At 39.0% G+C, this 144,179-nt stretch overlaps 12 protein-coding genes and 1 long non-coding RNA gene across 16 annotated transcripts in view; 8 read left to right on the top strand and 5 right to left on the bottom strand.

Annotated features, from left to right (window-relative positions):
- LOC134826017 (serine/threonine-protein kinase fray2-like) overlaps positions 1-6,634 on the top strand; it is a 7,335-nt gene extending 701 nt beyond the window's left edge. The window contains exons 3-9 of the mRNA XM_063838261.1: positions 1,312-1,405; positions 3,119-3,343; positions 3,629-3,968; positions 4,149-4,694; positions 5,610-5,743; positions 5,861-5,964; positions 6,223-6,634. Of these exons, the coding sequence (XP_063694331.1) occupies positions 1,312-1,405; positions 3,119-3,343; positions 3,629-3,968; positions 4,149-4,694; positions 5,610-5,743; positions 5,861-5,964; positions 6,223-6,302 (1,523 nt within the window). The 3' untranslated portion in view covers positions 6,303-6,634. The remainder of the gene's footprint in view (positions 1-1,311; positions 1,406-3,118; positions 3,344-3,628; positions 3,969-4,148; positions 4,695-5,609; positions 5,744-5,860; positions 5,965-6,222) is intronic.
- On the bottom strand, positions 6,599-22,195 carry LOC134826019 (dnaJ homolog subfamily B member 6-like). 2 transcript variants are annotated; one of them, XM_063838265.1, is made up of 8 exons: positions 22,078-22,195; positions 21,798-21,907; positions 21,533-21,592; positions 9,371-9,557; positions 8,240-8,416; positions 8,011-8,107; positions 7,738-7,844; positions 6,599-7,124 (listed from the first exon to the last, which is right to left on the bottom strand). In XM_063838265.1, the coding sequence occupies exons 1-7, from the start codon at positions 22,179-22,181 to the stop codon at positions 7,740-7,742; spliced, it is 840 nt and encodes a 279-aa protein (XP_063694335.1). In that variant the 5' UTR covers positions 22,182-22,195; the 3' UTR covers positions 6,599-7,124; positions 7,738-7,739. The 2 variants fall into 2 exon arrangements, with proteins under 2 accessions (XP_063694335.1, XP_063694333.1); XM_063838263.1 differs by lacking the exons at positions 6,599-7,124; positions 7,738-7,844; positions 8,011-8,107; ... (1 more) ...; positions 9,371-9,557; positions 22,078-22,195 and adding exons at positions 17,603-19,215; positions 19,345-19,448; positions 19,610-19,789 and having other exon boundaries at positions 21,798-21,821.
- A 1,739-nt stretch (positions 22,196-23,934) lies between these two features.
- On the bottom strand, positions 23,935-24,825 carry LOC134813727 (ERI1 exoribonuclease 3-like). Its single transcript, XM_063821598.1, has one exon. The coding sequence runs from the start codon at positions 24,818-24,820 to the stop codon at positions 24,215-24,217; it is 606 nt and encodes a 201-aa protein (XP_063677668.1). The 5' UTR covers positions 24,821-24,825; the 3' UTR covers positions 23,935-24,214.
- Positions 24,826-35,944: 11,119 nt separating this feature from the next.
- LOC134819204 (speract receptor-like) lies at positions 35,945-60,962 on the bottom strand. Of its 3 annotated transcripts, XM_063829030.1 has the most exons (14): positions 60,838-60,962; positions 60,539-60,617; positions 46,047-46,141; positions 44,470-44,618; positions 44,146-44,315; positions 43,751-43,903; positions 43,512-43,610; positions 43,135-43,313; positions 42,720-42,864; positions 42,360-42,486; positions 41,395-41,530; positions 41,155-41,243; positions 38,139-38,274; positions 35,945-36,668 (listed from the first exon to the last, which is right to left on the bottom strand). In XM_063829030.1, the coding sequence occupies exons 3-14, from the start codon at positions 46,081-46,083 to the stop codon at positions 36,571-36,573; spliced, it is 1,518 nt and encodes a 505-aa protein (XP_063685100.1). In that variant the 5' UTR covers positions 46,084-46,141; positions 60,539-60,617; positions 60,838-60,962; the 3' UTR covers positions 35,945-36,570. The 3 variants fall into 3 exon arrangements, with proteins under 3 accessions (XP_063685100.1, XP_063685083.1, XP_063685092.1); XM_063829013.1 differs by lacking the exons at positions 60,539-60,617; positions 60,838-60,962 and adding an exon at positions 45,070-45,102 and having other exon boundaries at positions 35,946-36,668; positions 46,047-46,142; XM_063829022.1 differs by lacking the exons at positions 60,539-60,617; positions 60,838-60,962 and adding an exon at positions 45,070-45,102 and having other exon boundaries at positions 36,160-36,668; positions 42,363-42,486; positions 46,047-46,142.
- Positions 60,963-61,507: 545 nt separating this feature from the next.
- Positions 61,508-90,930, bottom strand: LOC134821969 (urocanate hydratase-like). The gene is made up of 12 exons (XM_063832807.1): positions 90,801-90,930; positions 90,519-90,629; positions 88,023-88,182; positions 83,885-83,981; positions 83,585-83,719; positions 78,985-79,175; positions 78,520-78,644; positions 78,023-78,314; positions 70,491-70,733; positions 69,275-69,409; positions 68,604-68,783; positions 61,508-62,113 (listed from the first exon to the last, which is right to left on the bottom strand). The coding sequence occupies exons 1-12, from the start codon at positions 90,917-90,919 to the stop codon at positions 61,892-61,894; spliced, it is 2,010 nt and encodes a 669-aa protein (XP_063688877.1). The 5' UTR covers positions 90,920-90,930; the 3' UTR covers positions 61,508-61,891.
- Positions 64,345-66,494, top strand: LOC134821993 (solute carrier family 22 member 15-like). The gene is made up of 2 exons (XM_063832827.1): positions 64,345-64,557; positions 64,763-66,494. Exons 1-2 carry the CDS (start codon positions 64,359-64,361, stop codon positions 66,181-66,183), a joined length of 1,620 nt encoding a protein of 539 aa, XP_063688897.1. The 5' UTR covers positions 64,345-64,358; the 3' UTR covers positions 66,184-66,494.
- On the top strand, positions 75,309-77,885 carry LOC134821981 (zonadhesin-like). Its single transcript, XM_063832817.1, has 2 exons — positions 75,309-76,394; positions 76,605-77,885. Exons 1-2 carry the CDS (start codon positions 75,395-75,397, stop codon positions 77,354-77,356), a joined length of 1,752 nt encoding a protein of 583 aa, XP_063688887.1. The 5' UTR covers positions 75,309-75,394; the 3' UTR covers positions 77,357-77,885.
- On the top strand, positions 88,618-90,230 carry LOC134823381 (macrophage metalloelastase-like). The gene is made up of 5 exons (XM_063834840.1): positions 88,618-88,746; positions 88,898-89,043; positions 89,215-89,363; positions 89,544-89,685; positions 89,849-90,230. The coding sequence occupies exons 1-5, from the start codon at positions 88,654-88,656 to the stop codon at positions 89,979-89,981; spliced, it is 663 nt and encodes a 220-aa protein (XP_063690910.1). The 5' UTR covers positions 88,618-88,653; the 3' UTR covers positions 89,982-90,230.
- Positions 90,931-99,231: 8,301 nt separating the features above from the next.
- LOC134826064 (uncharacterized) lies at positions 99,232-100,699 on the top strand. Its single transcript, XM_063838331.1, has 2 exons — positions 99,232-100,471; positions 100,644-100,699. Exons 1-2 carry the CDS (start codon positions 99,232-99,234, stop codon positions 100,697-100,699), a joined length of 1,296 nt encoding a protein of 431 aa, XP_063694401.1.
- Positions 100,700-102,794: 2,095 nt separating this feature from the next.
- Positions 102,795-108,647, top strand: LOC134813139 (ADP-ribosylation factor-like protein 3). Its single transcript, XM_063820827.1, has 6 exons — positions 102,795-102,845; positions 103,000-103,143; positions 103,753-103,869; positions 106,251-106,400; positions 107,553-107,642; positions 108,142-108,647. Exons 1-6 carry the CDS (start codon positions 102,843-102,845, stop codon positions 108,190-108,192), a joined length of 555 nt encoding a protein of 184 aa, XP_063676897.1. The 5' UTR covers positions 102,795-102,842; the 3' UTR covers positions 108,193-108,647.
- Positions 108,408-110,182, top strand: LOC134826056 (WD repeat-containing protein 31-like). The gene is made up of 2 exons (XM_063838321.1): positions 108,408-108,446; positions 108,832-110,182. The coding sequence occupies exons 1-2, from the start codon at positions 108,408-108,410 to the stop codon at positions 109,804-109,806; spliced, it is 1,014 nt and encodes a 337-aa protein (XP_063694391.1). The 3' UTR covers positions 109,807-110,182.
- Positions 110,183-118,373: 8,191 nt separating this feature from the next.
- LOC134823178 (uncharacterized) lies at positions 118,374-120,358 on the top strand. The gene is made up of 3 exons (XR_010161257.1): positions 118,374-119,289; positions 119,468-119,899; positions 120,139-120,358. It is a non-coding gene; the product is annotated as an uncharacterized LOC134823178 (long non-coding RNA).
- A 5,053-nt stretch (positions 120,359-125,411) lies between these two features.
- Positions 125,412-143,404, bottom strand: LOC134816111 (cGMP-dependent protein kinase 1-like). The gene is made up of 18 exons (XM_063824865.1): positions 143,153-143,404; positions 139,429-139,613; positions 139,149-139,266; positions 138,891-138,963; positions 138,645-138,738; positions 138,263-138,376; positions 135,669-135,777; positions 135,491-135,554; positions 135,199-135,371; positions 128,891-129,025; positions 128,562-128,685; positions 128,167-128,285; positions 127,828-127,935; positions 127,417-127,657; positions 127,220-127,284; positions 126,959-127,081; positions 126,280-126,342; positions 125,412-126,157 (listed from the first exon to the last, which is right to left on the bottom strand). Exons 1-18 carry the CDS (start codon positions 143,272-143,274, stop codon positions 125,995-125,997), a joined length of 2,193 nt encoding a protein of 730 aa, XP_063680935.1. The 5' UTR covers positions 143,275-143,404; the 3' UTR covers positions 125,412-125,994.
- Between the last annotated feature and the right edge of the window lie 775 nt (positions 143,405-144,179).

Below are 144,179 nucleotides of genomic sequence, written 5' to 3'. Positions count from 1 at the left end.
CATGAAGATGAACAAACCCCCAAGATTAAAGGATGAGGGGACCTTAGAAAAAGTTTTTTTCTCGTGCAAATCCTTTCATTACATTAATCGTATAAACCACTTTAGTGAAATCCGCAAAGTTGTATTTCATTCGCGCGCCGAGATATCCAGCCAAAACAATTTGAACCTGTGACGTCAATTATGTGAGTTGCTCTGATCCGCGCATATAGAAATACAGGTAAAATGAGCGTGCGGGCCGACTAAATTACTAATTAAGAATGAATTAACAATTTACGATACGAAGGAGCCTATAACCAATGGAGAGGAGACTTTTTATGACCGGTTGAAAAAAGAATTATCACCCTACGATAACCATGAGCCGAGATACACCTGGAATAAGATTAGAGTCACAAAGAAAGGCATGTAAATTATGTATATTTATAGCTCCCAACGTAACACCTAGCAACTCCCTGTTTCGTACCACAGTTGATATATCAACATGTCATATCAACACAACACGGTCCTAATAAAAATGGATCGGGTAGGTATGAAATGCATGTCTTCATTCCAGTTGGACAAGCACCAAGCTTTTAAGTTCTAACTCACTATGTGACACTACTTATAACGTAAGCAAGATTTGCAACTATTACACCAAGCAATATTATACCAAGCATAGCAGACGAACACATCCACATTCGTTACGCTTTACACTCAAGTCACAGCAAACTAAAACGGTAAATTATAAATGAGTGTACAACTAAAGGCCGGTACACGCGCAGTGTCAAACCGCACGTGCGTACTCAGATAGAAATGTCTTCTACTACATCATACATTCTTTTTAATTGTGTCCATATCGGGTTTCAAACAAGTCAAAACAAAATAGCAGTTTGTGGTTTAGTTAGCAGATGCTACTTATCTTAGCTATTTATAAATAGAAATACCTACTATACTATACAACTACAAGAAAGCCTTTTCTGAGTTACATTTAACTATTATTATTAAAGAGAATTATTCGTAACTTAGACTAATTCAGTGCAACCAAAGATACCGCTCTCGCAAACGCCAAAGGTAACACGACGTAATTAAAACAGAACAGAACAAAATGTTGACACGAGCAAAGGGTGCGCGCGCACGTTGGTCTTAACACATAAGTGACGTCACAGCCCAAAATTGCTATCAGCCAATAGGAGCGCGGCGTGATATTGCACGAATTATCGATTTCACAGTCCGGCGTATTTTTTGATTCTACACACTTTCACAGGACTTAAACGCGAATATTTGGAAGTAAATTCTAAGGTCCCCTCATCCTTTAACAAACCCCGCCCTCTTCAGGAGAGAGCGCGCAGATCGTACCCCTCAGATTGTACCCCTCCCCACCCAGCAGTGTTGAGAAGTATTCAGAGTACGATCTCTCTGATGGCTCCAGGTAACTAGGCTCCTTAGGTTTATAGTTGGGTGGTTTGATGGTGTTGTATTATTGTAGGGGTCTTTCTATTGGTTTTTCTATTATTATTGTCTAGGTTTTATTAGTACAGTCTGTTAAACTGTAATATTTAAAGTTTTAATTTTGGTCATTATTATTATCAGATGATTTATAACTCATTGCAAGGTTGCTATAAACTTATTATAGGTTTCTGGCCACATCCTATGAGTTCATTGTAATATTTATCATCTAAAGGCGGGCCACTGCCGCCCACTGGGCCGTGGTATCTACACTAATTGGCGATCATGGGATAAACAAAAGGTTGTTTGTTGACCGTATCAAGTGGTCAGTTATTGAGAACCCATATAGTTATATTAACGCAATGAAACTACCGGACCACGATGTATCATGTATGGAGGCTTGCCACCCCATGGCAACATTAAAATATATCGACTCAGTTACATCGTTTCCTGTTAATATAAAACTCCGTTACAAATTGAACTGGGATCTGGCAATATAAATACTACACCTTAGTTCAATAAAATATGATAAGTAATGTATAACTAGACTTAAGTAAATATGTGTTTGTTGTCTGTTTAATTGTAGAACCCGTCCCCAATCTCGTATCGGAAAATGACTAAACTCAGGTCTGAGTGTGAATACGGGTGGTACCTGCAAGTAAATATGTAGTGGATACCCCTTTTGAGTCTTATCCGTAATTACTGAGTCGATGCAAAGTACCTAATTACGTTAAATGCCTAACCATGCTATTAATGTAATGTTGGTAATGTTTTGCTTGATTAATAACGGTAAGTATCGTATTACGAAGTCAATTTGCTGAGTTACTTTGAATTGGTAACATTCCTTTGGTAACCAGTTCTCATACCTCATTGCCCCTTAAATCTGTGCCAATCAAGCGTTAAAATAAGTGTCCTAACTGTTGTGTTTCTGTTCCTCTAATTCAGTTTTATAGTTTATCTCTCGTTAGTTTCCATGTCTGTCTCATCTGTGTGCCAGTAAGTTATAGATTGTAATGAAAAGAAAAACAATTAACTTTTTTGTTCCTTTCTCCCTTCAGTTAAGGTTAAATTTACTTGCGTTCTTTCTATTATTTATCATTTTATGGCCGTAGGATCTAAAGAAAATTTTGTTTGTTGAGCGTATCATCACTATCATGTGGTAAGTTATTGAGAACCCATATGTAGATTGTAGGGGTACCCAGGTCATGGACACATCAGTCACCTCTGCGGTTCTTACATCTCGAATCAAATGTTTAAATCACTTTTAACCAATATACATTGCTCAACTCTTAGTCAGCAGTAAATGTCCAGGTATTGCAACATGTTCCAACCGTCCCTCCACGTCCAGGACTCAAGTAAAATATAATAGAAGTATAATTCGCATCTTCCTGGCAATTGTAGCCTGGCTCACTGAGTGTAGCTTTGTTTTTACAGTGGCCCCTCTCTTTGTAACACCTGAGTAACAGTTAATATCTGAACAGTGAACACCTGGTAGTTTTAAGTCCAGCGCATCTGATGTAACAGCTCCTTTCACTAGATTCTTAAGGAATATTATAGAGCTTTTCGAAATTGTAGTGGTAAGATTATTACTACGGGGCTCAGCTGCCATTGTCGAGCTTACATTCTGTTTATTGGAGCTTGATATAAAATTCAACAAGCTCGAACATCACCATATCTTTTAACCATTTTATTTCAGGTCCGGACTATCTCCGCCACCAAAGAAGGCTAAGAGACTCACATCAGTTGCTGTTAAACAGGACCGGAGTCGGGAAAGCTCCCGTCACCGAGAAAGATCACCTCATCGCGAGAAATCACATCACCGCAGAAATGCTGGACGGCTAGATGGTTCCAGGACCAGAGTTGTCTCCAGACATCACGATAGTTCTCATAGGAATCGCAGTAGAGACCATAGAGAAGAGAGGTATTTAGAATTACAATATTTGATTAAATGAATCGGTTTGGTAGGTTTTCAATCGAAAAATGTTGTGTTTTAATCTTGACAAAATTCCGTATAGTGGAGAGAGGTAAGGTAAAGCTTACGCTAGTGTAATATGGACAAAAAATCTATGTTTAAGATGGATTACGGAGGGGAATGGGGGTCTGAAATTATCAGAAATGACTAAATAATCAGTCTTACCATACTCTCAAATTCTGACAAATATACAAAAACAGCAAATAAAAATAACAGTTCAACTAATTTCATCAGGATCCACTCGAGAGAAGCTAGTCCGTTCGCCAGCTCTCGTCACACCACATCACAAGACAGACACAGAGAGTCGTCAGGTGCACTGTCACGTGACAGTGCGCGCGACAGTGCACGTGACAGCACGCGTGACAGTGCGCGTGACAGTGCGCACCGCAGACAGGACCTCAATCCTAGGAGCCGTGGAAACAGCAGCTCACGCAGACAGCCATCTTTAACCAGACGCGACGACGCTAGACATTCCTCGCCTAGACATTCCTCGCCTAGACATGGTGGAAGTAGACGGGTCAAGGTACAGCACAGAATAGTGGACGAGAATAACAAAACACCACAGTATAAAGAGGTTTGAACCTGATTTAAACTTTAACGTTATTTAATTCTCCCCACCTGCTATCTTCATTATATAATAGTGTTAAAATATAAAAGTGTTATTGTTCATTTCTTTGTGACGAATTCTAAGGGTTTATATGTTTTATATAATGCATAAAATTATTTCTAATCCAACCCATTTCCCCACTTTTAGGTGCTATCAAGCTCTCATAGCTCTCGTGGACATAGAGCTGAAAAAGTAGCTGCAAAGCTGGGTGGAATCCGTGATGCAAGAGAGCTGATATCAGATCGCAGGACAACTGTTCCTGTCACTGATTACATCAAAACTTTGAAAGATCAAATACGAAACAGTGAGAAGAACGCCCGCCACATGTTCCGGGAGTTGAGAAGTGCCAAAAGAGACCTGTTAGACTGCATACAAATAGCAGAACTGGGGGAACCAGAAAAGGAGCGGGGTCCGAGAAACAGCGTGCGACACGAGGAGAGGAGAGGGGTGTGCAGACGACAGGAAGGAGGGAGACCACGTGATAGGTCACGTGAGGAGACCAGAGACCGGGAGAGATCACGTGATGAAATGAGGAGGAAACCAGTGGAGAAGAAGAGATCACGTGAACACAGGAGACCCTCCCCAGAGCGACAGTCCAAGTCCAGAACATCATCAAGAAAATCCTCTCCCAACCCAATCCAAGAAAGTGAAGATCCGAGTCAATGGAAAATCATTCCTCCATCAGAAGTCGATGTAAGTCCCAAGAGATTCGCTCAAAGATTCTTACAACTATTTGCATTCCTTTTTCAATCAGTGTCTTACTGCTGTTTTTTGAGGTAAAGGACGGAAAATGTCATCTTGGTAGTTTAGTGCTATGAAGAATGAACGTCATGATGTGACTTTCTAGATACCTTGATTACTGCCGAGCAATGATAAATACTTAGAATAATTAAGTACTGGCAACTGAGTAGTCCAACTACTGGCTTTGATATGACGTAACTACTCTAACCCGCCAAGCACAGCCCACACGTGCCGAGCTACTAATGCTTACAACAAGTGCTTTAATTTTGGGCGGAATTTATATTAGAGTTTTCATCCTCATCATTTCTGTAAAACCAAAATGCGGCGCGCGCGGCTGTACACACGTTCTTACCATGTGCTTGGACACCTTCCATTACCCGTACGTGTGTGTGTGTGTGTACATCTGTTGAATGATCGACAGTGCAGCCAGTCTAATCGAGTGTCCCAATTTTGTAGTGCCAAAGTTCATACCGTCTAATGAATTAGAATTTGATTGCTCGTCGAAATCTTTAGATCTTGTTATCCAAGTGTAGCAAATTTCCTTTAAATTAGTAATTTAACTGTAATCCTAATTTCGGTGACGCTCGATTCGATCGTTAGTGAGAATTTTAACGATCATTCAATTAGTGCATTTCGGCCCACGGGTTACACTTAGGACGTAGACAAGTCGTATAAGATTGAGCTCATAGTCTCAAAATTTGAGACTACTCTCAAATGCAGATCTTCGACACCCGTACGAGGTCATAGCTTTCCGGAATCGTATCTTGGATTACACAACGATCTGCGATGCTGAAATATTTTGAGTCGTAGAAGAAAGATTTTCTAACCAAGTTACCCAAATTTTAGGACGATAATGATGTCTTACAGGGTTTCAACTGTGGGGGTCCAGCAATTTTCGTACAGAACTTCAGTCGGAATGTTTCGAGGAAACAACTTTTCAATTATTTTCAATCTTTTGGTGCAATCGTGGACATAACCAAACTCGACATAGGAAAGAAAAGGTAAAGTAGCGAAAATTGTATACATTTTTCATTCGTAGATTCGTCCGAATAAAATAAATTTTTCCGCAGATAATTTGTGACATTTAGTATATTATTTTAACCAGCAATAATATTCAGGACAAGATCGGCGTGTGTCATTTTCAGCAGACAATCGGAAGCAGACAAAGTTTTAAAATCCAATAGAAATGAGCAAGAATCCCCTCTATCTGGTATCGGCTTGGGTAAGAGATATTTTCATTGCTGATTTTAGTTATATATCATTATTTCGATTTGTTGACGGCATATTCTGTTGTAAGTTGTTATTACTTTAAGTTCGGTTCTAACAAACATTTAATGCTCATGATCGAACTGAATTATTGACTACAATTGAGTATGGTTGTTTGATGGCCAGTGCTCAATGAAGATACCCGATTTCGGTAACGATCGCCCTCCTATAAAAGGATTAACAAGATTTAAGTTTAAATTATTACATTTTTCAGATCTCTCGACCCCGCCCAGTACGTTGGATCTGTTGTTAACGGCCCTGCAGCCACGAGATAATATCGCTGCTGTCCGATGACGTTGGTTCGTTATTTGAGATGAACTGGGATAAAAAATATGTTGATAAAGTTCTTTTAATCGGCTGGGGATTATTTATTATGAACTAAAGAAGACAAAAAAAGCTGAAGACAATTTTTAGTTTCTGTGTAGTTTTAACTTCCCATCTGTGGGCTGAGTTTTGCAAATATTTGAAGAATGTGACCGGAGGAATAAAAGCTTTTCTGTTTTTACCAACCTTTTGCAAATTCGTGATTTTAAACTGAGTTTGACATCTTTTAGCTAGAAAGTAGTTTTGTTGCAAAATAATTATTACGGTTTAGAGTCAATAATCGCTATAATTATTATATTCGAGTTTACAGTTTCTTCTGAAATGTCATAATAGCAAAATTGTTCTTGAGGACCACGAAAGATAATTGTAGGACAACTCTGTTGAAATATGATGGTCTACTGAAAACAATGAAATCTTGAATGGTTGAAAGAATCTCGGCTGCGGAAAAGTGGCTGCAAAAGGCTCTAAATAACAAAATCAATATTTTAAAGGCAGCTATTCGCGGCCGAATATAATAGTACTGAGTATACCTCTAAATTAACTAAAATGTAATGACATGTCCCTCTTATAATTGTACATTACTCATGAAATTCATGGGATACTGAAACGAAATTAAGTTGTGAACACACAATCGACAAATACACATTCAAATAATCTACAATCTTAGCAGTCCTTCTTATTCTTGTCACCAACGCAACTGTTTTAACACACAGCTTCGGTATTTAACCTAGCTCGGTTCACCATAAATCTGTGCAAACTCGGTCTCTGGAAGATGCTTCCTACTTCTTTTACCTGAAAAAAGACTTTAGTCATACTAGGTTACATACAAAAAGTAAGCCGCTCGATAGCGAGTGAAAGTAATTATTCCGAATCGGATCAATCGGTGGAGACGCCCCACAGGACTGCTGGCTGTTCCATCATCCATGTAATAATAATACCATGCTCAACAACTATACGGAGATTCTCGCGCGGCAAGGTAGCGTACTTTAATACACCTCAAGAGACGTGCTTTCACAACACAATAAACCGGAACTGACCGATGAATGGTTTCGATAGTTGAGCATAGCATGTAATCCTGATCCATTCAATATTTTAATCATATTATTAATACACATGCGACCTGCCTTGTGCGCGTCAGGTAATTAATCTCATATGAGATACTGGTCTTGCGGGCGCGCGCGCATGATATGCATAATAAGACGCCCAAAAGTGCTGACAGAAATTGTGCATCTTCATGCGTGTTCCATACTATCTCATCAAATTATAAATGTGTGACCGAGTGGTACGAAATGAGCCACACTTAAGAACGAGAAAGTGACTGTCTGAAACGCGTGATCACTCAACTTGCTATTAGCCGAATTTCAGATTTGTTATCACAGTAGAGACTAAAGCGTGAAATACCCACCTCTATCGATATTCCAATCTTTCGACTTGTTCCTGTCCGTTGACAATGTGTGAAATTAACCTGCCATCTTCTTCGACTGTTGTGGTTTCTACACCATTCTGGACGATCTGAAATTTACCATCGTCAATCATTATCCCCCTATTAAAGATGCTGTTCGAAAGCTTAATACCCTAAATATCTAAATATCAAGCAACAAAAACAAATGTCAGCTAATTATGTCGTTGCTGATTATAGCTTTTACCACTAAGTATAATCGTGAGATTAAATGCTCACCTTTTTTGTTGTGACTTTCTTTCCATTTCTTATTGTTGTAGAAGAGGATGACGAGGAAAAGTTGGGCCCACCCATCGACGAGCTTGAGCTCATTGAGCTGAAGTTATGTAATCGATAAAAAGTAATCAAAAGTATCACTTTTGAGTTTGAAGACAGACTGTTAATATAAATAAAATCATAGAATTCCTTTATAATTGAATAATTTTGCTTCTGTGTTAAAGTTACTTACAACCCTGCGCCGCCATTTCCAAACGAAGAGCTGAAAAAGGAGCCGCCAAGTCCGGGGCCGCCGAAACCATTACTCGGAAATCCGCCCCCAAAACCATGACTAGGAAAGCCACCGCCAAATCCACCGCCGAACCCGCCACCGTGACCACCGAAAGAGAAGAAAGGATCGTCCTCAAACCTAAGGGGCAATCAACTGTAAACTGTTGGCCTACAATTCATCACAACCGTGACAACTATATAATGTCATTTTAGGTATAATCGATAGGTGAAATGTCTCATGTCAAAATAAGAATAATATTTAGTACATTTTTGACAACACAGATAACCAAATGTCACCCCACCGATTGATTACATAGAAAGTATCATAACTGTTATCTGTATTCTGCACCTTACACAGTAATACTTACATAGTAATACTTACATACAGTAATACTTACATACAGTAATACTTACATACAGTAATACTTACATACAGTAATACTTACATACAGTAATACTTACATACAGTAATACTTACATACAGTAATACTTACATAGTTACATACAGTAATACTTACATACAGTAATACTTACATACAGTAATACTTACATACAGTAATACTTACATACACTAATACTTACACACAGTAATACTTACATACAGCAATACTTACATACAGTAATACTTACATACAGCAATACTTACATACAGTAATACTTACATACAGTAATACTTACATACAGTAATATTGACATAAAGCAATACTTACATACAGTAATACTTACATACAGTAATACTTACACACAGTAATACTTACATACAGTTATACTTACATACATAATACTTACATACAGTAATACTTACATACAGTAATACTTACATACAGTAATACTTACACACAGTAATACTTACATACAGTAATACTTACATACAGTAATACTTACATACAGTAATACTTACATACAGTAATACTTACACACAGTAATACTTACATACAGCAATACTTACATACAGTAATACTTACATACAGTAATACTTACATACAGTAATACTTACACACAGTAATACTTACATACAGTAATACTTACATACAGTAATACTTACATACAGTAATACTTACATACAGTAATACTTACATACAGTAATACTTACATACTGAAAGCAGATCTGGAAGACCTGGAGCTCCTGGGCCGGCTCCCTGCACTGGAGTGTCGGGTGTGTTGGTGTCCAAACATCATGTCAGCAAACGGGTCACGTCCCCCGAAGAACTCCGCGAATATGTCCTCGGCTGTGCGGAAGTGGAAATCTCCAAAGTCGTGGTAATTTCCGCCCGGACCACCTGGGAAGAGTAAGCGTGTATTATAGTTTATATTTTAGTGTAATATGGTGGTGGAGGCGGTAATAAGAAGTGTTACAAATTATATTCTGAAGTTTTAATTTATACGTAGATATTTGTCATGTAGTTGCTTTGATTTTAACACTCAATTATAAGTACCGAGTTTAAATTTTTACTTAATAAGCACTATACAAAACTATATGGATTTAGAGATAATGGCCAGGTAATATCTCCATACGTAAAATCACTACATAATAATATAGTCAAATTGACCATTCTCTTTCTAAACAGGGTAACGTTATCTCATTGTAATACGAGTATATTATGTCATCATTATATTCGAGATGCTATCATTAAGTTGAAAAGTGGCTTAATTTACTATCTAATCGAATTTAGATAATATTAGTTCCCAAAATTAAGCTTCCTGTACATCTGAAGGTAAATAGATGGTTCTGTTATATAAAGTTCAACAATGTGACTGGTGAATGAAAAAACATGTATGTATGAAATAAAAAAAGGTTATATCACGCCCATATAAAAAACAAAGAAGTATAAAGAACTTAGAAGCTGCCATGTTCGATGCTACAGAATTAATTTGATACAGCAAACAAACTGTTCGTAAAATGACACCTAATTAAATCGCCTATATAGAAATTGAATTTCCTCGGATAAATGTAATAAAAATGTTAAAAATACAATTTCGTTATATGATATATTGATATAATCGTGGTAAATAAGTTATAATAAAATTCTTTAGATAAAAACGCTGCTATTACATTTGGATAAAAACAATTATAACAAAAAATTTCATTCGGATACACAATACAAATTTTAAAAACTCAAATTGGGACATAATTCGGGGGGTTAAAATCTTACAAATCCTCAAAAGACCCATCTGATACTGTTAAGAATGAGTCATTATACCATTGTAAAAGATCTTTGGCGTCCTGTGTGTCTTGGTCAAGGCATAACTTTGATCTGAACCAAACATGCACCGTAATTCCATGTTGTTGGGTATGGCAAACTTTAGCATTTTCTACTGATATAACTGACTGTTTTGTTGTTATCTTGTTAACATTATCACTCCATAACACTATTTGTACTGTCCTTTCTGTACTGTCCATTATTGTAATGGATCGTTTCTTGGTATCTTTTTTAGAATTCTGTGTCAAGTGAGCCTGAATGGAACCGATAGATAAAACTATACCGATCACGTTCACATAATTCACTTTTTTACTATCCATTTTCTTAACCTCGCTTATTTTAATGTACGTGATTTTCGGCCCTCTATTACTTGGCCCAGGAATTTCATCTTCTGAGCTCAGCTCAACACTTGAGAACCCTCCAAAGTGAACTGCCAGGGTATTTTTAATCAAGGAATACTGGAAATACTTTCTTCTCTTCACTTGGAAGGCAGAAAACCAGTAAACTGAATTCTCAGTGAGTTTGTTGTAGACACAGTCCACGCTGTCCGTAAACCCTGAATGTTGAGATGTGTTTGAAATTGTGACAGTTGAAAAATTATCATTCACGCATATCAATAAATCCCTGTCTCCTATGTTTCTCAATTTACTACTCAATTTACTACTCACCCGTATAATTTTATTTCGTAAATAAAATGTGTGCAAAAATAATGAAACAAACCATTTGAACAGTTTTATGATAAAAGTAATGAGTATGAAATATAATATCAAAAACAATGGTTTAATAGTTAAAACTGAAGTACACTTTACAGTGTACAGTAATGCATCATGGTTACGATAACAAACAATTTACATAAAAACCAATGACAATTATATTTTATAACTTAAACAATTTGATACAAATTTAAAAATCAAACAATCCTTAAAAACTTAAAATAAAATCCGCTGTACCTGGTAAAACGTTAATTTTACGGAAATTTCAACAGTCCAATGTTAAAGTATTTGAGATAAATTGTTATCGTCCAGTTGTCCTGGCAGGATAAATAAAATCTGTTCGTATGTGACGAATCTAGAAACAGAGCAATGTATCTGTACAAGTAGCTAATTATGCGGCATATTCAAATGATTTATGGCTTAGTAAATATGTTGGTTTCATCCCATTACAATTATTCAGGGGAAACCATACAAAAACAATTGGCTTCTCTATTTTTTAGTGTTCTTGGAGCGGAGCCAATAAGTATGATCAGTTCTGGGACTAGGAGTATAAGAACTCGTCGGTGTGGAAGTTTCTGGAAATTTGTGACCTGCTTTATCGTTCAAGTTCATTTCAATTGAACCATCTTGACATTGCATATTTTCTTCTTTTTGATCGTGGTCCGAATATTCATCGTTTAAAGGACCAGTTAACTGAAAAATTTGTAGTCTCCAATTTGGCTAAGATTTAAATCAGCTGTGACAAACTGGTAAAGAATCGTATCGCCGAAAGAACCAACTCTCTAGCGTACGTGTAACGCGTGTTATTACAATAATAAGCTGTGGCCTCGTGACGTCACGAAGTCCCTCAATGCGCGCTGGCATAGCTCGTAATACGTTGCAAATGTTTATCGTTGTCAATAAAACACCTGTAACTCACTCAAATTTTAGAATTATGACTATTTCCCTAGTTCTCCAAAATCCTTATAGTCTTGGCTATCACCTTGTTGTTGTTGTTGCTTTGTTACCGCTACTCCTACTCTTTATTAACCTCCAGAACGCACGGCATAGCGTAATACATTACAAATGTTTATCATTGTCAATAAAACACGTGTAACTCACTCAAATTTTAGAATTATGACTATTTCCCTAGTTCTCCAAAATCCTTATAGTCTTGGCTATCACCTTGTTGTTGTTGTTGCTTTGTTACCGCTACTCCTACTCTTTATTAACCTCCAGAACGCACGGCATAGCGTAATACATTACAAATGTTTATCATTGTCAATAAAACACGTGTAACTCACTCAAATTTTAGAATTATGACTATTTCCCTAGTTCTCCAAAATCCTTATAGTTTTGGCTATCACCTTGTTGTTGTTGTTGTTGCTTTCAGCCGAGTATATGATTCAAGTAGACACTTTTATTTGAATAAAAAACAAAACATAATATACGAATATCTAGGTGAATTGAACTATAAATAGACATTGACGATCCCTAAGTAGGGTAAGTACTACAAATGCATAGAAACTAGAATTGTTGAAGTGTATTACAGTTGGATTGAGATGAAAATTCGCTTTCTTTAAAACCCACGTACTCGTTTGAAATGCTCGGATATTTGGTTCTTATTGATTGGATTACACACGCAGGGAGCCTGTACCGATTATTTTTCCCCAGTCCATGAAACTCTAACAAATTTAGAAAGGATCTATAAGCTGTATGGCGTAGAAGTTGGTGGAAACTCTCCTGGTCATCTTTATCCGGATAACTAATAGTTTTGTGACCATATGTGGCCATTTCTAATGCGTCTCTATTTAAAATAAAATTGCAAAATTTGCTGTGTTCAGTTATACATTGATTTTCTGTTTCCATCATGTCTCGAACAACGTTAACGTCAGAGCAACAGTAGGAAACTTCCCCTTCAGGTAGTGTTTCGCATTTCCCACAAATACACCAATCTTTTGAGTGAACACTAACGGGAGCACACAACCGATTTTCTACGTCATCGTCCTCTTCATCTGTGTCACAGTCCTGCTCCTTACAAAGTTCTTGGTCGCTATCATGGTCACTGAGATCTAGCCGATAGGGGTCAAATGCCAAACTGTACATGATGGATGTTGAATTGTTGATCACCCCACAGTCATCCGGAATGTTCTCGTTTTCCTCCTCACTACTTGAATCAGAAGTTACTTCTGCAGAGCTTGAGTCACTTTGCACGTCATGCTCAGTGGAATTGTTGTCCAAGTCATTGGCCATTGGTAAATGTAGTACGTAATCTTCCTTACTACTCAGACTCTTACTCCTAAAACCAAGACATTTTCAAAATATTTTAATTTTATTTGCTTCTTATAATTTCAAAGTCTATATAAAGGCCTAAATCTTGGATCTGTATGTACTATGTAATAATATATGAACGGATAAACGGGTCAGGGTGTATTTCAAACTTCAACTTTTGACTTGATCAACTACACTCGCTCAATAATGTATATTAAATAGTTGAATATAAATGATCAGAGTGTAACTCTGTAATATAATATTACAGCTGTTCGGAAGAATACGAGCAGTCGAATAGTCCGCTCTCCTAAAAGAGTTTGATCCGAGAGCAATTATATTTATTGCATAGCGGAATTTCTTACTGTATAATCCACACGTGCTAGACAGTACAGGAGACAAGAAGTCTGGCTATTTTACGGCTGTTCCCACGGGACCATTCCGATTGGAGCTAGTAGTAGTAGCTCCTATCAGAATGGTGCCGTGGGAACCGAATTACCGCCAAAAATACCCGGGATACCAAATACCTGATTGAAGTGTACGGTATGCGGTGTGTTTTGAATTTGACTTACCTATAGTTGTCGTCCTAATTGTATTACCATAAATAAACTACTGGTAAAATTAAATACCGAGTGCAGACTGCAGTCAATCGACCCACTGAAAAACTATAGAATTTTCGAGACCCTATTATTCTTTGGCCATAATATATTACGGTGCGATTGATTCTGAGATGGCTAGATGACAAATGTTAATCTATAAAATTCTTAAACTATGATCTTTTAACATTTCACGTAAAACATTGTCGCCATAGGTTGATCATGAACACTAACAGCTTAATTTTAGATAAATGACTCATGAGTTTCTGTGCCGCATACAACTGCACTAAGCGTCTTGGACGGGATGAGAGCAGCTACCGAAACTTTATTCGCTTCTATAAGTTTCCGTTGGAGAACAATAAGGCTTATTCACGTACGAGAATGTGGGTTTCTAGAATTGACAGAGAAATGACACACATGAATTTTAAAAGCATGCGAATATGCTCTGATCATTTTTGCGATGATGACTTTGTCCAGACCACCTTCTATCGCACCACAATCCAGGACCCCGAGCATTGGAAGGGGATTCCGATACTGCTAAAACCTGACGCTATACCCAACACGATACGGGAGACAGGAGAGCGGCGAACACCACGGCCAGCATCAGCAGTTAGTAACACCAGCAGTATAAACACACCAGTCCTTAAAGTTAAACGTACGGGAGTTAAACGTCGGCTCACAATGACAAACCCAATCGAGCATATAGATAACTTATTGAACGTTAATAAGTCTTTGATAGATAAAAATGATCAAGCAATAGTGTCTCTAAGAACCCCTAGCAGTAGCACTTCCTCTGCCCCTACGACTCCAGTTAGTCTTGGCTTAGACGTGGTATGTCCAAGTATTTTAGATCAGGTTCAGGAGACTACTTTGACTAAAACCCGTGTGAAATCAGTATATGTTCAGACAGAATGTTTCAGATGCAGTAATTGCTGTAAAAGTAACAATGTTCGGGACATTAGAGAAAACGAGTCCGTAGTGCAGAGTTTAGGTTCAGAGGATGAAATTGTGTTAGATGATCGTGATATAATATACACTGGTAGTGCAGATTATTCGTTTCTTCCGACAAATAGTGCTCAGAATCAAAATGCTTTGTCAATGTCAGTAAATAAAACATTTACAAGCCAAAAACGAAACATAAATAAGATAACACCCGTGAAATCTGTCATAGTTGACGTTGAAATGCTACTGCAACTCTTTAAATACTGTCTGCATTGCAGTTCTCCAGTTGAATCTATTAAAACCAACTATTCGGGGTCTGCTGTAGCAGTGGAGTGTATGTGCTTAATGGGACACAGCTTTGTTTGGCGGTCGGGTGATATGCCACATCGTATCGCACTCCTTAACGTTAGATTAAGCGCTGCTGCAACACTCAGTGGGCTAGGTTATTCGACATTTGAAACATTTTTCAAGCTTCTTGAACTTCCCCCTTTATCTAAACCTGCGTTCTACAAATTAGTCAAGACTTGGCTCTATCCAGTAATTGCGAGGGATTATGCTTTGATGAGAACTAAAACAATCGAAGACTTGAAAAAATGTGACGAAGTGACTATTTGTGGTGACGCACAATACGATAGTCCGGGGTATAGTGCAAAATTTTGCACATACACGCTCATGCAGTGTGGAACTGATAGGATCGTGGACTTTTTACCCATCCAGAAGGGCCAGTATGAGGGGGAACTAGAGCGGAATGCGTGCGAAGAAATTCTCAAGATGTTAACAGAAGAGGACCAGTTGAAAATAACTAGTTTTGTAACGGATGCTCATATTGGGATCGGCAAACTAATGCGTGAAAGTTACCCCTCTGTTCAACATTCGTATGACATTTGGCATTTTGGTAAATCCCTGAGGAAGAAGTTTAAAAAAGCCAGCAAGAAAAACCCAAAAATTGCGTCATGGGAAAATTCCCTCGTAAACCACTTCTGGTGGTCAGCTCAAAACTGTAACGGTAACCCTGAACTTTTAATGGAACTTTTTCACGCTTCACTGTTTCATGTACTCAATATTCACGCGTGGGGGAACAGAAGAAAAATCCACCAACAGTTTAAGACATTAAAGGGTACCAAACCTTACCCTAAGCCTCCAACTTTAGACAAGCTCAACCAAAAGTGCTTGCATCAAACACTGACAAAGGGTGCGAGCAGGAAAGGGATGTGGTTTAAAATAGGCGATTCTGACTTTGAGGCCCTGTTTAAGGTTATTACTAATACTAGAATGTGTAATTCCATGAAAAAGTGCGCAAAATTCCTCAATACCGGAGCACTAGAAGCACTCCACTGTGCCAAATTGAAGTATTTGCCGAAAAGGAAAGCTTTTTCTATGGATTCTACTATCGTCCTGATGATGCTGGTCTGTATTGAACACAACAAAAACCTGAGAATAGGGACGACTTCAAAACCAAGGACTAAAGTTGCCTACTCAAGAGCTCAAAAACAATATGTTTTGAAAAATAACTATTTTAGAGACAATATTTCGTACAAGAAGTCATTTTTAGAACTTGTTCAAAACCATGTTAAAAGCAATACCAAGCTTCCTATTGACCTAGGTAGATATAAGCGTAAGGTTGTGCCGAAAAGGTTTCATACTGCTGAGAAACCTAGCAAAGTGTTGTTAGAGCAGAAAAGATTGAGCAGAATGGGAAAATAGATCATATAGCTAGCTATATAGTGACTTTGATTATATTTTTAAGTATCTCAAGATTCTTATGATCTACTAATTTGAACCATTTGTGTCGGTTAATTAAGCTCTTTTTATTGTCTAACTCTAAAGTTGTGTATTATGTCCAATTTCTACCTGTAAAATACAGTCACGCGAGCTCCTCAGAGCCTCTGCGCGCGCAATGAGGGACTTCGTGACGTCATCACCAAAATAATACAAACGCTATTTACACGCGTTAGAGAGCAGTTAGAGATTTAGGAATTTCGACTCGTTGCTTAGTTTGCTATTTGTCACAATCTGTCAAAATATGAGGATAACTTTTTTTTCAGTTAACTGGTCCTTTAAAGACTCGACTCCATCTGAATCCATTAATTCTTGTGATCCCTCTCCTTCCATTTCAGAGCGACTTTCTCTTTCATCACTATCTGTATCATCTTCAGATATTTCTGCGTATAATTCGAACATATGGTCCCAAGCTTCACGTGAACGCCACCACGTAGACATGTGCGTGCGGAATAAGATATTATTCCGGACACTCCAATGCTTACTACAATAACACTGGTCACTGCTTTCCTGGTCACTGCTTTCCTGGTCACTGCTTTCCTGGTCACTGCTTTCCTGGTCACTGTTTTCCTGGTAACTGTTTCCTCGTTGGTTAGAACTCCTCCCACTGCCTGATAATATAATAAATCACGTTCTGGAACATTTTCACTAAATTATGGAAACTGTTTTATGCTCTGAGACTACAACTGTGTTACGATTTGTATTAAACTTTGTACGGTATATACCTAAGTGGTCTGTACATAAGTGGAACATTATTGGCAGTGTACGATTGTATCAAATATTTTTATCTGAGTTATATATATATTAGCGCATAGATTACACTGGCGAGAAGTAAGACTGTGTTTTTCGGGAATCGGATGAAATGTATAAATTCAGAATGAAATGTTTGTCAACTTGATAAATTACACTTAAATAATTGTCATAAAAAATGTTGTATTCTAAATGACTTCCTTTCTTTCGAAAAGGTCATGACTCGGAAATAAAGATATGGTTAAAATATCCCACTTTATAGAAGAAAAAAACGATAACTGAAAGAATACAATTAAAAACTCAAAAACAAGATGTCACATTTATCAGACAAACATAACTGCATTATATAAATAATATAGTCGTAATTGTTCAATAATTCGCAACAGCAGTGCTAATACAAAAATTGAAAATCTGAACATAAAAATCATTATTTGCATAAAAATCATTTACAGTTTGAAACATCCAGCAATTTGCATCTCCGAGTAATGGGATATCAGGTACTCTCCAAGGTTAATATTTCTTTTATTAACCCATATGAGATGGACCTTGGTTCCGGTTTCGTCAAAGAAATGACGTTGTACTCAATCCTATGATCCTCAAAGAAGTTGCTCACGTACGATTTGAGTCTAAAAACATAACGTTTAAATAGATTTTTATTCATGACATGCTCGAAGTCGAATCCACTGAGATCCTCCCTAAGCTTTATCAATTCGTCAGGAGATTGTCCAAGAAATTCTTCAGCCGCATCATTGAATATTGTTACCCAACGACCTCCACTGTAATCCTTAAGGAAGAGTTTAACGGCGAACCCATATTTAAAATGATTATAAGTCTCATTACAATTCCTACAGAAGTAGCCCAACCTAGGTTGGTTACCAGAACTAGTAGGTTGAGTGATTTCGGTAACTTTCTTGCGACATAATAATACTGGACACCCTGCGTAGATAACGTTTTCTCTTTTAATAATAGTAGCCACAGCTATCAGATTGAAATATTCTTCTCCTTTTGATCCCTTCGCAATACAACTACTAATCCTCTCCTCAACTTGAACAAAAGATTCAGTAACTAAGGTTGCAGGTGTGGAGTTTGTCTGGTGAGTTTCAGGGTCGATGGAATCATGACCTATCATCAATCTCTGCCTCTCGTTGTTCCTTTCTGCTTTCCACCATACACGAAGATCCTCAGCTTTCTTACCAGAAGGTTCGATGAGCATTATAGAAGTTTGGAACCACATGTGCAAATTGAATTTGTTTTCACCGAACCTAACAATTTTAACATCTTTGATCAAAATAACTTGTTCATTAAGAACAGCATCACTGATTTCACTGGCTTGATTACCATACACAGCAAGCCAAACCGGATAGCCTGATCTATCAACCAGTTTTATATTTCGTCTTAAAGTTTGTCTGCCAGATTTTGCGCTGTAAATGAAAGGGTCTTCAGCGTCACTTATTATACCGATCGTATTGATAAATAAAATGTCATTACTCAAATTTGGAATTTCTTTAATAAGTGTAAGCCGAGGTGTAAATTTAGGTTGGAATGCTGCAATGGGGGAAATTTGGGTGAAAAATTCCAGAACCAGTTCGTGTTTGTGGTCTATCGCGGTGTACAAGCCACATCGTTGTATATTTATACGACAGTCTGATATTTTGTAACAAGCATCTTCTAGGAATATGCTGGCAAACTGTTGGGCGACTTCGTCAAATCCTGAAACATTTTGAGGTGATTAAAACTGTGTAAGTTAAATGGCGGGAGATTTAACAAGTCAGAGTAACATTTAAGTTAAATGAAGGATGGCGAGGTTAGATAACACAATCTAGTGAATGAGAAATTTACCCATGAGCACGATTTCTCCACTGTTGTCCATCAAGTTGACCTTAAAGATAAATCCACTACCACGAGCATTGGAATACCGTCTTAATCCATGAACTTTAGTGACCCTAAAATGTTTGAAATTTAAGAAATCATGCTTGTAAAGGGGGAATTTGTTGTACTCTTTATCGTAAAGAATTCTATGTTTGAATCATCTTTTAGAACTTGTTAGAACGTAAAAGAAGATAAAATATCATATATATCATTTTCCCGTTACAAAATAACTTACCTAACATAGATTTGCCAATCCATGACCATATTTCTTGTTAACTCAGCTACAGTAACTCTCGTTTTCTCCTGGAACTGATACTGATAGGAGGACCAATATTCGAAAAATTCATCATCCTCTTCTCAGAGTCGTCAACACCGTAGGAACTGTTCCAGGATTGATACCTTTGCCAAGATCGACCTGTCAAAGCACCTTGTACTCATAACATAGCTGTTGGCATAGTTTAACCGTTATTAAGGTTAAATAATATTATTAAATCAGACTCGCACAGGAATTTCTGTTACATTATAATTAACACTTATGATTTATCGTTATGATTATAATATGTTATTACCTCCGACCATCATGACCATTATTTTTCACAGCAAGTTATAAAAGATCCATTAATAAGGTAACAATAGTACTTCGTGATAAATGTGTAAAATAATAGGGCAAATAATAAATAATATTCTGATTGATAAGTGGTAAGTTTGAAGAATGATGTCTATAAAGTACACGTGGTTGTGGGAGACGGTATGTAAATTGTATATCATAAATAACCACTTGTTAAAGTCACATAATGTGACAGCTTGAGTCTTTACTGACCATAACACAAAGTATGATAAAGCATGTATTCCATGTTGTAAAGGAATTTCTATCGTAATCTTTTTTGGAAACCATGAAATCAACAAAACGTGTCTAAGATACGTAATTTGAAGATAGGGTAATATTCACTAATATACACTGCACTACAACAGTACTAGTTACACTGCACTGAGACGTTATAATATGACAGTATAATGTATATCACTGAAAGTACAGGCCCACATTAGCGTGTGTATTAACGTAAGCAGTTTAGCGTAGTAAAGTAACCATGTTCGCGAATCACAGGAAGTCAGCCTCCACGGAATATGCAGTTAATTAGTTGTATTGGTTAACTGTTGGTAGTCACTAGTTAGTAACTACTAGTTACTAGTTAGTAACTAATAGTTACATATACTTATCCTCTACAGTTACCTTTTAACCCGACTGATTGGATCTATTATTTTGGGGCACCCACTATCTGAGTATCGAGAGCGGGGACCCGGGACATGCCAAGTTATTAATTAATATACAAATAGGTCATATTGAGCTGTAGTTGATAGGTGAAGCGGTACCTGAATAACTACGAGTCATGTGAATGAGCGTTATTACAATTTGCCAGAACTCTAATATGAAGATCAGCATGACGTGATGATTGGATTTGAGGAGCAGATAAACACGTGAAGCATCAGATTCACGTGCTGATGGTTCACGTGCTGATGCAGATGGTTCACGTGCTGATGGTTCACGTGCTGATGGTTCACGTGCTGATGATTCACGTGGTGATGGTTCACGTGCTGATGATTCACGTGGTGATGGTTCACGTGCTGATGGTTCACGTGCTGATGGTTCACGTGCTGATGGTTCACGTGCTGATGGTTCACGTGCTGATGATTCACGAGACTGTCGAAACCTCAATCAGCTGATATTTTGCTGCTTTAAATTTCTGGCAATCTCTGATAAAATCATCTGATCATCAGGTGAAGTGGTAGTTCAGGTACCACTTTACCATGTTTACATGTCTCTTTGACAGCTATGAGCAAATAACCCAATTTAATTGTCAGTTAATTCCCGTGCACTCGAAATAATAGCTGATGTAGCGGGTGCCCCAAAATGTTGGATCCAAATTGCTGGCTTATCAGCGACATTTAGTAACTATAGACTATAGAGGGTTCTTACAAAGTAACCACGTTACTGATATTATAATGTTACTAATTATAATTAGTATTACATGTTATTAATGTTGTTTTCAAAACATTCTGTAAAGTTATTGTATAGTGTTTAGTGCTTTGGATTACCTACATCTCTATAAAAATAAGACCTGAACTTTGTTGAAGCATTTTTCGTAAATAAATTTCTTACCGCTTCCTTCATTATTAAGTCCTGCTTTTCCATATTTGTCGTACACGTCCTTCTTTTTAGCTGAGATAATAATAACGTGATAACTTAAAGCCATAAAATAACTGTATAAATTGATTTCCAAAGAATACGAAAATGAGTATACAGTTTATATGCTACGTTCACGGCTTTCATTGAAATAACATTAAAGTAAAAAGTTCTGATTAATAGTGCCTATCTAATTGTGATAAAATAACCATAAATCTTTGTCTATGACAACTGAACTTACGATCTGATAGAATATCATACGCTTCTGATATTAATTTAAATTTCTCGTTTGCTAGTTCTGGATTGTCAGGGTTTTTGTCAGGATGCCATTTTAACGCCAATTTTCGGTACCTGAATTATAGTCATATGAGAATTCCGAACTAAGCAAACGAATGTATATTATATAGTACGGCGCAAAAGAAATGTACAGTGCAAAAGAAATGTGTACTTGGAATATCAACAGAAAAACAACAGAAAATTGCAATCAATATTATTAGTAGTTTAAGAAAGAGCAGACTAACGCTTTCTTGATCTCATCAGCTGTGGCATTCCTACTGATATCCATAACTTCATAGTAGTCTGTCTCATCCTCGTTCTCCGTCCTTCTGGATTTCTTTCTTGACATTATTTGTTACTACTGTAGTGTTGTTAAATGAGTAAATGTGTTACGAGATATTCACATGGTACCCACGGAACAAGGAACTCAACACGTGAAGAGACGGTACAAGAGATCCCACATTTTTGTGAATTACAGTTATTTGTTTAGCAACTTTAACGAATTACATTGTCACCATGCCCATGCCTGTCATATAATTTGAATTGTTTGGCAGTTTATGATAAAGCTAAAGCGAATCTAAATGTTAGACACAATAAATATGAAACAAAATTATAATTTGATATACGTACGTACGTAAATCTTTAATAATTTCCAAATAGAAAATATTTAAATGACTGAATTTTTATTGAAAGAGAGTAATCAGATAATGAAAAAAATAAATAAATGTGAACATGAATTAAAAAAACAAATAGTAATTTCCTATGAAAATCGAGTCTTATAACCACACATTTATCTAACACAACTTTTGTCCGAATCAGATGACCGAAAAACGACTGTTGTCAGAATTTTAAACCTGATTTGAATTGTTACTTGCTAATTGCTACTTGGCTAACTCAATTTCGGTTCGAGGGACGTTGGTCTTGGTCTCTGGTAACGTTCGTAGGCAGCAGTTCCAGTAATGGCAAAGTTTTCCCCAGACAAATTGACAAAAGTCGAACAATCATTTATATATTGACAGTTCGCAAAAGAAGATATAAATTCAACAACCAAATTAAAAAAATATTGCCCGTAAGTTTATCCACTGTTTCAGTTCACAATTTCACAGGTCTATTTATATTTACTCTGGTAGAGCTTGTATCCCCCATAACCGACAGCTGTAACTCCTGTTGCAGCAACTATGACTGGTGCTGCTGTCCCGAGTAAGGTGGTGGCTCCAACAGTTTGTGCCGCTGCAAAAGCGGAACTACCGACAACATTTCCAATTCCAGATTGTATGCCTGCTGCTATAGATGCCTCTACAACTCCACTTGCTGTAAAACCCATGAACCACGGAACTGAAGCAGTAGCCCCCACAGCCGTGACTATAGCCCCTCCCTTGAAAATATTTCTGTTAAATTCGTCGTCAGACATTTCTTTTATTTTTGCAAGTTCTCCACTTGCAGTAAAACCCAATAACGATGGAACTGAAGCAACAGTGCTCACAGCTCCACTGACATCATAGTCGTTTAATTTGTTAGCAGACATTTGTTTTACCTTTGCAACTCCACTTGCAGTACAGCCTATTAACCATGGAACTGCACTGGCACTAGACGTAGCAGTCCACACAGCTGTGGTTGAAGCCACTTCCTTGACAACATTTTTGTTAAATCTGTCGCCAAACATTGGTTTTACATAGAACTGAGACGAATAATAGTTTTTAAAAAGGAAGGCTATTCAGAAACAATTGGAAACTTTCTTCAGGTCAAAAGTATATTATATATGCATTAAAATGAAAATTGTAAAAAAGAATGTTCAAAAAAACACATGATTCAAAACATTCAACAAGCCAATTAACAAAAGGGTGAAAGTTTATCCACTGTTTCAGTTCACACTTTCACAGGCCTAATGATATTTGCTCACTAGGATAATTTAGTGGTAAACAAATATTAAATAAACACATAATTTCAGACAGTACAATAATTATAGTATACAATTGTAAATTTCCATGTAAAGAAATTACACATGTCAAAATATAATCTGATTATGTATAATAAAATTCTGATTTATGACAAAATATAAAATGAAAATTTCGAAAACCCAACGAACTGAACTTACACATAAATTCTGAAAAATACCTACTGAGTATTATAAATAGGTAGTTCAACACTTAAAAAATACAAGCACAAGTTACATGATAAATCGACTGAAACACAAAAATAATAGTATACAGTATTTCAGATGTTCCACTTTAAAATGACAATCCAATAACTCTACAACTTAATTACTCACAAAATTCACAGCTCAATAACAATTAATACATTATGTCAACATATAACAGGATCAATCTAAACCAAAGATACTAGTTTTGAAATACCAAGTAATCTGTGTTGTTAAATCATGCATTAGACTGTAACAGACAACTGCTCGAACAGCACCTTAGTCAACCCAAGCTGAACTAATTTAACAAATATCTTCGAAATGTTCCTGCAGTCGTCAATACCAGAGTGATGACGTCCTTCAAGCTCTAAATTAAGAGCTGCCAACATTTTGACCATACTCATCTGTTTTTTCGTTTGAGTCACATGGCTAAAGGCTTGTTTGATGTTGACATATTTCCTGTAAGCTGGGTCAGGATAAGACAAATTATTTGCAGTTAAATCATTAGGAAGCATGGTTTTAAGATCCCAATCTCCACAAGTAACAAATACAACAGATTCAGTATTTGGTCCAACATGATCAGTCAGCCACTCGTAATGCTGTTTGAGAGCATGCTTCAGTGAAAAGCCATTGTCAACTTGTGCTTGGGTGATGCCAGTTAGATTATGACAAAATTCGGAGACAGTTGGGTTGACAGTAGGTTTAACAAATATCTGGATTATATCAACAAGCTCGATTGTTTTCCTTTTATTCCATCTCCAAAGAAGAGAAGGAAACTCAATAATCTCGTGGTTCTTTGAGCCATCCCAGCAGGTTGCTTCAAAGTCGAGCACACACACATGTAAATCCATATCTGTATAAAATAATGTTGATTTGTCACCATTGTCATTGTCTTTTACCACACAGGAATCAAGTTTAAACATGTAAAATAGTAAAGATATTTTAAAAATAAATGACAAATTTTCAACAATTGACCTGAGCTATGTTTAAGCTAATGAAAATATACACTACATAGTTCACAAAGGTCTACTAGCAATGGCAAAATTTGCAACAATAACATAAACAAAGGTTATATAAAGCTATGTAATATGTATCCGTAATACAAGGGAGTGTTACAAATGATGATGCTTTTGACCATATCTATTAAGACAATTGCACCAAGTGCATTTCAGATTTCCATCATCACAAAGCACTCGATCTCCTTTGCCACCTTCCATTTCTTTAATCTGACCTTCCCCTAAATTTCATTATATCTGTTTCACTCTCATCCCAATTCTTACCTCAGGCTTAACTTCAGTGTTTCAAGATATAGCTGAGTGACAGGCTGGTGAGAGAGCATGTGTTAAGGGGGCCGGGGGGTCTTCATCAAAATTCTCTCGAAATCGACTTTATAGTTGTTTCTGAGTGAAACAAATTTTTTTTAGTGAAACAAATTTAAAATTTTATCCTTTATTTTACAATCATAATATAATAATATTTATAAGCCTCCGTTTTGAAAGTTTTAAATTTTAATATATTCACATTTCTATTTAAAATTCAATTTAATGTATAAGTCAATATAAATAACTGGCCGCCAAAGCCGCGCATTCTTGAAAACAGGATTAAATTGTTCATGATTATACGACAAATAGAAATAAATTTAAAACTATCCGTGGTTTTTTAAAAATAAATTACAAATTATAATCTTACCTAAATCCAAAGCCAGCTTTGTAAAATTTATTATTAGATCATAATATATCGTCAATTCTCAATATTTACAATGCAACATTTCATTAATCTACATACAAGCGTACTCCAGCCCCTGCACGCATCCGTTCTTATGCGGCGCGGCTCAAGCCGCGCACGCACGTATTATTTTATACTTTTTGCTTTCTAATAAATATCGTGTCAATGTGTACGTGTTTTGTGTAAACCGAATCCAATTGAGATTAGTGACAAGGATAAGGACCCAAGTGCCTGTACGGCTTTTTCGGACCCCTGTGGACCACTACTCTTGAAATTGCTCTACAACTATTGAACATTTATAACTGTTATATAATATATAACGTCATTTGACAATTATTATCATTAATCTACAATCTAACTGTCTTGCTGAGGGGGAGGAGTAAACGCTTCACAAACTAAGATACTTACAACATACAAAATTTAAAACCATCAACACGGTTATTGTTAATATCAAGGGCCAATTTGGTATACCTCTATTTCGTTGTAATATCTAGTATATCTTCACATCTTAATACTATAATGAAATACAATAGGATACATGTTTCGAGAAAGAAAGGTTGGTCCGATTATTAACAAAAGTAAACAAAAGTCCATCAGGGACTCCACGGAGTCGAAAAAGGTACACGGCTGCTGTCTGGTGCTGCTAGGCATTTATTGATCAAGATGTTTTATTGTATTGGTTTTTGATGATTCTATTGTTCGTGACTAATCAAGTTCTAAGTGGGGGTATAAAGTGCTGCTTAAGATACTTCGTCATCTCAGTGATATCTGAGAGAGGATAGTGATATCTATCAGCAGCTTTTGGTCCCATAACATAACATAACATTATAAATAATGCCTCTCTGGGCATCTCAAAAAGAAATTCATAGAAAATGAACACTTTATGTTGGAAACCATATAATTACAAACTTTTAAAAAATTCAACTAAATACCTTTGATATTAACCTTCTTCCTCTTAGCTACCAATGGATTCTCTTTCATATAACTTACATAACTATTCCTATTATACACAGACACATCTATCCTATCAAAGATGTCATATGACAGTTCCCAGTAGTGGCCAAGCTTATTTGCCTGATATCCATGACGCCGAAAGGCATCTAATCCCCTCTTGAAACCAGTAACCGACTCACTAGCTTTCACAAGTAGTGGTAGACTGTTCCTATAGCGCAAGACCCTTTGGGCAAAGAAATCAGTCTCATTTGTGGTGAATATATGAGTCTTTGATCTAAAAATCTATCTTCTCCTACATTTTTTGAGCAATCACCCTCAAACTTTCAGGATATATTCTTAGGATCTTGAACTGCATGACATCTCCTTCAACCTCATCCCCCAGAAGACGAGCTTTGAGGTCTCCTAGATTTGTTTATGTAAATTTTGATATTTTACTGTACTATTTTATGTTGTATTTAATTTTACGGACGAAATGATCCCAGGGGGAACTCCCAACCCACTGCTTCGGCGGGTAGTTGACGCACCTTTCACAAGCAAGAGCCACTTTGGTCTACTTGCTGTGAGGTGTCTCAGCTACATGGGTTGGGGGTCCCCCCTTTTTTCTTTTTAAAAAAAATTCTTAGGATCAGTTATAAGAGAACTCTAGAGCCAGAATTTTGAGATAGGCCTTTAAAGATTTTTAACTTTTAACGAAATTTACTTGCTCAAAAGTTTAAAAACATTATTTTTGACCTATTTTTGGCCAAAAAATCAGTGTTTGCGATAATTTAACTAGGGAAACTCACTTTCGATCGATTCTACGGTCCAAAATATGTATTGGAAGTGTATTTGGGGTCCCTAGCGGCGTATCGAGCAGAAAATGCCCGTAAGGCCTTTTACTACTATGTACTATGTCAAATATTGTCATACGTTGTATAACAGGGGTGAAACGACCGTGGGGGTGGTCACGACGTGACACTTACCTAGGGACCTCAGGCTATCATGTTCATAAACATATTATGAGATTAGGCTTGCTCTAACCAGAGCCCTCTCGCTTGCTGTAGCGCGCGACCCCTGCGTCACGCAGTACGCGTATAAATGATACACATGGCTATGTGAAAGATTAGGCGGAATGCAGACAGGCTGAGCGCGGCCCAGTAACGTGATACAAGTCAAATATATGTGCAACACTTTATTGTTTGCTTTTGCACTGTATGTGAATTGTGAAAGAAGCAAGCAATAGACTAGCAGAGACTTGATTCTACTATACCATATACAAAGAATAAATCCCTTTTCGGCGGCTTGTAGCAACTTAACCAGGGACCAGGTTAAATTACGTGTTTTTGGTTTTGTTATTTTGTATCTGTTACTGGACATTTGTCATTTGTCATGTGGGAGCATCAAAACCCAACCTTGGCACCAATGTATATTTAAATTTTCATGAAGCATCACATTCACAATAAAATTATACTATCTGCAATGCTTTTTTGTTTATTAACCGGGACCATAACATGAAAAAGTATACCTTGATAGATAAAAAAGCCGATATTGACCGATCAGGCCAGGATTGTAATTCAACCGGGATCCCGGTTGAGCCCGGCCATGACTAGTTAAATTTATTGGAGGACTTCGCCGCTTCGACGCGCCGCGCAAACTAGCATTCTTGCTTCGCATCGAAGATCGTTGCTTTGCTTTGCAGAGCAACGATCTTATCTGGAAGGGTACTGACATATTCAATCAATTAACAATTAAATTTACATCGTGCGATGGCTTTTGTAGGTTTATAACCTATCAGGACGCGCGCCGAGTTGGACTCGTTGAAGGTCCTATTTGGAACAAAAATTTTACGAGTATCACCCGTTAAGATGGCTAGGGCTTTGATTGTTGTTAATGGACTAGCCCGGTGCGGCGGTGCGCGCTACTTTACGTTTCACATAGCCATGTGTATACACGTACTGCGTGACACCGTGACGCGCAATTTGCAATTGTTTCACGGCGGTCGTGCGCTACTGCAAGCTTGTCATACGTTGTATGACCCGCCGCGCACGTATATATAGTTTGTCATACAATGTATGACCCGCCGCACACGAAGTGAGCGGCTCCCCCTGTAGCGTCGAAGACGCTACTATAGTGAAGCGACCGTGGGGGTCACCACGTGATACAATATATCGTCAGGACGATAGTGAAACGACCGTGGGGGTCGCAACGTGATACAACTGCAAGCGAGAGGGCTCTGGTTTGTGGTTAGAGCAAACTTCACTTCGTAGCACTTGTGACTTGCATTGGGCCATTTCGAGAAAAAAGGGAACGATATTCTTAATCTTAATTGAAAAATTGCATACTTCATTTTCATAATCCTAATAATATAATATGGTGAAATTAAGACAGACCCTTTAAAGAACGCGACGAAAGTCAGTATGCACCAAACAAAGTGATTAAATTATAACGCAATAATGCTCTCGCGCTCTGAGGGCCGCGCATGATAACGCCCGAACGCGGAAGTGAGGGAGTTTGCGCGGCCTGAAAGAGTGAAAGAGTATTATCAGTTATAATGCACGACTCAGACTGGCTGGCGGCAAGTTTCAAAACAAACAACACTGGCGTTCTATATATTAGACACTATATTGTATCATGCGCAATAATCACATTACACCCCTTCCAATCGGAACCGGAATGTATTACTATTATAATACCTTCCGGGAATTATATCCACTAAAAGTCTCGGACACTGAGAGCTGATAATTTGCCGATATATCCCGCAAGGGAAGCCAAGGTATTATCAATATAGACCTCAGACTGGCTGGCGGCAAGTTGTAAAACAAATAACACTGGCGTTCTATATATTAGACACTATATTGTATCATGCGCACGTATCGGATTACACCCCTTCCAATTCGGAACCGGAAAATATTATAATACATAATACCTCCGGTTCTTCGGGCCGCAAATTCCCTCCAGCAAGCTGTCGGGAATTATCAAGCGGAGCCCGAAGAGCCGAAGGCATTATTATATTATAACGGAAACGTATTACGAAAAATGAAAGTGGTCTCTCGCTGTTCCTTCACATAGCCATGTGTATACGTGTACTGCCTTCGGCTTCACCTAACCATGTGCTTTCGCGCCACTTCGGGCGCGCTTGTTTCACAAGTCAAGAAAAGCACCTATCCACGAACCCCGATGGGAAGGTTCGTGCGCGCGTGCGCAGTGCTGACAACAGTGTCTATGTAGCGCAGGTAGTCTTGGCACTTCTCCCTTCAGTATCCAGTAACCACTTTTCAGGTTTTTATAGTGCATAGTGACCGTGTATAGGGGTTAATTAGGTTTAAACTACAGTACAGCTGTACTTACACCTACATTCACAAGCATGCAAGCTCACCTGGTCCAATGAGCGGGAAACGGAGGACAAGGTCTGGTGACGTCATAGTCACGTGACCTCATAGGCTCATAATCACGTGACCTCAGACCCAATCAATGATCAATTAGGTTTGGGCATGGTCAGCCCCCTGTCACCCTATCTTGAGGTGACGTACGACACCTCGTTTACGCAATCAATGTCTGAAAGGCTACACACGTCGCATATGAGGACAAAAGCGCGGGTAATTTTGGCACCACTGTAGAGTGGTGTCAAAATCGTTGGGTGGGTTCATGGCTAGAGCCCTTTTTACCGCCGTGAGGCGGGCGCGCGCTACTGCAAGCGCAAGGGCTCTGGATAGAGCAACCTTCGGCGGTCGCGCGCTACCGCAAGCGAGAGGGCTCTGATTAGAGCAACGCTGTTCCTATACCTGTTTAATTGACGATGTCAATTCATGGCAGCTCGGCGCGGCACAGTAGCGCATCTCGCCGATCTAGCCAGTCGCTGTGAGAAGCCTTATTATATTAAGTGCGCGGCGCGGCACAGTAACGCATCGCGCTACAAATACCTGTTTGATAATGCTCCCTGAGAAAAATTTAGCGTTATCACTTTTCTCCCTCGTGACACATTATCAATATCACATATAACGTCCCTGAGGGCATTATAAAATATATTGAATTTATATTCACGTACTGACTGGTGTGATTTTTTAATTTCTACAATTTTAAAATCCCATCACGCAACATTTGGAGGACTTCGCCGCTTCGACGCGCCGCGCGCAAACTAGCATTCTTGCTTCGCATCGTCGAGCAACTATCTCGATGGGTTGACACCGTCAATCAACGCAACATTTGATAAAATAATATACATTATATTTCTTTAACACACAAGAAACGATTCATCAATCTTATTTGTTAGTGTTACTTTCAAAGTAACCGAACATGACACTTGTAACCCAGACGTTCGACCTGGATTGTGATTTAAATTTTATCCATAATCTAAATTTAATTACGACTCCTGCATAAACATATTGAACAATGGACCTGAGAATGGAGTATGGACTTAACTTGATTATTTGTTAATCATTATCTGTTGGATTGTCATTGTGCAATGTGCATGGATACTGATGGACTTGCTCTTTTTCTCTCGACACAACGTACTTAAATCGTAGCTGGTTTGAAAGAATTGAACGTTGCAATTAATCGTTTTACTCAGTATTCTATATTGTTTATTTCGCAAAAACCGAACAGATATGAGGTTACGACTATTTATGCAGCTTTTAACACTACTATGTGTAACTTCGTGCCAAGGTAAGAATTATCAGTCCAATAATTACAATCGCCGGTAACTGGTATTACTATTACTATTACTACTATTCCGATAATTATCAGCGATCGCGATTATTTAAAGTCAAACCTGCTATGCGGTTTACATGCACCACATTATAAATCAGTTGTCTACACACTACAACAATCAAGAAAACCCTTCGAAGAAGGAATCCAACAGTGTTATTGCTAAATTCAAATTCTCCAAAATTATCTGCAGTGTTAATATCTTACTCTTATGTGCAGTGTTATGTTAATCGGGACAGTTTTATCACTAATATTAGGTACGTTCACCTTTCAGTTTCCGCAGTGTGTGATGTTACGCCCAAAGAAGTCGAGGACGAGGACGTTGGTAAGTTAACGCTTGTAACAATTAGTTCACAATGCAATTTTGACTGTTTTCTTACACCGTTATATCATATTATAAATATATGTTTCTGTACGTCATGTTTTAGTGGAGATCTCAGAATAAATTCACTCTTGTTTCTTGTCAACTTCTGACTTCTAATTAGTTATTTTTTAGAACCAACAGCTCAGAATAAGATAGATGAATGGATACAAAAATTTCAACAATCTCCAAGACTACGCCCTTTGCTTAAACTGGCTATTAGACGTCAATTCAAGAAAAGTAAGGGGTTACTATTGTACATTGTAGCTATCGATGAGTATGTTTGAACTGTTTTCGGAATAATTATAATCGGGTGGTTCGCAGCTCAGTCCTAATCTTTTCTACTTAGTCAATATTTTAAATTCTGAATAACGGTCTTCACTCTTTTTCCTCCACTGCTAAGACTAAGTAAATCTGGTTTCCAGCGGACTCCTTCTTCCACTCGCATGGTAAACCTGATAATTTTTTTCAGAGGACTCTTTCCTTCGAAAGATGTTGGGTCGGCTGGTACAAGATCCAAATGATGATAACTTTGAAGTAGGGGAAGTGGGTGTGACTAAGCCAGTTTACGGACCTCTGATTCCGATTATAACTAAGGTGTACGGAGAAACAAAGACTGTTGTGGTGAGTCTCATTTGTTGGACTAGTACAGACTAGAACTTCATAACTTTGACCTTAACTTTCTTGTGACATATTACTTTCTTAGCTAAACTTTTCTTAGCTAAGCAGTTTATTACTGAACGTATATTTTATGTCAGGGGTATTTAAAGTCGTTCGGATTCTTTGGAAAAGTTCTCAACATGTCACCCAACAAGCTAGATAACTATAACGGAACAGTGAGTTACGCGAAAAGTCTGGGGACTAAAAATAAACTAAAAACTATCAACAATTTTCTCTGAAGCTTCATGTTTTCTGGATTTCAGCCTCTCTGTTGCTACAGTTTATATTATAATTAAGCCAGGTTATACCTACTGAACACACTGAAACCTGTCCCTTCTAAGATACCACCGTGCGCTGTGACGGAGGCAGTGAAAGAGTTCCAGCTGTTTAACAATTTAGAGCCAACAGGAACTCTAACCAGAGAGACCCGCGACCAAATGAAGAAAGAAAGGTGTGGGAACCCAGACGTGCGGTGTGGTCAGTATTTCAGATTTAATATTCATGATTTAACCATTAACAGCCGTACACACCACACCGGTTTGAAGTACATTTGAAGTAGTATTGAGTATACTATCTAGTAGTAGTATCTATGAATATGATGTCGAATTACACTACACTCAATACGAACACGGGTAAGTGGTAAATTATTAAAATCTTTTTCTAATTTTGGCTTTTTCTTTTGTAATTTGAAAATATGTTTAGAAACGCCTGAGTGTCTTGCCGACGAGAAAAGCGAAATTTTAGACAGAAGAAGGAGATCACTAAGTAGAGAAAAGAGATGGAAAGTAAGCCGTAAATCATGGCGAACTAGCGATTTTAAGTAAGTGATAATAACGATGGAAAGGTTTTACTGCACACTATATTCTCAGTTTTACACAGTAAATGGTTCATCAGTAAATCAGGTTCATTACGTTATTATGATTACCACGATTTGCCTTTCACAGGTTCTTTTACCAAGGATACACTGAGGACTTGTCCCAGGACGTGCAAAGAAAAGAAATTGAGAGGGCGCTGAATGAATGGAAAGAAGTAGCCAATGTCAATTTTGAGGAGGTAGGATTAAGTACAATTTGAAGTGCAGATTACATAGAATTAGCTTCAAAATGAAGTTACTGATTTTCAACAATATTCTGACAAGGAGGGGGAAGTTATGTCTATGAACTCTAAATAAACTAAATCTCCCAGACGGAGAATGAAGAGGAAGCAGATATTCGAATAGGCTTTAAAAGTGGTGACCATGGTGATGATCACCCATTCTACGGACCGGGGGGAGTGTTAGCACACGGCTTCTACCCCAGAGAGGGAAAAGTGAGTTATTTTAATGGATCAGAATAATCATTATTATGATTTTGCTGCTACATTTTTTTTAGAATTAGTATGAGATAATCAAGCAGCACGATAATCTAGCGTTGTTATAATATATTAAATAATTAATCAAACTGCTACTAAAAGTACACAACCTACTTTAGCAACGGAGTTTTTGCTGTAGCAGAATCCAAATTATGCTTAACACTTTGAACTAATTCGAAAGGAAGGAATTATTTCTAAATCCACAACTGCACACCCCCAAGTTGCAGGTTTTTTGTTTTTATTAAACTACTCTTTTTCCAGATCCATTTTGATGAAGACGAGCAGTTCACAGCGAATGAAGATTCCGGTGTCAACCTCTATTACGTAGCCACACATACGTTCGGTCACGTACTGGGAATCAAACACTCCGACGTCTACGGAGCTGTCATGTACCCTTACTACAGAGGTACCATCATCACTTAACTCAGATTTCGAAATCTTATGAATTAGTTAGATAATGTTACGAGAGCGTCAATTAAAATTTGAATTTGGTGAGCCATTGTACAGCATATTGTTTTTGAAATCTTGGTAACACTACCTGTCAAGCAACTAGCTATTTACTTTGAATTTTATGCATCGTTGTGCATGATTTAAAAAATAGTGCTGCGATATTGCCGTATGTAGTGTGAATACTACTGTGAAGAACTCATACAGTGTCCTTTAAAGGGAAAACCAGTACACAAATAACCAAATAACAATTTGCGGCCCTAAACACTAAAGTGTTAACCAGAAATAAAATAATTGTTTGACGACCTGACGTTTGAAATATCTTCCAGGGTACCAAGAAGATATCAACTTCCATAAAGACGACATAGACGCAGCGGTATCTCTTTTTGGTAAGAAGTCTAAATTTTATTATTATGATTATATTGCTGTCTTGTCGTGCTCAATGTAAAATCTTCATTAAACTTTGATGTTTTTACTTGAGAAAAAATTAACATAACTTCTCCAGGTGTTCCTAGTCGTTTAAAGACTTTGGAGGCCCCAGGTAAGGACAAAACACATTCCTGCACGACACCTCCTAACAGCGTTCAAAGTGCAATCAAAGTTTAAGAATAACTAAACATTCTTTAACTTACTATTTTGAAAACTGAATCTTAGTTTCATCACCATCTTGCTAGGGAACAGGATATTAACCGTAACACCCACATAATTAATTAAGTGGTCAAAAGAACTTTATTGACTCCGACACAAGTCCCAAAGGTGGGTTAATAACGTTAAAACGTGTTCTACGAATATAAAACATACGAACTCTTAACAGAACCATTGCTAGCAGATTATTAAGTGTGATTCCAATAGACTGTTCATTCTAGTACATTCTGTTCATTCTAATAGTAATACATTCTGTTCATTTTCTAGTACACTCTGTTTGCGAGCCTACAGAAGTAAGGTGACTTGTTTACAGAATATTATTAGAAAGTATAACGATGTGTTTCCTGGTTTCGGGGATCCGGAACGAAACTCATTGAAACATAAATAAAAACTAAAAGGTTATTGCTTATAATCTCAGGAGAAAAGGGACCACAAGGAGAGGAAGGAGAAAAAGGAGAAGAAGGAGCGACTGGAGATAAAGGGGCTCAAGGAAATAACGACTTCTGTTCATTGGATATCTGTTTGTTTGAAGGAGCAACAGGTGAGAATGGTGCTAACGGGGAGGCTGGAGCAACTGGAGACTCTGGCGAGCAAGGACCACAAGGACCACAAGGAGAGAAGGGTAGAGAGGGTAGTGAAGGAGCTCCTGGACTTTCAGGAGAATCCGGACTGAAGGGTGATCAGGGAATAGAAGGAGATGATGGTTCTGCTGGAGTGCCCGGAGAACAGGATTGTAAACCGGAGAGCTGTGGATTAACGCTGGGCCATTGTTACGGGAGTAGCAGTGTTATTCCCCACTGTCCAGTGTAGGGAGGGGTACGGAGCAGCTTCTATCTGGAGGAACACGAGGTTCTGGGGCCTCAAGTGCTGCAAAATTATTGTCAAACAGTGAGATTACAATCTGAAGTTGTGACTTGATGATTTCTATGACGAGTATGCGATCTACCGTATAGTGACGTTTCTATGTGTGGTCAACTGATCTGTATAACTGCATTTAATTACAGTTAACAGTAACACCCTCTATAATACATAAAAAACTGTAGTTGAATTGTGAATACGGATTATGATTAATAAGGCTGTATTTATTGATTCCATTACTTTGATGAAATTTCCCATTCCAGTAGGTTTTGTATCATTCACACTGCACTTTAATACCAAATTGAGCAAGATGAATGATATTGATTGTCAAAAGATTTCTATAATTCTATTGCCTCTTCTCTGCGCTTATCATTTTACACAGACTACTACTCGATTTATAACATTGGAGCAAATTCTTGTTTTTTTACGTTCACGGTATGCATGCAAAAAACACCTAATTTTATGATAATAATTGATAATGATTTAATTGATGAAATCGGTCGTTTTCGATGAAGTCAAAAAGTTTTGAGTCACATACTGAATTGATTAAAAACATCATTATTTCATAGACTAAATATATTTGAGCTTAGTTTTACCCATAAACTATCGTTTCTAACGTTAAGTGCGAAAATCACCAAGCTTATATCCAAAGTTACACAAAATATTACTTAACGTGATAAATAACATCAATAATGATTCAAATTAACAAATATCAAAAATGTGTCACTGCACGACTTTTTAAAATTATCACATCATGCATTTCCAAACGTTATGTTAACAAATTCATACATGATCTTCGACCATAATGCTTGGTCGAGTTCTGTGCGTAAAAATGAATAAAAACGAACTCTATCGGTGACGTAAACAATCATTTTATTCATATCGTAAAAACAAACTGTTGCAACCCAGTAAAAGATTCTATTTGTTAGTTCTATTATAGAGGTAAAGTCGAATTGATAGTCCAAAGAGGAATGCAGCGCATACGAGGGCCATAAGAGTGATCTTTGCTATCGCGTCTGAAATAAAAGAAAAGTCACAACATTGACAACACTGAAAACAGTGAAGCAGTAACAACACTGACAACAGTGAAGCATTGAAAATAATATTTGTTGAAGATTGAAAAACGAGTTGAAAAAGGGCTTTCATTTTAAGAGAAAATCGTTTAGTTCACAAAATGTCGGTTCATTTATATAATTATAATATAACGTCGTCATGGTAATATAACGGTATAAGGGGCCAGTGTATTATACTTGACGGATCCATTGTGCAACCAGTATGAGATAACGGTGCCTGTGTCTTGTAAAAAGAAGTACTTAAAATGGAGATGTCGGCTCTTGATTTGACATGGTGCCAAACGGAGATCATGGCGACAACTAGGTTATCTAATCCTAAGTGTGTGGTCACCTTTTAGTTGATTATAGAAAAGTAATAATGAGACAAGCATTTAGCATTTAAATGTTACAACCATTTACTCTCTGAAGACGATAAAAAGTTGCTGAACTCAAGGATGTTGCTCTCATGACAACTTTACAACGAGACTGCAAGAAGACGAAAGTAATTGTACCGCTACGACACTCAAAATAAATGATGAAATATTGAACATGAATGAGCACAACCACAGGATGACATGAAATCAGGAGATTACTCGCAGAATCTTACTTGATTGGAGTTTTCATTAGCTGCACATCCACAACCAACCAAGCAGCGTTCCATGCAACTGCTGGCATAGTCTTCCGGACTACAAAGATTGTGTGAAGATACAAAGCGCAGCTCAACCAATACTGACATCTTACAGTTAGCTGTAAAATACTTGCTCTTGCTACATGTAGCAATAAACTTGCTTTAATAACTCAGGGCTCATAGATCCAATGACATGATCATTGATCAAATATCAATACTTTACTTTCAACTAGGCCTTGAATAAAATATGGCTGGTCCCATACTAAACCAGTAAGGTTCAAACTTCAAACTTTAAAATGCTGCAACACCAGTGCTTCCGAAGTGGGTGAACGTAAACAAATAAGAATGTTCAATGCAGTACAAACAACAGAACTTCGACTACCAATGCACACGAGCTTACTTTAAATTTTTATGAAATGCTACAAATAACTAAAGGTGAGAGTAGTAAAAGAAACCTGAATGAGACATGAGTGGACTAGAAAGTCCGAACAATACACCTGAACACCAAAAAGGACCTAAATTTTTCACACACATCAAATGAAGTCCCAGACGCACTCAAGTGGCAGAACCCAAAATAAAGTATGAAGCACGCCAGACCATGGAGAAAAAGGTGAACTTACTCTTGTCTGGTGCTGGCCTTGTTATAGTAGCACAGCTTTATTATAAACACAGATATAAATGTCCAAGTAGCGAGTGTGATCATGGTTATTCTGGCGGCTGCGTCTACAATAAGGGGTATGTTAACTGACATATACAGGGGGGAAGTGAAACTGTACAAATTGAGGGTCAGTGGGAGGTGGACCGACCTGAGTAGGTTTCACACAGCTCGTACTGTCTCCCACACGCTGCGGGCGCTTCTTCGGGAGCTCCTGGCCAGATTATGTTATCAGCACTTAGCGTTAGAGACTCGTTCAGGTGTCTATCCATCCACCATGTGCCCACCTGGGAGAATGGGAGTGTAGAAATTTTAGTGAGTTGGTGAACAGGGGTGTTTGATTAGACCACGTTTAATCGTTAATTAATGACTAAACGAATATTTATTATCAAATGAGCCTGTACTGATTTGTTATACTGATAGACATGAGGGGGTGACATTGCTTCGTAACCATGGTAACCATGCGTTCTAATGACCGTTCACTTTTACGACAGTCGCTAACTGGGTTAGAGATAGTTACAGAAGCTATCCTGTGACAGATATCAAGGCATGATAACGCTCAAACGATCAATTAAACTGATTGGCCCCGCTAAAATATGCAATAATTTAGTTAGGGTATGTCCGGTAAACAGGCAGTAACTTTTGTAGATTAAAGAATTTATACAACGCTGCGATCTCAAGAGCCTAATTTTGTACTGAAATTCAGGATTTTGTTTCTGCTCAATTTTTACTTTTCACTCGCCCGTTTTCATGATTCTCAATTATGAAAAGCATATATTTGCTCACGACATTCCTTCTACTCTTTCCACCGGACCAAATCTTGCCCACAACACTGCCTAGATCAGTCTGCTGGAAAGGAGGAGTCAAATCAAAGATTAACTCATACGGCGCGTACGGAGCAGCTGATTTCAAGGCTTGTGCTACACTGTTACTCCGAGAATCACAGTATTTCTCTGCAACTGTGGATACCAATACCTCTATCTGTTATCTCTCGAGGAGCGTACAGTTTGTGACTGGTGTTATCATAGACCATGAACTATCCTGGGAACCCCAACTAGATAACATAAAAAGTAAACTAACTACAAGTATAGCTATAATTAAACGTATTATGAAGTTTATTCCAGAAACAGAGTACCATAAGCTGTATGACTCCTTATTCAAGTCTCATATGAGCTACTGTATCAGTAGCTGGGGTGGTGTCACACCTCATAGACTATCTAAACTGTTCTCCATCCAAAAAAGATGTGTACGCCTTCTATTTGGAAGCAAACCAAGCTTTGACCGGGCAGAGTATTATAAAACATGTGCACGTGCAAGACCATACAGTGAACACATCGCAAAAAGGAGCTTTGCTTTGGAAAACACTAAGCCAATATTCAATACCGAGAAAATCATGTCAATCCACAACCTGTACACCCAACATATATCCACTGAACTGTTTAAAATCTTGAAACTGCATCAACCTATCTCTCTGACAAGTTTATTCCAAACAAGTTCCAGAGCATGTAGCCAAACTATGCGGGTCCCCCGACACAAACTTGAAATTTCTAAACACAATTTTGTCTTCAAAGGTACGACTATATGGAACAGTTTGGTTGATAAAATATTCGACAAATGCACTCCTAATGAAAACAATGTCATGGTCCCTGGCTCTAGTAAATTTTCCGACCTTTCCTCCCCCATCTCAATTATCAAGAGCCGTATCAAAAAGCTCTTACTTGAAACCCAGCAATTGACAACACCTGGGCGTGAAATTGAGTGGCTCCCCCTAAATAGCTGGGGCATTGAACCAGCTTAGTCAATCAGCATCCCATCCCTTGCATACAACTAATTACAAAAGCGCTAATTATACCTGTTTTAAAAGCATCCTGTCTGGAAGTTCCCTGACTGCCGTGTGAATCTTTGGATCTATTTTTGGATCTATTTTTATATTGATATGATTTTTATATACCTATATATTCCTCGCATAATTTCCATGTCCGCCTGAACAAACCTGGCACCATCAAATCTTACTCTAGAAACCCCAGAACTCATCAAGCCTAGTCTGATTTTAAAACTAGTTGACCAGCTACGTACAGTTTCCTGGACAGCTGGAACCTTTTGGGCCATGCACAAGCCAATAGCATGTATGGTCCTGCAGTGGGGTCTCCTTGTCCTTGGATCTGTGTTTTGATCCGTCTTTTCTTAAAATTTTCCATTTGTGTCACTTAGAATCACCTTTTAAAATGTTAATCGACACCACTGGTCCTAGTTAAATTTAGCCATGACACGACTACTCGAACGTAACAGTTAAATAGGTGTGACATACTATTATATTCTTATAATTATATCATATGAATTGATTGCACTGCTAATAAATAAAATACTTTGTTTTACTAAAAATACTTTGTTTTACTACTGAGGTTGAGGCCACAAACTGGTATGCAAGCAAGGTTTGCTTGGTCGCTGATGGAAATATTATACTTGGTAAGTTTTAAATGCTTTGGCATTTTCCATACCTTCTCCCTCACCTAACAATGCACAGTGGAATTTTTCATAGAGAGATAGTGTGTCAATCTTCTAATCATTAATGTAAATATTGAGATTCTATTCTAATAAAGCGATAACTTAGATATCGACCAAATGAGTATTGTGAAATAGTCCTTGTGATAATTGACAAAACTTTGTCAAAAGAGCACATCATTGGGAAAGAAATTAAACTAATCATCACGTCGCTAACAAAAAAGACAGCAACATTAGCGGCCAGTTATTTAAAATAAGAAAACTGGCTACTGCTACTAAATAACTAATAACATCAAAGGCAGGGAATAACAACACGTCGCAAGCTTGCTGCAGGTCTGCCTTGCTGCCTTTCAATGTAGGACCAATGAGCGGTCGTACATACATTGTACAAAATGAAACTTTCGAAAAATATAATAAGGAAGATATGGGTTAATGGTCCGCATTATAATATTATGGACAATAATTAATGAAAAGCCCATAGAAGCCTTATAAAATAACAGTTCATAGCTCATGCTAAATATCCCAGTTCCGTCAATTCTTGTTAAATTTCCAATTTATAGAGCATACTTAATTTGAGCAGATTCTTAATGTAAGAACCCAATTTCTACATTCAAGCGAAATTCAATTAAAAATTCGAACAGTTACTCCAACTCAAGAAAACAAACCTGTTTAAAATCGCCGTTTTGTATGTTCATTACTTGGACGTTTCCAAGCCTGTCTCCAGTTACATCTATTTTTATTTGTCCAGACATCCCTGAAAATCGGACTGTGTGATACATTGTTATCTGCTGGTGCTGAAATTCATAGCATGGTCCATGATTCAAAGTCATTATTTTAGTCCAAAATATGTTTCACGCAGTTTTACCAAAAGAGATTGTTACAATTGAAGTGAGCACAGTTCTTACCAGTCCAAGCGTATTTTGCCATAGAGGCTACCAGTCTCTCTCCATCTTCAATTTCGTGGTTGTTATCAACTGCTGTTTTCAGAGCCTTAGCATAGAGCATCACTGCGTCATACATCTGTGCTGCAACTAGATTCGCCTGGGGGATTCTGGTACTACTTTCTATTTTATCATTATTGTCTATTTCTGGTCTGGGGGTCTCATTACTGGCGACTTTTGGTATTTCTCGAACAAATGATCTCTCAAGGACAAAATCCGAAATTTTTCAATTGAATAGCTATGACACCCCCAAGCCAGCGACTAGCATGTTATAATTTTTAGAATATTTTAACCAATTGGACAATTGGTATTGCATTTTGTTGGCTTATCTAGAAGAATTATGCAGCACTAAATTAAAAATACATTTGATAATTTTCACCAGTTACTTAACCAGTTAAAGTGACCAGAGGAACCTGGCCAGGTTTCAGCACTGGATATTACAAATTAAAATACCCCCTGCAGTTGTATGGTCTGACTTTACGGACCAAATTAGCACAACTAATAATAAACGTTCCTGTACATACCATGAAGCACACTATATTATCGTGGAAGTTAAAATGTTTAAACATATCCAAAGGACTTGCTTAAAGTTCAAGATGGAGAAAGAAATGACAATCGCTGTTTAAGTTGACACCTATCGGACGGTCACCACATGCCGTTGCAGGTAGGTTACATTTGCTTCAACACATGCTGAATGAGCCCAATATTGTGGGACACGAAAGTCAGTCAGTCTAGAAATGAATTGTCAGTCATGTAAATACTCTGAAGTGCAGAAAGGGTTAAGAACAGTAAGAAAAAGGATCAAGATTGAAGATTCGATTGCAGTGAATGTATTTTGTTCATATTCATAATTCATTACATTCATTAATTAGCTGTTAAATAATCAAGAAAATTTATAAAAAATACAATAAAATGATGATAACACCCACCACGTCTTTCCCTGTTTTAGGATACTGCTTCTGATCCACCACTTTTCTGACACGCTCGCTAAAAGAAATATAGTTTTTATCTGATTTGTCCAGCAGAGGTTCGAGGTCGATAACACCCTCTATTGACCTGAAATTGGAGCAATTATGTTTGGTGTGTACAGTGCTATGTTTATCTTCTTATCGTACTGAGCGCATGATACATCCTAACAGACATTTTAAGGTACCCTCAACCACGATCCATAAATAGTACCAACTACCCGTATGTCTAGCAGAAGTTTAGACAAAATTATTCAGATCTAGAATGATCTAGGGTTATATTTTGTTCATTAAATTAATGAGAATAATTTATATAATTCTTACTGGATTAGATCTTTATCTTCTTTATTAAGATCTGCCTGAATGAACTCCTGCGTGATGAAGGCAAAATGTCCATTGTTCATTCCTTGCTTCATGGCAGTTTTCAGCACAAATATAATATCCCGTGCGTAACCCACAATTATTATCACTGAAAGATGATTAATTTTCTGATCCTTCGGCTGTGAGTATAGTTAGTGGTCACTATCCACGTAAGGGTTCGAACCGTGGATTTAGTACGGTTAAAATATCAAAATACTAATTACCCCCTAAAATGGTTCATAATATCGTTAATATTGCATTTTAAAATGGATCGAACCCAATTCCCAAATATCTAACAAAACACTCGGAAAAACATTTCTTTTAGAACATTCAAAAAGAAATGATAATCTTCTTTTCGCGATTATTCTAGTCTATTCACCTCTGACTTTAGTTTTCATCCTGTTTAGCTGTTCCACAAGGAGCTGATAAGTGTCGGAAGTTTCGTCGTCCGAATTTTCATCAAAGTAAAACTTCTCTAACATTACTTCTATGTCCAACATTCCGTTGTTTTCTTTAGTTCCCATAAGTTCCTTCATCTTTCCAGCTGTTTTCACATACCTGCCGTATGTGACGATATAGAGTGATATATTCGTCCTTTTCAATTAAAAAATGTATTTATACTTAAAGATTAGCGGGGAATTGTTTAACTTTTATTGTTAGTGATGTTAAAGTAGCTTTTCCTGTCGTACAAAGCGAGGGCCCGCAGTGTTAAAAATGTTAAACACAGCAAAAAAGCAAACGGTCAGGCACTCTTACCAATCTATGTTGTTGACCATCAAGCCAACTTTAATCCAGTTAAACCTATTACAGATGGCTATAATAGATTTGGTATACTTGAACACCGACAATGATAACCTGTAAAATAAGTAAATGACGTTATTTCAAGAAGAGATAAAAATAAATTACAAGAGTTGAGAAAGGATAACCGTCTTCTCAATAATACTTATCAGCTTCATCCGATCGTAACCAAAATACAACATATATTTATTATTTACCTAGCGAAGGTGGGATATTTGTCAGTTTTAGAAAGATCGTCGGAAGAGCAAGAGTGGGATACGACGGGGATATTCCACTGATCCGAGGAACACAAGTACCCGGCCAACTCACACACTACGGAGCACGATATTCCAATAACTGCGCGAATCTTCCTGAAAAACAGCAGGGTCAAGGTTAAGTACGGAGCACAATATTCCAATAACTGCGTGAATCTTCCTGAAAAACAGCAGGGTCAAGGTTAAGTATACTTAAGTATGTATGCAGCAGTTTAGTAGTAACTGGCAAAGTAGCATTAGTAGTTGTATAATTAAAGTGGTTGAATTACATTTCATAATTAATGTATTTTACAGCTCGTTATTAGTTTCGAGTCAGATAAGGCTTATATATATATTACTTATTTTCCTCGTTATCATAGGCGTTAGTCAGCGCTTTGAGTCCAATTTCCATATCACATCCGTCATCTTTGAACAACATGTCAAAATGATAGCCGGGCAGGAAGGTTTTATCAGCGTTGATATCTTCAATAGCTAGCCGAGCAGCGGCTAAGTTCTCATACCCCGTCGTCTGAGAGGTGTTGAATTGCTCAAATAATTACGTGTCAAGTGTCAACCGAATAATCACGTACCGTGTCATCCGAAGTGCACGTTTAAAACAAACAAGATGGCATAATGTTAGAAATGTTAAAAACAACTAAACATGAGAATTGTACACTACTTACCGCATACAGACTAGAGCTGATGTCAGTGAGGACTGCTAGGTAGATGGTATGGTTTGGAGTGATTACCCCGCTGTCTGAATTTACCCTTTCTTGGGTTTCTTTGAGTCGGTAACCATCATTTTCAGAGTCACCAATTTTTGTAAGAAAACCTGGGAATAAAGAGTATATTAGCGGAGCTGTTGCAAAATACAGTGATTGTTGTAGTGGAATCATGGAAAATTTAGAGCGCCAGAGCGACTCATTTAAGTGTACACTTTCAATTTCCATATATTTTAATTTGGAAGAATTTATCGATCAGATGTATATTGTATATATATATATATGCGATTATTATATTTATACAACAATGTGTGCTTTTAGATCTATGGGTGCATGATCATTGGCCAATTAAAATTAATTCATGAGCATAGTAATATCAGTAGTACACAAATATGTACACAATGCATAAACATTACATAAGCAAGTGCACAATGAGAAGATACCACCGAAGCAGAATAGTGCTGTGAACACACGTATCACACATTATAATTATCACATAATATTATTATAATTACCACATTGACATATTATCACGTTTTTTCACGACAAACCCAACATTACCTAACATTTGGTGATTTGATAGCACCACGCTTCCTAAGTATGAACAAATATGAATTGCTGATAAATCGAAAATCATCAATTATATAGTTATGCCTCAAGCGAAGGCATGATATTTGATTCACAGTACTTCGCTATTTCATTATTTCACACTAGGTCACTGTAAGCATAAAATAAGACATGCTACGCGTACAATTCTACACTATTCTCTACGTCATTCTCTTTGATTAACTTTAATCCTCCTTGATCAATGAGAATCAATGGTCAAATTATAACATTCCGTTTGGAAAAGTCCTTGGAGCGTGCCTTTTTATTGGACGATCAGGTGGGTAAAGTGATAGTTGCAAGATTACGAAATTAATTGTTGCCTTGTCTGCAGTAACCGACACGAAAAGCCCGAATGATCGCGCAACCCGAATGGTTGGGTTATTTGGTTGAATTCCTATACCTTACTCGGGAATATTATAGCGGGTTAATTTATGACTGGGAAAATTAATGACCGGGAAAAATATGGCGGAATTTTCCAAAACCCACCACTTTATCCCAGTCATAATATTCCCGAGTAAGGTAACAGCACAAGCCACTACAGTGGTTACATTGACCACGATATGATTAGTCTGCAGAGTATCCCTTACCAGTATTAGGAGTATCCACAATATTACACGCTGCACAGTGTGACCAGAGTGACCACGGTGTGACCACGGTGTGACCACAGTGGTCACTGAGTCACTGACCACTTCATCCACTATCAGTGCGCGACGAACAGGGCACATTTAGTAGTATATGGTGCCACAATATAGATCTTGATACTCCAGTAGGGATATGAACCATATTCTTTCTGATACAAGCCTAAGTTTATCCATTAATCTTCCCGTGTTGACCAATAAAAACTCAGAATCACCCTCACGTGTCAACACATGAGAATAAGGTCCACCTCCCCACCAGAGTCCAGATCACTCGACAATATAATTACAGCTTACCTATAATCAGAAAAGGGAGTGTAAGGATGTAGCTCATTGTACAGCCAATGTAGAGCGTCAGAGCAGCTAACCATGGTCACTGCTTTCCCTCATTTCTGAGATAGCGGGTAAGTTAAGAGCTAGTTACTTTCATGTTCGTTTTGAAATGAAAGACGAAAGTAAAGACGAAAGTAGTTAAAAAATTGAATATTTCATCAAGATTTGTAACAATCGCTTAATATAAGCTAATGAAAATGATATAAGCTAATGTACGCTATCAGTAAACCGATGAAGCGGCATATATAAAGTAGAAGCAAAATTGATAAACTGGTTATTGTCGTGCACACAAGTGACACAGCTTGTAGAGCTATAAATGTAATGATGACTTTGAGTTGTCTAAAATAAAATATATTCTGTACAGCGATTGCGAAACTAGACGTTAGAGCAAGACATGTCTAGAGAATGTTGTAACTTGCAGAATGTAGACATTGTTACAGTGTTACTACATAATAGTAATACCATGTAGTTGTAGAACAAAAATATGCATGTGTAGAAAACGAGGCTAAACCCAAATTACAAATGCGTCAAAATATTTCTTCTCGTGTGAATTTGCGGTGCAAGAACAATACAGTTCTCGAAAGTAATACAGTTCTCTAAACTAATTATGGTCCAGCCACGCGGCAGTAAATTTCCGTTTTCAGTACAATTTAAGATTAAAGTTCGGCGCAGTTCAAAAGTGCAAGTCGTTTAAGGAACGTATAAAATGCTATGAAACTGCGCCTCACAACCTAAGAACTGCCAAACATCCACCAACCAAAAGTGTTTGACGTCAGGAGATGAGGACAATTTAGTTAGTTGAAGCTAAACTTGAGTTTCACAGAAAGGAACTTTCAATTTGTGTGTGATCTGCTTCAATTCAAACTATGGCTTTCACTTTTACAGAATGATATTGGAAATGTCTGGGAAACAAAGGAAACATAGGGAAATGTCTGGGAAACAAAGGAAATGTCTAGGAAACAAAGGAAATGTCTAGGAAACAAAGGAAATGACTGGGAAACAAAGGATTCAAACTGTGGCTTTCACTTTTACAGAATGATATTGGAAATGTCTGGGAAACAAAGGAAACATAGGGAAATGTCTGGGAAACAAAGGAAATGTCTGGGAAACAAAGGAAATGTCTAGGAAACAAAGAAAATGACTGGGAAACAAAGGAAATGTCTAGGAAACAAAGGAAATGACTGGGAAACAAAGGAAATGACTGATCACACAATAAGGCAAAATAGATAATATAATTAAATAAATTTAAATCCAACAAAAGAAAGCATCCAGATTTTTGTATGAGCGTCGAGGTAGGTCTGCAACTTTGAAAACTGGCAGTACATTTACCTATTTACGTGACACGATCAAAGAAGGTCGAATTAGAAGGAGAGAACGACAAAGCAGTTTTTATACCCCGTACGTATCAGAAATCAACACCACCAAGGTGGAGATTGCTGATATCAGATCGGCTCTCTTAAACATGACTAACCAATAACTTTAAAGTAAAAATATGCAAAGTCAAAACCAAAGTACAGTCCGAAAAATATGTAATGATTAACGATCCGAGCATTTTTGCAATTATAAAAGGACTTGTTCCTATTGACAAGATGGTTTGATGTCGATTCGGGGACTGGACAAGGTGATGTGCAAGGGCCTCCCATTTTCAACCTTGTACTTAACTGGGGATTAGAACTTGCCGAGAAGTTTAAAAATATATCGCGTGGTTTTACTCTTCAGTACAGACAAAGTTCCAGACAACCGGAAAAATGTGTCATTGATTTGGACTATGCTGATGACATAGCAGGCATGGATGACACTGTCGAGGGACTGCAAGAAACAACGGACAATATTGCGAAATACTGTGGGCTTGGGGGTTTAAAGATGAACGCAAAGAAAACAGAGATCATGGTAATTGGGAAAGATACGTCGCGGCGCCCGCTCCCGGAGAGTGGGACCATAGATGTTACTGTCGATGGAGGCTCTGCAAAGCAGGTCGCTCAGTTCGCTTGTTTGGGTGCCGGGGTTGCATCGGATGGCAAGATCGATAAAGAAATGAGTGTCGGGATTGGGGGGGCAACCGGAGCTTTTGGCCAACTCAATAACATTTGGAAGAGTGGGAACATGAGCATTAACAACGGGGTGCGGATCTACGTCGCAGCTGTTCTTGCCGTTCTGGCCTGTGGGGGTGGGATGTGGAGCGCGACTCAAGTGCAGGCAGGGGGATTGGGGTCTTTCCATCAGTACTGCTTACGCAGAATCCTGAGAGTGAGGTGGTTCCGTCGGGTAAGAAATGAAGATGTTTTAAGAAGGGCTTCAATGGCTGCTCTTGCTGACATAATAGCAACAGGACGGCTGCGTTGGTTTGGGCATGTCGGTGGAATGCCTGAGGATCGGTTACCTAACTATCTACTTGAATGGAAACCCAGGCGTGGGAAGCGATCGGGAGGCGGGCCTAGGGGGAGCTTGAGTGATGTGTTTGTTGGGGATGCTGAGCGGGGATTGGATCGTGATGGACTCACGATTGATTGTGTGAGGGGATTGGCTGCAGATCGGGGGGGATGGAGGGATGTTGCCCGCCGAAGTTGTATAATACAAAGTAATGACGCAGATGACGCAGACTAATCCTTTTGGATGGAGATCTCGCCATGTAACATGTATGTATGTTCCTATAATATTTGACTAACAGTAACAGTTAAAATACGAATATTATAGGCTACACTCATGTGAATAGAGTATGCGATTATAGTAAATTTGAAAGTGAAAATTTATCTATAGAAAATGTTCGACTTAATATAGTAGTAGTAGTAGTAATTAAGTAGCAGCCACGAATCTATCTTTATTTATCGTTTACAATTCATCCGGTAATGATTGCCCTCAAACTACCAAACGCACATAATTTAAACCGTGTATAATTATAACCATACAAAAATTCAACCGCCAAACAATTTTCAGCATTTAATAATTGTTGCAATTTCAATTTTAGAAAATTACCTAAGTATGGAGCTTTGAAGAGTAAGGCAAAGGATACCGAGTTAAACACCAATTTAAGACAAACATTTTACTCTTCACCCCACTTAATCAAAGGATTATATTTAATTACACAACTAAGCTTTGTCAGTGTGCTGTGTTTTACGAAATGTTTGGCAATCTTAAATGCTGAGAAGAGAAAGATAATAAATAAAATGACATGACTGGTAAATAGTAAATACCGTACATAATTATAACCTTACACACTGCATAGTTTAGCCTCGGACATTTTAAATTTTAGTGAATACTGAATAGTAAGTGAGTAGGTAGCTGTAGGTTGTATTTAAAAAGCGAGTCAAGTAGCTGTTATAAAAGCAAGTCAATGTAGCTGCGGTTGATGCCAAAAAAAACTAAGCACTATTTTTGGGAGAATTGGGTTGAACACAAATGACAAATGAGGAATTATGCTATCATGACATCATGACATGTAGCATTTCACCCAAAACTCTGCCAGCCAAATTATACTGGGAAATGCTTTCACACGACAATATGGGCTTTTTGAAGCAAATTTGATGAGTTTGAGATTTACTGTGGCTTCACCTTTCATAAACAAAATACTTAATTAGCTAGCTAATTGACATGAATGGTAAGATAATATAGATAACGAAGAAATTTTTACCCACGCATTGTAAATTTATGAATAACAGCACGGTGAAAATATAAATAGCTGAACTGAGTTTTGGTAATTACCATAAATCAGATACTTTATTTGTAATTATGGAATTGGACGGTGATAGGTTGGACGAAGGCAATACAATGAGAAGATCAGCCGGCACCGACGTGACTGACCTTTAACAAAAGAGAAGAGAGGCATAATTAAATCGAATTAATGGCAAGGACATTGAATAAAACCAACTATTTTCATACATATTTACACAACTAATAAAGATGAAAAGACAGTAGTGCTTAAACGAAAGAAGGACGAAATGAAATTGTGGCAATTATAAAATTTAGTGGATATTCGAAATAATAAGAGTAAAATTCTAATGTTATTTAGATTTTTGATACGTAACGCTTCAATGTAGGAAACCTAATCGCCTACTAGGAAAAATTCCAAAAATAAAGATAATCGAGAACCAAGGTTCTATGTTCCCTGCTTATCTGGTTAAGGAAAACTATTGTAAACAAACTTAGCGACCTATAGATTTACTAATACTACAAATTTACTACTGTAGAATTACCAATCTGTTAAATATTTAGGCTGAAAACAACCATCTGTAATACACGAGGAGAGTTAATACCACGAAATAGTCAGTTGTAAAACGGAAACATTACGCACTTATCAGGCTTGAAACTGCAGCTAAAGTCTTAACATGACTATAACTGTGCTTAGTGGCAAATGCATGTCGGTTCTTCTTTTAATCATTCATATCCTAATTGTATCGCTAAAAATTACACTGAAATATTGAATCATATTTTTGTTCAAGCGTGCAGGGAACGAAAAAAATTATCAATTCTGTCAGCAGCCATCAGAATTCAGAATTCTGAACAGAATAGACGTGACATATGTTTGATCGGCCATAATTCTAATAACTAGTGCAGCGTAATATAAATGGGTGGGCGAGTGACAGTCGAAAATTAGTAGCTCAATAGTCTAATTCATTTCAATTCGGCAGGTTGGTCTGGTTCGCAGATTCAGTATCATGAACGCTTTATACTGAACCACAAGTAGCTACATAGAAACCTTAAAATGCGAGACGGCTGCATTTCATTAAATATTCCAGAGGATCATTATTATAATGACAAGGAAGGCAGGACATGCAAGATACATCCAGGGACTGTTTATGGTTGTTGGTGTCATGCTCTAGCTAGAAGCTACCAATAATAGTACAATGTATGCTCTATACGTGTACGATGTGTGGTCGTTATGCTGCTTGCTGCTGCAGTTCCTCATTACACTATGCCTCCAACCATGAACAAGATCACATGTGCGCAGATTAGACCGTACTAATTAAACACTGAACAGACCAGGAGAATATGAACAAACATCTCCGTGTTCTGACGTTCTGTAACAGCCCTGTAACAGCCCTGTAACAACCCTGTAACAGCCCTGTAACAGCCCTGTAACAGCCCTGTAACAACCCTGTAACAGCCCTGTAACAGCCCTGTAACAGCACTGTAACAGCCCTGTAACAGCCATGTAACAGCACTGTAACAACCCTGTAACAGCACTGTAACAGCCCTGTAACAGCCATGTAACAGCACTGTAACAACCCTGTAACAACCCTGACAATCACTAACTCTAAAATGATAAGCTGTACAGGACAGTGAGACTGTATTACACGTAGTATTCACTAGTATACTCTGTGAACGTCATCTTGATCTCTAGAACATGTGTTTTTGTGCTGTAGACAGCAATAACCTGAGTTTCGTATTAAACTAATGACAGCAGGCTGTAAACCAGAGAACACAACACCGCTTGTAAACACAGGAAAATACAAGGATTGCTGAGCACATCTGAACATGACACAGTATTCTCTACAATCCTACCACGGCATTTCCCTGTAAGGTCACCTGAGAATTGCTCGCTATGTGATTGCCAACCATCTAGAAGCATCCATGCATTCAAGCTGTTTAGGATAGGTTAAATGGGCAATAAACCATCCTATTCTCGCATGAAAATGCCGGCACAACCGGATACTTGCTGGAAAATCAGATAGAAGCACAATTAGTAGAAATGATGGTAAAAAATAGGCAGACGTGACACGAGTCTAGACGATATTTTTGTCCGTATAATGACATCGTTTAACCCTTGCCAAATGCCACATGGTTCAGAATTTAAACAACAAAAGCGTCTTTATGAAGAAGCAATTACCGTCCGACCATTATATTTCAAAATGGACTATGTCGACGTGGTGCTAACCCTTCCAAGAAGTACGAAACAATATCGTTCCAAGGTAAATAACGATGGGCTATTAAAGGCCACTTATGTCCATCTGTGGAGTGAACAAGGAGTTAGCGGTCACTAATATGGAGACTGATGGCCTGTAAACATGAAACATGTAGACCGTGCTGATTGTGTAGAGCCTGGGACAATAGACATTGTTCCCAGTGTCGGACACAGTCAGATAATCAGATATTAATCAGGCCATATTATGGAGGTCATGGCAAGTAGGATCGACACAATCGGCACGTATACATGCTCATTAGTGACAATGAGTCCGTTCAGCTAATAAAGTGAATTGGATCCGATCATCTGCTGAATATATTGAACGTGTTACTGTTAACAGGTTATGTGGAATAGAGCTGATAATGACTGATATATGCCTCTCAGTCTCACGTAGGATGTTTTGTAGGTGTTGTGACATAACTCAAAAGTGTTGAAATTCTTCAAAGTGTTATGTAGTTGCGGAAAGTAAAAAGTAAAATTAATATGAGAAAATAAAAGTCCGTAGTAATAAGTTTACTCAAAATAATCATGAAAAATGTAGTGCTTCCAGATCCTTCGACTAGTAGAAATATCAATAGTTATCCAAGCGGCTAACTGCAGGTAAAAGCACACAACTCCATTAAACATGCTAGAAATAAATATACTCACTGGAGTCAAGAAAAGAAATAGTCTACGCATTAGTGGAAAGAGGAAACATCTCGAATGTGGTACGTACCAATATCTACAAACATTAAATGCAAACCCTATTTATGTTCAAGCACGAAGCAATGTTACCGACATCTACTGTCGGTCCTAAGTCTCTTCATTAGACGTGGGCATTATAACGTGGCTGGCTCGGTTATAAGCGCGTATAATCACCGAGGAGGATATTGAAGACTAAACGGCATGATATTAAACTCTAGGTATTATGCTCAATGAAGTTTAAGAATGTGGATTGTGGATAATTACCGACAAATTAAACCGTTTTGATTTAAAGCTGTATTTGATGAAATCCCAATTAAGGCAAGCCTTAGATTGAATGGCCATTATTCCATGATAACATAAATTGGATTATAACATGCTACGTAGCTGATATTTTGGCGTGAGCAAAACTTAATAAGTCATGAGAATTATTTAAGTATAGCATGATGTGACCAACATGGTCATTATAAGAACAATTCCTAAGTCATCACTACGGACCAATGGTGTGTGTTGTGTTATTGTGGGTAAAACCATCCAATAAGCAACACTTGCGAGTGTATATAAGCCGGAATTTAAAATTACAATATTCGTAACATATCGCCTGGTTGAATGTGAAGTAGGAGTAAAGAGAGAAGGCAGGGCGGTAAGAGATTGGCTGGTGGACAATGGTCGCGTTATAGTGATTATAATAAATCCGTCATGTTTCACGCAGCCCTCCCTGAAACTCAATTACTCGAATTCCTACTGACAATTAAATGTGACGATAAGGATTCCTGTCATTAATTGAAATATAATCCTTTGTGTGAGAAGGCGGTTAGTTTCATGAAATTGACCGGTAAGATTTTATTTGTCGAATATTACAATTAGGAATTAATAACTTATTCTATCGGCCATTGTTTGATCATCTACTACTGCAAGCGGAAATTTGTCAAGCTTTAATTAACAACAGCTGTTGATCCAGCAATGCAACAGAGGTACGGACAATGTAATCAATGATCAATAAATCGAGTATATTTCAGGAGAAGATAACGACGACAAGAACTGACAATACAATCAAACCGGCGAACTAACACTTGCTGGTCACGTTCAGGTCACGTGCTGGTCAGGTGGCTAACGCGCGGTACTTGTAATATAAATAAGTAGACGAAAATAACAAGCACTCGTCAACAGAAGAGCCAACAACTTGCAGCTTTTTACTTCAAGCTTCTGCGGAGGTGAAGACGGGGCACAGTGTTTTTGTGTACGGGTGGAACAATGAAGCATGTCAGTAGTTTGTACAGTTGGATTTTGGGTGGGAAAATAAATATGTAATAAACATTTTAACAATGGACAAAGCGTGTATATTGTATTCGGAATAATTAAACAGGTTCACTGAATAGCATTAAGCGTGAAATAGCAATTTAAAACCATGTTTTAGCCAATAACACAAATACCCGAGAAGATTCGCCCAGCCAATCAAATACGAGACATATTTAAAAGGTACGAAAGTCGGTGGTTTTCCGGAAAAACACCATATTTTCGGACTACCAAAATTTAGGTCATCATCATTATTTTCCCCAAATTATTTTTCACGTATTTCTTTAATTATGACTTTGTCGATTTACTATCAATATAGTGTTATAAATATGATTCATCTAACAAATGAACACTAGTATTCGATCCTGAATTGCTTTTAAAATGATTTATAAATTACTTTTTTTTTGGAAAAAAATCCCATATTTTCGTTCCCAAATCATTTAGGTCACCGGAATTATGTCGAATATAAATATGTCTCGTAAGGAAGCTGATAAATTAAAGTGGATATTTGAAAACATATTATATAATTGTATAATTGACTGACTCTCACAAATTTAATGAATTTGAGGGAATATATGGTAATAATATAATAATAATATACTTATATAAATTAATATATATATATTATACTATTCTTATATTGTTATAGAGACTATTGGCAGGTTATGCTCTTTTAATTAAATTAAGCATTCTGCAGTCGCAGAAGGGTTAATCCAATAGGCAGTAATTTATATCGGGACAACTATAACTATTACTATTAAGGGTAGTCGTATACCTTACTCGGGATTATTACGACGGGTTTATTAACGACCGGTTAAAATATGGTTCTGGAAAAATATGGCGAAATTGCTCAAAACCCACCACATTTTCCCGGTCGCCATTTTACCGGTGTCCAACCTTTCAATTTTAGATTCAAAAATGTTGTCTCAGATGTAAATTTCCTTATTAGAGATAAGCAAGTTTAGAAATTTTCGCATTGCTAAAACTTGTGAAACAAGTCAAATTATCAATAATTGTTGAAAGTAGACAGAAATAATGACTCGTGGTTAATCAAACTGGATGGAAAATAGTTTTTAACATTTGAAGCGTAACAACCAGATCGATATTAAGATAAAGGGAGAGCTGTTTAGTCTTCCAATAAGTTGTAATCATCTTCGTTATCTTCATCTGGATCATCCCTTTCATCAGTTTTAATTAATTCAAGTTTTAATTTAACTGTTACTTTTACTTTTAGTCCTATTTCATTATGTAGAGATAGTCAATACCTAAGAAATTAAAAATTGGCCTATTTAAATCAAATTTGACAATAAGGATATATGACAAGAATTGGGCAAAAAGGTGAATTTTTTGCAATTTTAGCCAAATGAAGTCGAAAAACCTACAACAAGTGTCCCAATAGTCTTCTTTAGTGAATATAAGACAACGATTAAAATATGAGCACCCATACCCCTTGGGAACCCTAAAAGCTGAGTAGGCGGGTTTATTAACGACCGGTGAAAATGTGGTTCGGGAAAAATATGGCGAAATTACCCTAAACCCACCACTTTATCCCGGTCATAATTTTTTTTTATCTAGACACTTATTTTACTTCGGAGTATTCCAACAGCCATATTGTTACACAAGTGCAACCAGCCAATTACAGGAAGCCGAAGGATTTGTTTTTAGCCAGTGACGGTTAAGGTAGTGTGTACCATACTTTCTTCGCCCGAGACTTTGCTGCAATGTGCAGCTCCTCATTTAACCCTCACACCCGATTTCTCGAGTATTCGGCTGAGTAGACCGGGGGGCTGCATAGACCACTCACGATCCTAAGCTGAATGTCAACAACACTCACCCCACGACCAGGCAGGCAGTGGGATTTGAACCCGCAACCTCACGATTGCAAAGCTGGCTAACCAACTGCGCTACCTGGCCGTTAACTGCGCTACCTGGCCGTTATAATAATCCCGAGTAAGGTACCTAATTTAACAAAAACAAAATATCATCATGATTGTCATCATTTAACGTTTGAATCGCTGCTTATCAAGATGAAATTACCTTCTAACGAGAATCTAATAATCTAGTTCCATTCACTAACTTAGTATGACGAGCATAGTGACCTGGTGGGTATCGTTACTGTGCGGCTGATCGAACAATATATTAAAGCCCCTGGATGCTCCGTACAGAGTAAGTGTCGCAGACCAAGTACCAACGAATGTGAAATCGAAGGACATATTAAGATAGAGCTCCATTCTGCTGTGGTCTCTTCAGTGAGTCAGAGAATGGTTGCGTGGGTGCCAAGTTAAGTAGCAGACCAAATATTTGAATAATATTCACTTTCAGCCAATAGCAATATTATTAGTCACATCTCTGTAAACAGATGTTGTGACAATAGCAGATTGTCACACTGTCACAGTGATAACCAATTTGCAGCGGTAGAGTGAGAACCGAGAGTGGTATTATTGCTTCATAAAATATGGATAGGAACAAGATTTAACTTTTACCTTAAGCTAAGGTACTTTTTTAACTGAAGGTAAGGTACATTTGTAACTGAATATTGTATGAACGTTAATAGGTTCAGTCAATTTACCAGATTTGAGATTTGCAGCTCAAGATCTAAGTTCGACAAAATTATATCAAAAAGCTCCTAGTCTTAAGATACTTTCGTTTTTACGGTGACAATAACTTTCAACACTAGGATTGTCTGTGGAAACTATCAGCACCATTCGGTTGAATTAATGATAGGCTGGCATGTGTTTCGGTCAATAATACAGTACTTATCACGGCCTGCGTCCCAGACTTACAGTCATTGTCAGTATAATTTACTTAAGAGGTGGAATGTCTCGGAGATTTTGAAACAACTTCAATTTGAAGTGGAATGAGTTCATGAGATAAGTGCGTTGATACCCCCGATTAACCAGGGTTGTCAGGGAGAGGATATTATAACCCCTGTAAATCGGGGTTTTTATTTAAGTGCTAAATACATGTAATATTTGATAACTGTCGGGTGAGAAACACCATGCACCCAATATTTATCAATTGATGGGTTCCTGGTAGCTACTAGGTATATCAAAGCCCGAAAAATTGGGGTTATTATTTTTTATTTACTTTTTTCGCTGCAATCCAAAATGGGACAAAACTTGCGGACGTCCTTTAAAGATGCCCATGCCCCTTCAATGGATTAAATTATCAACACAAAAATCAAAATAGTCTGCAGACTTCGGACGAAGCTTATTTCTGGAGAGGAGTGAAATAATGAATTTTGAGATACATGCTGTGGCGCGATAAATTGATGTATGACACATTTAGTTAGCAACATCGAGGCGTGAGGTCCTCAGGTAATATTAGCATAACTATTATAGTGGCCGTGGTCATAATCTTAATTTAAATTATGCCTTATATTATATTAGATAAAGTGAGCAAGAGCAAGTCGTGTACAAATACCTGCCAGAGCTTAATCCCGGCGTGACCACCCTTTTGAAGCGCACGATTTAAATGTCATAACACGACATAATTAGATTGCACTCACGTCTCACATAATATGCTACTGACGAGACAGTAGTATGTATGTGAATTTGCACATGTGCTGTTCATGTAGGGGACACATCCCTAAAGTTATGTAAATCTTTCTATAAAATAAAGTAAGGACGATACGTACATCTTACGCTAGGCACTAAGATTATTACAAAAGTACAAATATCCCATGCCATATCCACAAGCAACAACGAAAAAGTTTCTTGACCAAGAATGCATTATCTTATCATGGGTACCTGACCCAGTATCCCCCCAGTATTTAAGGACATTAATAATATTGTAAAATGTTGCGCCATAAATGATGCGCCATTACGTAAATTTAATCATACGATAAATTGAAATCAAGGGCATGATGTTAGCGATTAATACTTTGGAAAATTATTTCATACCCATTTCAGGTTGACTCTGCACGAGAATAATGTAATAATAAGTACGGATTGTTAAAATCGCTTGTTGTAGAGACAGATAAGAGCAAACTTACTCGGTTTACTAACGACAATTTTCCGTTAACTACTCCAGACAAAGGACTTTGCTACGAAACGAGGTAGGAAATTTCAAGAATCAAGTTGCACAACTGTACATGAGTCCGGTTAACATATGTGAACAAAAGTGGTTGTGCCTTGCAAGTGCCAACTGGGTGGAAGTGTGCCTGTTACTAGGGCTCGGGTGAGATATAATGAAAAGAATAAAGGTCAGGTGGGGGTCACGCGACCTGGCTACACGCGGAAAGTGAACAGCCCAAATATTATGTACATTACACAATGTCAACACATTCACCCTTCAAATTGGAGACAGTAATTGTAGGGTCCCGGAAGTGGGCCAACTCTCTTGCCAGTGAAACATTAATTATGAGGGTTAAACGTGATTTGAAACAAGGTCTGAGGCCGAATTGCCGAGCGTGTGCAGAGCATCATGATCCTCAGCTTGGCAAATGACCGGGCTGAACTATGGCGGAAAAAGGCAACTCCACTCAAAGACCAAGGCTGGACGCATAATTGCGTATTTTAAACTTCCTGGACATTCTATAGTAATGAGTTCGATGCTGTGTAGATGTTGCCACGGTGACTAACAACTTAAGTAATGGCTGTACTCGGTGGAGCTAGAGAGGGTTGGGAAGTGAAGCTGGAGCCTCGGTATAGACTGGCCTCCACAGCCACTGGACTTCAATATCATTTAATCATTTAATTTTAATATGTACTCGCTTAGAATTGTAATAGATCATCACTAGTCTAGAAGCTCGAGTTTCTGGTTTGTACGGGAGTACCATACCCTACCTAATTCTCTAATTGGTTGCTTGTAAGGAGGGCATATAGAATATAAGCATGCCTCATAAAGTCATAAACCTAATAGCGCTAACGATTGGGTGCATCCCCCGCCCACCTCTGAACACAAAGATGATGCAGGTCTTGAACACGTGCACATTGCTGCACTGAGAGCACAATTCAGGTTATATAGTGTCTAATTAAGATCAAAAATGTACTTAGAAGACCTGCGAGGAGAGTCGTGAATCCAAGAAAACCTACATATTATGTACTAGGTACTCCTGGGTGAGCCTCTCTCTCTGTGTGAGAGACAGTACTCACTCACTCAGCACAACTCCTGAATAACGAGAATAAGGAGCCAGATAAAGAAGGAGGCAGATAATGGGAACGAACACTGGTGACTAACAACATTCTAGGAGGCCCCGGTAGCAAAAGTTAGGCGAGGCAATTACTTGGCTGATTGACATTCTCATGTGAATAAGACCAGTATATTTGATATTATAGTAGACGAAGCAGGCGGAGAGCAGGGTGACAAGGTGTTACTTTATAATAATCTCAAGGAAAGTGGAAACGTTACACTGATCATGATGGTTGTTTGTGACGGGAAGTTTATTTTCAGAGCGATACAGCTCAGAATATCAGTTATAGCTATAAGAATTAAGAATACGGTCAGACAATAGACGGGTGCAGGTGTCTAGTTGGCACAATGGCAGACCAAAGCAACGGGCCACAAAATGGAGAGATCACTTTTATATGGAGCTGGATTCGTTATTCATTATACCGGGTAATGAGCAACGAACAAGCTCCATATAAAATTTGTATATTTACCCATGGCCACAGGTAATCAAACTTGTAACAAAGTGGTAATAGCCAGGGCAAACCCCGTGCGACTAGGCTGTTTGGGAAGATTTCCTGAGGCAATGTACAACCTGGTAATTAAGATGAAGTACAATAATTTGCTGACAATGGTGGGTGGGGTGGTGACCACGGTGTAATCATTTAGTCCTGTGCAATCTACCTGATACACTTAGAGAATTATTCTGTATTCGATATATTGATCAATCAACTTATACAATAAACTAATTTATACAATTGCAATGGAATAAACTTACAAAACAAAATAACGTTAAAAAGGTTTCACTTATACAGCTATCATCATGTTCTGCGGTATATAATTTTAAACTGTAAACGGCCAATGTGAGGTATGCAGGCAGCTCCTCAGGTTAGAACGTTCGAATTACTATTGAGTATTATACTACAGGTGTTGCTAGAAGAAATGTAGGTTTTAATCAACGACTTGGGCTGAGAAAAACAGCAACTGTTCACAATAAAATGTACATACAAAGTACACAGGTAGAAGTCATTAGCAAAGCAATCAGTCCCAGTTCATGATGCACCCTTTATAAGAGTTAGCCTTGTGTGCCTGCTAACGGTTTAACGGCTCCCATTTCCTCCCAGTCGCCATGTGAACTTCGTTCTACATCTAAACGCTTTTAAAGTTTAAGTACACAAAATATCATGGTCCAGTGCACAAATTAACCTTTTAGTGACCATTAATAGCTGTAAACAAACAGTGCGTGGTCTGGGAAAATTCACGGATTTTAAACAGGAGGGTTGAGTCTAGTGGCTCAAGATTCGCAGGCTAAGGTTTCAAGGAGTTGAAGAAGGCGCTCAAAATCCTAAAAATAGCTCGGTAATATTCATGGTATTGCTTGTAACCTCGGGTGTACAACGCTCTTCAAGAAGGATAACGACCAAAAAGGCAAGGATAATGACCAGACATACAGATTTAACTAAGTACTTACCAGGTTTAGCGGTTTCTCTTGGGCAGAATTCAATGGCCGTTCTTGGGCGGAGACCGTAAGGCTAAGGAATACACATCACCTGGGAGGAAGAGAAGCCATAACAAACAAATCTCAATTACAATTCCAATCTTTAGACAAAATTGATTGAAAGGGAAAGCACAGGGTAATTTCAGAAGTTAAGGCTTCTAAGGTCATGGTGAAATGTCTCATCTAATGATACTGAGTTGTAAATTATGCTCCTCCTATATTATAATCTCCTATCACAGAACAGATTCTTATCATTTATTTAGAACATTTACCTCTTGTCAGAGCCATAAAGGGTTTACAGAACGGCTATTTCCTATAGCTCGTGGGTATGTTGAATTGTTGACATTTTAAGCTCAAGCCTCGATCCAAGCATTCAGCTAGCATGCCCATCAACTCTAACAATTTTGAAAAGTCAGATAATATTTTGGGAAGTGTTTAAAACTGAACATAAGTCGCACAAAGTTGCAGGTTGAGGGGCCGGGGGGGGGGGGGGGGGGGGGGGGGTACCAATATTGAGAATCGTGGAAATTAATTGTATGATTTTTTCTAAAATAGGAGAGTGAGATCTACTAGATGCTTTTTATTACATCAAAAAAATGTGGATTCTGGTAAAAGTTATGGGTCATTAAACTATTAAAGGTCGGCGCGTGTGTGTAATTCCGAAAATACCGACAACTTTGTCTGACTTTCTGTCACAGTTAAAATGGTAAAATCGCGTCCGTAATAGAATTAATATTTTTTATGGAGTAAAAACCATCTGGAAGATCTCACTCTCCTCTTTCAGTAAACATCATAAAATCTATTTCCACGATTCTCAATATTGGTACCCCCGGCCACTTTAAGTGTTAAGGTTTGTCAAATTTTTGATGTTTATGGCTTCGAGTGACAGTCTGAAAGAGTCAAGCGAACAACTCTGTGATACTCTAAAAAGCCTGAGTAATAGTGAAACTCTAAAAGTTGAAAAAGCACAATTCTCATGCTATACGTACAATACAGCTCAGTCTACACATACAAAATATACCAGTCAAAATAAAGTTTGTGCGGGGGTCACTAAAAATGACAAAAATTAAATACTCTCTTAAAATACATCCTCAATATCGGTAAATAACAGAAATTTTCGACAATAAATGAAATATTCCAACGCTCGGGTTAAAATGCTAACAATCTGGTATTATAAAAACTCCCATAAAACGAATATCTAAACATTAGCAACGAATAAAAATACAGATACGGGTCACGCCGTCACAGTGAATTAAAAAGCAATGTAAAGTATTCTGATAATCCTAAATCCAGTGTTCAGTTAATCATGGTTGAAACGTTCACTCTCTAAAGGCTCCGGATCAAATCCTCATCAGCATTGTTACACATGGTGACATGATACCCAGGCACAGTGTCCTGAGTGTTGGACATAGCCTGTTGAGCTAGAGGGTGGCCGGCCCAGGCTCGCCTACAGACCCCGTTACTTACGTCCCAGTGTAACATGGAAACTGCTTTTTCACCTGCCTCCTCACTACCGTCCAGCACCATCCCGAACCCTCCGTTCATCACCTGGAGAGGGAAATGTTAATTATTCAAATTGTTATAAACTTAATTTGTTGGAACATTAAAGAAGCATGATATAATTAAAATAGAGCCCGCAATAACCGCATGTTAAACACAAAAGTCACATACGATTTAGCAAATGTTCGCCTCTAGTTCCTTTCAGTTTCTTGGCAAAATCTCTCAGTTTAATAATTTCCTCAATATCTCTCAAGAAATATAGGACATGTATTTATGAGTTAGATACATTAATCTGATGTAGGACTTTCCTATTACATCTCATTAGTCAAAGCAACAGTGCAACAATGGAGGGTAACAGTTGACACATAACTACATAAACAGACAATCTTACTACTTGTACTTAAAAAGGTCTCCTCCTAGTCATTGGAGTGGCCTGCACCACATAGTAACTCCATTCTCCGATGTATTAGGCCTCTCCAATGTACCCTGTTTGTTGCTTGTTGTTCTCTCGAACAGTTTATGTAAAGTTCTTTGATTAGGTCGTAAACTTAGGTTTTGTGTTGTTGCAGTCTAATTGCAGTCTAATTGCAGTCTCTATTTGCAGTCTAATAAGGACATACATGTGCATTGAGCTTTGGCTTTCACCCTATGTATTCACGTTTGAACCTAAAGAATGTATCTAGGAAGTACAACCCGATCAAATCACGATGAGGTACATGTTTTATGTTTCCGTATCTCATTATAATCGAGTGTAAAAAGGTCTTCATCAATAAAGCTTGATTTGAACAGCCCATTATTTTGAGGTAGCTCTCATACCTGTGACCTGTGTAGGTTAATCAGTGTTTTGCAGGGGGGTTCTAGAAATATGAGATAGATCATTAAGATAAGGATTGTGTTTAAAAGCTTTTAAACATCACGTGATCACTTTCCGACCGTTGTCAACTGGTTTGTGCTTCTTAATCTCTGTCACCTGATTATGGTATCATATTTCACCGAACTTGATGATGTTACTATCATATTTCATCAAATCATATCATATCCATATAAACAGAGTGAAATAACCGTTTGTTTTCGACCGTTGTTTCGCATTTGTGTAACGTCTATCCAGCTCCCTTAAGGTGACATGTTGCGACCATGCCTTGTGACCATGTCTTGTGACCAGCATGCAGCTCTTATTCAGCGCTGTATGATGAGGTGTGCTCATGTACAATATACGTCATGTTATAATATTACTTATTCCTCCTCACTCGACCTGCCACTCGACCCCCTCATTTTCTCATAGATTTCCGCGGTATCATCTCCTTAGGACCAGGGTTGTGAAAAACGTAAATGGTAAACTCAAAAAACGTTAAAAACGTGCTTTTTTCTATCCTTTTCAAAAAACGTTCAAAAACGAGAAAAAACGTTCGCATAATCTAATCAAGCCGACTCACGTGGAAATTCAAAATGTAGCGGTATGACCAATCAAACTTGCCAGTTGTGTTGGCTGTTGAAACTCTTGCTTTCTAAGTTGCTGTACATGTAACACGAATAACTAAGAGGGGTGGGAATCAGCTGCAGTTTCATATAATATAGCAGAGTCTGGAATGTTCGCTTAACTACAATAATAAAGTGAGTAATGAGGATATGTGATGGATCGTTTCGATACTTTGCAGTTTTAATAGGAATGTAAGTGTACAGTGTAACTGCAGACTGCAATCTGCTTATGTGATTGTGGCCCAGGCCTCAGTGTTCGTACTTCGCTGGTTCGTTTACTGGTAGTCGGTGACCGTCAAAACATTGTAAATTTCCGTATAAATCACAACGTTTTTAAAATAAATACGCAAAAACCTGTTAAAAAACGTAAAAACGCTCCGATTCAAAAAAACGTAAAACACGTATTTGAATTTCACAACCCTGCTTAGGACACCCCAGTCATCCCAGAGGTAGGTCTTCATGCTATCCTCTTGGGGTCTATCCAGTATCCCGCATTCAGCTTCTCCTGCAGACCACACCACACTCCTACACTCTCCTGCAGAATACTTCGTCAGAATATAATAACCCCAACTTTACAGAGTTACAGACATAGATCCATGAGGCCTTTGTACATGTACATTGTACACGTACATCACATGTTTCTCAGTTTCTGTAGTATCATGTTTCCTTCCTTCCTAATTGAGAATTTGACCATTTTCGCCGGGAATACACAATTTTTCACCATTTTTTCACCATTTTTTCATTATTGGATACCCCACGCCATCGAAGTTAAGTTATAAACCGAAGAATATCCCAAAAGTTTGAAGAAGTTGTGAAGATGATAGACGAGATCAAGGCTCACCCAACTTACGGATCCACCCTACCGGTAGAAGATACTGACAGAAAACTGGTCAGTTGTGATGATCTGCTAGAGGAGTTAGCCCGGAACCGGAGTTGGAAGTACACAGCTCTGCTAATGTCACTGATGTTGGTATGGTTGGGAGGGACTTCGAATGTTTTTATAACTGAATTCGCAGGTGATTGGTGTGGGTTAAATAACTTACAAGCCTAATTACGGATTATTATGACGTATGATATAGGCCGAAAAGTACATAATCAGGAAAAAGTTAAAAGCGTGTTCAATATTTATGTATGCATTACTTTTGATTATTGATATATTCATTCAATGAAGAGGATCTATGTTTATTTTAGCAAATTATTAATTTGTAAATTTTGTTTCAGGTATTGATCCAACCCCCGACGACACTTGGAAATGCAAATCCATAAAGTGCTTTAATTTGACAAGAGCCAATCCATCATTACTACACAAATTTCCTTGCGAAATTACCAACGAAGTGGATGGTAAAAAAGAACTTATCCTTGGATCTTCTGACATAGAATGGAGTCTTGAACATTCCTCATTTTCTGCGGAGTTTGATTTGTACTGCGATGTCGGATTCCGGAAGGCACGAAAAACCTTGTTAATGTCAATTTTATTTGCTGGAGGATTGTCAGGATTTATTCTAGGTGGTTACTTGTTTGATAGAATTGGGAGAAAGAATACAGCAATAATTGGTATGTTCATCGTGACTTTCTCGCTTTTAATGGGAACATTTTGTCATAACTACGCCTCACTTTTAGCAGTTAGGTTCTTCGTGGGCGTTGGTAATATCTTACAGTCCGATGGAATGTACCTTCTAACAGCGGAGCTTGTTCCATCAAAACACAGACACATCATAAACGGTTGGGCAGGGTGTTTGGGTTCATTTGGTTACGTACCTTTAGTAGGAATTGGCTACTTCGTAATAAGCTGGAACAACATGTTTTTAGCAGCGTCCATAGTCATGGTGCTCACATCATTACAAATTTTTATCTGTCCAGAATCACCCAGATACTATTTGATAAAAAATGATGTGGAGGCAGCCAAGAAATCCTTCAAAGCCTTGGCGAAATTGAACAATATGGACCTGGATCTAGAAAACATCCAAATAATAGACGCCGGAAAAGCTAAAGATAGAAACCATAATGTCAGGCAGCAACTGACCGAATTTATCCGGTACCCAAGTCTTCTGCTTGAAACTTCAATCCTTATGGTCATTTGGCCGTCCATTGCGATGTTTTCTTATGGCTTTGGCTTCGGTTGGGGAGATATCCTTCCAGATAGGTACTTAGGGTACATTATGGCTGGTGTGGGAGAAATAATTTCTTATTTTATGTCTGTTTCTTTAATAGACTGGCAGGGAAGAAGACATGCCATGATATTTATGTTTCTAGGGGCCGCTCTGACCTACCTTACAGCGATACCAAACGTGGAATTTGGAAGTGGCTGGACACTGGAAAGCGTCAGCTGTTTGATCGGAGCCATATTTGTGAACGGACTCTACTCAGGAATTTTGCTTTGGACTGGAGAATTAGCACCAACAACACATAGGGGTATCGTGTTCAGCTTTTGTTCTGGTATTTCTAGAGTTGGCTCCTTCACAGGTCCGTTCTTATTCAACAATTTGGCACTCATCACTTCCAAAGCGGTGGTTCTTGGGAGCCTAGCTTTCATATCGGTCTTTTGTATGATGGGATCATTTCTACTGGTCGAGACTAGAAACAAACCGATACCGGTCACTGGACAAGACGTTGAAGAAAGGAGAAACGGGAGAAAAAATTAGAAATTGTGTTTTATAAAGTAAAACATAACAGGACTCGACAGTATTAATTTTGAAACTTAAATTCTCTATTTTTTATTGATCCTTGTATTGTAACATTAAATATTATATCATTTGGTATCACTGTAACGTCTGAATTAGCGTATATTTTAACAACCCTTTAACAAATAAGAGATTTCAGTTTTTAATTTAGATCTCATAGATAAGACAGGGATCGCAATTTTGTAGCATAAAAAGATAAAAGACCTTTGGTTCTTGTAAAAGACTCTGATCTGAACTATAGTCAGATTATAACTTTTTATTATTGCTTATACGGGTATCGGCCTTACAAAATGACACGAAAAAGGAGATGGCTCTGAAATGCACAAAAATGAGTTTTGTTCATGTTTTATTATCCAGATAGGTAGTTCAACAGGTATATTTTTCTTCCCGGGGGTTGATTTGATTGAAAAACCGTAAATTTTGCGATAAAAATTGTCATCTTTGAAATCTTCCAAAAAAACATGCCTTACAAAATGACAATTTCGTCACGGCTGTCATTTTTTAACAGCAGCCTATAGAAATTTGATTTCACCTAGGACAGTTAGATAAATATGATAGATTGAAGATTAGAATAGCTTTTACAGGAAAAAGGATGATTAAAAAAAGTTGGGCAATTTCGCGTGAGATAGTGCCTTACAAAATGACAACCCAAAACGGCATCACTTCAAATCCGATTTGGGAAAAAGTTTCATTATTCTTTCACGTGTCTTACTGTTAGATATATATGTTGTTTATATTATACCAGTTCTGTTTTTACCAAAATATATTTAAAAAGGAACATTTTTTATACTTTGAAAAAATTTAAAAAATGTCATTTTGTGAGGCGTAAAAATCATTTTTTGTTTTCATACTTGAACACAGTATTTGGTTATATTTGATATTTTCTATGACTGGATAGATCACTTTTCAGTGTTTAGTTAACGTTTGACATGTTTTAGGAGTTGTTATTACTCTCTGCTTTCATAAAATAGAAGCTTTATTTCGTTGAGTTTTGAAATCAGAGTTTGAAATCAAAGAGTTTGAAATCAAAGTTTTGATATCAGAACTGCACTTTTTTAATGCTACTTGATTGTTAACTGTCAGATTATGATTATTTTTAACTCCTTCTTGTATTGACTGTCTCTGATCCATTTTAGATGATGAAAATAATTCAATCTGAAACATTGTCATTTTGTAAGGCTTTTCGGTGTCATTTTGTGAGGCATTTTGATCAAAATTGATGATCAAACAAACACATTTAGGCTCATCATGAGCTTACTCGGTTTAAGAATACCAATAATTAGGCAAGGGGCATCCAATATAAATATGCCATCTTTGTATCATAAAATAAAACTGTCATTTTGTGAGGCATAACACTGTCATTTTGTGAGGCTAGGTCATTTTTTTGTCATTTCTTCTACCAAAGTCACTACATCAGTTTTTTTATTTGACCAGAGTAGTCTTTGATTGACATAAGTCATGGTAGTACCTGGTTTTCTGGGGTTAAATTCAAAACTTTGGTCTCCATTCTGGGTAACAGTTAGGCGGGGCAATGACTGAACAGCAAAAACGTCCATATTTATGTAAGAAATATAGATTCTATGTCATTATCATTCCTTGGGAAGTGTTAATTAATGCTTTTTCTTTCATACAGTAAAAGGAATAGGGTTCAATGTATAGGGAACCTAAGCTACAGCATGGTCTATGTGGGCTGTCATTTTGTGAGGCCTGTCATTTTGTAAGGCCGATACCCGTACTTCCACAAACGTAAAAATTAATTGAAGATGACATTTCCTGAAAATTTCAGTGTTACTGCTGATCATAGAATCAATATAAAATGTGGTAGCTGCAGCGGCTTGTGCTACTCTTCCAAAATATCCGCAAGTGCTCATGATACTAGAATAATGTCTACGTCAAATGATAATTTAGGCTGTACGAGCTGTTGTGATTGTGTTATTCCTGGATATTTCAAAACTTACTATAAAACTTTCGATGCAGACTACAAAAACCTAATGATGCTATTTATACCCATATGCCCAAGGTAGTCGATGTAACCTTTTTGGAGACACCATGACCATGATTCAACATGGAGTGATATTTCGGCTTTCTTAACTCACTGTCAGTATACATAAAACATAAGTAGCGTAACGTGAAAAGTTAAAACCTCCTCTCAACTTGTCAGACAAAAAGGCATTTCTTAAGTTTTGGATCACAAATTTAATCTTGATGTCACCACAAGTAATGGCACCCATGCAACGTTTATCAAGTTCAACATATCAAAACCCATTAGCAACTTAATTTACTCTTCCCATGGGAATACGCCGACGACTGACAACTCCAACATGTCAACAACTAAACTATCTTCTACAAAACTTATCAGCATGGCTGGTATATCTCCTCACCTCGCCCCAGCCAACTCCACCACCGTTGTGGATGCTGACGTAAGTAGCGCCGCGCAGCGCGTCTCCGATCACATTCTGAATGGACATGTCAGCGCACCACATAGAGCCGTCAGTAATGTTGGATGTCTCTCTGTAGGGAGAGTCCGTTCCACTCACGTCGTGGTGATCACGTGATAGCACCTGTCGAGAGAAGGGTTTGTTTCTATGGGAAATTATTACAGATATGGATAAACTTGTGACCCACTTGTAAAGTTGATAATGAAACCAAATGTAAACAGTTCAAGTGAAGAACTCACAATATCAATAGTTATGATGTACGTAAAGAACTCATGATAATTATAAAATACCGAGTTTTAGGCAACGAATTACATATGGGTTTCGGAATTTTGGGTTCATTTATTATCATGAGGTTTTTATGTTGTTGTTATCAGTTTTGTAAATATTTAAATAATCGAATAATCTAATAAAAAATAAAAGGCATAAACCCAGTAATATCATAGGTATTAAATCAGTGTTTAAAGCCATGACAATGTGTGTTGGGTAATGGAAAGTGTCCGAATTTCACGACTTGCTAATCAGGTTACACTACACACTAGAACATGTTCGGTCTATTGTAACTATGAATCCTTACCGTACTACTACACTAACACTAACGGCACAACTTAACTTACAACAGGGGCAGATATATCCCCGGAAGCGACAGCTCTGTTGAAAGCAGCTGCTATCCTAGATCTGCCCGCCTGGTTGCAGTACAGGATACGAGCTTGGGACCCCACAACCAGCTTGTTGTCCATTGCTTTCTCCACCTGAGTAATATTGAACGGTAAACAGAGTGAGAACTTGCTCAGAGTGAGAACTTGCTGAGCTAATTGCTAATTACTCTGCTAATTGCTCAGCTAGTTAGTGGATGCTGGGTATCTGAAGAGTGACTGTTTTGTCTCTTTCTAACATCTTGTGGTGGTCATGTCTGCTGCTGCCAAGAACCTGTACGGAGTGTTCCCATCTATAAACCTGCTGGTGAGTGTTAGTAACTCGGGAGAAGCCTCATGTAGCGGTTAATTACTTACAAGTGCAGCAAAGGCGAAAGACCATTGGCGTTGCACAAATTCAGAGACTGTCTTAGAAGATGCCAAAAAGGTTAATTCTCGATGCGTTCAAAATAGTTCAGAGTTATCTTTTAGGTAGCTTTTAAGCCATACAAGGAAAATAATTAGCCTAAACTGGACAACTAGCGCGAACATTTCTATAGTTAAAAAGGTTGAGGAAAGACTCAAAATTCTTGTGACTCGTACCGCCCAAGCACGTAAATATAAAAATCATGTCACGAGTATTGTGAAAATAACACGTACCGTACCATTATAGCGGCAATATGACGCAACATTTTTTAAACGATTTTGGCAATGGGCTGATATCTGTTAAATGATACGAATATTTCTGACTCCAGGTCTTATATTTGAAAATAGCCCATTATTATGCCTCTACTCATAACTATCGTCAAAATGGGCATTTTAAAAACAATACTTCAAAGTCATTTTACATTCAAGTCTCACAACCAAGAAAATGGACGTAAATAAATCAAGTTAAGCAGAATACCCATCATTTGAGTTTTAGGAATCTACATCTATGTCTTTTAGACTTAAACAAACTATTTAAAAAATTGTCAGAATTGGGAATCTTAACTTGAAACACTTAAAAGCTTATTTTGTAGCTATTTCAACACTATAAAATCACAAATTATTTGTATTTCAAGAGTGAATTACAATCAACAATGTGACGATACAGTGCAGTATATTGTTCCAATTCCTTACAAACAACGCCTTTGTCATAGAGCTAATATAGAGCTAATATCTAGAAATAAATATAAGAATAAATATAAAATAAACTGACCCAAGTGAGGTTATCTCGAAGGTTACCCTCCACCTCCGGACTAGGGCTCTCAGTAAGTTGCTCTCTGATAACCCCAGCAGCTATCTCATCTGATTTCTGGAGATCCTCCTCCCTGCCACTGGCACAAACCCACCTGAAGGGTCCGAACCCGAGCGAAAACACATTGCCGATAGTCAGCTGTACGTAGGTCGGGTAAATAAAGCTACCATCCGGCTTAGTGACATCTGCTCCGGCTCTACTGGCCTGCCAATAATTACAAATGTCAAGATGCATTAATTGTTATCACACGGGAATTAAAGTCATGTTTAAGAAGCTGAGCGCCAGGATTATGGAAGGGGTGAGCGAATCATGATTTTGACCTTCCAGATATAATAATAAACATGGCGATAGTTTAACTTTAGCAAGCTCAACGTGATTGTTTTCGCCTCTAAATATTAGTTTAGGTTATATCTAGCGGACAAAAAGATAATGTTTCACTTGTTTAAGTATCGATCATGTTTAACGGGTCTCTAAACCCAAATCATCCGGTTTGGTGACATCTGCTCTACTAGCCTGCCACGGCTCTACTAGCCTGCCACGGCTCTACTAGCCTGCCACGGCTCTACTAGCCTGCCACGGCTCTACTAGCCTGCCACGGCTCTACTAGCCTGCCACGGCTCTACTAGCCTGCCACGGCTCTACTAGCCTGCCACGGCTCTACTAGCCTGCCACGGCTCTACTAGCCTGCCACGGCTCTACTAGCCTGCCACGGCTCTACTAGCCTGCCACGGCTCTACTAGCCTGCCACGGCTCTACTAGCCTGCCACGGCTCTACTAGCCTGCCACGGCTCTACTAGCCTGCCACGGCTCTACTAGCCTGCCACGGCTCTACTAGCCTGCCACGGCTCTACTAGCCTGCCACGGCTCTACTAGCCTGCCACGGCTCTACTAGCCTGCCACGGCTCTACTAGCCTGCCACGGCTCTACTAGCCTGCCACGGCTCTACTAGCCTGCCAATAGTTACATATGTCAAGATGCATTAATTACTTTCACACGGGAATTAAAGTCATGTTTAAGAAGCTGAGAGCCAGGATTATGGAAGGGGTTTGACAGGCTTCGTTTAGTTTAACTGTCATGCAGCATGAGAACGAGTTTATTGTCCTGATAATATCAACTTTCTGTGAATTATGATATTGGCCCAGATATTAACATGATGATAGTTGTACAAGCGAAACGTAAGTTTTTTTTGCCACTAAATATTAGTTTAACTTATATCTCCAGCATAAAAACCTAATGTTTCACTTGTTTAAGTATCGATGATGTTTTAAGGTCCCCTAAACTTAACTCATGTTGCTCCGAACTGAATGATAAATGAACTAATACTATCAGTCTGGCGCCAGCTCCATGAAAATAAAATTGGCACACCCTCTGTCAACCCGACACAGTAAATTTTAGCTTTTTCAAACCCGCATTTATTCCATGCAACATTTTTAACTTTAATTTTTACAGTTATTGCGGAAGACTAGTAAAAACCGGAAATAAAAATAGGATTTTAAAATAAAGCTCGTAGTCTAATTTATTATTTTAAACAGCTTCACAGGCATATAATTGGCATGAAATGTTAAAGCTCACAAATATTACCGGGTCTCGGTTTACGGTCAGCCTAATTAAACCCTATTGTTCGGGTTTCAACAATCAACATAGTACATATAATTGAGATAAATTAAGAAACAGGCTCTTGGATAACTCGTTAAGTGGCTTCAGGCTTGTTCTAGTGTATCGTTAGTGATGGTTCAGGTCCGGGTAAGGTGTTTTAGATTGATAACTAGTGTTACAAGCCCTACTCGGGGTAAAACTTAGATCATTATCCTGCAACATAATGCCACCCGACCTTGATAAATCTGCTATTACCAATTATACCTAGGTAAATGTTTGAAGCTCCGGTTTCTTAGAAAAATAGTTTGTAGCGACTGAAATCCTCCAATAAGTTCGGCATAACCCAGCACAACGACCATTAACCATTAAACCATAGTCCCAGCTTCGGGGTGACTCGATGGCCAATACTCAACAATGCATGATCTAATGGAAATTCTTGGGAATTTTTGAAAAGTTATTTCAGCGCTGGAAACCGTACTACAATTGATAACCTACAAGTTTCACCGACTGTTATAACAAGAAATCTTAATATGATAAGATACTTTAATTCGGTGCTAACGAGCATTTTGAGCCTTGAGGCGATACTGTTCATTATCTTTCAACTGACAAAATTTCCGGTAAAATAATTAAATATTATCTTCTTGTGCCGTGACAAATTTGGTGTAAATTTGACACGAACAATCTTGAAATTAGCTCGTCACATGATTAAAAGATCAAAATTTACGGGTTAAAATTGAAATTCACGCTTAATTTAGCAAATCGGCATAGCAACTTGTAAGGAAGTCAAGTCACCAAACGAGAAGGCGTTTTCCAAAACATACCTGTCACTAACTTTCCGATTCTTCAAATACTCAAACACATCCATACGTTATACATGTACGTTTCAAAAGAGCAGTCAACAACTTTATTATAATCTCTTTATTGTAGTAGTGGCGGCGCCAAAGAACTAGAAGTGAAAAGCTTGCAGAAATATGAATTTACTGCAAGAAAAAACCTAGAGACAGCTAAATATTTCATTGTTACTGCACATTTACAGTGATGGGAGTGACAGATTATTTTTGAAAAAAATATGAAAATATTCGAAGAGGTTCATTGATCTCTTTAGGTGTCGAAAAGAGTAAAAAATAATTAGCTTGGTTGGACCGATATTATAATTGTACGTGGTTTGCTTTCCGGAGCTTAATGTTTCACTGTAAATAGTTTACCGTGATAGTTTTAATAACAACAAAGTTAAACCAGGCCAGGAAACAACTGGCCGTCTACCTGCTGTGTGCTGCGTTTAACAGGTTGTTAAAACATGTTTCAGTGGCTTCAGCATGCCAGCAAAACAATGATATGCTTAGGTTTAGGGATATGAATATGATAAAGGTATTTTCATCTGGCAAGGTCGACACCGCCATTTATTTTTCTACAGAACTTGATTGAACTTGTTTTACTATGGTACAGTCAGAATTGTTGCTGAATATTTGAAATATTCCTCATATCCTGCAGCCGTTTGCCTGAATTGACGGATAAGTAACATGTTCGTGTTGGTACAGAGAAGGAAGTTAAAAATGTAGAGGAATGTAAGCGGAAGAGAGAAATGCAGGGTAATATACTTATAGTTGGAATTAATACGGCATTTGAAGAATCGCAGTGGGCACCTGGAGCAAGCACACTGACTTCTAGATTCATTTCTAAAGGTTTCAATGTGGCCATATTAAACATTAAACAATCGTATGTTTAGCTCCAAAACGCAACATCTCCATCCCAAAGTACCACAGCGGAAGATAAATAGAGATGGAATTTAATCAGGACTCAGGACATGTGGATTCGCCCCAATCTGCCCTAAGAGTGACTCGTGCGTAATTTTGAAGTTCAAATCATTGTGCCGTCATCAATACAATATTCCAGACGTGACAAGTGACACTTTGGTGTCAGGTGTGCATTACATCGAGAGGAGAGTAGAGAGTAAACAAAAGTGCCATTCAGTTGGAATGTGTCAACCGTTGAAGCGAGTATGATGCACTCTAAAATCTAAATATTGCGGTTAAACGGTCACCCTTTTTAGTTCCTTGGCCGGGTGGGGCACAGCAACTATATCTATTTTAGAATGGGATGCAGCCATCATGTCAGGCAGCCACCACTTTAGAAAATGTAAGTACAACCTCTATATTCACAAGAATAAGAAGGAATGATAATTGAGAATCCATCTGAGTTAGCAGTTTAACTTTCTAACTCGTCAGCGAACGTTTGATCACTCGTCTGCTCACCTCTTCACAAACTTCAAATCAAGGAAGTTGCACTGTCCTTATTATAATTCAAAAGTAATAGTTGTGGGTTTTCTGCCAATACCCGTCATCGCAGATATGATCACTTGCCAAATGTCTCCTTTAAAAGCTTTAATTCATGACTGTTATGTACTCAGTACTGCCCTCAAAATCCAATTTAAGCATCAGTGTCAACATCTGGGTCAATAAATCAACGCCCGGTGCTTATATCAAACTACGGAGTGATGATCCCCTGCAATATACGCAGACCAGTATATTAACGGTGACATGTGAAATACAATTTTTCCAATTTTGCCAGCAGGGCGTACAGGCACGTGGTACTGAGTAGTCGTTCAAAAAGAAAGCCGCTGGAAGATATCATCACTACCGGTACTTCATAGCAAATGCCGAAAATTGCTGCCAAAAATTAGACCTGTCTTGTCCTGTTTCCGGACTATTTTTACTTCACTATATTAACGAGGAGATGATCGGCAATTATCGTCAAATGTGAGGAAATCAGGAGTAAATCTTAGATAAGACGGTCATGGATTCGGAACTGAGCGTAAAAATTGCGTCAGCGAACAATCTCTTGTGAAAATTGAATTCCGATGTCACATTGTAATTTTATACTAGAACTAGCATATATAATATGTGCATACAGACAATCTGCAACAAATATTCTCACATTCTCTAATCACAATTCAAAGATGATGTTATGATTTATTTGAGATAATGTGTAGCGTGTACTTATTTGGGCTGACTTGCGTTCCAGCATGTCACAAATGAGGGACATGTTAAAGCCTAGGTGTGGAGGGATGCTGACGGCGCGCTACCAGCCCACTCCGCTCAACCAATGGGAAGCGAGCGCGTGTGACGTCATCATATCACGCTCTCTCTGGGCGGGATACTTTGTAACTAGTATATAGCAGGAGCTGCACTCATTAGAACACAGATATCCCATAGTTCACTTTTCTCAATAGTATTCAATACAACTGATACGTGTTGGCCGTGCTTTTTAACATGCTGTTTGTTTTCGCCGCCCTATTTGTTGCGGCAACTGCTCTCGAAGACCTCATGCCTGTCATAATCCAAGGACCAGCCAATTTTACCAACGGAGTCGGAGAAACTGCTAATTTTGTCTGCAAGGGTGAAGGCAGCCCCACTCCCAATGTTATGATTGTCAAAGAGGACACCATAACTGACTTCAATATGTTCAACGCTGGAGGAAATCGTCGAAGGTCTTTGGATAGCAAGGTGAGCGTCGAGAGGACTATCAAGAATTTGGCTCATACTGATCAAGGATGGTACGTCTGCATCGTATCCAATAAACACGGAGTAGCATTCAGCAGAGCCTACATGGAAGTGAAGGAAGATCTGTGCAGAGGAGTGAGGTGCCCTAAAAGGAAGTTCTGTTCTCCCAACTACCAGACTCTCACCACGGAGTGCCAGTGTAAACCTTGTGTGGACCCAACTTACAAACCTATCTGCGCCACAGATTGTCAGACTTACTACAACGGCTGCCACATGAGGACCCACAGTTGCGAGAATAACATTCCCCTCATATTTGTTAACGAAGGAGAGTGCAAGGTCGATCCCCTCGAACTGGTTGTGCCTGCTACCAAGATTGAGCTCAACGAAGGAGAAAGCCTGTCTCTGACTGTCTCCTACGCTGGTAGCCCCATGCCTACTTCTCTTAAATGGGTGAAGATGAGGAAGAATAACAAGCAAAAGATGGCCAGTGAAGACAGCGAACACTTCGTACAAAGTGTCACTGAGAGAGATGGTGGAGTCTACAAAGCTATTGCCATGCAGTGTAGCAAGAAGGTTGTCTCCAAAGATGTCGAAGTTGTTGTTATTCCCAAAGAAATCAACAACTTCGTTGATAACCCCAAAGCAAAGGTCTGCAAAGTTTTCGGAGATCCCCACGTTCAAACTTTTGATGGAAAGGTATATGATTTCATGGGAGTTTGCGACTACGTCTTAGCGATGGACGCCAATCGATACGAGTGGATGATTGTTGGTAAGTTCAAAAGACTAAGTACCTCATTTTCTACAAATTCCACATTTCACATTTATAACATTAAAAGCTATAAACTCTGAGAACTCCTACAATGTTGATTCTAAATACTATATTTACTAAACATACCAAAATTTTAACAATGTCAAGTCTGGGAATTTATATACATTGTATTTGTAGCCCTACAAATTTATTGAACGCAACTTATTTCAGGTCGATTCATGCCATGCGGAAACGGAGTAACATGTCTGGAGCAGGTTGTAATTCACCACGACAGGAGCAAGGCACCCCTGATTATTACCAGAGGTTGGATAGTCGCACAGAACGGAGAGAAGTTCCGTCTCAAGAAGAACACGCCAGCGGAAATAGACGACATGATTGTAACCTACACCGGACTAACGATAGAGCTGAGTATGCTGAACGGAGTAAAAGTCCAGTTTGACGGATTTTGGGGAGTTCAAATCATTACCAGTCCTGGAGTGAACACTATGGGAATTTGTGGTAACAACAACGGAGAGCCTGGAGATGACCTGTACAGAGGCAGGTTCGGAATGACCGGAGATGATAGCAACAAGTTTGGAACAAGCTGGGGCTACAGATACGACTGGTGTGGAATTGAGGAACCTGTTGGACAGGTGACATGCGATAACCAAGCAGAGGTAGAGGAGGAGTGCGATAATATGCTGGAGTCGGACGCTTTCTCGGAATGTGCTTCTGTTATCGGCACCAAATTCTACAGAGACTCGTGCATCGTGGACGGATGTGCTGCCAAGGTGGCACGATACGAGGGACGTTCTACTTGTGCTTTCGCAAACTCAATAGCTCAACACTGTCAGATTGCTGGATACAAAGTCCCGAGGAACTTCCTCCAGCAGATTGGTTGTGGAACTAAACGAGAGTTCCAGGCAGCTGTCTATAATTCAGGATGTCCACTCCAGGGTGATCCTCCTTACCTTGATGCCTAATAGACTATTCCAATTCTTAGACGCTGACCCTGTGAGTTTAGGCACCTAAGTTCCGGCTAACAGACTGAATTAGCCATCCACCGAACTGTCAAGATGAGCGGTGACTTTGCGAACACAAAGTTTCTCAGAGCGATGATTTTCATCCTTTATTTAGGAAATTTTTGATAAAGACTATATAATGATGACCTGCAAGAATTTTTCATTTCTGCGCAGGATGATAGGGGATTTTTAATGAAAAATATTGATGACCTGCAATATAATAGGTTCATTTCTGTTTATTGCACAGGATTGAAGAATGCAAATTTATGAAATGCTTTATGAAATACTTTATAAAAAACAGTTTATTTTATACACTTTTTACCGCAATATGTTATTTGAAAATATCGTTATAACGTAAATACTGAAAAATAGAATTTTATATATTAAACATCCTCATTTTATAAAGCCTTCCGTTTTTTATATTTGATGTGTGACTTTGTAACATTGTTGTGTTTTGTTATTTAATTATTGTTTTTCCAAATTCTTATAATCGAATTTTATTGCAAACTCCAAAACAGAACATTAGTAATTACGCAAAAACTTGCACACAAACTAGCCAGATGCAGTAAATGCACACTAGAATAATCCGTATCTGACAAGCTCGAACCGAAATCAAATTGTACCAACCTCAAGAAGGAAAGCGTTTCCATAGTCCCAGAAATGCATCCCCTTACCACAAAGGTAATTAACAGCTTTGACTTGTCTCCTTAACGACTCCTCAACTAAAGATTTAAACTGAGCCGGATCAGAGTTCATCATCACATTGCTCTCCTCGTAAGACAACTGTACGGGGTAGTACCCGCCGTTAAAGGGGTTGTGGAGGGAGGTTTGATCACTGGCAAGTTCGACCAGGTTCTCTTCAGTGCGCTCTGTGTACGCTGCAAATCCCTCCCATAAGGTCACCACATTTCCATGAAATCTGGGCGGGAGAAGTCTTATTAACAGTTAACTTGGTCCACTATTTAACATGTGTATTACAAGTCGAGACAAAATGGTCATGTTAATTCATTGACAGGCTAAACTGCAGACACCTGCTGCAGACTGCCACCCCAATGTTAATGTCGCAGCTCAGCTGCAGTCCAATTAGTATCTAGTAATGGGCAAAAACTAGAGCTTAAATTTACCCAATACTGAGAACTCTCGTGGCCTTCCTTGCTTCTCTGACAAGCTCTATACACTGATCAACAGAGTCAGCCACCTCTTGGATCCAACCCTGAGCGTGTCTTTTATCCAGAGCTTCTCGGGAAACCTTCGGTGTTGCTCCGTAAATTATCTTTATATTACAATTTCGCGTTTAGGTTAAGGACAATTTTATATTACAAAATTGAGGTATTTAATCAACATATTATATGAATTAAGGCTTGTAACATGAGATCTGTACCATGACTCCTCAGTAAAATCCTAATAGCATTATGCGTACGGGGGGCGTACGCGTATTCAGTTCTTTAAACTGAAAGTCAGTGTAAAAAACACATACTAAGTTAGGGGGGACTAAGGAGCCCGTAAGACCCCCCTTATTTAATACCTCCGCTATTTGTAACCCAGCAGTGTTTGTAACAACATAACATATTAATATTACAACCACTAACCTCAGCCACAACTCCAACATAGCCTGCAATAACTATAGCTTTACCCTGAGCTCCACTCATCCCACCCAGACCAGATGTTACGTATACTTTACCGGCCGTGTTGTTGGGGCCTAGGTACTTCCGACCAGCGTTCATCACTGTGATGGTCGTGCCGTGGACTATTCCTTGGGGACCGATGTAACAGTAGCTTCCTGAAAACAGTTCATCTGAGTTTAAGCTTTAGTTAAACCAGACTTTGAATAACTGATTACTGTTCACAATTTCTGAGTATCACGTGTGTATGAAAGAGGTAAGGAAATAAACGTTTAAACTGTAAATGTTTCGTTATATTACGACAGTTTACTCGGTGCCCAAATTGTTTGAAAATTTTAAAACATAATTCTTTCAACATTACTGCATAACAAGTTGTAACATATTGAAATATTGTAGCATTGATATTTCCTAATCCTAAGAAGAGTTTGATTAACTTGTTACATAAACGTGATAGCAAAAGTTATTATCAAAAACACGACTAATGAGTGGTAATGTTCGTTCCTATTCCAAAACGACATGTGAATATACTTATTCTCAGCGGATAAAGTTGGCACAAATCTTAAAAGGCGTTTGTTTATGAATTCCTGAAGATGATTGTTCCACACCCTCACTAGAACTCTAGAATGGACTTAGGGCTCAGATATCATAATCGTTTGTTAAGTTGTTATAATTTACAATGTAAAACGATACTTTTTAAATGCACGTTTAATTTAGAAAACGGTTGCAAAATCGAGTCCTAGAGCTGTTACCACCTTCGATATATCCGGACCCCGCCACTCGTTAAAATGAAGAAATATGTGTTGATAAAATGGGAATTTATAAATAACCATGCATACCTTAAATAAATAACCAAGCATACTTTTAAATCTGCGTTCCTTCCCTTAATCATACGCCAATTTGCTTTGATAGGATGCATGTTACATAGATAGGAGGCGGAAGGAACATAGGTGGAACATTCTCGACAAACTAGTAGCGAAGCCAGTTGCGATTGCATTTTAAACAGAACAATGGACATGTTACATACCATAATACCATATGTTCTGAATTGGGATCTAGCCAGCGTGAGGTTGAATTTGTCACATCATGGGACCAAAATATTTAGTATTTCTGTCGTTCAATTAGAAAATGTGATGCGATAAGATCAACACTTGAGGGAGAGAGAGTCTTGTTACACAAATGTTACAACGGATATTCTGCAATTAATGGTATTTCATGGAACTAGTACCAGCTAGTCAGTTAGTGCCAAGTAGTACTAGCTTGATATTACTGCTCATTTGAGATTCAGAGCATCTTATTTCATTTTAATTAATTAAAATCCAACTTGCAAGTTGCAGCCCAAAATACCACACCAGTGTCTATGAACGGTGCAGGCTCAAATAGGTGGTCACGCTGGCCGCACATAAATGATCCCCAAGTCACCGGCCGTATGTTCACCACAACTTCATGTCTGAGTAACTGATAAGCACCAGTCGAGCCCACTGCTGATGAGATGGACACCGTAATAATTTAAACTGTAAGAGGGTTTATGAGATTCTAGGTGGCAGGAATCCGAATTTTGATGATAGTAATTTGCAAGTTAACAGTTCCTGCGGGTTCTGTACGGAGTATTGGTGGTAGTGGTAACGCTGGGCAAAATAATATCTAGTTCTTCCACGGTCATCAGTCAAGAGTTCACGTTAAATTGCGGTTGAAGCAACTTATAGATGATATATCTTGGCACTTCAGTCAGGTCTGACGACTGTCATAATACGATTTGATACAATTTGAGTGGCTTCTTTGGTTAAGGTAAGGGGGTAGGGCAATTTGGTTGACTACAGTGAGGGTGAAAGGCTATTAGGCTATGCTATTTAAAGCGATAATTTTAGTAATGACGAGAACATAACTCCAGGAAGATCTAATGAAGTCTGGAACTTTGCAGCGATAAGTTGACCACAAACATTTCAAATCCCTGCCAGACACCTGTCGACTGGTGTGAACCCATTAGCAAACTCCACGCCCACCAAAGCGAGACTCTGTTCTTATTAGGGAATGACAATCTTGCATATTTGGTCAGAAACAAGTGCCGGGATAGAATCCGACCAGAATATATGCTGAGGTTGAGTAGCTTGGGTGGCTTGCGTTGAGCCTTCATGCCAACTTTAAGGTATTGACAGCCAAATTTAAGGGTAGAAGTAGGCTTTATCACACACATGCGAGAAAGAAAGCTTTGGTGGGTTTCCAGCCAGCATTTTTGTAGAAATAAACATAGCATTTCAGTGGAAATTATTCACATATGCAGTTTTTACGGTCAACTTGCAGACGCCCGTTCCTACTAAGCAGTCATTTAAAACAAACATAAGACAAACATAAACAGAATTGAATAATTTCACGTTGACGTGGCCAGACTGATTTAAGTTTCGCCTATTTTTTTCAATCAAACATATTAAGATATTAGTATTACAAACAAATATATACAACCAATTAGAAATACGTTTTATCAGTAACACGGGAGTAACACACAATTTATAATGGGATATGGGGAAAGAAGAAAAGTAATAGTAAAATATGGCCCGCATGAGCAGCATTATATCGTCTACAAAACGATTCGGGAGTCGCAACTTCGAATTCAAACTTGTGTCGTGTATGCCAATCGTACTACGACGAACCATTTTATATGTCCTAGTGATAAATATTATAAACATAATAGAAGCCTATATAACAGTTTAAATTTGTAAACAATATTGACCATAAAATAGTATTCTAACTTAAACTATCAACATAAGTTTAAGGTTGCTCGTAATAAATGTGTATAATAAACAATACTCCGTTATATCAAACTTACATGATTTTAAAGATCCTAGATAGTTGTTTCATATGCGAGACTGATCAACTCTTTAGGATGTATTTTTAACTATCGAAAAGACTTTCATTGCAGATTTGCAGTGTTAAATATTACAGTATATCTTACTATATATAAAGCGTGACGATATATTTATGTATATATATATCCGTACCATTTTACTGACACCACGGCATCAACTTTAACACGACTTTTCACAAAAACCGTAAATGATATACAACTTGAACTTTTTTGACTGGTTCAAATGCTTTAATAATAATGGCCATGAAAAAATAAAAAACAGGCCCAGGAACAAGAATTTTAGTGCCCAAAATTTGGACCCCCAAGTGGTGTTAAAAACGCGAATTAAATAAGTAATCATTATTTTAGTCTCTCGAGTCTTGAGACTGGTTCCTGCTATACTAGTATGTATAGTGTATATATTATATAAAACTGTAATCGAACTCTTCGATAGTAAAATATATATACCAAAATTTCGGTATAACAATACGATTTTCAGTAGAGGGCCAGCGCTAACAGTAGATTTTTGCTATATTTTTATTAAAAATTATGTTGTCATCATCATATCAATTATCATGTTGGTTTATAAGATGGCCAAAATCATCATCTCATGTGAGCATATTTAATTATGCAATGCATAGTTTAATCATCCTTTTCAAAGTGGCTTTTATCACTTTTATTAAAAACTATGTTGTCATCATCATATTATGTTGATTTAATGTGAATATACCCTAAGATGGCCAAAATCATCATCTCATTTGAGCATATTTGATTATGCAAAAAACATCATAGCAAGTGTTTTTTACCTTAATTTAATTCATAAGGTCCTTAGCATTTAAACCGACACAAGTTTGCGACACAGTTCCCATGGGAAAGTCTTAAAAACAGGCTAAAGTTTGAAAAACTAGAAACGCGATATACCCAAACTTTCACAACAGTTAAGTTGTCTCCTGTCACATACATACTTAGGAGTTAGGAGCCAAGAAAATACCTTAGCACAAATATCGCTATCTTTTGCAGTTGAACCTACAATTTATTTGAGGATAGAATTAATTTTATACTATCAAAAAAGGTCTGAAAAATAAACAGTATGGATCTTATTGTACATGATTTTAATGAAATGAAAGGAGTAAAGGACAGAAGTCGAGTGCAACAAATATTTGAAAATCCTTTTAAAGAGGTTTGCTTTGCTCCTTCTGGATATCCTTTATCTGTCACTTGGACCACTTAATTATGCGCTCATCTTGCACTCATCTCCCCAAAGTGAGCGAAGATCATAATTATATGACCCCTTTGTGCACAGAAATCAAGTGCACATAATAATTAGATGGTTTCACCGGAACGACGTTATGGTCTACTGCATTAGATTGAAAGAGTGTGATAGAATTTTAAGCGAATTTTAATTTTCTGACGACCGATTCCTGCAATGGCTGGTAACATCATGTCACCTAAAGTATTAGGCCATGAACAGGAGGCATAACTTTATCATAAAGAAAAACGTTTACGTGTGCTGAATTTTGGGCCACCCTGTAACTTAATTTAAGTCTGCCGCAGCGCCGCACTATAATATAATTTTTGGTTAATTTCAATTCAAAGGCTACACAGTACACAGTAGTCGAGACACTAGATCATTCTGCAGCAAAATGTATATAAAATGATGGCCATGATAATCTGAAAAATCTGCAACCATTGAACCATATCTTAAACATGTTTTTGACATTAGCTTACCGGCAGTCATTTGACCGTACATGGTACAACCCATAGCAAATAGTTTGTCGTACATGTCTTTAGAACTGTAGTTAGGAATCATCATACCGTTAGCTATCACAACCCGTGGTGCCCTCTTGTGAGAGGGAAATAGACCTGATTAGGAGCTTTTGTTAAACTTTTCAGAATAAATATAAGCGTCTTTGTAAATAAATATTAAATACTGTAAAACACACGAGACCACATTGTACTTTTTTTTTCAGAGATCATCCGTGTATATTTTTGCATAAATTTATCGCCAAAAATTAAGATATATCTTACCAGCAGGGTGGCCGGACATGATGGAGAGGGTTTGTTCGTTTGTCATTGTACTCAAATAATGTAGAGTTAGTCTAAACTGCGCCCAATTACTAAACACCTGAAACAGTGTTCCGTGAGAATATGTCAATACGATTAGTCAATAATTAGAATTAATAGAAGTAAAACCATTGTAAAACATGTTTTGGTTTTTAATCAGACACATCATCATCATCATTATAGCCAATCAGTGGCGGCGCGCCCATTTATGTCGCAGTGAGTGCTGAAAAGCCACCTTTTGCATAGCAAAATATTGTTTAGCGCCGCGCATTACACTAAAGCTTGTCTAAAAAACAGCCAGGGTTGACCAGTTTGTCAAGATAAGAAGCTGGGGGCGTCTAAACAACTTCGGTTCCTTATTCAACCTGCTAGATATCATAAAAAGGTGACAAATTCGACAAGAACTTGCAATGTTTACATAACTCAGGAGTCATGAAGTATCATATTCTTAACCAATCATGTAGTGAGCCTAATAGGATGTAAAAAGAGGAGGCTGATTAACCGCAAATAAAGAATTTTAAGCTACATTCAATTAATCACTGTCCACGTACAGAGTACGATAAATTTTCAGTCGCTCGTTTATTAAGAATAATCTCCAGGAAAAAGCAGTTAATACTACATCCAGTGGTCCAGTACATCCACACTGTGTGTAGGTTAGAGCTACACTACAGGTTATTATAATTATAGGCTACCTGGCTACTGATCAGTGTGTGACACGTATCCCCGGAAAGCAGACATCAACAGGAATATAACAATTGACTCAGCCGGCGAAAATGCGATTTGCAACGCCGTACCGCAGCAAGTGCCTAACATGGCCGTTACCACCGTAAGTAACAATTCCCTTACCTGGCCGTTACCACCTTTAGTAACAAGTCCCTAACCTGGCCGTTACCACCGTAAGTAACAAGTCCCTTACCTGGCCGTTACCACCGTAAGTAACAATTCCCTAACCTGGCCGTTACCACCGTAAGTAACAATTCCCTTACCTGGCCGTTACCACCTTTAGTAACAAGTCCCTAACCTGGCCGTTACCACCGTAAGTAACAATTCCCTTACCTGGCCGTTACCACCTTTAGTAACAAGTCCCTAACCTGCCCGTTACCACCTTTAGTAACAATTCCCTTACCTGGCCGTTACCACCTTTAGTAACAAGTCCCTAACCTGCCCGTTACCACCTTTAGTAACAATTCCCTTACCTGGCCGTTACCACCTTTAGTAACAAGTCCCTAACCTGCCCGTTACCACCTTTAGTAACAAGTCCCTTACCTGGCCGTTACCACCTTTAGTAACAAGTCCCTAACCTGGCCGTTACCACCGTAAGTAACAAGTCCCTTACCTGGCCGTTACCACCTTTAGTAACAATTCCCTTACCTGGCCGTTACCACCTTTAGTAACAAGTCCCTAACCTGGCCGTTACCACCGTAAGTAACAAGTCCCTAACCTGCCCGTTACCACCTTTAGTAACAATTCCCTTACCTGGCCGTTACCACCTTTAGTAACAAGTCCCTAACCTGGCCGTTACCACCGTAAGTAACAAGTCCCTTACCTGGCCGTTACCACCGTGAGTAACAAGACCCTAACCTGCCCGTTACCACCTTTAGTAACAAGTCCCTAACCTGGCCGTTACCACCGTAAGTAACAATTCCCTTACCTGGCCGTTACCACCTTTAGTAACAAGTCCCTAACCTGCCCGTTACCACCTTTAGTAACAATTCCCTTACCTGGCCGTTACCACCGTAAGTAACAAGACCCTAACCTGGCCGTTACCACCGTAAGTAACAATTCCCTTACCTGGCCGTTACCACTGTAAGTAACAATTCCCTTACCTGGCCGTTACCACTGTAAGTAACAAGTCCCTTACCTGGCCGTTACCACCGTAAGTAACAATTCCCTAACCTGGCCGTTACCACCGTAAGTAACAATTCCCTTACCTGGCCGTTACCACCTTTAGTAACAAGTCCCTAACCTGGCCGTTACCACCGTAAGTAACAATTCCCTTACCTGGCCGTTACCACCTTTAGTAACAAGTCCCTAACCTGCCCGTTACCACCTTTAGTAACAATTCCCTTACCTGGCCGTTACCACCTTTAGTAACAAGTCCCTAACCTGGCCGTTACCACCGTAAGTAACAAGTCCCTAACCTGGCCGTTACCACCGTAAGTAACAAGTCCCTTACCTGGCCGTTACCACCTTTAGTAACAAGTCCCTTACCTGGCCGTTACCACCTTTAGTAACAAGTCCCTAACCTGGCCGTTACCACCGTAAGTAACAAGTCCCTTACCTGGCCGTTACCACCTTTAGTAACAATTCCCTTACCTGGCCGTTACCACCTTTAGTAACAAGTCCCTAACCTGGCCGTTACCACCGTAAGTAACAAGTCCCTAACCTGCCCGTTACCACCTTTAGTAACAATTCCCTTACCTGGCCGTTACCACCTTTAGTAACAAGTCCCTAACCTGGCCGTTACCACCGTAAGTAACAAGTCCCTTACCTGGCCGTTACCACCGTGAGTAACAAGACCCTAACCTGCCCGTTACCACCTTTAGTAACAAGTCCCTAACCTGGCCGTTACCACCGTAAGTAACAATTCCCTTACCTGGCCGTTACCACCTTTAGTAACAAGTCCCTAACCTGCCCGTTACCACCTTTAGTAACAATTCCCTTACCTGGCCGTTACCACCGTAAGTAACAAGACCCTAACCTGGCCGTTACCACCGTAAGTAACAATTCCCTTACCTGGCCGTTACCACTGTAAGTAACAATTCCCTTACCTGGCCGTTACCACTGTAAGTAACAAGTCCCTTACCTGGCCGTTACCACTGTAAGTAACAAGTCCCTTACCTGGCCGTTACCACCGTGAGTAACAAGTCCCTAACCTGGCCGTTACCACCTTTAGTAACAAGTCCCTAACCTGGCCGTTACCACCGTAAATAACAATTCCCTTACCTGGCCGTTACCACTGTAAGTAACAATTCCCTTACCTGGCCGTTACCACTGTAAGTAACAAGTCTCTTACCTGGCCGTTACCACTGTAAGTAACAAGTCCCTTACCTGGCCGTTACCACCGTGAGTAACAAGTCCCTAACCTGGCCGTTACCACCTTTAGTAACAAGTCCCTAACCTGGCCGTTACCACCGTAAGTAACAATTCCCTTACCTGGCCGTTACCACTGTAAGTAACAAGTCCCTTACCTGGCCGTTACCACCGTAAGTAACAAGTCCCTAACCTGGCCGTTACCACCGTAAGTAACAAGTCCCTAACATGGCCGTTACCACCTTTAGTAACAAGTCCCTTACCTGGCCGTTACCACCGTGAGTAACAAGTCCCTAACCTGGCCGTTACCACCTTTAGTAACAAGTCCCTAACCTGGCCGTTACCACCGTAAGTAACAATTCCCTTACCTGGCCGTTACCACTGTAAGTAACAAGTCCCTTACCTGGCCGTTACCACCGTAAGTAACAAGTCCCTAACCTGGCCGTTACCACCGTAAGTAACAAGTCCCTAACATGGCCGTTACCACCGTAAGTAACAAGTCCCTAACCTGGCCGTTACCACCGTAAGTAACAAGTCCCTAACCTGGCCGTTACCACCGTAAGTAACAATTCCCTTACCTGGCCGTTACCACTGTAAGTAACAAGTCCCTAACCTGGCCGTTACCACTGTAAGTAACAATTCCCTTACCTGGCCGTTAACACCGTAAGTAACAAGTCCCTAACCTGGCCGTTACCACCGTAAGTAACAAGTCCCTAACCTGGCCGTTAACACCGTAAGTAACAAGTCCCTAACCTGGCCGTTAAGACCGTAAGTAACAAGTCCCTTACCCTGGCCGTTACCGCCGTAAGTAACAAGTCCCTTACCTGGCCGTTACCACCGTAAGTAACAATTCCCTTACCTGGCCGTTACCACCGTAAGTAAAAATTCCCTAATATGGCCGTTACCACCGTAAGTAACAAGTCCCTAACATGGCCGTTACCACCGTAAGTAACAAGTCCCTTACCTGGCCGTTACCACCGTAAGTAACAAGTCCCTAACATGGCCGTTACCACCGTAATTAACAAGTCCCTAACATGGCCGTTCCTACCGTAAGTAACAAGTCCCTAACCTGGCCGTTACCACCGTAAGTAACCAGCTCCTCAGGGAACTGTGCGACTCTCCAGTCCAAGTTGTTCATTATCATGAGTATCACAGCTGCTCCCTCCACTAGCTTTGTCTTGTACTCTGATATCGGGTATGCTCGCATCAGTGAAGTGTCCGGCATAAACCTGGTGAGGGTTGTGAAAATAAAACATAACCTGTGAAAGAAACAGTGCCTGAACCCTAAAGTTTGAAATATTTCAATGACCTGCGTTGTTGTGGTACAGGGATTGTTTCACCACTACACATCTTATATTTTATTTACAAACGGACGTGCAGTGATCAATGCTTATTGCTTAGAACATTAATTCTTTTCCACTCAGTGATCTGTAGACTCATTGATGACGATGTTAAGCGTAATTGATGCAATATAGATTTCACTGTTAACTCGGTACTGAAGCTTTGTTTATGCTTTTGTTACGTAACGATTGACGAAAAACGTGCGTCACTAAAAGTACCGCAAAATACATAAGAAATAGAAGTGTTTTCTGTGCAAACACACAGATCTCCTAAAAGCGGACTTTGAGTAGATGGCTGGATACGTATATCTTCCATCTTCAGTTTTCAATACTACAGTGTTGAATTCAGTTGTTGGTATCATGTTCATCTTCGTTACATCTTGGACGTTGGTTTTTCTTGCCTTTACAGTTATCGAGTGTGCTGCTGTTACGAAACTCCCCTATTTCTATAAAGTAAGCATGTTGACTGTTAAAATCATCCATACTGTGGTTCAAATTGTATTGCTCCTAAACACTATAACAAAAGTGTGTGTTGAAAACAAATGAAATCTATTCCAATGTTGCACTTATAACTTTAGAGTTTAGAGATTGTATTCCTCTTCAGCCACTATGTGGGAATGGTGATCAGCACATTGTCACGTACAGTTTAGAGAACTATCCACCGTGGACCAGTATGTCAGAACAAGCTGTTCAACAACAAGTTGTTATCTCATTTGAGGCTTGGAACCGCGCTTCTGGTAATTCACTCAGGTAAGAAGATACATGTGTTTTATGATTCGTACGTTCGCTTAATTTAGTTCTAACTTAGTTGCTGTTGGAAATAAAACTCACTTTCTATCGAATATAACAGATGAAGAGGCAAATACTGCCGACATTTATACAGTATCTAAGGAACGAACATAATTTTTCCGCTTTCCGTAGTTTTTTGCCAGCAGAGTCCAAGAAGAATGCAGATATTCTGATATCATTTAAAGAAGGGAAGCACAGATGTGTCAGATCTCCTTGTGTGATGACAGAAGCTTTTCCGGAAACCAATTACGTGCTAGCACATACCTTCAACCCAGAAGGAGGTAAGATATCTTAATTGTATAATCAAATGGATTCACATGGTCTTCAGTAAACAGTAGTTGTATAGTACATACTACATCCTTTTAAGTCTATAACAGTTAGGGACTTGGGTACATTGTATGTACTGTGTATAAACCTACTGGAGGAACAAAACCGACAAACAGCTAAAATTAGCGTTTCAGGATCTGAAGTACACATAAACGCGCGTATATTGTGGATAGAAAGCTGTAAGGATCTCAGAACACATCATTATACCCACGTGACAGCTTATGCAGTTCTAAAAGATATACTGACCCATGAGATCGGTCATGCAGTGGGAATCAAGTGAGTATGGACACGATATTTCAAATTTGGGTAAAACAACATGAATTGAAGAGTCCAATATAAAAAATTTTGCACATGGTAAGAGAATGGACACAAAGTTTATACTTTACAATTTAATTAAGTTGAATATAAATATTAGATGTTATGAATGCCCAATCTGCAGACACCTAAAAGGAGAGAAGACGATAATGCACTCTGGGTACTCAGCCTGCTCGGGCATGGCACCGTCTATTGGTCAACTTGATTACCATGTCATGGATATGATCGCGAAGTACTGCAACGAACACAAACATTAGCGTTAATAAAATAAATATTTAGTTAAGTTAATACTAACTAAGTTAATACTTATAATGGAACTTATTTTAAAGATTTAACATTAGTATGAGATTAACTGATTAAGTAGTGAATAGTTATAGTGTTGAACTTGACTTGATATGATCTAGGAAATTATTTAAATTCTGTCACTTAGTGAAGCACCGCTGATATTTATTAATTCTTGTTTAACTTACGAGTTTCAGAATCAAAAAAAGGTTAATTAAGTATGATATGACGATTGTTGATATAATGCTGTTTATAATTTACACTCTACAAAATGAATTCTTTGTGATTCCTCTTCTTGTGTAATTGCAGAAAAAAGTGTTGCAAAAGCAAAGGCTCTACCCATCCGATTGTGCTATTTACCGCACGAGGCTAAGGTTATATCAAATTGCTCTTATATGTCCTTGTCCCAGGATATTTTACAGAATAATAATAAGGATAAGGATAATAGGTATATATGTACATTATATATAGGTGATTATAATTTAAGTTGATAAATCATAAACTACACTGACCTGTACATGTAGATATGACCGAAATCGTCCAGTTCTTTTGCAAACTCTGCAGCCAGTTCGCTGTGACACTCCTTAGGGAAATACCGCAGAGCATTTTTGATTGCCTGGATTCTGAAAAATGATACGAAGTAAGTTGTATTAGTTATTTAGCACAATTGAAAGAATTAGAATAAGAAAGCTCAATAGTAATTATTACAGAATCGTTACTGTGATATTGATGAATAATCTATCAAAATCGTATTACCAGACAAAAGAATTAATACAATTCTTGATTAAAAGTACCTTTCACTGGGATTGAGATTATGGTTCCTGTTGGGAGCATGAGCTACATTTGAACATCTCTCTCTTGGTGGCGGGAGTGGATTAACTTGAAGTCCAGAACACAGCTCGACAAGATCCATACTAGCACTAAAAGTCTGTTTGTGGTTATTAGAAATTAACACTATTTAGGTTTAGTATTTGGGATATTTAACGAGTTCTAGTGATGTGCAGCATGACAAGTGATACACTCAGTATTTATAATGTAATTTTTAGGTTGCGGACATGATATTAAGAAACTGTTTACACCATTAAAATATTCAAAACCCCTAAAAGAAATCAAGTCATCCTAAAATGGTGATCAGTACAGATCAAGACAGCTAGAGTTAAAATTTGTTTCTCCAAGCAACTCTATGATCATCGGCTAATATCTTAAGCTTATTAAGATCATTCAAAGAGTTAAGTTTTAAACCTCTACGGGTCAAATCATTCACAATAATCTTGAACAAATTCTTACGATGCGCACCGACGCACCCTTTACAGTTTGTTGTGACAGCAAACTTTAACGCTAATGCAGCGGGGGAGTCATCAGCACTACGCAAGATATGACCTAGGAGCTTCCACCTTGCTTTAGGGACACGATCTGATAGCTTAACTGAGTTACATCTTAGGTATAAGTTTGCATTGGATATTGTTCCATGAGGCCAATAAATGTTCAGTAATGATCTAAGGTGTTTTCTATGGCAAATGTCTAGTTTTTCTAGTGACTTTGCAGTAGGAAACCAACTATTGCAATTGTACATGATGATTGATACAATTTGGGCTTCGTATGTATACTGCTATCTTTCTGGAAACGGAGATATTCTGCTGAGACCAGATCTTGGTGAACTTATAGAAGGCATTGTTCCCAGCAATGCATCGAGCAGCTATATATCACTTTCACTACACAACAATGACCCAAGAATCTTACTCTTCCGCCAATCTTCATTTCCACGTAACATGGTATCATCACGACCAGGGATTGTTTCTCCAACAGGAGCGAGGAAAACATGGGTAAATTATGTTTTCTCTGTGTTAATGAACAGGTTAAACTCCTTGAAGACTTCCTTAGCTATTGGTAGGATAGCTTCTAAGGATTCTTTTTCCACGTTCATGAAGTTACAATCATCTGAATACGCTGACTCCAGTGGCATACCTTCTTTTGAAATAGGGGGATTGGGTATGTGTGGGGGAGACTCTGCTAGTCGATGGCGTAGTTCTATAAGAGCTCCTGCTAGGACAAGAGTGAAAAGCTTGCATGATAGTATCAAGTATTAAAACAGCTTAGAGCTCAGTAGTCAAGAAATGGGATGTAGATAAGTTTACAGCATCTTATTCTTATTCTAAAAGTTAAGGGTGCATGTGCACATGATCACCAAGACAATACTACTGAAGAAGGCAACATAGCAAAAAATCTTTAAACAGCAACCACTAATTCTGAAAGAACTACAATGAAATCGTTAAGGGTATGGTATTCTTGGGTTTATAGCAATTTGTAAAAACTAAAAGCAGTGGTTCCATAAAGATCTACAGCTCCTCCGAAATCTTAAAGTGCCAACAAGCTTTTTCAGACATAGTATGACAAATTTTTGTGATTGAGTTTTTAAGGGTTTCATACGGGTAGTACATTCCACTCACCCTATAATTGATGTAGGTTCAATGAGGCTCTAAATTTGTGTCTAAGTCTGCTTTTTACAGCACTTTTATTCTTTAAATCCTCTTTCTCCTCTAAGGGCGATGATCACCCTAAAATGGTATCAAGACTCAAGAGACTAAAGGGGGGGTGTCATGTCCGTCTATGTCCGCCTATGTCCTGTCCTTTTTGGATTCTATGAGACAACGGACGTGTTTTTTGGGACATTGGCGGACACGGACGGACATTGGCGGACTCGGACGGACATTGGCGGACTCGGACGGACATTGGCGGACTCGGACGGACGTTGGCGGACCCGGACGGACATTGGCGGACTTGGATGGACATTGGTGGACATTAGCGGACATTGGTGGACATTAGCGGACAAACATTTTGAGGACTGAAGAGTACTGAAGAGTACTGAAGAGTACTGAGGAGGATGGCTGAGAAGGATGGCTGAGGAGGATGGCTGAGGAAGATGACTGAGGAGGATGACTGAGGAGGATGACTGAGAGGGAGGAGAAGGATCAGGAAGACCCAGGAGGAGGAGGAGGAGGAGGACCCAGAAGGAGGACCTAGGAGGAGGAGGAGGAGAACTGAGGAGGATGACTGAGGAGGAGGAGGACTCAGGAGGAGGACTCAGGAGGACTGAGAAGGAGGAGGACTGAGGAGGATGGCTGAGGAGGATGGCTGAGGAGGATGGCTGAGGAGGATGACTGAGAGGGAGGAGGAGGAGGAAAAGGACTGAGGAGGAGGAGGACTTCTCCTCCTCCTCAGTCATCTTCCTCCTCCTCCTCCCTCTCAGGGGTTCTAAAAAACCCACTTCCCGATGCTCCTGAAACCTGAAACTTTTTTTGCAGTCGATTTTGTCAACGTCTAGACGCCCTGAAAAATTTCAGATCTCTAACTCAATTTTAACATGGTTTTTAAGGCACCTGAATATGGCGATTTTGGGTTTTTTACCGAATTTCGTATAACAGTGCTGGCGAGTATTTTAATTGGAGGAGAAGGACTGAGGAGGAGAAGGAGGACCCAGGAGGAGGAGGACCCAGGAGGAGGAGGACCCAGGAAGAGGCCCCAGGAGGAGGAGGAGGACTGGGGAGGAGGAGAACTGTTGAGGACTGATGAGGAGGACTGAGGACGAGGAGGAAGAGTAGGAGGAGGACTGAGGAGGGGAGGAGGAAGAGGACTGGGGAGGATCAGGAAGACCCAGGAGGACCCAGGAGGAGGAGGAGGACCCAGTAGGAGGAGGAGGACTGAGGAGGACTGAGGAGGAGGACTGACGATGACTGAGAAGGAGGAGGACTGAGGAGTACTGAGGAGGATGGCTGAGGAGGATGGCTGGGGAGGATGGCTGAGGAGGATGACTGAGGAGGATGACTGAGAGGGAGGAGGAGGAGGACTCAGGAGGAGGACTCAGAAGGAAGAGGAGGAGGACTCAGGAGGAGGACTCAGGAGGAGGACTTAGGAGAAATGAGAAGGAGGACTGAGGAGAACTGAGGAGGAGGAGGAGGAGAGGACTGAATAGGAGGAGGAGAAGGAGGGGGGCTGGGAGAGGACTGGGGAGGAGGAGGACTGATGAGAAGGATGAGGAGGAGGACCCAGGAGGAGGACTGAGGACCGAGGATCAGGAGGAAGAGGAGGAGGATGAAGAGGAGGAGGAGGACCCAGGAGGAGGAGGACTGAGGAGGACTGAGGAGGACTGAGGAGGATGGCTGAGGAGGATGACTGAGAGGGAAGAGGAGGAGGAGGAGGAGGAGGACTGAGGAGGACTGAGAAGGAGGAGGAGGAGGAGGAGGACTGAATAGGAGGAGGAGGGGGACTGGGGGAGGACTGAGGAGGAGGATGGAGGACTGAGGAGAAGGATGAGGAGGAGGACTGAGGACTGAGGAGGAAGAGGAGGAGGATGAAGAGGAGGAGAAGGACCCAGGAGGAGGACCCAGGAGGAGGACTCAGGAGGAGGAGGAGGACTGGGGAGGAGGAGGACTGTTGAGGAGGACTGGGGACGAGGAGGATGAGTAGAAGGAGGACTAAGGAGGGGAGGAGGAAGAGGACTGAGGAAGATCAGGAAGACCCAGGGGGAGGAGGAGGAAGAGTAGGAGGAGGAAGCATCTAAATTTTATTTCCATTTTTTTCCGTTTTTGTCCATTTTTGTCCGTTTTTGTCCGCTCTATTTTTTGTCCGTTTTGAAAATATAGGGTACATTATTATTATTATAAAACAGGATCTTACCGACAAAAATGATTCTTAAAAATACCTTAATGCGGTAAACTGTACCCTTGAAAAAGATTTTCCCAACATCTGTTGCATGCAGCTATATCTCTAATTTCGTTCAATTCATGCAAGTTGTCCATTTGCAAATTTCTACTACTTAAATCACTTCTTAAAACCGATAACAAGTTCATTCTAGGTCTCCCCAATCTACCAATGAATAAATTATCTGATTCAATAGCAAAAGAGAGAGCCGTTTGGGCTGGGGTGTTCTCCATACTCCTGAGAATGTGTCCAAACATCTTCCACCGCTGGTGTTCAATACGCTTGGATAACTTTTCAACTTTGCACCTTTCATACAATGCTTTGTTGCTTATCATACCTTTAGGCCATTTGATGTTTAAAATGGACCTGAGGTGTCTACGATGGAGTGTGTCCATTTTCTCCATGGTTGCTTTCTTAGGACTCCAACTATTTGAGTTGTAAATCAATACAGATACAACTTGAGCATCATATAACCTCAGCTTTCTTTCAAGGGAAATTTTCTTACCGGACAACCATACTTTTCCAAAGGGTACAGAACGGACAAAAAACATGATCCCCCTATAACAGCAAAATTGAACATTTTATTTAGCAATTTAGGTGTCCATTAATGTCCGCCTATGTCCGCCTATATCCGCCTATGTCCGTCTATGTCCGCCTATGTCCGCCTATGTCCGTCTATGTCCGCCTATGTCCGCCTATGTCCTGTCCTTTTTGGATTCTATGAGACAAGCGGACATAGACGGACGTGACACCCCCCCACTAAAATAATTATAACCTGTTAAATTCGCGTTTTTGACACGACTTGGGGGTAGTGGCGTAACGAAGGGCCCTGCTGACCCCGCTGTGCAGGGGGGCGCTGTCTTAGGGGGGCGCCAAATCGTCGTTTGAATGTGGGACAATTTCGAAAACTTAACTAAAGTACTAGCAAAACTGCGCGTTTTGCTCTAGATACACACTTTTTTAGAGATTTTACCGGCGTATCCTCTTAAATCGCCTAATTTGTTCAATTTTAGGGAGGGGCGCCAACAGGGGGCGCCTTTTCGGCAGGGGGCGCCAACAGGCAACGTTACGCCACTGCTTGGGGGTCCAAATTTTGGGCTCTAAAACTCGTATTTCTTAGCCAATTTTTTATTTTTTCATGCTGATTTGTAGGCCATTAAAGCATTTGACCCAGTCAAAAAAGTTTTAGTTGTATATCTTTAACGGTTTTTGCGGAAAGTCGCGTTAAAGTTGATACTGTGGTGTCAGTTAAATGATATGGATCCATCCATATAAATTGTCTCGCTTTATATATAGTAAGATTGACCAGATTTTTTCGATAGCTTATCAGTAAGATCGAAAAAAAGGTGTTCTCCTTTCTTATCATTCCACTTGTCGTTGGTAGAACCACAGGTGTTATGTAAAAGTATTACGTTCAACTCTAATATAATAATCCTTTTGTTATAATGATTATAAGTATTTTTTGCCCCTCATCGGTAGTGTACAAGTTCACTGAAGCTCCAGCCTCCAGAAGCCTTATTGGCAGGATCGTGATAATGAAGTAACAATGCCCTTTCCAATGGATTCTAGTACATCTAATATGTGCTCTCAGGGAGTTGTGGCGAATTAGCGAAGCAGATTTTCCACGTTTACAGATCCACGAATTATTTATATTAATGAATTTATCGCAACCACTATATTGTTCGTAATACTATGAAACTTGTCAGGCTCTGTAGTAATTCGTTTCAGTCTCAGCCAAGTTCTACTAGCTTGGTGTAAGCTTTATCATTTATATTTCCCGACAGATCTATCAGTGCAGATAAGATATACAGTGTACACTGATATATACCCCTCAACTGAGATCGCTAGCGTGTAACTAGAAGCAGTATATGCAAAGTAACTTAGGTGATAGGTGATAGTGAAACAAATTTTTAGTGAAACAAATTTAAAATTTTATCCTTTATTTTACAATCATAATATAATAATATTTATAAGCCTCCGTTTTGAAAGTTTTAAATTTTAATACATTCACATTTCTATTTAAAATTCAATTTTATGTACAAGTCAATAACTGGCCGCCAAAGCCGCGCATTCTTGAAAACAGGATTAACTTGATTATAGTTATACGACTATGTAAATTTAAAACTATCCGTGGTTTTTTCTTTAAAATAAATAAATTATAATTTTACCTAAGTCCAAAGTCAGCTTGGAAAAATTTACTATTAAATCTAATCATAATATATCGTCAACTTTAAATATTTACAATGCAACAATTCATTAATCTGTAAACACGCGTACTCCAGCCCCTAAACGCATAAATTGTTATGCGGCGCGGCTCAAGCCGCGCACGCACGTATTATTTTATAATGTTTGCTTTCTAATAAATATCGTGCCAATGTGTACGACTAAATTGTAAACGTTCATGTTTTGTGTAAAGTGAATCCAATTGGGACTAGTGACAAGGATAAGGACCCAAGTGCCTGTACGGCTTTTTCGGACCCCTGTGGACCACTACTCTTGAAATCACTCTACAACATTGAACATCTATATCTACTACGTCATTTGGCAATTATTGTCATTAATCTTACTTTCTAATTAATTGCCGAGGGGGAAGAGTAAACGCTTCACATTAAAATTCAATATACAAAATTCAAAACCATCAATACGGTATTAAATATTATGGACAAATCTATAGATCTATTTCGTAGTCATATATTCACATGATTTGCTTTATATTATCTTAATACTGTAATGAAGTACAGTAGGATTTGTGTTTCGAGAAAGAAAGGTTGCGGTCAAATTATTAACAAAAGTAAACAAAAGTCCATCAGGGACTCCGTGGTATGGAGTCGAAAAAGGTACACGGCCGCTGTCTGGTGCTGCTAGGCATTTATTGATCAAAATGTTTTATTGTATTGATTTATAATGATTCTATTGTTCGTGACTAATCAAGTTCTAAGTGGAGGTATAAAGTGCTGCTTAAGATACTTCGTCATATCATGTCCAGTATAATGATTAAGATAGTATACAATGCAGTTTTAGTAGTTGACCCGTACAGTTAAGTCCGTCATAACTCACAATCGTTATAGGCAATATGAAATTACAAATTTTACTTTATCCCGTCCCCCATGGACTTATCAATTAAGGGCTGGTGGTGGTGTCATCGTTTGTCGTACTCAAATTGTTTCGCGGTTGCGAATGCCGGCCCATCCAGGAAAATCTTTCTACTTTGTTTTTAACCATTATAAAGTATGATTAGTCGGATATAATACTGAGTTCAAACAGTTCCCGAAACGAAAAAGCAAACATTTGATTTTTGTTTCGGCGACTGAATCGTCGATGGGCTGGCAGATATTTGTTGTCGAGTAGTGTTGAATACTCATATTAACATGATTATTGATTTAATTTAGGAATTGTATATAAATATCTTTGACCAAGTTTAATTGTCAATGAGAATGAACCCCAGCACTCGGCGTGCGCGGCGGCTTTGATGTTAGCGGCTACAAGTTAGGCAGCTACAGAAAAGATGCTGCGCGCGTTCAGCGTACGGCTTTTCGTTTTTGATTTTACAAATGACAAAGCAACTTTTAATGATTATTAATGGAATTATCGGATATATATAATTCAATATGTATTGATTCTTCTGTGGAAAATAAAAATTGTATTTTACTTAAAATTGTATTTTACTTAGTGTGTACAGTTTGCTGGTGTTTCTGATCACCTTGGTTGTATGATCAGAGCTGTTCAACGTGGAATTGACTGTTGACTGGTCTGGAGACATTTTCTTTCTGAGCTCCAAGTCGACAGCAGTTCCTGCCTATAATAGGCTTCTCGCCGATTTCACACAGAACCTTCTCATTTTTAGTTGATCATTTTCTGATCCTTAATGACAACAGTGGCGTAACAAAGGGCCCTGCTGACCCCGCTGTGGGGCGCCATCTTAGGGGGCGCAAAATCATCGTTTGAATGTGGGACGATTTTGAAAAACTTAACGAGGTACTAGCAAAACTGCGCGTTTTACTCTAGAAATACACTTTTTTAGAGATTTTACTGGTGTATCCTCTAAAATCACCTAATTTGTTCAATTTTAGGGAGGGGCGCCAAAAGGGGATGATTGTAAATATGGGATAGAATTAAAAATTTGTTTCTCCAAAATTTGTTTCTCTACATTAGAAGGGGGAGGGTATGCCAAGAGTAGTTGTGTAGAGGGCCTTTTGTACAGTTGGTGACTGTAAGTCATCGCTCAAAAATTACTATCTACTCAAATCAAATGATGCTAATTGCAAGAGAATCCACAGATTAATTCCACAGAAATGTGAGCTGGGTGTATGCATGAGGGATAGTGGCGTACATATTTTGGGCATTCAGGAGCATCGGGTAGTACATAGCACTGAAATCGAGTATCAAGATCTTGGAAGCTCTCACCTCATAACAACTTCGGCATGGAGAACCAGCAATGGGGCGGCTGCTGGTGGGGTTGGTATTGTCTTGGACAAAAAGACAGTATTCAACTCATTGATTAGTGTATACTCACATGACAGGAGGACGATGGTAGCCAACTTTGCAGGGAACCCGGTCACAACTGTTATTGTGACTTATAGCCCGACAGAGGGGGCGACTGTCGACGAAGCAGAAAACTACTACGACAGCCTTGGTGGTGCCATCGACCAGATACCAGCCCACAACTTACTATTCGTTGTAGGAGACCTCAATGCGCATGTCTCATCATCAGGAAACTGGACATCCTTCCACAAGGGTCCAGCAAACCGAAATGGTAGACTGCTAGAGGATATGCTGTTGGAGCGACAGCTAGAAATCACAAACACCAGATTTCAGAAGCAAAGAGGTAAACTCTGGACATATCTCTCAGATATGAGTCAAAGTAAATCTCAAATCGACTTCATCATTTGCCGGAAGAAATGGCGGAACTCCGTCAAGAACTCCGAAGCATATGGTAGTTTCCACAGTATTGGCTCGGATCACAGAGTAGTCGTAGCAAGGGTAAAGCTTAGTCTACGGATAAGCAAGACGGAGAAGAGGGCTCCGGTTCTGGACTGGTCTAAACTTAAAACTGATATCGCTCTACAAGAGAGGTACACAGTGGAAGTTAAAAACCGCTTTTCCATACTTGAAAAGGATGATCAGACGGCAACAGAAAGGTACCAATGCTTTATTGATGCGAATAGGACAACTTCTCGACTTTTACTACCTGAAAAGGAGAAAAAGAAAAGATGTAAAATCTCAGCGACTCCAAGTGTTGAAATTGCCAGGCTGAAGCTGAGGGAATGTAGCATAAAATACCACTCAGATGCTACAGAAGACAACCGAATAGCTGTCCAAGAGGGCAAACAGAAGCTAGGCGATGCTTATCAAGCAGCCAAAGAGCACCTGCTGGAGGGGCAGGTCCGGGAACTGGAGGAAGCAAGTTGGCAGGGCAGACATGCTAAAAGCTGGACCATGATCAACAAGATCACAGGTAAAGCTCCATCATATACTGGCAAAATCAAGGGAAACTCACCAACGGAAAGGGTTCAGAAATGGAAGGACTATTTTGCTACTCTTCTCGGCTCACCACCGACGGTAGAGAACGCGGAAGAGGATATTGATCCAGTCCACCCACCTCTGAATATCGGAACAGAACCGTTTACGTTGGATGAGTACAGAAAAGCAAAGTCCAGCATAAAGGAAGGGAAAGCATGGGGTGACGACAACATAGCCCCAGAAGTCTTAAAACGATGCGACCTTGATCAAATTGTCTTAGACTTCTGTAACAATGCTCTATTGAAAGGTGAGAAACCAGACCAATGGTCAACTGCCAACATCATACCAATTCCAAAGAAGGGCGACCTTAGCGAACCAATGAACTATCGGGGAATAAGCTTGTCATCCCTAGTTGCCAAGTCTCTAAACAAGATGGTTCTAAACCGGTTGAAGCCAGAAATCGAGACAATTCTGCGTAGAAACCAGAATGGATTCAGACCAGGAAGGTCAACAACTCAACAGATATTGGTACTGAGACGTCTTATAGAGGGTGTCAAGAGTCGGAAACTGCCAGCTGTTCTGACATTTATAGACTTTAAGAAGGCTTTCGACAGTGTACATCGTGGGAAAATGCTAAAGATTCTAGAAGCTTACGGCATTCCAGTCAAAATCGTGCAGCTTATACGGCTCATGTACGAGAAGACAATGGCCAAAGTCCTAACTCCAGACGGAGAAACTGAATTGTTCGAGATACTTGCAGGTGTGTTACAGGGTGATACCTTAGCACCTTACCTCTTTGCAATAGTCATCGACTACTGTATGAGGCAAGCCATAGGCGATGATGCGGAGCGACTTGGACTCACCCTCGAACGTAGAAAAAGCAGAAGAGTGGGGCCCAAGATCATCACCGATGTGGACTTTGCAGATGATATAGCACTTATATCTGAGGACATGGACAAGGCTAACGAGTTCCTGCTCAGAGTAGAATCGGCGGCAGCAAGCGTGGGACTACACATAAACGAAGGCAAGACCAAGGTCATGACACTGAATATGGAGGATCGATCTAGCGACCTACAAAGTCGATCCGGGGAAGCCATAGAAAATGTAGATGATTTCATCTACTTAGGCTCCTGGATTGAGAGCACAGATAGGGAGATAAGGGTTAGAAAGGGAAAAGCGTGGGGTGCCCTACATAGACTGAAGGATATCTGGAAATCCAAACTTTCAAAGAGCCTAAAGATTAGATTGTTCATAGCGGCTTGTGAATCAGTACTGCTCTACGGATCAGAAACCTGGACACTGACAAAGGCTCAAGAGAAAAGTTTGGACGGGACATACACAAAGATGTTGCGTATGGTGCTGGGTATCTCATGGAAGGACAAGGTCAGCAATATAACTTTGTATGGTAGCCTCCCAAGGCTGTCAAACAAGTTACGAAGCAGGAGATTAAAAATGGCGGGACACTGCATCCGACATCCTGAGCTACTTGCCAGTGATTTAGTCTTATGGGAACCTACGCACGGTAGAGCACAGCAAGGCCGACCAAGACAAAGCTACTTGTCTATGTTACTGAAGGAAGTTGGGACAAACTCTAAAGAGGAACTGCGAACCCTGATGCGGGACAGGGATATATGGAGGGGGTTTTCTGGCGTAGATCGGACTTAGCTCCGACATAGTAGTAGAAATGTGTTGTGCTGGAATTGGATGTTTTTTATGGCGTTTTTTATTTTGCCATCTTGGCCACAAGTGTGGACAAAATTAGGTTTTCCATTATCGGTACGAAATCTTTTATCTAGATTTAACTAGGTAACGATTTGGGATTTATCTAGATTTAAAAACTGATAAAATAATTCTTCTGAAGTAAAAAAATTTTTTTAAAAGTAAAACAAAAATAGTAGAACACCGAGTTTCCTTCTTCTGAAAATAGTGGTGTACAAATTCTCTTCTCTTGAAAACAGTAGAGCAACAGTGACTAGTTTCCCTCTCCTGTAGACGATTTGGAAGAACATATCCTGAGGACAATGTATCACCCCCTAGCAAAATTCCTGAGTTGATTACGGTAGTCCTGACTCCTGTTAACAGTAACATGCTGGTGCCCGTTTCCAGAATGGTTGTAAGATAAAATGCCAGCAACTTCCTCAAGAAAGCAATATCAGTGGCAATATATCAGCAATATCTGAGGTCTTACATAAGGATACAAATGCAGACAAACCTCTTAAGCTCACGTCCAAGTGAACTGGCTCTTTCATCATACTAGAAGATGTTTGGGACTGTTTCTTCGATTACTTGGGAATGAGGATAGGCAAAAACACTAGTATTCTTGATGATTTTCCTACAAATTTCACTTTATTGTGGCAATATTTTCTGTAATTTCTAGTGAATTTGTATACTTGTGTGTTAATAGTGTGTTAATAGTGTGTTAATAGTCCGATTTTATCGTTTGATGAGTACTGACTGCCACAACTGTTTTATCTAGATAAACAGATAACCTTTTTAACAAATTATGTGTGATAATTATCAGTCACGTTTACCAGATTGGATAGCAAAAAAAAGTTTTTCCAATTTTATCGTTTTGTCTATTTAATTATAAAGGTGCAGCCCTCCCTGTTTTAGAGTTTAATCTGTCTAAAACTAATGATTTTGATTTTTATAGGTTATAGTACAGATTCCAGTTTTTAATGGTAAGCTAATATTTATTCTGACGGTTCCTTCAGGAACAAAAAAGTATTCTCTGAAAAAGTATCATCTATTTTCATACATTATGTATTTTATTTTCATAGATGATGTATTTTATTTTTCTCACTATTTTAAATCAGAAAATGATTAATTTCTCAGGGCCTGCTGTCCCTTCTAAGAAGGTTCCAGAAGGAAACGGATCGAGAGGTCAGGATATTATTGCTGGGACTGGATAATGCAGGAAAAACTACCATCCTAAAGGCCCTCGCTGATGAAGACATCACCCACATCATGCCCACCCAGGTTGTTACCGATAGCTTGAACCTAAATCTTGAAATTTGCCATATGCTGTGACAGTTCTTAAAATAATCTCCTCCATATATTAATGCAACGATGATTTAGCAACTTAGGCTAAAATATTGTCCATGTCGGTTTCCTCATATTCACAATTATATTATTTTGGCTAGATAGCTGCGTCATTCTGGCCTTATAAGACATGATCTGTGCAGCCATGCTGCCAATCTTTTAGCCCCATGGCTGACCGATTCGGGAAGTGATTAGTTTGGACAACCTAGATACATCTTCATCGTTCATGCTTCGTGCATGAAGGTTAAAATCTTGACATATGTCATATATATTAACATATTTTCCCACCACTTTTTGAGAGCATTGACGTATGTTAATAGGTTAAAAGGTTATCCCACAACTTTCAGACAGGAATACCCATTTATGATCATAATTGCTTGATCGCTCCTTTAACTTCTCTCCTTGGACGATCACGACTTAATATTCAATAGAATATCGAAAATATAACCGTTCATTTTCATTCATCCCTATTCCCTGTTCATCCCTGTCATTTCAGTGCGAGCAAACAATCCTTTTTATTGATACAATTTAATGTTTTCTTTTCAGGGATTTAATATCAAATCTGTTGCTACAACCGGTTTCAAGTTGAATGTGTGGGATATCGGAGGACAGAAGAAGATCCGACCCTACTGGAAGAATTACTTTGAAAATACGGATGTGCTGGTCAGTATCATTAATTTACATTGCACTTATTTTAACTTAGATATAATACAACCTGAATTGTGCTTATCTTGCCACCTTGCACTCCCGTCGCAGAAGCGGCAACAAGAGCAAAATTAACATATAATATGAGCAGATTGCGCACAGTTTATTTTAAATGGTTCAAAATACAGCTTAGTATAATATATAATACTCGTCTTGTAGCGAGTATAGTGTTGATATTTGATAAATACTGAAGTAAAACAAATCCTGAAATATTGAGCTAGAGTGCTCTCAGTTTAATAGCGGTTAAGATTGGTTATACCTGTCAACAGCGCTAGGGGGAATTTTTACCGTTATTTTGAATTTACTTCATATCAACTTCATATCAACTTCATATCAACTTAATATAAATTTCATATCAACTTCATATCAACTTCATATCAACTTCATATCTACTTCATATCTACTTCAAATCAACTTCATATCAACTTAAGGGGGCAGGGGGGTCTTCAAGGAAATTTTCTCAAAATCGACTTTTTAGTTGTTTTTAATAGAGAGGAGTGATATCTATTAGATGCTTTTGAAGTTTTGATCCCATGGAAAAATATTGTTCCTAGCCGAAATTATTGCCAGTCAAAGGTCAGCACATGTGTGTAATTGTATTGCACGAGCGATTTTTGATGGCACGCCTAAAAATCGAGTCTAAAAATCTATCTTCTCCTACATTTTTTTAGCAATCACCCTCAAACCTCGTTTTTTGATGATTTTTTGAGGTCCAAGATTTTCAAAATCGAGTAAAAATTTTTTAAAGGCCTACCTTAAAATTCTGTCCGGCTCATCTCTTCTAAATGAGCCCTAGAACATATCCTGAAAGTTTAAGGATGATTGCTCAAAAAATGTAGGAGAAGATAGATGGCCCCATACTGTTACTACTTACAATCGTTACAAAATTCGTGGCGACTTAAAGTCTGAGTCGATTTTGACATGCAGTCTCTAATCTCTATAATTAGTATTTAATAACTGTTTTGTGTTTACCATTTCTATAATTGCTCACTATTTCAGTTGATAAACCTTGAAATTTTAGGCCGCAATTTTATGTGTAATTCTATTGTGTTCCCGAAAGAAGTTTTCCCTAGTTTTTGTTTTGAAACTACCACTAAAATTAATGTTATGAATTTGGTCTTTTACTCTCATACATATATATATTCGATGCCCCTTCGTGATCTCTAGCTCTCTTGGTAACTGAAGGTATTACAGTCACTTTATAGATATCCAGTTGATAAAATCATGGCGAGCACCCATTTCGATAGTTTGAGCTGAATTAATTGTTTGATCGGCCCTACGCACTGTGCACTGATTAACTCTTATTGTACATCTGACGTGATGTCATGGTAACAGGAATTCTTTGTTACTCGTAGTATGGATTGATGGAGAATGGAGATTCACATTTTAAAATCTATGTTAATGATTAAGTGATTAACATCCCGTTGATTGTTCATCGATTCGGTTGATGTGTAATACCATTAAAGTACGTCTACTCCTTTTGATGGTGTAAGCTGTATAGTAAGCTGAATTAAAAATATATATTTAGGCCGGATTTGTACTTGTAAATATATTGTGTACCGAATAGAAACTTGTACTGTTTTGACACTGCCGGAAAATGGTGTTTTTGCGTCTCAAACTCCCCTGGTAACTATGGTCATGCATAGAGGCTTACAGTCGACAATGGAGTTGGACAAACTCTCACTCATGGCTAGTGCCTGCATTTTGATCGTTTACATGAAACAATAAGCGGACACATTTTTTGATAGCGGCCAGTTTTTCGTGGGTTACTTAATCAGTTATTTTTTTATAAAGGCTGACGGCACAAAAGATATTTCTTGCGATAGAATGTAAATAACTTTCAAGTTTGATGTGATTACTTAATGAAGGATCACGGCAAACTTCACAATATAACTTATAAGCGATATAATAAAAAATTATTTGACGGCTGTTATTACCATGAGAGGGGAAATACCATTTATTCGTTGTTACTTGTTGCCATTGGTTAAAATAACCATTGTTTTTTATTCAGATATACGTTATTGACATTGGTTAAAATAACCATTGTTTTTTATTCAGATATACGTTATTGCCATTGGTTAAAATAACCATTGTTTTTTATTCAGATATACGTTATTGACATTGGTTAAAATAACCATTGTTTTTTATTCAGATATACGTTATTGACATTGGTTAAAATAACCATTGTTTTTTATTCAGATATACGTTATTGACATTGGTTAAAATAACCATTGTTTTTTATTCAGATATACGTTATTGACATTGGTTAAAATAACCATTGTTTTTTATTCAGATATACGTTATTGACATTGGTTAAAATAACCATTGTTTTTGTTCAGATATACGTTATAGACAGTTCAGACAAGAAGAGATTCGACGAGACAGGAGAGGAGTTACTGGAACTGTTGGAGGAAGAGAAACTCAGCAAAGTACCTGTCCTGATATACGCTAACAAACAGGATCTCTTCAAATCAGCTAAACCTAGCGAGGTTATTATAATATCCCAAATATAGATCAGTCTTATTATTACCTTAATTAGATCTGGTGTTGAGAGGTCCTCCTTGGTGATGGAACCAGTTTCTTATTGCTACTTTGTTGAACGAGTCACATGTTGATTTGTTCTCTCACTAAGTCACGAAGCTTCTAAGTAGGTGATGCTGGTAAAACGGGGATGTACGTCAAAATGTGACCCCACCTCTGAAAAAACTTAGCAGAGACCAACTTAATCTGTAATATTGCGATTCAGGGAACTTCGAAATTGCGCAATATCAGTTTATAAATAAATGGTCAACTGAGGTCAGAGGGTGAATACGTAGGATACTCGACATTTTTTATTAATGGATCCCATTAAAATTTCGTCTCTTTCAGCACCCAAAAGTTTATAACATAGAGCTGCCAATTTGCCTTTTATTGTGACACCTCGAAGCTTATATCTATATATATAATCGTATTATTTTATAATTCACAGTCAATTCAAAGTCAATTCACAGTTTTTACGGAATAAAATGGTATTAGAATAAGATTTAAAATTGGAGTAAAATACAACTGTACAGTGTACAACCGTCCTATTTCAAAGAACGTATTATATATTGTTAAGGAGTTTTAAACTTTTAGTATTTAACCAGATCTATTTTTTTAGATCATTAAAATTAAAGACCGGTTAGTTCTGTGTAATTTTTTCCGTCTATATCATGAATACTTTAAGTTCCCCAATCAACTTAAAGTGGGTAATCAAGGAGCTACCTGCCAAATCGACGCCCAATAATTTTTCCGAAATATAATGCCGCTAAGTGACGTTTGTCTTGTCTACGAGCTGACACTAAAAGCTTTACCACACACGAAGTCCCGAGATCAGTCCGTAGCAATATTTACTCATTTATCTTGATATTCTGTCACGCGTTTGTTGCGGCGGTAGAGACTTCCTCCGCCTGACTCCTCAACATTGTATTTAATCTGCAACCTTACTGATTTAAGTTTTAGATTATGAGGTCGCATTTCTTTTGTTTTGGTATCAGAAGGGTGACTTGTAAACGCGGATAATTTTTAATCTCATATTGATATATATCTCTTATCCCTACGTAGTACGTTATAATGTTTATATTTACCATTTGCCATGTATTTACACTAAATATCTGTTGCAGATTGCGAATGATTTGCAACTATCCTCGGCTATAAGAGACAGGCAATGGCAGATCCAGGCTTGCTCCGCTCTCACCAAGGAAGGAATCAAGGTATATAGAACTATAATCCGTAACACTTGTCATTGATCCATCTCATGATTGTATACCGAGGACGAAGTGAGAGGTTAAGGGAGCAGGGGGGGTCTTCATCAACCCCCCCCCCCGGCCCCCTTAACCATCGTGTGTTGCAGATACATAAACTGTAGTTTCGACATTCGTCTGTAACAAAGGCACATGTAGCCAAAACGTCGACATTACCTGATGTTGTTTTATGGAGACTCTCATTTCGTGCTCAGTCTACATTACACAGTCGTAGATCGTGACTAGTGATAATTGATACATGTAATTAAAACGTAGCGTATTTGTCACAAATTGTAATATTTGTTTATTCTAGAAATGCTTTCATGCTTGTCATATTATTTTCCTGATTCTCACGCTTTATGTCTTAATGTTTTCGTAATGCTTTTCTGATCGGCTTATACCTGGCTAAGACAATTCCTTGAAATAGCTTTGAAATTGCTCAACAAACAACACTCCGGTTATCTCCCAGGATGGAATGGAGTGGGTGTACAACAGTCTTGGAACACCCAAGAAGAAGTAACCAAACTTACGGAGCAAATTGAGACGACAAGAAGATGATCAATAATTTCAAGTAGTATTTGCGGGACAAATCTATTCGTGAATTTACTCCATACCTGTCCGCATGTTGAACTGAGAAAAAAATGGGAAAACGTACTTGCTAGATTGTTGTTACCGCTGTACCTACTTTGTACTTCCATTATTGTTCACGCGAGACAGTTACAGATTATTCTAACTATGGACACAGTCAAACATGAAGATATCATTCGTAAAATTGTATGTCATTTTTATACGCTTGTTTATCGAATAAACTTCCATATTAAGCTATTTTGCCACCGAGCTGTAAAACTAAACACCAATTTGTAAGATAGTATCTGAGAGATCCTGTATTGATTATGACATGGTAACGTTTCGCGCTGCCTTGCTAATTATCATTGTAATCTAGTATTACTATTTACATGTTTGAATTTGTTGTAATTATTTGTGTCCTTCTTGGCTTCCTCCCAATTTGAAATGCCTAAAATTTCCAGTCGATCATTAATTTGTCTCAATCTTTACAGACTTCTGTATCGCTCTATTTACTTATTTCACTTCTAAATCTTCTTGTTGTAGGTTGATGTGTAATGAAGCTATTCACGAGCTGCATGGGCTCTAAAAGCAGCCACCACTCGCGCCGCGCGGAGGTAAGGGTGACACGACAACAGAGCGCCGGGATTGCGTGCACCGGTACAGTAAAGTGCACCAGGGATCAGTGAACTGTCTGGCACCCTCGCAACAAAAGCACACTGTCGTCACTGCCGGGGGTGATGGTAACGCCACCATCTTCAACTACAGCACTGGAAAAGTACAGGCATACATGAGACATGACGGCAAGGCAGTCACTGCATTAGAGAATGCTCCTCTGATCAATGGTGTGGTTACCGGGTGTAGAGACACTAATGTAAGACTTTGGAACGGCACCACCGCTACACTGTTCCCCGGCCACTCCCTAGTAGTTACAGCTGTAGTCATAACACCTGATAACACTAGGATACTATCCGGCTCACGGGACAACTGTATAAACGCCTGGGACATCAAGACCGGCAAGCTGCTCTACTCAATAGCTGAGAGCAGAAACTTGATAACTGCAATGAAACTCATCCCTAACGAGAACATTCTGGTCCAAACAAGCGAGGACAAGAGAGTTAGATTGTGGGACACAAGGAATCTGCAGCTCATACACGTGTACCCCACGAAACACTACATACAGACCTGCTGTGATGTGGACAGTACTGGTAACTGTATTGTTACTGGCAGTAACGGGTTTAACGGCTCGGGATGCGAGGTGAGTTTGTGGGATGTACGCTCTAAGAAACTACTGGGGGATCTGCGTGGAAATGAGCAAGGGGTTAACTGTGTTAAATTCTTGTCTAATTCTAGCGGCAACGTCGTTATATCTGGATCTAAAGACAGTTTGGTGAAGTTGTGGGACATTTCAAAACGAGAGTGCATTCTGGAGAAACGTCTCCCTGGTATGGGCTGCATAACAGACTTGATATCCTATCCTGATGGTTCAGTCATGTGTTCCACTATGAATGGTTGTGTACTCCTCACATTGGACGATAGGAACATGATCACTGAAACGGTGTGTTTTTAATAGCCCGGTCGCACTGGTCGATGTCGATGCGTAGAACGTAGAAGTCGACATTGAGACTAGTTCGGCCAACATTGGTTAGTTAATTAATTTGTTAATTAATTGGATAGTGAATTGTCTGTAATTTTCTTAGGGAGAACGACTAGTTCGACCAATAGAAAACTCCAGTTAATAATTGTCTGTTATTTGCTTTTGCTTGCATGGTTTTTTGATGATATTCTTTATTTTTTAAATGTATTGGGTTTATCTTGTCAGATTTTTATATGGTCCGGTACTTTGAAAATAATCTGTTTTTCTTACGACGTTGCATGGAATTCATGCATAGTTTGCGTATTTTGCATAATTTGCAAGGTTATCTTCCTCTTTTGTATTGTTGTTCCATTCTGTATATAAAACTGTGATGTATGTTTTGAATGTATTCTACAGTATCTTTGAAAATTCGGGTGTATCTGTTTTTAACGCCAAAGTTTGATTTGCTGGCCACATTAATTCAAATGTTTGCATTAAAAGCGATAAATGGGATGAGAGTGGATGAATGAAATAAATTAAAACTCCTTACAAAGGCTCTCTTAGATGTAAAGAATAGTTAGTTCATGCTTGTTATACGGTTAATATTGGTTATTGGTAGTACAAGAGGGCGATACACTTGGAAAGATTCCAATAACTTATCATCTCCTTCCACTACTGCCGAATACATGTTCGGATATATCCAAATATGTATGTGAAATTTTACAGATCTTTCAGGATTTAACTATAGCAATGTGAAATGATTAGTTCAGCAAGTTAGTCAGGCCTCAGGGGGCGAGGTCCCGGAATTTTTGAAAATATGTAACAGTATAAATCTTGAAGAAGATGCAAGGAGGGAGAAACTGGAATTTTGGACTGCCAGGGGCGACCATCGTGCAGTTAGAATATGCAGACAGTCTAAATGCATTAGAGTAAACTTAGCTGCAGATAGTCTAGCTACACTTCAAATGAGTTGCCGATAGTCTAATTGTACTGTAGAGTGCAGATGGTCAAACTGCACGGTTAGCTGAGAATTTTCCTTAAAAGTGTCAACATTTTAATATTCTCTGAACAAATAAGGTAGAGTTTCTAGTGTAGGTAACAAGATAATCAGGTTAAGGTGCTACAGAAGTACCATTCTGTCAAAACTTCAAATCATTCAAATATGTCTAGCTTTTGACACTATTAAGAGTGCTTGGCATAAATCTAGCCTGTTCAAAACCAGTCCGATTGCAAATGTCAAATGGTACTTTTAAGAAATTCTGTCCGATAACTACAGGCAAACATGATCCTGACATAGTTAAGAGAGCTTGGCATAAATTAAACCCGTATGTAACCAGTTCAAGACAGGATGACAGAATATAATTTGACAGAGCTCCGTTCTATGTGGGCTAAATTCGTCTAACAAGCCCTGGCACGTGACCCTGTAGTAACCACGTAACCTCCTGGCCCGTGACTCTGTAGGTAGTAGCACGTGACCCTGTAGTAGCACGTGACCCTGTAGTAGCACGTGACCCTGTAGTAACCACGTGACCTCCTGGCCCGTGACTCTGTAGGTAGTAGCACGTGACCCTGTAGTAGCACGTGACCCTGTAGTAGCGAATACGTGACTCTGTAGTAGCCACCAGACCTCCGTGCCTCAAGCTCACACAGTCACCCAGGCGCCAAGTTCCTGAACTAATTGAGTACGTATTTGAGTTAAATTTAGCTATGGAGCTACACTTATTTAGACAGTTCTGTATATGTGGGCCTGTCAGGTAGGTTATTTTTATAGGGTAAATTTCATTATTCGAGGGATAATCTTCCTGTGTGTACTTCATATCAGTTAAATAAATGGCCTTAGAATCACAAGCGGGCTTTTTATTCCTCAGCTCACCAAATTAATGTGATATGCTTACTACAGGGCGAAGCGACGAAGAGAAGACTGTCTCACACTTTCTTGGACAGTGCCTGAGTGCCCGGCTATTGCACAAATAAGAGGGCACTATTTCCAGGACTATTACTTCTCCGTCAATGACAACCAACACATCTCCACTATTGTCAATCTTGCAAACCGCACCAAACGTTTAATTGAGCCAGAGGAGCTGGACCAGACCGGTGTGACATAGAGACAACTCAAACCTTGTCTTACTCTTAGCTCATCTTCCTTTTCCACACCCAGCTGGCACTGAAGTGTCCCTTTATGACTCCTCACACTACCTCCACTATTCACTTTCTCCGGCAACCTCCACCGCAGGGTTGCCATACCCCAGATGCAGGCATAGCATCCACATGCTATCCTCTAGTGGGCCATTCAGGCCCAGCCTCTTTAAAAAAGAAAAGAAAAAAAGAGGGCGAAGCTATTAATAATAGATAATGGTTATTATAGGTTTACCTATCACACAAAATTTACCGGTTTACCTATTGTATAAAATTAGTTTCATTCAAAACAATTGATGTTTTACCATTTTATAATTATGTGTTTGGGGAAGGTCTCGCTTCTAAAGTATGGGCCAAGAAGTATAATGCTGACATCTTCATCCGCAAAGAGGGCAGAATATCCTGTGATCGAGTTCTCAGCGAGTGTCTCTGAATAAGACAGGCCTTGGCTAGTCACTCATTATTGTTTACGTTAATCATTGTCAATTGTGCTTCATTGTGCTTCATCATTTGGTTGCCATAGCAGCTACTTGCTTATTGTATTGCGGGCCCAATTCTAGTCCATTTCATGCAATTTAAACCTGAGATAATAGGCCGGTCACGATCCAAATGAAGTGTTAAGGTAACGCGCAAAAACAAACTTGTATAGAGTTGCCTTGCTGTGAGCGGGTAGTGCAACAAAATATGACAGCTTTAGTGCGCGCTATTTGAGCTAGGTACGTGAAATTTACAAGAAAAGCTAAGACATTAACATCTGATGATGTCCTCAGACCTCAGTCTTGAGAGTTGAGTGACTTCATTTCACCACTAAATTTCGAGCTAAACATGCTGGAAAGTGTTTTGAGAATAATCGATTATCGTTGTTATTATTTAAGATACCAATGCACAGTGGCGTAACGTTGCCTGTTGGCGCCCCCCTGCCGAAAAAAGCGCCCCCTGTTGGCACCCCCTCCCCTTTTGGTGCCCCTCCCTAAAATTGAACAAATTAGGTGATTTTAGAGAATACGCCGGTAAAATCTCTAAAAAAGTGTGTATCTACAAAACAGAGTACAAGTTACCGAGGGCGCCATGATGGCGCCCTCGGTAACTTGTACTCTGTTTTGTAGATCTAGATTCTAGACTGTAGAGTGGGTTGGCGACAATTGACCCCCCGACAATTGACCCCCCGACAATTGACCCCCCGACAATATAATTTAATCAATTGACCCTGACCCTGACCCTGACCCTGACCCTGGCCCTGACCCTGACCCTGACCCTGACCCTGACCCTGAACCTGACCCTGACCCTGACCCTGACCCTGACCCTGACCCTGACCCTGACCCTGACCCTGACCCTGACCCTGACCCTGACCCTGACCCTGACCCTGACCCTGACCCTGACCCTGACCCTGACCCTGACCCTGACCCTGACCCTGACCCTGACCCTGACCCTAACCCTGACCCTGACCCTGACCCAGGACTCTGACCCTAACCCTAACCCTAACCCTAACCCTAACCCTAACCCTAACCCTAACCCTAACCCTAACCCTAACCCTTACCCTGACCCAGGACCCTAACCCTAACCCAGGATCCTGACGCTAACCCGATCACTTGACCCCAGTGTAATTACATGGGGGGTCAATTGTCGTACTAAACCCTAGATTTCGCGACAATTGACCCCAATGTAATTACATAGGGGTCAATTGTCGGGGGGGTCAATAGTCGGGGGGTCAATTGTCGCGGTACCTGTAGAGTACGCTATAATGAGTACAATACAAATTTGATGAAATGAACAATCGACTAGGAACCGATTACCGGTCTAGGGATTTGTCATTTGGCTGCTGGACCGAAAACTATCGGGTATCAATCTATTTTCATATCTCCGCATTGGTTACTTGTCAGAAAATTAAAAAAATTATTGTAAAAGTTTCGAAATTTCCGATTCAGCCGGATATCTGGTCGGTTCCTCGTCTGGGACAAGTTCATAATCGCTTAAAATGGGTAAAATTTTGAACCTTGACATTAGAAATGAAAAAATGAAACAAAATATGTAATAATATAATATGTTTTTTAGCAATTAAAAAAATAACATAAACTCTGAAAATTCCCAGTTTATACGCTAAAAAAGCTTCCTCCGCACAGCTCATGCAGTGGCTAATTCAGTTTCTGCAGGGAATGTTTCGATACACGCCCAAATTCTCGTTATTATAGCCTCTGCATCCTCAGCCGACCAGTTTTTTCAATACACATTTATAGCGAGGACCCCGAAGACGTCCTTTATTTATATTATAGGACACATGATTTTGAGTCTCCGTCCTTAATGCCCATCATTTGTAACGATAATTTCACAGCATTTTAGCCCCCAAAACCGAGTGTTTCTCCAAATTGAGACTGCAGCAAACCCATCTCTACACTGAAGTGTAAAACCTAGGCTACTTTGGCCGTAACATCTCCCCAATCCCAACTGCGGGCAAGTGGTCCTCCCTCCACAATACTTTGATACTTGTCTCCCCGGAATTCCCGGTATTCCTGGAACCCCTGACTTCCCAGCTTCTCCCGGTGAACCTTGCTCTCCTTTGATTCCGGGAATTCCGGGAATTCCATTTCCTCCTGTATTTCCTTTTGCACCTTGCGTTCCAGCATCTCCAGCGGCTCCTTTAGCTCCATTGAGACCAATAGCTCCATCTTCTCCTGGCTCACCTCTCAAACAATTATTACAGAAATCGTTTATCCCGGGATCTCCTCGTGGTCCAGATTTTCCTTCTATACCGACTTCTCCAGGAGGTCCTTGTACACCAGATTTTCCTTTCTTACCAATTTTTTCGGAACCTTCTATCCTGTATCTGTATGTTATGCAATTTCCGCTTGATTCGTCCAAAAATGTCCCAGGTGGACAAGGTTGTGGCATTCTAATAGCGAGCCATTTAAAATGTTCTGCTGGAATATTTTTTCCGCCCAAAACCAAATCAATTGCTGTGTATAACTCCTTTTGATAGGGGTACGGTTGACCAATTGAGATGTTGTCAACTGACACCGCAAATGCGTCTTCCAAACACCGGATCGTAATTTGAAATCTTTTACCATTGGTAATTGTCTGCGGAAAGACTCCCCTAATACCTTGAGATCTTACCTCTTGCCACGTTTTTTTCTTGGACTTGGAATTCATCATCACTATTTCCTCCTTTGGCTTAAATAAGAGATAAAATAACGTTCGGTCTCCGTCATTGATGTATATCTTTAAATTATATTTCCTCATATTCTTAATGAACATTCCGTAGATTTCTATTTTATTTCCGGGAGTAAGCACCTCTTCGAAGGGATATCTCTTTTTAAGTTTGTTTATTACAATCAATCCTGAAAAGATTTTTTTTTCATTTTTATATTAATTTTTATGTTTAATTTAAATATTTTATATTTATTTATATTATGTTACGGCGCTACAACATATTTTTAATTAGGTTTTTACTCATATGAAGCCTATTTAATAGCACACGTTAACGAAAAAAGTGAGTAAGTCACGCAAATAATACCTTCGTTTTGCCCATTAAAATCCGAACTTCCGGCATCAGATGTGTTGGCTGATCCTAGTGTCACGTTGCTGTCCTTATCAGATATTCTCAATTCACCGTGTGTGGAAGTAATCCCGCCCAACATAACAACCATAACGCGGATGAAAACCCCCAGTTTCATTGTAACCTTCGGTATACGACTATTCTGAATTATCGATTTGAATAATGATATTCAAGTGCTAGTGTTTAATTGACAAGTTCAATGAATCGGGGCCATATTCACAAAGCATTGTGTAGATAAGGAGAAACAAATGCAAAAATAATATTACCAAAATCAGCCATGCCTCAGATTATGAAATTATCACAATTATCCCATTTGTTTGCCAAGCCATTAACTTCAGAAACCCTATATCATATAACATTCACTGCTAAAATCGTGGTAGTAAAATTTTGAATATACCCGGTGGCCGGTGCCCATTTAGCAATGTCCCCCTTATTGTGTTAGCAATGTCCCCCTAATTGTGTTAGCAATGTCCTCCTAATTGTGTTAGCAATGTCCCCCTAATTGTGTTAGCAATGTCCCCCTAATTGTGTTAGCAATGTCCTCCTAATTGTGTTAGCAAGACCACAGCGGGGTCAGCAGGGCCTTTCGTTACGCCACTGCGGCAATGCAACTCTGGAGAGTGAAGAATATAATAGTTCCTGTTTGCTACCGGCCTTTTCGGGATTGTTGATTGTCCGAAGTTGGTTATTCGGTCATTAGTGGTGAGGAATTCTCTGTGCCATGAGAGACATTTCCTCTGGCCACATCAATATTGATGGGTTATGGTGCCATGGTGCTTCCATTATTTGAATCACAATCACTATGATAGTCGATAAAGTACAGCATCTACACTAATAATCTCAATAAATGTGTATTTGTGTTGCTGTGTCTGTCTGTCTGTCTGTAATTTACGAATGGTTAAACTTAAATCAAGAAAATGGTAAAACTGATTTTTTTCGGTATTTTTTGACGAAGCCAAACGATTAAGGTTTTTCAAATTGGTCGGTGGTAAGTGGTTAAGTTTAATTGATCATTTTGTGACCCAAATGTGATACTAAAGTGTCTTTTTTTTCTAGGGTTTTGCGGTCACTCGAATTTTTGTATTTTGGCCCAGAAAGGTCGTAGAGACTTTACTGATACATCAAATTACCGTTGCCGTTATATTCACAATATTATTTACCCCCTAATCCCTATACTATTATATCCTCTTTATTATTTTCCAGGCATTAAGACTCATCGAAAGTAGTTCAGCAGGTATATTTAAGTAAAAAACATTCTAATTCAATGTTAAAGATGACAGGAATAATAAATAGTTATGTGGAGGTTTTTAAGAAATTTGCGCAAAATACGCGCGCCATGCACTTGCAGCATGTTATACGAAATTAGGTAAAAAACCCAAAATCGCCATATTCAGGTGCCTTAAAAACCACGTTAAAATTAAGTTAGAGATCTGAAACTTTGCAGGAAAAAATTTCATGTATCGGGAAGTGGGTTTTCTGGAACCCCAGATTGTCGTGAAGTATCACAATGCTGGCAAGCATGACCGTGCCTCTTATATTCACAATAATATTTACCCCCTTTATTATTTACCCCGGACCCCCTTTACTATTTACCCCCTCTACTTTTATACCCCCTTTACTATTATACCCCATTTACTATTATACCCCCTTTACTATTATACCCCTTTATTGTTTTCGGGCATTAAGACTCATCGAAAGTAGTTCAGCAAGTATATTTAAGTTCAAAACATTTTAATTCAATGTTAAAGATGACAGGAATAATTGTTAACAATTAATTGTAATATATAATATAAAACGTCAGAGTTGATATCGAAGTGCAGGCACATGTTTTGCTGTTTACAATTAGCCAATATTGAAAAATAAGTACGATCAGGTGTTATTTATTCCATCATTATAATTAGTTCCCTAAGGATTAATCTCCTGAAACTCCAAGTAGTGCAACAACTGTTAGTTTAAGTTATTGTTATAAATATGATTAGTTTGTGCTCCCAGTTGAACGGCTATTATAAACAAAACTTCACCTATTAGTAGATAAGAAGTAATTGAAGCCGAAACTAGTTGAGTCACAAGCGGGTCACCTGAAGACGAATCGTTTTCATTTTTTCGTGATTACCATTTATTTTATGATTCTACTCAGGATTATCTTTGGGCGACTGTTGCTTAATATTATTAACACCACTTACACTGACTTGTCAATTTTTAACTGAACGTCGACTCATGATAATTTTGTTTGGGAAAAACATATATTAGGCTCGACAAGAGAAACGCCATTGTCGGACGTGAGGATACTGAGGACTCCTCAAAATTTACTAAACATTTTAAATCTTAATCATTACTGAACACCAAAAAAATGGAAGTCCTCGTTAATGCAGCTGTCTTTCACTTTAGCTCTTGTACCTCTGATACATACTAATATTGATGTCAGGAAATTGAAACTTATTTTGGTTCGAATCCAGTTGGCAACTTTGCTGTACGAGTCATACCTTTTTTCAGCAATCTTAGTACAGTAAAACCCCGGTTTATCGCGCCCCGATTTACCGGCTACCGAGTACCGCGGCCATTCCCTTTCCCTATTTAGGACTTCCGACTTAACAAACAAAATGTTGACAACCAGAACCCCGGCGTAAAAGTCCCCTGCTTCACTTTTATAACTCCATAATTGCACGATCGGTTCTTTTCTTTTTCATAGTCATACAGTGAAGTCTTCATACTCATAGTAGATGACAGTGGATTTGTTAATATGACACTAACAAAATAGGCGCCTTGGCCAACTCTCCTAAATGCTATTTACTTATTTAGCCTTTCGCCTGATGTCCAATCTCGCTACATCGGCTGTGTTTCTGAATTCAACAGATTGAATTTGAGCCTCTATTATTTTCCGAAGAGGTAGCTCAGTTTGAACGCCATGTTGCACGATTTTGAGTAGTCCTGCAATGAAGTCTCTGATGTTATCGTGTCTCATGTGAACAAAGCCCCCCTCTCTTGCACTTAAGTGCGTGTGTCATTGTGAAATTTTGGGTGCAAGGATAGACTGTTGAACTTGAAAATCATTTCAACTCCCGATGGTATCGCATATTTATTGTGTCTTGAAATTCTGAGTAATTTAGGTTAAATCTCTGCTTTTAATTGGTTGACCAGCAAACCAATTTGACGCTCGTAATAATAATTGACTCAAACTCTTTTCTACAGCATATATATCCTGGAGTCCACATTTTTGGCAGCTATTTGACCTTAGGAATAACAGATAAGCTGGAAATAGCAAATTTCTGACAATATTTTATTGCTATGAACCTTCCGACTCTAGACCAAGTCGCGCGATGGGCAGTGTTTCATATTTGGCGTGTGCACGTGGACGCCGCGGTTACCATGGAGATGTTGGCTGCAATGTATGCGCGGTACGCGTGCACGCTCATTTATTTATCTTTCACTTCCAATTGCTCTTAAACTCATAAAAAACAATGGTCAACTTAAATACAAGTGCATCAGTGCTCACAGGAAATGAGATCAATCAGTTATCTGCAGCTGTGATTCTTCTTGGAGTATTGGTATTGGCTCTAGGATTCCTCGTCATCGGACTTCACATTCGTACAGTGAACAAAATTTCGAAGGTCTTCAACGAAATTGACTTGGAAGTGGGACTACAAGTTCCTGAACAAAAGCCACCACAACAAGGCCCCTTACAACAGGGATTGCTAGACCCAAGGTTTCCTGCTTCAAGGACTCTCGACAGCACTAGCAGGTCAAAAATATGGAAGACGAGAACGGAAAGGGATAGATCAGCGCGTTCAAAGGTAAAATTTTAGAATGATCCAACTTCGTTTTCAATTTTATTTCACAATACTTCAAATTGATTCAAGGTTTCATCACTTTTTTGATGCAATTTAATCTCTTCATGAACACTATTTGGAGCTTAAATATTGTTAGTTGTTACATGCTTAATATAAATTGTAAAACAGTAATTTCTTTTAGGTAGGTTTGGGTGCCCGCAAACACAAATACGTGTCTTCGAGTATCTTCCCAGATGAACTCGTTTTCATCTCCGAGAGTGAAGATTCCATACGGGTGAAGAAATTCATAACGGCGGGTAGAGAAGTCGTCAAAAAAGAAGGGCCTCCAAAAGGGGAGGATGGAATAAACTCCTGTGGAAACAATGAAGTTGAGAAGAAAACCGACAAAGGGGATCAAAGTGTCTCTGAATATGTAACATCAAATGAATCAGAAAGCGAACTATACACCTACCCAAATGGAGCAGGGACAGTGACATTTGATCCAAGTAACCCAACAGACAAGTTACAGAGAAATCGTAAATCGATCTCAGAAAATAATCTGCTAATCAGAGACAATACATCTCGTGGAGCTGGCCAGTTCCCGAAACAGCTTGTAACGAGATCTCGTGAACAGGTAAATGGATAGTTAAACAAATGAACTTTTCATAAGTCATTTGGTACCCGAATTAAGTTTGTTGAATCTTGTAGCACCTTCGCATTTGTGATACAAGCATTAATAGGTTTTCCTTGAAAGCTAATCAACTGATCTGAAAATATGTAATTGCAATCTATAAAAATCAATTTAAGCAACACTGATCTTATTGCAGAATCAGGGGGATCTTAGCCTAATTTAATCTCATTTTATCTCTGCAGAATCAGGGGGATCAGGATAATTGCCTTACTGTTTGAAAAGTCTACCGACATACGCTTCAACACACGCTCTGACATACGCTATGACATACGCCCTGACACACGCTCTGACATACGCTCTGACACACGCTCTGACACACGCTCTGAAATACGCTCGGACACACGCTCGGACACACGCTCGGGCACACGCTCGGACACACAGTCTGACATACGCTCTGACATACGCTCCGACACACGCTCTGACATACGCTCTGAAATACGCTCCGACACACGCTCTGACATACGCTCTGAAATACGCTCGGACACACGTTCGGACACACGGTCTGCCATACGCTCTGACATACGCTCTGACATACGCTCGCGCTCTGACAAACACTCTGCAGCAGCAATTGCAGAAACCACAGTCATGGGATAGGATGCATTAATCATTCTTTGTTATTATTCATAAACCAGAAAAAAAACCAAAAAAATGTTAAAAGAGGCAAAAACAAAGAAAAAACCAAAAAAAAACCAAAATCCAAAAAAAACATTACTTTATAATGCGGTTGTTCCTTTTTACAACAGCATTCATTAATTCGATATCATTTTTCTGATATCAAAAAGCCCAATGAGCTTGTTTCACTTGTATAAAACTTATGTGTTTCTTAGAACTTCACGAATTATTTTATAAAATAAAATAATATCATCTTTTGAAATACATATTTACCTGTTGCCGTTGGACTTCTTTTTCGTCTTCCTCAGCTTGCACTTCTTCTCCGAACGACAAAAGTTTGAAATTCTTTGTAGCCTTCATCTAACTTTTCTTCTTCTTTGCTTTCTTCTTCTCTTCGCCCTGCATTTGATTGCCGTATAAACTTATTTTGCAGAAAAATATCCAGTGTATTGGCTAGCTGTAAAGTCTATGTTAGGCGATTGATCTTACTGTGGCGAATATGTGACTAATCACTAAGATTAGAACTGATGGGTCAATCTTACAAAAATTTTGATTAGTAGCAGGTAATGGACATTATAGGGTGCCAGTTCGCCGTTATAAACTTTTTCTTGTTCTGAACTAAGTTTGGTTCCATCTTTTGCAACATTGTATTAGTTCAATAAAGGTAAAAAGTTTGTCACATTTTAAGTTACGCAGAAACTCACAGTTTTATGCTTAATATCTCTAGTAACTATATCATCAAACGGATTGTTGAGGATCTCGGTTTTCCTGATACTTGGAGGCTCGAAAGGTCGCTCATTATTATTTGTTTCCATCTCCGCCATTCTCAACAAGTTAAAGATGGTGTTCCCCGTCACCTGATTATTTACTCCTTTACAAAATTTAATGGTTACTTGATAATTGATAATGCCAATGGTTTACCCACCAGATATTTGTCTAACTGAATAGTGTCATTGTTCATCTAACGTGAGAACGGCCAAATATTTAAATGATATGACGAAGTCACATGAACGTTCAAACTACTTCCCATATAACAATTTTGTTGAAATTTGGTCAGCTTACGTAAACACTTATGTTCTACTAAATCTAAATTAGTTTGAGCAATTTTGATGGTCAGAATTTGAGTTATCAACGAATTTATACCTATTTTATCATTTTTAGACCTCTTAATCAAGGCCAATCTCTCCAAACTAAATTAGGTTCGGTAGTTAAGTATGATAAGAAGGTTCTGACAAATTTTCAGCATGATTCATATTCAGGAATCGAAGATACTTACTTCGTTACTTCGTTGAGTTCATCCGTGGAGCCGGAAGGGTCATCAGATATCTGACCACCTTGATGCTTTGATGGCGAGTAATCGACCAGTGAGTTTGACCAACTGCAGCTGTAGCCGGCGACCGGAGGGTTGTCCGGTATCAAAGCAAGAAAGTTCGACAAACTACATTTAAACATGTCAAAGGATGAATCAGCCTTTACTGTGTGAGGCACTTTGTTCCACAGCTTCGGTCCTTGAACTGTAAAAGACCTGTCGTACAGTGACTGGTTGCGTAAGGAACTTGACTTTGACAATGATCAAGGGTATGACAGCTACATCCCTGTGTCTTGGGGTCACCTTGAACTTGACATCACAACAGTTTGGTACCACATTATGGAGAATCTTCCACATCATCAGGATGATATACCTCTCCCGTCTGCGCTGTAGAGACATCAATTTAAGCTGTACGAGTCTTTCCCAATAGTTGAGATGTTGAAGACCGCCAATACGACTGGTGAAAGTTCTTTGCACCCCCTCTATCAGCTGTATTTCAGTCACCTTGGTAGGGCTCCAGACTCCAGAGTGGGCAGCAATACTCTAGTAAGCTTCTTACTAGTGACTTGTAGAGAGTAGACATTACGGTCTTGTCGCGAGTTTTGAACACACTGACTCACTGAATACCCAAGATAGCGTGCTCCTTGCTTTGGGTACCATGTTGCCGATGTGTGTCGACCAGCTAAGATCACTTGAAACCATAACTCCAAGATCTCGGACGTTTTCGACAGGATAAAGTATGTCCTGACTGGATACTTTGTAACGCAGTGTTTCGGCAAAGAAGGGTAGTTCGGGGAATGAGCTCTTACTGTTATGAAGGTGATTTAACAGCTCGAACTTCTGCTCGTCGAGATATGACAGAATAATACGACAAAAATCAACGAAATTTTGCTTGCTAAAGCCGCGCACCATCAAATATGGCACATAGGCGAAACTCACTGATTATTCCAAAAAGGTATGACAAATTTGGCACTGTGAAAATTCTCACAGTCTTTAGAAAACAATGGTACAAAAATTTACAGAAAATCCGAGCAAGTTTATTTTTATCGTGCACCCCCTAGTTTTTAAGCAAAGCTTACTTGATAACCACTCTGAACCGACCAGTCTCCAGACAGTAGAGTTAGGCCTTTAAAAAAATTGGCGGCCAAATACTGAAAAATGCCCGGCAAATTTTTTTAAAGGCCTAACTCAAAATTTTGTCCCAAAACTTCAGGTCGAAATGCAATTCTACGTTGATTCTGAAAATTTCATTTAAAAATATTAAAACCTTGGAGGACTTCGCCGCTTCGACGCGCCGCGCGAACTAGCATTCTTGCTTCGCATCGTCGATCTTGCTTCGCATCGTCGATCTTGCTTCGCATCGTCGATCTTGCTTCGCATCGTCGATCGTTGCTCTGCTTCGCAGAGCAACGATCTCGATGGGTTGACATCGTCAACCAAATTAAAACCCTATTGAGTTCTATTGTTTTGAACGAAATCAGTTTCGCAAATATCGCAAACTGAGATATGGTATGGTATGGGCGATTTTGTTCATTTTTTGCGATTAATTGGACACAGAATCCACAGTTAGATAGATACTGAGCTGATATTCGTAGAGAATGTGTAGTATAGGCTTACCTTCCATGTAAAGTTAGTTTCATTCAAAAATATTAATATTTGACTAATTTATGGGCCAAAATCGACCAAATTTGGTGCGTATGCCCAAATATGGGCATATGGTTTTTGGCTCATAACTCAGTCATTTGTTGTTCAATCTTGATGAAAATTCATATACGAGTTCAAGGGACCACTAGCTACAAGTAGAAGACCTAAAATCTGGGTTTTGGGCATGTTCAGGGTATTTGGCTAAATTGGGCCTAATTTGGACCAAATATGGGCGTGGCTGCCCCGCGGGCACCGTTTGGCGGTTGGGGTCGGGGACCCCCTCTAAAGTTTGGTCACCGGTCCTAGTTTGTTGGTCAACTGCTATCTCGAAACCAAGTTTTACAAAAAAATGAGGGTGAACCCCCCCCCCCTTAAAATAAACTTCATCTTTTGTGAATCCATGACATGTCACAAGTTTTATCATTGGCATTAAAAGGCCATGAAAAAAGGCATAAACAATTGTATTTCTCATTACTACTTTTCGGGATCGTAAGCAAAGCTACCGGAGGCAACATATAACAAAAGCTGCAAAGGATTAACATGACAATGAAATATGACGTAAATAATGTCATGTAAACACGCCAAGGACAAAAGGAAATTGTGGCACGTGCGGAATCGCGATTTTCTCCATTCTCCGCGACAAATCGCGATTTTTCACGTTTACCGCGACAAATCGTGACTTTCTCAGATCCTCGCGACAGTTCGCGATTTTTAAAGTTCTCCGCGAAAATTCGCGCAAGTATATGGAACCAATCACGTCCACAGCCTTCCGAATGTAGGCACGGACTTCGAAAATCGAAAAAAAAATTTTCGGCTAATAATGATCAGGGTAGCATGTTGATTCATACATATCACGATGTCAATCCTTTGCAGCTCGGTGAGGCACAGTGGTGCATCTCGCCGATCTACCGAAGTGGTTGCGAGAAGAATTATTTGATGCGCAGCGCGACCCAGTAGTATAAAATAATTCTTCTCGCAACCACTTCGGTAGATCGGCGAGATGCACCACTGTGCCTCACCGAGCTGCGAAGGATTGACATCGTGAATCAACATGAATTAATACTCGATACACGATTCATAAATAAATGAATCGTGAACAAAAATAGTTTTTAGAAAAACTTTGAAAAATGGTGACTTATAAAATGTTCGGTCCGAGTCATCCTCGATACGTACCTGTAAAGGCAGAGCTCCCGCTTCCTAGCTCGCACTGCAAAGGGGAGGCATACCTTCCGAGATCGCATTACAATAGCCTCAACTACAAAATCGTACAAACATCGAGGAGTATGTAATTGTACTGACTTGAGGTACTGACTTCAGAAAACCAAAAGAAAAATGTTAGGCGATCATAATAATCAGGGTAGCATGAACCATCACATAGCATGGAGTACGTTTAGACACTTGATATTATCATTTAAGAATGTGTAGTGTGTAGCAATAGCATGCGACTGGAAATTGTCGAGAATGTGTACTGTGTAGTGTGTGAACGGCAATTCCAGAACATATGTAAGACTATTGTCCCTCGATCCTCGAGTCTCTCCCGATCTGCTGTGCATTCTGCAGTGGGCTTCCTCCGACCGAAATCAAAATTCCAGCACCTCAATCGTGTCATATTCCATCTGTAGTTGACTTACTACTTTAAAATTATACAAGCGATAACAAATTGTTTACTATTTTCACATTTTTGATGCATCAATTCTGGTAACTTGTAGTAATTATTGTGGTGCAGAGTATTTCTGTTTGTTCGTAGATGCCAAATATTGAAATGTCCATTTATGATCTGTTTACTGTAGCAGGTCCGCGTTTATTGTAGTGCCTTTATTGATGCCTTTTCTTTCAGTGCTACAGTATAAATTTAATCGCAAAGAACTCAGGAAGAAGACAGTAAGATTTCGTGTGTTCAGTTATTAAGATGATTAAAAACAATAGTTCATAACGGATCAATAATCAATCAAATTCAATAACGTCCATCTCAAATTAAATGAAATATCACAAAGGAAGGAGGAAAATTTTTATGCTATTTTATTTTTATTCTACCTAACTTGCTGTCTCAGATGAAGGTTTCATGAACACAAGGGTAAAAATTGACATTGCAATCCCTCATGAAGAGTACAACAACAAAAAACTCTAAAATGTAAGTTGTCCCTCATCTATGACTATAGATTCTTGTACGAGGAAAAATATATGAATTTATATCATTTATTAAGTTTAAATTAGAATCAATCAAAGTAAACAAATACGTAATCTTATATCGACCACTAATAAAACGACTCCAACCTACTCCAAATTATAATCAGTACTCTTACTACTTCCAAAAACTTGCTGAAATATTTGATTCGACACAAGCTATATCCACCGTAATACACAGTATCGGGAAAAAGACGTTTATCGCGAGCCTGATATCATAATTTCTTTATTTCTTGACTCGCAGAGCTCACTTTATATTCTGATCAGTTGTGAGTTATAGTGTGGTGCCTTAAAAATCTGCATCCCACCCACTAAATTCCTCTGGTGGATAATCGTCGTCGTCAGGGTATGGGTCGAAGTTGGAATGGTCGTCTTTACTCTTTATGTTTGGTACAATTGGGGGCTGGGTCGTCTGCAACCGAAGGGACTCCCAGTTTAATCCCTGGAACCACCTGGAAAGATGGTATTAAAGAATGTTGCAGCAAGTGAGCGAGAGCTTGGGTAATTTCAAAAAGTCTACGTTAAATCAGAATATGATGATTTTGCATGTTGGGCCACCAAATTGTTTACTTACAAATGTTTTTTGATATCCCTGAATCCATTCTTCTGATATCCCAACCTTTCTGCTGGGTTCTCCCTGTTTGCAATTGAAAATAACATTAAACACAATTTTAACTTCGTTAAAGCTTAAAATGATAATAAATTTCCGCAGATTTAATCTTTTATCGCTCCTGGTGGTGTGTCCTCAACTGAGAACAGTATACTATTACAAACATATTGTAATCTTACTATATATAAAGCGAGACGATATATATATATATTTATCTGTGCCATTTTACTGACACCACGGCATCAACTTTAAAGCGAATTTCCGCAAAAACCGTAAAAGATATACAACTGAAACTTTTTTGACTGGGTCAAATGCTTTAATGGCCTCCAATTCAGCATGAAAAAATAAAAAATTGGCCAAGAATTAGTGATTTTAGAGCACAAAATTTGGACCCCCAAGTGGTGTCAAAAACGCGAATTAAATAGGTAATAATTATTTTGGTCTTTGTTGAGTCTTGACACCGTTTAGAGTTATATGATACGGGTTCCTGCTAAAGGGTTCTAACGGGTTCGTTAAAGCTTAAAATGATAATAAATTTCCGCAGATTTAATCTTTTATCGCTCCTGGTGGTGTGTCCTCAACTGAGAACAGTATACTATTACAAACATATTGTAATAATGATAACGTGTGTTACGCCGCCTACCTGCAGAGTTTTCTGATGATGTTGACAGCACCCTTACTCATGGTCACGGGGAAAGATATCATGTTGATGCCTTGGAGTATGAGGTTGTATGTTTTCATCCCATCAGATCCGCAAAATGGTGGACTGAAAAGATACTCACTTTGTCGATACAACACTTATAATAGCGATTATGTGACAACGAATCAATGATTTGCTCGTTTTGTGGATAAAATAAGACTAGACAAATTGCAACAATTACGGAATCTTCTCAGTTATACTTACTTTCCAGTCAGTATTTCGAATATCAAAATTCCCAGAGACCAGAAATCTGCTGACAGATCATGTCCCTGAAAAAATGAATATTTATAGGTTTAAAAAATAAAAACGAGAACAAAAGGAATTGAGTGTAATACTGATAATAACTAGCTTGGTTAAGCTTGGTTATACAGCTTTGAGCTTGACAGTTTGTTTACACTCACCTTGTTCAGAATAATCTCAGGTGACACATATTCTGGAGTGCCACAGAATGTCCACGTTTTCTGTCTGAAACCAATCTTTTTTGAAAACCCAAAGTCGACAATCTTGACATATCCCCGCTCGTCCAGAAGTAAATTCTCCGGTTTGAGATCTCGGTAAACGATTCCTTTAGAGTGCAAGTAGTTCAGTCCTTCTACCACACAACCGACCACGAATTTAGCCGTGTGCTCGTCAAACTGCTGCCTGGAAGATTTTCTAATTAAAACTGGAAATCACTTTTAGGAACTTTACTTCTGTCAGTTTGGATCAGGAAAACTATTTGCGATAGACGTGTAAGTGGTACTTTTTCGTACGAACTTCGGATAAATCATAAATACTGACACTGATAGGGAGACAAATATTACAAATCTCACATGTCTCTAAGTTTAGTCCAGAGTTCACCTCCAAGACAGACCTCCAGTAACATATACACAAATCTGGAGTCTTTATACGTCTTGTATAACCGTACCACAAACGGTGACCTGAAGTTTAAACTATTTGGTTACTTCCAATTATTTGATAAGCGGTTTTCTGTCGCCAGGTCTATCCACAAGACAATGACCGGGAGACGGACATGACAGGAATGAGGATACCCTACTGCAGTACTATCTTGACCTATAATATCCGCAAACAGATAAGAATATAAAAGTTGTTATAACCTGCAAGTCCTCATAATATCCGCAAACAGATAAGAGTATAAAAGTTGTTATAACCTGCAAGTCCTCATGATGTTCGCCTCCGCCACCACGTGCTCTTGCTGCTTGGTATCCACCACGTGTTGCTTCTTCAGCGACTTCAGAGCGTACGTCTGCCCTCCTGATCTGTGTTTCACCTGCAACCATGAAGGAGTTTGTTAATGCAAATTGCAAATGTATGTTTTCTACGCCGGAGACCGGGAGACGTCCGATTCGTTCCACTTGAGTGAGGACAATGTCAATTATGGTCATTCATCCATGTTGATTGTTGAGCTTATATGCAGTTGTTTCTTACAACTTTACAATGCAGGACATTCAACCCTGTTGGCTGAGATCCTGCGACCCAAAATGTGTCTCCGCGACAATAAATGTATGTATATTGTATAAGTAATCTAAATATTGATTTAGTTTACCAGGTCGACTCTGCCGAATCCCCCTACTCCTAAGGTAGCCACCCTCTTAAAATCGGTTAGTTTGAAGTTGTCGTATCTTTCTCTTTCCTCTTCTTGCTCGGGGTCCGAATCTTTGTCTTTGTCACTGGAGAGGGTGGGGTTATTTCCTTGTAGTTCATATAACGGAGACGTGCCAAGTGGTATTTAATTAGTTAAGTAGTTAGTCTAGTTGACCTCAACACATAGTTAAGCAGAATGAAGCGATAGGCAAGATTTACTCGAATAACCAGGTTAACAACTGCCTTCAAAAGATCAAAGTACATTATATGAAGGGTAATAGCAAAGCTCACCCGATATCGATATCGTTATCATTATATTTCTCAAACTCCAGCCCTCCGATCAGCTTCATGAACTTTTCCCTCTCAACCACGTAGCAGACCACCTTATCAGTCACGGCGATCACATTCGCTGTTCTCGGCTCCTCCCTGAAATTATTTTGTGTGGTTAACCTTCTGAAACTTTTTTATTAGAGTTACTCTCAGTTTTCCAATGTCTGGGTAATTTAACTTAGGGGTGTAGGAAGACGGGGGTAGGGGGTCGACCAACCCCCATAAAATCTTGGAAAGGGGCCAAAATTTGTTGGCCTAGTTTGGCCTATCCGCCATTACATTATCTAAATTGCTTTACTGCTAAAGAAAAGTGTAGTCCAAACTTACATTCCTCATTGCTAGAATTCATTTCTTAAAGCAAATTTTCAAAACATGTTTCAAGATTCCTCCTCTTTGCACCCTTTTTGAGACCTAGAATTACTGTAAGTATATTTTCAAAATTTTCAGGAAATTATTCCTAGTGCCAAATTGCTCAGCTAAGCCTTTTGCACAAGCAAAATCATCAAAAATGATTCGCCTACGGCGTTATGTTCACCATTTATACCCAAAAGTTTACCAAATTTGGACATGATGCAGCTTTCGGCAGTCCAGCCATAAACTTCAAACCTGTTTTGACCTCAGGTGCATTTAAAAAACTCTGCTCTATGATCTTGGCCCCCCTTCCCCCCCCCCTTCCCCATTGAACAATGCATTTCAAATAAAGATAATCTGCTTTAGCTACAAAATCATGACGTGGAAATATCGGTAGAATGGAACAATCCCGACCCACCTTAAGTGGGAAGCTTAAGTGGGAAGCTTAAGTGGGAAGCTTAAGTGGGAAGCTTAAGTGGGAAGCTTAAGTGGGAAGCTTAAGTGGGAAGCTTAGGTGGGAAGTTTAGGTGGGAAGTTTAGGTGGGAAGTTTAGGTGGGAAGTTTAGGTGGGAAGTTTAGGTGGGAAGTTTAGGTGGGAAGCTTAAGTGGGAAGCTTAGGTGGGAAGTTTAGGTGGGAAGTTTAGGTGGGAAGTTTAGGTGGGAAGCTTAAGTGGGAAGCTTAGGTGGGAAGTTTAGGTGGGAAGTTTAGGTGGGAAGTTTAGGTGGGAAGTTTAGGTGGGAAGTTTAGGTGGGAAGTTAAGGTGGGAAGTTTAGGTGGGAAGTTTAGGTGGGAAGTTTAGGTGGGAAGTTTAGGTGGGAAGCTTAAGTGGGAAGTTTTAGTGGGAAGTTTAGGTGAGCAGTTTAGGTGGGAAGTTTAGGTGGGAAGTTTAGGTGGGAAGTTTAGGTGGGAAGTTTAGGTGGGAAGTTTAGGTGGGAAGTTTAGGTGGGAAGTTTAGGTGGGAAGCTTAAGTGGGAAGTTTAGGTGAGCAGTTTAGGTGAGCAGTTTAGGTGGGAAGTTTAGGTGGGAAGTTTAGGTGGGAAGTTTAAGTGGGAAGCTTAAGTGGGAAGCTAAGGTGGGAAGTTTAGGTGGGAAGTTTAGGTGGGAAGTTTAGGTGGGAAGTTTAGGTGGGAAGTTTAGGTGGGAAGTTTAGGTGGGAAGTTTAGGTGGGAAGTTTAGGTGGGAAGTTTAGGTGGGAAGCTTAAATGGGAAGCTAAGGTAGGAAGTTTAGGTGGGAAGTTTAGGTGGGAAGTTTAGGTGGGAAGTTTAGGTGGGAAGTTTAGGTGGGAAGTTTAGGTGGGAAGTTTAGGTGGGAAGTTTAGGTGGGAAGTTTAGGTGGGAAGCTTAAGTGGGAAGTTTAGGTGGGAAGTTAAGGTGGGAAGTTTAGGTGGGAAGTTTAGGTGGGAAGCTTAGGTGGGAAGCTTAAGTGGGAAACTTAGGTGGGAAGTTTAGGTGGGAATTTAGGTGGGAAATTTAGGTGGGAAGTTTAGGTGGGAAGTTTAGGTGGGAAGCTTAAGTGGGAAGCTTAGGTGGGAAGTTTAGGTGGGAAGTTTAGGTGGGAATTTTAGGTGGGAAGTTTAGGTGGGAAGCTTCAGTGGGAAGCTTAGGTGGGAAGTTTAGGTGGGAAGTTTAGGTGGGAAGTTTAGGTGGGAAGTTTAGGTGGGAAGTTTAGGTGGGAAGTTTAGGTGGGAAGCTTAGGTGGGAAGTTTAGGTGGAGAGTTTAGGTGGAGAGTTTAGGTGGGAATTTTAGGTGGGAAGCTTAAGTGGGAAGCTTAGGTGGGAAGTTTAGGTGGGAAGTTTAGGTGGGAAGTTTAGGTGGGAAGTTTAGGTGGGAAGTTTAGGTGGGAAGTTTAGGTGGGAAGTTTAGGTGGGAAGTTTAGGTGGGAAGTTTAGGTGGGAAGTTTAGGTGGGAAGTTTAGGTGGGAAGCTTAAGTGGGAAGTTTAGGTGGGAAGTTTAGGTGGGAAGTTTAGGTGGGAAGTTTAGGTGGGAAGTTTAGGTGGGAAGTTTAGGTGGGAAGTTTAGGTGGGAAGTTTAGGTGGGAAGCTTAAGTGGGAAGCTTAGGTGGGAAGCTTAGGTGGGAAGTTTAGGTGGGAAGTTTAGGTGGGAAGTTTAGGTGGGAAGTTTAGGTGGGAAGTTAAGGTGGGAAATTTAGGTGGGAAGCTTAAGTGGGAAGTTTAAGTGGGAAGTTTAGGTGAGCAGTTTAGGTGGGAAGTTTAGGTGGGAAGTTTAGGTGGGAAGTTTAGGTGGGAAGTTTAGGTGGGAAGTTTAGGTGGGAAGTTTAGGTGGGAAGTTTAGGTGGGAAGTTTAGGTGGGAAGTTTAGATGGGAAGTTTAGGTGGGAAGCTTAAGTGGGAAGTTTAGGTGAGCAGTTTAGGTGGGAAGTTTAGGTGGGAAGTTTAGGTGGGAAGCTTAAGTGGGAAGTTTAGGTGGGAAGTTTAGGTTGGAAGTTTAGGTGGGAAGCTTAGGTGGGAAGCTTAAGTGGGAAGCTTAGGTGGAAAGTTTAGGTGGGAAGCTTAGGTGGGAAGTTTAGGTCGGAAGTTTAGGTGGGAAGTTTAGGTGGGAAGTTTAGGTGGGAAGCTTAAGTGGGAAGCTTAGGTGGGAAGCTTAGGTGGGAAGTTTAGGTGGGAAGTTTAGGTGGGAAGTTTAGGTGGGAAGTTTAGGTGGGAAGTTTAGGTGGGAAGCTTAAGTGGGAAGTTTAGGTGAGCAGTTTAGGTGAGCAGTTTAGGTGGGAAGTTTAGGTGGGAAGTTTAGGTGGGAAGTTTAGGTGGGAATTTTAGGTGGGAAGCTTAAGTGGGAAGCTTAGGTGGGAAGTTTAGGTGGGAAGTTTAGGTGGGAAGTTTAGGTGGGAAGTTTAGGTGGGAATTTTAGGTGGGAAGCTTAAGTGGGAAGCTTAGGTGGGAAGTTTAGGTGGGAATTTTAGGTGGGAAGTTTAGGTGGGAAGTTTAGGTGGGAAGTTTAGGTTGGAAGTTTAGGTGGGAAGCTTAAGTGGGAAGCTTAGGTGGGAAGTTTAGGTGGGAAGTTTAGGTGGGAAGTTTAGGTGGGAAGCTTAGGTGGGAAGCTTAGGCGGGAAGTTTAGGTGGGAAGTTTAGGTGGGAAGCTTAAGTGGGAAGTTTAGGTGAGCAGTTTAGGTGAGCAGTTTAGGTGGGAAGTTTAGGTGGGAAGTTTAGGTGGGAAGTTTAGGTGGGGAGTTTAGGTGGGAAGCTTAAGTGGGAAGCTTAGGTGGGAAGTTTAGGTGGGAAGTTTAGGTGGGAAGTTTAGGTGGGAAGTTTAGGTGGGAATTTTAGGTGGGAAGCTTAAGTGGGAAGCTTAGGTGGGAAGTTTAGGTGGGAAGTTTAGGTGGGAAGTTTAGGTGGGAAGTTTAGGTGGGAAGTTTAGGTGGGAAGCTTAAGTGGGAAGCTTAGGTGGGAAGTTTAGGTGGGAAGCTTAGGTGGGAAGTTTAGGTGGGAAGTTTAGGTGAGAAGTTTAGGTGGGAAGTTTAGGTGGGAAGCTTAGGTGGGAAGTTTAGGTGGGAAGTTTAGGTGGGAAGTTTAGGTGGGAAGCTTAAGTGGGAAGTTTAGCTGAGCAGTTAAGGTGAGCAGTTTAGGTGGGAAGTTTAGGTGGGAAGTTTAGGTGGGAAGTTTAGGTGGGAAGTTTAGGTGGGAAGTTTAGGTGGGAAGTTTAGGTGGGAAGTTTAGGTGGGAAGTTTAGGTGGGAAGTTTAGGTGAGCAGTTTAGGTGATCAGTTTAGGTGGGAAGTTTAGGTGGGAAGTTTAGGTGGGAAGTTTAGGTGAGCAGTTTAGGTGAGCAGTTTAGGTGGGAAGTTTAGGTGGGAAGTTTAGGTGGGAAGTTTAGGTGGGAAGTTTAGGTGGGAAGTTTAGGTGGGAAGTTTAGGTGGGAAGTTTAGGTGAGCAGTTTAGGTGGGAAGTTTAGGTGGGAAGTTTAGGTGGGAAGTTTAGGTGGGAAGCTTAAGTGGGAAGTTTAGGTGGGAAGTTTAGGTGGGAAGTTTAGGTGAGCAGTTTAGGTGAGCAGTTTAGGTGGGAAGTTTAGGTGGGAAGTTTAGGTGGGAAGTTTAGGTGGGAAGTTTAGGTGAGCAGTTTAGGTGAGCAGTTTAGGTGGGAAGCTTAGGTGGGAAGTGTAGGTGGGAAGTTTAGGTGGGAAGTTTAGGTGGGACTTTGGATCACATTACTCTTAACTTAGAAGTTCACCGTATGGCTGAGTTCAGTGTCCGAGCGTTTAGGTGGGAAGTTTAAGTGGGACTCTTAGAGGATCGTGTGATTGGTCTGTGAATATTGTCAAGGACAGATTGTGGTGATAATCACTTCACTTCGCCCGTCATTAAATCACACTATGGTATAAATACCGTTAAGATCATCATTTTCATCCTACCCCGCAACCACAATCTATCAACATGCCTTTCCAACCAGCTAGACTTGGACTTCACTTTGAGATAATGACCCTAGCAGCAACCGTTGACAGTTCCAGATTGTTCCTGATGACCAAACAGATTCTAAAACCCACCCAGAACTGTGATGCCTGCAATAGTCCCATGGTCCTCTCACCTTGTGCAGCCTCCAAATCAGCAGATCTCTACATTTGGAAGTGCGGACGCCCCTGCAAGAAGACAAGGAACATCAGATCCAAAAGTGTCCTGAGTGGATCCAACCTTCCATTCCAGCACTTAATGCTCCTGATCTACTACTTCTCATCGAAATCCCTAACCAACGTTGAAATCTCTGCCTACACCGGTATCACAGAGAAGAGCGTCGGAGTGTGGCGTGCTGCCCTGATAGGATTCGTCTCCTCATGGTTCCTCGCTAACGCAACCCCCCTCGGAGGTCCTGGTGTAATTGTCGAGATCGATGAGGCGAAATTTGGGAAGCGTAAATATCACAGGAAACTACAGAGTTGGGATGTGGGTTCTTGGCGGAGTTGACAGAAACACCAACCAGTGCTTCCTTATCCCCTGTCCAAACAATCGACGTAGCGTTAAACCTACGTCTAAACATAAAATCTACCAAAACATCATCTAGATTCTTACACCCCTAAGTCCCACCTAAACTTCCCACCTAAACTTCTCACCTAAACTTCCCACCTAAGCTTCCCACTTAAGGTGGGTCGGGATTGATCCATTCTGCCGAAATATCAAGGTTACTTCAATAATAAAAACACGTTAAAACCTTGAAATAGTAGCAAGTGAATGAACTCTACTCTTTAATCCAAAAAGGCGCCTAAAATTATCTGTCCAAGCAAAAAGATCGGAGGCCATGATCAATGATCATGTAAACCAAATATTATCAATTGATAAATTATTAGTTTCATGAAGCACATGCAAGCCAATTTTTCGCACGACTATAAGTAAATTAAGCATATCGCACAGTAATGGAAGTGAGCCATCACATGTTTTAAACGTTGAGTCTTTGGCTTTTATTACTTTCCTATTCAATGTCTATTCACCACATAATAAAATTAAAATAGTAAATAAGCCACTGTGCTTAGTCAAGAGGGTATTTCTAGGAATTATACACTGTCAGCCTCACGGATATACAGTATATACTATACAATTAGTAAAAGCTTCATTCAAAGTTTGATCATGATAATGACAGCATGCAGCGATTCTGTCAAAAGCAATCCTTCTATCTGTACTTGAGAGAACTCATTACCAAGTTGTGGATATTTATAATAGTTTAGTTCCGCTGGGTCTAATTTTGGCCACACAAAAGAAAAATGGCAACATATTTTACGTTCACATTAAAATCATGACATGCGAACAACTTTTGCCAAAACTGTTTTTTCTAACAATTGAATATTCTAATAGATTGAACCCAAGGATCTGGTATGCAAACATTACAATTTACAGATGTAAAGTAACAATAGATGCGTAACAATAGACGTGGCAGCAGACGCTAAGTAACAATAAATAACATAGAGCTACATTTTCTGACCTGAGGAGAGCGACCTCCCCAAAGTAAGCTCCTTTCTGTAGAGTCCTGATGGGTACTGCTGGTTGGCCGGGTTCTTTTATCACTGTTATCAGCACTTCACCATCGTTAAGGATGAAGAACGTGTCACCTATCGACCCTTGTCTGATTATGTATTCGCCTTTCGAGTACGTTTCCTAAAGTGCATAATTAGCCGGATGGCTGATAATTATGTTATCAAATACAAGCTTATGCTAACAGAAAAAGCGGTATTCAGATTTTTAGGAAAAATTATGGTTTAATTATAAATATTTACCTCGACGAGACTCGACGATAACTTCATTTTCATGGATTCTGGCAGTTTCTTTAACAACTGGACACTGAAGAAAGTGGTCAGATTCAATAGAACTAGTAGTTACCAAAGAAGTTTAAAAACACTAGCCTCACTAAGTCGTGCTCAATGGTAACTAATAATATATACTAGAATGACTTACTTATTTATAACCTTGAGAGCATCCATCTGTCTCTGAATCCCATCTTTCATCATGATAGTTTGGTAAGTATCCCGAGATATTGCCCATACTTTAGCTTTGGATGAAATCACTGAGAAAATACCACACTTAAACATGACATTAAATAACTGGCCTCATTTGCTGGAAAAGTAGCTCATTTTGCAGTATGTGGAAACTGGTAGTATGTGGTAGTAAGTAGTAGTGCAGTACCTAGGGACAGCAATAAACTTTATTGTCATATGTCGAATATCATTCAGTTTGCAAGAAATGAGGTCATTCTCAAATTTTGAAGAAAATAGCGTTTAGATGTATTTACCTTTGAGAAGGGGGAATGAAACGACCATGTTTCGATCTCAAAAACTTTAAATTGTTTAAAGACTACCGGAATGGACTCTATGAGTATCAGAAAACAAGAATTGGAATAGAGTTGAAAGAGTTTCCTCTGCTTCTGCTAAAGCATTTCATAAACTAATATCACATCGTATCTAAGGTTTACTGAATGCAAATGATATCATTTAGTTCTCCCAAAGCACAATACAAAATGATATCATCTCTGATTAAAGGTATTTGGCTACAAGTACAAATGATGTCATAGTACTGGCTCAACAATAAACCATAATTTAGCTATTATTCAAAATCCAAGGTCCATTATACGTTGAATTTGAGGGCACCAGATGGTTTTATTGCGAGTAAGAGTAGTCTTGTGACGAGCATCTTACTACAAAGTTATTAGAGCATGAATTGAGCCGAAGTAAGCTGTTATGTTGGTAATGATTGCAAAAAACCACACAAATTTTCTTGAAAAGTACAATGTTTAAAGCGCTAAAAAATAGCCACTCAAAACGACCAGTTTCAAAATAAGGCGAACAACTATAGTACGGCTTCAGGATGACGGCTGGCAGTTATAAAAAACCACTGGCATAAATAGTGGTTATTAATTGTATATGTACAGATATATATCGCGGAAATGTTTTTAAAGCTCTAAAAGATGTTTGCAGAGCTACTTGCAACAATACAAACAGTGTGACATATATGTCATTTTCATAATTATATTAAGAGCTATTTAAAGTACACTCGATCAACAAAAGAAGCACTTCTATGGCAATATGGTAAATAGCAGCATTCTCTCCATTCGAATTTAATTAATTCTGCATTAGCAACATGAAGTTGCAGTGCCGCCATGGCTCTGTTATATTATAAATACAGCTCTTAAATTTACAAGAATGGGGCGGCAACAATCGAGCTCTCTGTATTCAAGTAGGTGATGGCGATGTAATCTCATAAAAGGAGGAGCGGTTACAAATGAAGCAGGAAGTGGGGAATGCAGCACCGTGGCTGAAGGAGGTTAATTAAGTTTAACTAAGTAATGGTAATTGCTTCAATCAAACGCGAGCGCGTGCAGACAGCAGCAGAAATATCAGTTGCAGACACAGCGTCGTCATTGGTAGTTCCGTGAAATGACATTATTAGCGCGGTACAATTTTATTTCGTATTATACTTCAGTGTAAAAAATGGCAAAAGATGGCCGAGGCAGTAAATACGAAATCAGATTAATCTAACTAATAATCCCAGAATGTGTGTTTTCTGTCTGTCTGTCTGTCTGTCTGTCTGTTTGTAATTTCCGAGCGGCTTAATCAAGAAAACGGTAAGAGTTGCGGGACTGATTTTTTCGGTAAAGTGCCGACAAAACTCTGACGAAGTTAAATGATAAAGGTTTTTTAAATCGGTCGTTGGTAAGTGGTTTAATTGATGATTTTGTACCACAAATGTTACATAAAATGGCTTGAGCACAACGGTAAGAGTTACGGGGCTCGCATATGTAGCTGCATAATTAGTGTAATTGAGTTACCCGTGCAAGATTCGCTGTCTATACTATAATCTTATTAGGGGAGGCCGAGGGGGCACTGTTTGGACTGCAGAGAGAGAGTTCATACTTTCATACGACAATGTTATGCGTGTTCACAAATATGATAGGCGGGTGTGGTGTTAAGGGTTAATTTCTATTGATTATTGTTTAAGATACTATTACTATTGTTTAAGATACCATCGGATGACGGATACGTGAGGGCACTCCGAATAGAATTGCTCACCTAATGCGGGTTTTGACTCAACGGGTAAATTATCCTACCCTTTTTAACTGCGGCAGTGAAATCCCGGCCGAAGGCCGGGTTACACTAGTACTTTAATAATACAGCAGTAATCCCATTTATAATAACTAGCAGGAACCCGTCTAACCCTAAAATGGCGTCAAGACTCAAGAGACTAAAACAATTATTACCTATTTAATTCGCGTTTTTGACACCACTTGTGGTACCAAATTTTGGGCTCTAAAACTCCTATTTCTTGGCCAATGTTTTATTTTTTCATGCTGATTTGGAGGCCATTAAAGCATTTGACCTAGTCAAAAAAGTTTCAGTTGTATATCTTTGACGGTTTTTGCAGAAATTCGCGTTAAAGTTGATGCCGTGGTGTCAGTAAAATGGCACAGATAAATATATATATATCGTCTCGCTTTATAGATAGTAAGATGGTCCATGTAAAAAACAAACTAACAAAAGAGCTACAGCACAACTAACCTAGAATTGATGCAGTTCGAGGGCATTTATAGAGGATAGCAAGCTCTCCAAATACAGTGGGACCTCCGAACTGGGCTAACTTCTTGCCCTCTTTCTGTACCTCCACTCGTCCCTCTAATGGTATAGAAATTAAATTAAATTAGAATTGTGTCTACTTATTCGTCATGAAGAATTCCACATCATTGGCATTTTACCGGAAATTAGGTCGATCGAATTCAATGGCCAACCAGAATTAATATTTATCAATCAAAAGACAGATCATCGCGGGATAAACAATCCGACGCCACAAATAATATGAAAGTGATAAGTGATAACTGATAAAAAAGAATTTTGAAACAATCCTAATTTCACTTTCACTTTTAGTTTTGAGTGATGAAATCACCTTGTAAAGCGTATAGGACATCTCCGCTGGTGCCCTCAGTAATAATCATGTCACCCTCATTATAATCAACTGGATACATGCACCTCACTATCTCCTGTGAAGCGGAAGATGGTTAGGCGGGTGGATACTTATACATGGTGTAATACGAGAGGGTGATACGAAAGATTATAGGATATACTGATATAATGAGAAAGCTTTGAAAGAGAAAAATTACAGTCTAAGAGTTAAATTTTAAGTTTTTATTACCGATATGTGATATTCTTTTAGATTTTTCATGAACACATTTCCAAGCAATGCTTTTTCAATCGAGCTCTTTTCCCTGAGAAAGTTATACAATGAAATATAAGAAAAAGAGACAAAGAAAGAATAGGAGAATAATGATTCTTCTATACGCGATTATTTCGTGTAGGATAAAAGATCTTGCTTATTCTAGTAGAATCGATAAAGTTCTATTTAATGTTTAGACTAATTAGATGATTAGGCACTATTAAGCGATGTACTCACTCATCTGTCTTCTCAAAGTCCTGAAGGTTCATGTAGATGTCCTCAACCTTCTTACTTTCTCCCGAGATACCCTGGGCCCTCTGTCGCGTGCTGGCATTGTTGTTGTTGTTGGACGCAGCTGAGAAACAAGCTATTTAAAACTTCAATCTATCATAATATAACATCCCAAAAAGTTTATCAGTTCACGAAAGACAAACTATCAATGTGTATACATAACTCCGATTTAAATCATAATTAATATAGTGTGTCAGTACAATTTGACAGCTATGTTTTAACTCACGAGGTAATTTCTTCTCTGTCTTATCCCCATCTCCTCCCGTCTCTTCACTAATAGTATTCAGACTCACCCCTCCTCCTCCTCCTCCCCCTCCTCCTCCTCCTCCTCCCGCCACTGCTACTCCCGCTATATTTAGCTCCGCTACTTTTGCTTTTGATTTATCCAACTGCTCTTGGAGCCTCTTATTCCTGATAAATGATGATGTAATATTGATACAGGGGCTTTAATCACCCAACAATCAATAATAGCATGTAATTGTATAAATTGGATTTCTGACTTTATAATCGTGCACACTGTTGGCTGCGTACTGTGTAGATCTGCCTGTAATACGATCTCAAGAAGTGAAAGACAATACATTTTCTGTAAAACATTTCTTTACTTGGAATGGAAGGTGTTTATGGTGGATTACGATTTTTGGAAGTTACCATGACCCCCATATTAGATACTGGTACCATGACCCCCATATTAAATACCGTTACCATGACCCCCATATTAAATACCGTTACCATGACCCCCATATTAAATACCGTTACCATGACCCCCGTATTAGATACTGTTACCATGACTCCCATATTAGATACCGTTACCATGACCCCCATATTAGATAGCGTTACCATGACCCCCATATTCAATACCGTTACCATGACCTCCATATTAGATACCGTTACCATGACTCCCATATTAGATACCGTTACCATGACCCCCATATTAGATACCGTTACCATGACCCCCATATTAAATACCGTTACCATGACCCCCATATTAGATACTGTTACCATGACCCTCATATTAAATACCGTTACCATGACCCCCATATTAAATACCGTTACCATGACCCCCATATTAAATACCGTTACCATGACCTCCATATTAGATATCGTTACCATGACCCCCATATTAAATACCGTTACCATGACCCCCATATTAGATACCGTTACCATGACTCCCATATTAAATACCGTTACCCTTCCCCATATTAAATACCGTTACCATAACCCCCATATTAGATACCGTTACTATGACCCCCATATTAGATACCGTTACCATAACCCCCATATTAGATACCGTTACCATGACCCCCATATTAAATACCGTTACCATGACCCCCATATTAGATACCGTTACCATGACCTCCATATTAGATACCGTTACCATAACCCCCATATTAAATACCGTTACCATGACCCCCATATTAGATACCGTTACCATGACCCCCATATTAGATACCGTTACCCTTCCCCATATTAAATACCGTTACCATGACCCCCATATTAGATACCGTTACCATGACCCCCATATTAGATACCGTTACCATGACCCCCATATTAGATACCGTTACCATGACCCCCATATTAAATACCGTTACCATGACCCCCATATTAGATACCGCTACCATGACCTCCATATTAGATACCGTTACCATGACCCCCATATTAAATACCGTTACCATGACCCCCATATTAAATACCGTTATCATGACCCCCATATTAAATACCGTTACCATGACCCCCATATTAAATACCGTTACCATGACCCCCATATTAGATACCGTTACCATGACCTCCATATTAGATACCGTTACTATGACCCCCATATTAAATACCGTTACCATGACCCCCATATTAGATACCGTTACCATGACTCCCATATTAGATACCGTTACCATGACCCCATATTAGATATCGTTACCATGACCCCCATATTAAATACCGTTACCATGACCCTCATATTAAATACCGTTACCATGACCTCCATATTAGATACCGTTACCCTGACCCCCATATTAGATACCGTTACCATGACCCCCATATTGAATACCGTTACCATAACCCCCATATTAGATACCGTTACCATGACTCCCTATTAGACACCATTTGTTCTTTGACTTTAGTAACGGAAGCAAATTTTCGGAAATCTATCAAAATGTTGACAAATAAAAATTGGTTGTTAGAACTGTCGGAACTGTCATAAAACTTGAATGATTTTATCTGATGCTGACCTCTTATAGTCTTCGTGCCTCTTCCATCTACTAAGTAAGTCAGTGACACTGCCTTGACATGGAGGGTGCTGTTCCTCTGGAATCTTAAAACATGCCCACACACAGTCCATCTGGATCTAAGTCACTACTCGACTAGTTAGTTCAGTGGTGTAACGACCGCCCCGTCGACTGAACGTTAGTGGACCGGATAATTAAACACCTATCCAACGTTTTTTCTTTTAAGTCCCCCCCCCCTCCGCATAGTGGGGTATCGGGGGTGGTCGTTACGCCATTGTGTTGGTTTTATTTAATTATTTTTTAAAAGCAAAACAAAAAAAACGATTTAATCGAACAACGATTGTCGATGTAGTGTTAAGATCAAACAACAAAAGTCAAACCTATGACGACACGCCTGCAAGTGCAGTATTTAATACTGTATTTTTACACATAGATTGATTGTCCTTCAGAGGTGAAGTTGTTCCCCTTTCTTTGTCTTCCTACCCGGCAACAAAATAAAACAATTGGCAACAAATACAATGAACAGCCCTAATTGTGAGCAGACAAAATTATGAACAGTTCCTGATATGTTTCTGTATATAGTTGTGGGCGGCGTCATATGCTGATGCAGTGCTCAATCGGCAAGCCGAGAGCTAGATACAAATTGGAACGACGGGTTAAATCAAACAATTGAAACAATTGTTTGACTTAACCCATCGTTTCAATTTGTCTCTCTGTATATAATGGTATGACTAGCAGAAGAGCTTAAATAATGGTGTTCACTGTTCCATAAAAGAGTCGATTTATACAGGTTTGAATTATATCTCATTATTCTCATCAGTTTGAATTATATCTCATCAGTTATATGTGAAAACCCCAATTAAAACATGATACATACCTGTTTTGAAGCATAATGTACGTTGTTTCACCATGCCTAAAAGATGACTAATGATCTATATTATATAGTTGGCGATGGTCAATTTTACCAGTTTTTGTCCTCTCATTAAGTCGTCTCATGCTCGCACTCCCAGTAATGAAATAATAAATAAAGATCACGTTTTCAAAATCCAGTTGGACTTTCCGTTCCATTTATTCCGCGGAACAATATTTGATGAAAGTCGAGATCCTACAACAATATTTGATGAAAGTCGATTATTTCGAGATACTACTATAGGATTTTCTTGAAACTTTCCTGATAGTAATATGGCTATAGGACTGTTAATCTGTGCAAGTTTTGGGCGAATTTCTATGTGCAAAATTTAAAATATTACTTCAAACACAAGAAAATAGAAAATATCTCCAAATCGGTGGTTCGCAGCGGAACGCAGGTGTGTTTTTTACAGATCCTATTCCTATATACGATTTTCTTCAAATTTTCCAGACATATCAATATGGCTATTATAGTACAGACAATCTAGAGAAAGCATATTTTTGTAGTAGTTTTTGTAAGGTTGTACACTAAGGTAATGCTGTAAATGATCCACAGGATGTCATTTACCTTCACACAGACATCGAACGCTGTGAAAAGATGACGATCAGACCTCATTAGAAAGCATATTTCGTAGGAATAGAAGTAATAAGCTCGTTGACATGTATTTTATAGACATGTACGATCCTTAATTTAATTATATTGTTGTAATTTATTTATAAACGTCTGTTTCATTCCAGAAGTATAGAGATGTTTAATTAAATTGTGTTGCAAAATTACATAAACGAATTAGTCTAGATTACATGGCTTCAGAAAATTCTTACTTGGTCAAAAGAAGTCTGATTTGCTCCGACTTTAGCTGATCTTCTGACTTCATCCGCCTTACTTCCTCCGAAAGCTGGGTAATCCGGCGATCTTTATCGCCCATGGCAGCGCTGTTCACCATCACCAACGAAGAGCAGGATCCCACGTTACCACCTCATATCAAGTATCAGCTTACTTTCCTATCTTGTTCTAAATCAAGGTAAAAGTGAGAAGAAAGAGGCTAAAAGTAAATACCATCGAGGTATTGACACGGAAAGCTTTGTCAAGATTATTGTTTATCTCCAAGAGTTCAAGGCAAAATGACCTAATAACCTGACGAGTGGCATTACATGACACTGTACCTTTTCTGACTGGTACTGGCCGGGTGCCACGTGGTACAGATTTACACAGTAATTTGAAAATCGGATATGTTAGATAATGGTCTTATCTAAAAAGTAAGGTACAACTAGAATGTCAAGCTGTTAGCTGGTACTATCGTTTGTTAGGAGAACTATGAAATCTGTCGGTACATGCAGTTGGGCACGGATGGAATACGGTCGGGCACAGCCAGGGCACAAACCAAGTATCAGTCGGGGCAGAGTCCGTGCCACAACTATGCCACAACCGTGTATCAACAGATTACCGAATTATATGTGCCTTTAATGGTCGTACCATTGAATGCTGAATAATTGTCTAAACATCTCTTAATTTTTGAAGCCGAAACTTTTCACCTCTTACAGGAATCTAAACAATAACTATTAGATATAAATGCTTATAACGAACTTTCAAAATGGAAAGGACTAATATATCCTGTAATAATTGACTGGAGGCCAAAACGAAGTCGTAGATTCAGCAGAGCCTACAAGTGATGATCCCAAAGACAATCAAAGTAAAAGTTTACAGTCAAATTAGGAGATTTCAATGAAAAATTAAAAATTCGAGTCGGCTTAACTACCTAGTTATTAGGTAGTTATCAAGTAGTATCATAGCCTAACGATGAAAATAAATTCACCACATATGGGCTTGTGAGTGAAATTACTAAATTTG

This window comes from Bolinopsis microptera, chromosome 1 (genome assembly GCF_026151205.1).
Source record: "Bolinopsis microptera isolate Bmic1 chromosome 1, MBARI_Bmic_1.0, whole genome shotgun sequence".
Classification (NCBI taxonomy): domain Eukaryota; kingdom Metazoa; phylum Ctenophora; class Tentaculata; order Lobata; family Bolinopsidae; genus Bolinopsis; species Bolinopsis microptera.
Note: the sequence above shows the minus strand (reverse complement) of the source record. Positions and strands in the feature narration are given on the sequence as shown.

Bases quoted from the DNA above. Each gene is read 5' to 3' on its own strand.
- LOC134826019 (XM_063838263.1), bottom strand. From the start codon at position 19,638: ATGGTCATGGATTGGCAAATCTATGTTAG. The intron at 19,449-19,609 runs GTAAGTTATTTT...CAAACATTTTAG, and splicing joins GATTGGCAAATCTATGTTAG to GGTCACTAAAGTTCATGGAT. The intron at 19,216-19,344 runs GTAAATTTCTCA...AAAATGTTTCAG, and splicing joins TGGAGAAATCGTGCTCATGG to GATTTGACGAAGTCGCCCAA.
- LOC134813727 (XM_063821598.1), bottom strand. From the start codon at position 24,820: ATGGATTTACATGTGTGTGTGCTCGACTTTGAAGCAACCTGCTGGGAT.
- LOC134819204 (XM_063829013.1), bottom strand. From the start codon at position 46,083: ATGAGCTACATCCTTACACTCCCTTTTCTGATTATAG. The intron at 44,619-45,069 runs GTAATGTTGGGT...CTTTATTCCCAG, and splicing joins ATCAAATCACCAAATGTTAG to GTTTTCTTACAAAAATTGGT. The intron at 41,531-42,359 runs GTGGGTGTTATC...AGAATCCCCCAG, and splicing joins CTAAAACAGGGAAAGACGTG to GCGAATCTAGTTGCAGCACA.
- LOC134821993 (XM_063832827.1), top strand. From the start codon at position 64,359: ATGATAGACGAGATCAAGGCTCACCCAACTTACGGATCCACCCTACCG. The intron at 64,558-64,762 runs GTGATTGGTGTG...ATTTTGTTTCAG, and splicing joins TTTTATAACTGAATTCGCAG to GTATTGATCCAACCCCCGAC.
- LOC134821981 (XM_063832817.1), top strand. From the start codon at position 75,395: ATGCTGTTTGTTTTCGCCGCCCTATTTGTTGCGGCAACTGCTCTCGAA. The intron at 76,395-76,604 runs GTAAGTTCAAAA...AACTTATTTCAG, and splicing joins ATACGAGTGGATGATTGTTG to GTCGATTCATGCCATGCGGA.
- LOC134823381 (XM_063834840.1), top strand. From the start codon at position 88,654: ATGTTCATCTTCGTTACATCTTGGACGTTGGTTTTTCTTGCCTTTACA. The intron at 89,364-89,543 runs GTAAGATATCTT...TTAGCGTTTCAG, and splicing joins TACCTTCAACCCAGAAGGAG to GATCTGAAGTACACATAAAC. The intron at 89,686-89,848 runs GTGAGTATGGAC...CCCAATCTGCAG, and splicing joins GGTCATGCAGTGGGAATCAA to ACACCTAAAAGGAGAGAAGA.
- LOC134821969 (XM_063832807.1), bottom strand. From the start codon at position 90,919: ATGGATCTTGTCGAGCTGTGTTCTGGACTTCAAGTTAATCCACTCCCG. The intron at 90,630-90,800 runs GTACTTTTAATC...ATCATTTTTCAG, and splicing joins AATCTCAATCCCAGTGAAAG to AATCCAGGCAATCAAAAATG. The intron at 68,784-69,274 runs GTAAGTTAAGTT...TTCTCTCGACAG, and splicing joins GGGATATATCTGCCCCTGTT to GTGCTATCACGTGATCACCA.
- LOC134826064 (XM_063838331.1), top strand. From the start codon at position 99,232: ATGGTAGCCAACTTTGCAGGGAACCCGGTCACAACTGTTATTGTGACT. The intron at 100,472-100,643 runs GTGAGAAACCAG...AATTCTGCGTAG, and splicing joins TAACAATGCTCTATTGAAAG to AAACCAGAATGGATTCAGAC.
- LOC134813139 (XM_063820827.1), top strand. The intron at 103,870-106,250 runs GTCAGTATCATT...GTTTTTGTTCAG, and splicing joins TTGAAAATACGGATGTGCTG to ATATACGTTATAGACAGTTC. The intron at 107,643-108,141 runs GTATATAGAACT...GTTATCTCCCAG, and splicing joins TCACCAAGGAAGGAATCAAG to GATGGAATGGAGTGGGTGTA.
- LOC134826056 (XM_063838321.1), top strand. From the start codon at position 108,408: ATGGACACAGTCAAACATGAAGATATCATTCGTAAAATT. The intron at 108,447-108,831 runs GTATGTCATTTT...CTCTAAAAGCAG, and splicing joins AAGATATCATTCGTAAAATT to CCACCACTCGCGCCGCGCGG.
- LOC134816111 (XM_063824865.1), bottom strand. From the start codon at position 143,274: ATGGTGAACAGCGCTGCCATGGGCGATAAAGATCGCCGGATTACCCAG. The intron at 139,267-139,428 runs GTGAGTTAAAAC...CTTGTTTCTCAG, and splicing joins GACAGAGAAGAAATTACCTC to CTGCGTCCAACAACAACAAC. The intron at 127,082-127,219 runs GTAAGTATAACT...GTATCTTTTCAG, and splicing joins TTCGAAATACTGACTGGAAA to TCCACCATTTTGCGGATCTG.